Source organism: Pelodiscus sinensis, chromosome 20 (genome assembly GCF_049634645.1).
Source record: "Pelodiscus sinensis isolate JC-2024 chromosome 20, ASM4963464v1, whole genome shotgun sequence".
In the NCBI taxonomy this organism is placed as follows: domain Eukaryota; kingdom Metazoa; phylum Chordata; order Testudines; family Trionychidae; genus Pelodiscus; species Pelodiscus sinensis.
The window spans coordinates 11,133,640-11,236,578 of NC_134730.1; the positions used below are offsets into that span (position 1 = coordinate 11,133,640).

The 102,939-nt window shown below is 50.4% G+C and overlaps 3 protein-coding genes across 8 annotated transcripts; all 3 read left to right on the forward strand.

Annotated features, from left to right (window-relative positions):
- Nucleotides 1–1,187: 1,187 nt before the first annotated feature.
- Nucleotides 1,188–21,428, forward strand: TRIM47 (tripartite motif containing 47). The gene is made up of 6 exons (XM_006136517.4): nucleotides 1,188–1,930; nucleotides 7,215–7,310; nucleotides 8,742–8,972; nucleotides 11,243–11,438; nucleotides 12,609–12,683; nucleotides 14,875–21,428. The coding sequence occupies exons 1-6, from the start codon at nucleotides 1,247–1,249 to the stop codon at nucleotides 15,498–15,500; spliced, it is 1,908 nt and encodes a 635-aa protein (XP_006136579.2). The 5' UTR covers nucleotides 1,188–1,246; the 3' UTR covers nucleotides 15,501–21,428.
- A 10,083-nt stretch (nucleotides 21,429–31,511) lies between these two features.
- On the forward strand, nucleotides 31,512–41,596 carry WBP2 (WW domain binding protein 2). Its single transcript, XM_006136448.4, has 8 exons — nucleotides 31,512–31,680; nucleotides 33,121–33,229; nucleotides 33,749–33,884; nucleotides 36,049–36,141; nucleotides 36,359–36,496; nucleotides 36,749–36,874; nucleotides 39,031–39,107; nucleotides 39,395–41,596. The coding sequence occupies exons 1-8, from the start codon at nucleotides 31,622–31,624 to the stop codon at nucleotides 39,446–39,448; spliced, it is 792 nt and encodes a 263-aa protein (XP_006136510.1). The 5' UTR covers nucleotides 31,512–31,621; the 3' UTR covers nucleotides 39,449–41,596.
- A 2,076-nt stretch (nucleotides 41,597–43,672) lies between these two features.
- Nucleotides 43,673–100,841, forward strand: UNC13D (unc-13 homolog D). 6 transcript variants are annotated; one of them, XM_075903641.1, is made up of 33 exons: nucleotides 45,259–45,408; nucleotides 48,681–48,744; nucleotides 63,014–63,046; nucleotides 63,664–63,771; nucleotides 64,824–64,883; nucleotides 68,067–68,133; nucleotides 68,380–68,572; nucleotides 69,749–69,793; nucleotides 70,576–70,644; nucleotides 72,981–73,050; nucleotides 73,925–74,029; nucleotides 74,532–74,624; nucleotides 75,239–75,342; nucleotides 76,188–76,305; nucleotides 77,666–77,790; nucleotides 78,677–78,767; nucleotides 79,123–79,179; nucleotides 82,063–82,160; nucleotides 82,550–82,601; nucleotides 83,176–83,306; nucleotides 83,810–83,930; nucleotides 85,370–85,513; nucleotides 86,428–86,526; nucleotides 87,605–87,811; nucleotides 88,304–88,372; nucleotides 90,164–90,243; nucleotides 92,349–92,454; nucleotides 92,550–92,621; nucleotides 94,955–95,038; nucleotides 96,119–96,239; nucleotides 97,014–97,137; nucleotides 98,899–99,104; nucleotides 100,024–100,841. In XM_075903641.1, the coding sequence occupies exons 3-33, from the start codon at nucleotides 63,014–63,016 to the stop codon at nucleotides 100,128–100,130; spliced, it is 3,159 nt and encodes a 1,052-aa protein (XP_075759756.1). In that variant the 5' UTR covers nucleotides 45,259–45,408; nucleotides 48,681–48,744; the 3' UTR covers nucleotides 100,131–100,841. The 6 variants fall into 6 exon arrangements, with proteins under 6 accessions (XP_075759758.1, XP_075759755.1, XP_075759756.1 ...); XM_075903642.1 differs by lacking the exon at nucleotides 45,259–45,408 and adding an exon at nucleotides 48,260–48,467; XM_075903643.1 differs by lacking the exons at nucleotides 45,259–45,408; nucleotides 48,681–48,744 and adding an exon at nucleotides 43,673–44,553.
- The last annotated feature ends 2,098 nt before the right edge of the window (nucleotides 100,842–102,939 follow it).

Genomic DNA, 102,939 nt, shown 5'->3' on the forward strand with positions numbered 1-102,939 from the left:
CCCCCTCAGACTCCTCCCTTCCCCCCTGTGTTGTGAGTGCACAGGACAGGTCAGTTACTTCCTGGCCCCCTTGTTGTCAGTGAGTGAACATAAGAATGGCCTTACTGGGTCAGACCAAAGGTCCATCTAGCCCAGTATCCTGTTGTCCAACAGTGGCCAGTGCCAAGTGTCCCCAGAGGGAGTGAATAGAACAGGTGATCAAGTGATCACTCCCCTGTCACCCATTCCCAGCTTCTGACAAACAGAGGCTAAGGACACTATTCCTACCCATCCTGGATAATAGCCATTGATGGCCCCTATTCTCCATGAATTTATCTAGCTCCTTGTTTAACCCTCGAAGTCCTGGATGTCACAATATCTTCTGGCAAGGAGTTCCACAGGTTGACTATGTGTTGTATGAAGAAATACTTCCTTTTGCCTGCTTTAAATCTGCTACCTATTAATTTCATTTGGTGACACCCTAGTTCTTATGTTATGGGAACAAGTAAATAACTTTTCTTTGTTCACTTTCTCCTCACCAGTCATGATTTTATAGACCTGGATCATATCTCCCCTTAGTCTCCTCTTTTCTAAGCTGAAAAGTCCCAGTCTTTTTAATCTCTCTTCATATGGAAGCTGTTCCAAACCCTTAATAATTTTTGGTTGCCCCTTTCTGAACTTTTTCCAATGCTAAAATAGGAGCTGTCCTTCATGTCACTTACTCTGGGGAAATCCCTGCTGCTAGTGTGTACCCATGTCACTGTCTCTGGGAGAATCCCTGCTCCAGGGGTACCCCATGTCACTGTCTCGGGGATCCCCTCTGCAGGGGGATGCCCCATGTCATTGTCTCGGGGGTCCCCACTCCGGGTACCCCTTGTCACTTTCTGGAGGGATCCTTGGTATAAGTGGGTACCCCCATGTCACTGTCTCTGGGGGATCCCGCTGCAAGGGGGCTGCATGTCACATCCCCTCTGCAGGGGGATGCCCCATGTCATTGTCTCGGGGGTCCCCACTCCGGGTACCCCTTGTCACTTTCTGGAGGGATCCCTGGTATAAGTGGGTACCCCCATGTCACTGTCTCTGGGGGATCCCGCTGCAAGGGGGCTGCCCTCTCGCCCCCTGCTCCTGGGGCCGCTGCACCCCCCGCCCCCTGGAGCCGGCCCAGGGCTGCGGCTCTGACACCAGTTCCTGTTGGGCGGAGCTGGCCGCCCTGCTCCCGGCGGGCGAGTCCCCCAGTCCCTCGCAGGCAGCAGCCCGGCAGAGCAGCATGGAGGGCGGCTCGGCCGGCGGCAGCCTGCCCAGCCCTCAGGACGGCCCCTTCGGCTGCCCCATCTGCCTGGACACCCTGAAGGACCCGGTCACCATCCCCTGCGGCCACAACTTCTGCCTGGGCTGCCTGGGGGCGCACAGGCACCGCCCGGGGGCCGCGGGCGGGGCGGGCGGCGGGCAGGGCGCCTCCCGCTGCCCGCTGTGCCAGGAGCCCTTCCCGGCCGGCCTGCAGCTCCGCAAGAACCACACGCTGTGCGAGCTGCTGCAGCTCCGCCAGCCGCGCAGCCCCATGGCCCCGGCGCCCCCCGGCGCGGAGAGCCCCGGGCCGTCGGAGCCCTGCGGCGCCCCCCAGCGGCAGGAGCCGGAGGCGGCGCAGGAGGAGGGGGTGCTGTGCGACGTCTGCCCCGAGGGCGAGCGGGCCAGGGCGGCCCAGTCGTGCCTGGTGTGCCTGGCCTCTTTCTGCCCGCCCCACCTGCAGCCCCACCTGCGCAGCCCGGCCTTCCAGGGCCACCGCCTGGTGCCCCCGCTGCGCCGCATCGAGGACAGCCTGTGCAAGCTGCACCTGCGGCCGCTGGAGAACTTCTGCCGCACGGACCAGGCCTGCATCTGCCAGCTGTGCCGGGCCCAGGAGCACCGCAGCCACGACGTGGTGGCGGTGGAGGAGGAGCGGGAGCATAAGGAGGTAGGAAAGGGGTTGTCGGGGGGGACTTCCCGCCTCGCCGCACAGCCCTTCCGCATTGGGCGCCAGACCCGTCCGGGGTTTGTTCCCCAGGGCCAGGACAGCAGCGAGTGGTGCACTGAGAGGCAGCGGGGCTGGTATAGCGGGGACTGCAGCTTGGGACTGAGGGGCATCGGCCAGGCTGGGATAGCAGGGGGCTGTGGGTTTGCATGGACGGGCATAGGCAGGGCTGGGAGGATAGCAGGGGGCTGTGGATGTAGATGGAGAGCCATGGGCAGGACTGGGTGGGGAGCAATGTTCCCTCTAATTGTTCAGTCCATGAGTGGAATAAATATTGTTCTGTGCACCAAGACATGTGCAGATAACCCTCCAACTTGACCCACAGCCTCTCTGCTATTCAAAGCTCCAGCGCTATCAGATTAGAGCAATGATCCCTCTAATTGTTCAGTCCATGAGTGGAATAAATATTGTTCTGTGCACCAAGGCATGTGCAGATGTGCACCACCAGTAGAAACACATGCTGCTGGCTGTGGACAACTGTGGGTGATCTGCTAATCAGCTGGGCAACATGTGAATCTCTCCTGGGTGGCTGTCTAAGCACTCAGCTTACAGGGAACACTGGTGGGGAGAGCTCAGGCTTGGAGGATAGCAGGGGGCTGTGGATAGATGGATGGCCATAGGCAGGGCTGGGTGGGGAGAGGGTTCTGCGGGCTCAGGGCTGGGACAGTAGGAGCTCTGCATATGGGATAGAGATGGAGCTTTGACTAGCAGAGAGGCTGTGGGTCAGGATGGAGGGGTATCAGCAGAACTGTTTAGTAGGTATCAGAACTGTCATAGCACTGAGGGGCAGGGGTCAGTAGTGACGGATATTCAGAGCTTTTGGGGGGAGGGATCCCAGGATTAGTGTATCAGTCAGTGATGCTGCAGGGCAGGATTAAAAGGCATCACAGATCTGTATGTGGGGCACCCAGGACTGAAATAGCAGTTGAGTCATGACTAAAGCACGGGTTGGGGAGGGGGTTTTCCAAGCTGGGAACACAGTCTGGGCCCGTGCACACACTTAGAACCAAAGTCCCCCAACGCTGTCAAGGCACAGTGCTGGGACATAGTTGGTTTTACAGTGTAGTCAGTCAAGGTAGGATTTTGCCAGTGGGGGGCGAAGGAAGGGGAAAAGATGTCAAAATCCCAGAACACTCTGTGCTTGTTAATTTGAAAATGGTGCTCTGTTCTCTTCAATCCCCTGGAGCTGCGGCCAGGCAGGGGAAAATTGGCGCTGGAAAATCCACTGCCAAGATGGTTTTAAGTAAAAATAACAGTTTGACCTAATACTACAAAGGGTTCCGTCTGGGCTGCCAGATTACACACATGCAAGAGATCTGGTAATGTAACCAATTATGTGTGGGCGGAGAGGAGGCAGAAACAAAAGTCTGGGTGTATCCAAGTCCCTTTGGGAGGTACTGGGCCAAATCCATTTCTGGCCTCACTCTGTTGCCTTCACTGGAATTAAACCTGAGAGCAATTTGTCCGCTTGTGTCTCTTTCCCACAGTATCTTAAATCAGGTCCTTTATTTCTTTTGGCTCCATTCCCAGATTCCATTCCTTGCTCCGTTAGTCTTTTGTGTTCTGTCGGCAGAGTTTTTTTTCCATCCCTCCCGTTCCCAGAGGGGTCTGACTCATTTACCAAATTCTCACCCACAAGCTTTCTGTGAGCTCTCAGATTCATTCTGGATCATCTGCCCTCCTTGGGAAAAGTTCCCAAAACGAAAGAGAAGGGGCAGCTTTTCAGGGCGTTGCCATGACCTGGGTAACAGCCACTGCCCTCTACTGGTTAGCATCAGAGTTGCTGAAACATCTATGTTTATGGCTCTTACACTGCTAACTCGTAGTGGGAATTCTCCGTCAGCTCAAACGGCAGGAGTCTGTGCTCTTGCGTCTGAGGCTACATCTATACCAGTGGTCCCCAACGCGGTGCCCACGGGTGCCATGGCGCCCGCCGCGGGATTTCTGTGCGCCTGCTCAAACATCTGGGCTGGCCCCGCCCCCGGCGCGCGGCACATGCATGGTGCCGGCTCCAGGTGCGGGACGCATGGGTGGCCCCTCCCCTGGGCGCGCGGCACATGCGCAGTGCCAGCCTGGGGTGCGCGGCCCATGCGCGGTGCCGGCCCGGGGTGCGTTGCCGGCCCCTGCCCCGGGCGCGCGGCACATGCACAGTGCGACCCTGGGTGCATGGCTTGTGGGTGGCCCCGCCCCTGGGTGCGCGGTGCATGCGTGGCCCCGCCCCCGTGTGCCCGGCACGTGAGTGGCTCTGCTCCTGGGCACCTGGCAGCCACGCAACGTTGGGGACCACTGGTCTACACTGTAGCCTTCTTGCAGAAAAGCTTATGCAAATGAAGCTTGGCATGGAATATCGCTGCACTTCAGTTGCATAATTAATTAGCAGCCATTTTTGCGTAAAAACCCCATCTTGTGCGAGAGCTGTTCTCCCTGAAAAAATGTGGAAGAACAGCTCTTGCACAAGAGGGGATTTTTGTGCAAAAAGGAGCCATCTACACTGCTCTTTTTTGCGCAAAAGCCTCTTGTGCAAAAACGGCTGTTCATTAATTAGGGAAATGAAGTGCGGCGATATTCCACTCCGAGCTTCATTTGCATAAGCTTTTCAGCAAGAAGGCTACAGTGTAGATGTAGCTTCATTCCCATTGGTGCTAGCAAGCTCTGTGTGGGTGAGGTTGGTGCTCACAGATCTGATTTATAATGGAGAGTGCCTGTGTGGAATTAACACTTGCTAGAAAAGCCCCAACAGACCTGCTAGTACTCAGCTGGTGGGGGAAGTCATTTTGTTCACACAGATCTAATGCCTTCTTGCTTTCTCCTGCTCCCTTGACACCCACCTGCCTGCCCCATAACCCTTTTCCACCATAGCCATGTTCACCCTGGGGGGCCATGAACAGGGGACCTGAGAAGAGTCCTAGATGCATGTAATGGGTTATGGTGGGGAGGAGCTATCTCTGCCTTTCCATCCACACCTCTCTCTCCAGAAATGCCCCTCTGCAGCTTCAGGAAATATCATTTGCCTCTGGCTGCCTGTCCCAGTCTGACTCACCCATTTATTGTAGGTGCATTGGGATCTGGTTAGGGGTAGTAGATGGTCTCCCAGCTCTTTACCTACAGTTCCCCATACTCCCTGCATGCCCCCTTTTGCACTGTCCATCCACACGGCCTCCCTGACTCCCATCAGTGCCAATGAGCATGACCCCCATCCCTTCCTCCACCAATAGGTGTGCCCCTCCCCTCCCTGCCCCATGTTGGCAGAGCTATGAAGCCAGGATTTGAGTGGAACGCCCCTACATGGAGAGTTTCCTGCCCTGCAAGATGCTGATGATGACACACTGACAGTTCTGACTGGTGGTTAACAGGAGCCACAGAGGTGCAACTGGCACAGCGGGTGGCCATTGGTGCCATGAAAATGCCCCATCCAGTCAGGCAAGCCCCTGGATCATGTTTCGGTTGGCTCGCAGTAGGTGTCGTTCTCATGTGTGGAGCTCAGCAGAGGGGCATGGTGGAAGGATTCAGGGTCAGAGATGGAAGCCAATTGTAGTAAGATGAGGGCCTGACAAGTAAGCCCCTGCTGTGAGGCCTGAGGCCTAGACAGCAAGGTCAAGACTTTGCTATTATAAAGGGGTATGTCTACACTAGCCACCCTAGTTCGAACTAGGGTGGCTAATGTAGTCATTCGAACTTGCAAATGAAGCCGGGGATTTAAATATCCTGAGCTTTATTTGAATGTTCCCGGGTGCTGCCATTTTAAAATGCCCGGTAGTTCAGACTCCCTGCCCGCGGCTACACGCGGCACGGGCTAGGTAGTTTGAACTAAAGCCCCTAATTCAGACTACCGTTATTCCTCATTGCAGGCGCCCGGGAACATGCAAAGAAAGCCCGGGATATTTTAATATTTTAATCCCGGGTTTCATTTGCAAGTTCGAATGACTACATTAGCCACCCTAGTTCGAACTAGGATGGCTAGTGTAGACATACCCAAGCAAAGTGAGGCTGTGAGCAAGAGGCAGGCCCTGGTCACAGAAGTTGGCAAGAGCAGGGTTGATACAAAACAAACATTCAGACCTAAGAGGTACTAGGCACAGGCCATAAACACAGAACACCTCATGGAAAAACATCTTGGTACCAGCCTCCCCCTCCTCCCAACAGATGATAGGAATATACCGACCCAGGTTCAGGACAGGATCTAAACTAACAGTATGACTGATAGTGATCAAACCCCCGTGTATGAGGTAATAGGTGGTATCTTGGTCAGAGAGTGGCAACCTGATAATGTCAGGAGTGATGTGTAACTTCTTTGTACCTGTGTATAAAAACGGACCCCGAAGAGTTTTGTTTGTTCAGCCGAGGGGGCAGTGTCTCATTCCTGGCACTGACTGAGCTGTTCTGTTGTCAGGGGCTACATAGGCATAGTGGTTCAGTGGACTCTACCCACAACTATTATTGTACTTCGTTTGACAATAAACCAAAGTCCTCATCTGATTTTTGGATGTTGTGGGCTCCCCCAGAGTCTGCTGTATTGATTACTTGCGCGAAGTCAACACACACACACAGAGGAACATGCATGCACCTAATGGTGCAGGAGACCTGTCAGGATACCCCACTGGCGACACCTGACTTCCACACCAACGGGGTTTTACCTGCACAGGTTTGAATCCTGCTTGCAGCTCAGTTAAACAGATTAGACAGACATCAATTAGGGCTGGTCTAGATTTACTTGGTCCTAACTTAGTGCAGGGGGTTGGCCTTTCAAAGTCCCTTCCAGCCCCACAGTTCTGTGATTCTGTCATTCTAGAAAACCACCCCGCTCTAGAAAACCACCTCCCTAAAGGCAGGCTGAGTCCATTGAGCTCTTCTGCTTTTTGAATTATAAGCAAACAAAAAAGGATTCAGCATTTGCAAACTGATCACCTGCTGGATTTGAGGGGGCCCATAATTCTGGAACCCCTTGTTTGATTTGCTTGAAATTTGGTAGGCAAGTTCTACTTGGGCCTCAGAGGCATCCTCCTGAGTTTCACCTTAGTTGAGTTTTATTTGCAGGACATGGGTGGGTGGGAATAATAAAGGATATAATGAAAAAGTGTTTGTAATCTTAGCTACAAAGCAACTTCTGTGATTCCCTGCCGGGGTGTGCATAAGCCTCACCTGATAAGACAACTCTTCCGAATGCAGTCCTGGTCTGGCAACTGATGCACCTTTCAGCAGGGCTCTTTTCTTCCTTCTTGTTTTAAAGGCTCAGCGACCCAAAATCCTGAGCTGCGTGGAGAACCAGCTGGATGAGCTAGGAGTCACTGTTGCGCAGACCAGAAAGACCGTGGAGCTCATCAAAGTAAGATGTCCTTGTTGTCACTTTGCCCAGGGCTTGAGCTGAGCATGGAGCCATTCCTGCTCCCTTCTACCTCCCCTCTGAGCAGTATCCTCTAACTCAGTGGTTCCCAAACTTTTTGACATCACGCCCCCTTTTGGATTTTTGAGAAATCCTCATGCCCGCCCTCCCCCAAAATAGCAAAACTTGTTGAGCAAAAAAAAAATAAAAAAGTGCGCTTTTAAGAGCAGAGCAGGCATTGCCCTTTTAAGGTGGCCATTTTGAAGTCTGCCTGGGATGCTCCATCCTCCCCTGAATTTTTTTACCTAACAGACCGGGCTCTTTCTTGGGGAGGGATTGACTGGGGTGGGGGGAGGGAGGAAGGGCTAGGTCGCCTCGCACCCACCCCTGGAATTTCTTCACGCCCCCCAGTTTGGGAACCTATGCTCTAACAAATACCCTGGAGGGCCCCTCTGGAACTGAGAGTGACGTTGGAGAGACTTCTGCTGGAGGTGGCTTTTCCCAGTGCTCGGCTGCTTTGGGAAAGCGTGGTGGCTGCCTGCCGTGCTGGCATCTGATTTCCCAAGTGGCCATCTGACCTGATCCATGGCCCCAGTCTGGAATGGTGTCAGGATAGGAAATACTGCCCCTTAGAGAACCATTTCTGGGACCAAGTTGCTCCCTGGAGGATCTGAGTTGGGGAGGTACTTCCTTTAGCCCTGTCACACATCTGAGCTTTCTGCAGGCTGAATACACTCCAGGATTATGTATCTGTCACCCGTTTGCTTCTACCGTTCTCCTAGCTTTCAGCACCTGTTTGGGAAAGTGTCATGACCAAGGATTTGCCATTAACTGCATCCGTGCACGGGGCAGCCTGAGGGAAGGTGCCGCATTGCCATGTCCTGCTGAGAGAGGTGGGGGAGCGAAGGGAGAGGCGAGCTGGACAGTGCAGTCATGGTCCACAGCAATACAAAAGGGCACAGTGGGATCTGTGGGGTTCTACTCCTGCCTCTGTCTAACCTTGGTGCCCCCCCTTTCTCCTTATGAAACTTTCCGACCTCAGAGGGGTACAGCGTGGCATAGGGCTTGTTTACACTGCTTGGTGTGGTGGTTTTGGCCACCTCTGGGGATGCAGGGCCTGGAGAGGAAGTGACTGCCAACCTGGCGAACTTGTCCCTCCAAAGTGCAGGGTCCAAAGTGGTCACCCCGATTTGTCTTATCCTAGGAATGGCTCTGACTTCAACTGCACTGTATGAACCCTGAGTGTCCGTACGGTACCCTGGTATAAGTGGTCATTTGTCCCAGTGCACCTACATCAGTGCAGAAAGCCCTTGTACAGGCAAGACCTTAATGAATTGCTGTTTCCAAAGAGCTTTGAGATCCTTCGATTGACTGAGCTGTAGAAAGGGAAAAGCTGATTGCTGATAACGGAGATGCCCGCTTTTGTGTGCACAGAGCACCGCCCTGAAGGAGAAGGAAAAAGTCAGCAGGCTCTTCGACGAAACATCCAGGGCTCTAGTGAGTTTCCAGAAAGAGGTGACAGGCTTCATCGAGGATGGTGAGCGATCCATGCTGGCTGAGGCTGAAGAGGATCTCCGGCAGAAGGAGGAGAGGCGTGCCAAGCTGGCTCAGTGTAGGCAGAACCTGGAGAGGGTCCCAAGCACGGATACCATCTACTTCCTCCAGGTGTGTAGGGACTGGGGCCAGGGCAGGATTTAAAAATCACAATTGGCATGAGATACTGATTGATCTCCGCTAGCTGTGGAGCAGGAATGTGACACTTCCCTCCAAAGTGCAGCGCAGCGCTTGAGTGACCCATTGATCAACCAGGATCCAATCTGAAGCCCAGGAAAGCTGACCCGTGTTTGTTCATTGCCTTCAGAGGGCTTCGGTCAGGCAGCTAGGGAGCAACTTGCCCATGCTCAAGGTGGGAAATGGAAGACAGACAAATCCAGTGAGCCGATGGAGCAGAGATTCACCACCAGCAGTGGGCGCTGGAGTGGGTGGTGCTGGGAATGCATGTTCACCTGCACCGAGTACATAGCTAGACACTTAGCCAATTATTGTCAACACTGAACCTCTGCTAGAACTGAAGGGAAGAACAAGAACAAGGGCCTGGGAGCTGGCAAAGGTTAGACAGTATGTGACAGTGCATGCATAATATGGGGTTCAGACCTCCAATGCAGCAGTGTGGGGACAAAGCCCTAGACTGGTGCTTCCTAAGGGTATGTTACTGGGGTAGCAGGTGGACAGAAATAGGAAGCAGAGAGGGTGAGTTGCGGGGAAAGGCCCAGTGCAAATAAGCAGGCCTGTCTTGAAATGTATTGAACATATTTTTCCAGGCTGCACTTCTTGGGCCTGCTCCTGATTGGTGCTGAGCAGCCGCTGAATTCAGGGGAGTTATTGGGGCTCAGTTCAGGCCCATAATGAAAGGTCATTACAGTGAGTTTGCTAGTGGGGTTTTGGGTTGCACATGAACTAACTCGCCCCATGCCATTCACTAGATTAAAGTTCATGGGGGGACTATAATGGGCAGCTCGTATGGTGACCAGATGCCCAGTTTTTAAATGGACAGTCCTGGATTTAAGCACTCTAACGGTTTCCCTACTTTCTTTAAAAAATGGTCCAATTGTCCCGTATTTTCTGTCTCTTCCCTCCCACTAGCACTGGTGGGTCCTGCTGCTGGCCGGATCCTTGCTCTCCAACTGCCCACCCACCAGCGCTGAGTGTGTGTGTGTGGGGGGGTGATCCAGTAGCTGATGGGGAGGGGGGGCAGTGCAAGGCTGGTGCTTGGGCAAAGCTGCAGGGTGGCCTTTGGCCAGCTGACTCTCACCTCGCCCCACGCCCACTTGCTGCGGTGGTTGGTGCATGGGGGCTGGCGGTGACAGGTTACGTGTCGCCTCTGTTGCCCCCTCATCAGCCCTGCACTTGTTTCCCCTCTCGCTGTCCTCTCCCTGCTGTGCCCTTCCCCCACCAGTCCTGCTGGCCTCCATATCCTCCCTCCCCTCCCCTCCCCCACGTGGGTATGTCCTGCTCCCCGCACAGTGGAGAACCAGCTGCTGGTTGGATCGTTCAGCCCATCAACAGCCTGGCTGGCAGGCTCTTTCTTCTCCCCCTCCCCTCGCCTCTGGCTGGGTTGGCACGCAGGGAAAGCTCAAGACCCTCTGGCCAGTCAGGAGGAGCCAAGCCCTGCGTGTGCCAAAGCCCCACACAGAGCTGGGATGGGGAGGTTTCTCCACCCCCAGCAGAGCACTGCAGTGGCAGGGAGGAAGCGATTTCCAGCCTGTTTGTGTCCAAACCCTGCAGACACCACAGCAGCCCCCCACACAAGGGCAAAACACCCTCTTCTTACACTGCCCCCTAGGTCCTGTGGGGCTGTTCTGTCCCCTAGATACCCTCCCCTGCTGAGCAGCCTCTCGGGCTAGGTTCCCTGAAGGCCCTGCAGACAGATTCTCTGAGCCCTGGTGCTCAATGCATCCTTAGGGCTTAACCTCTTCCTGCCTGGGCGTTAGCCAGGGGACAGGAGGTGGCTGGGTTATGCTGGTGGCCAGCAGCACAGTTCAACTTGATTGCCATTGAACTTGCTTGAATATGAGTAGTAGCACCTGGTGTCCCGTATTCAGCATAGAGAAATACAGTCACTCTAGCTATTGTGGGCATGCGCAAAGCAGCCCCAGGCATAGAGGCAATTTCTGCAGAGAGAGTGATCTCCAAGCAGCTCTGCCTGGGTCCTTGCTAGGAGACGACGCTATTGTATGTGATATTCTTGAGCCAGATTTGAAAGTAACTAAGGAACACATGGCCGGAGAAATCGTCCCCTCCCCAGTGTGTGTCTGTCTTGGCGCTGGGCTCGGAACAGACACTGCCCGGGTGTTTTGGGAAGGGGCGTGGTGATGGTGGAACAAGAAACAGCCCAAGGTTCTTGCAGCCTTTTGATCCTGATATCCTTGGCTCAGGAGTTCCAGGCATTAAAAATAGCCGCTGAGGAAAAGAGTTCCCTGTGTCCAAGCTTCCAGAAGGAGCTGAGCTTCACCAAGTCCAGCCAGGCTGTGTGTGCCGTGAAAGAGCTGCTGGTGACTGCGTGCAAGAACCAGTGGGACCAGTTGCTGGGCAAAGGGTATGAAGAGCCTGGTTTCCAGGGGATGCAAGAAGGTGTGTATTTGGCAACCATGTGCTAGCCCCTGATCCTGTGGGCGGAGGTGTGTTTAGCTGCCTGGCCTGCCCAAGCAGCACAGAGGCTCTCTAGCCTCCCTGTTTAATTTTTAGAAGTAGCAAATGAGACTCCAGCGTCCCCCAGGGCAGAGCTGTGGAGAGTTCTGGACCCCTCCCGACAGCCTTGGAAATTGTACAACATGCTTGCTGTGCAATTGCATAATCAGCTGCTGCCTTCTGGGCTCAAGCCTCGCTCTGGGGGTTTTATGAAGTTTCCACAACGACTAGAAGGCAACAAACAGGCTTGGTGCTAGGTGTGGCTGGGTGGTTTGGGGAACTCCTCCAAGGAGGCGTCCCATGAAAGGGAGACTTGTCTCCACTGGACATAGGCCAGCCTCTTCATACGGACGAGCACTGTTCCCGGACTCTGTCCTCCCGGGGCAGCTAATGCAGCTCCATTTGAGCTTTTAATGACTGGTTAAAAAAGAAACATCCATGGGACTTTGCAACATTCATGCAGGGTCCTACAACAGATTGCCCTGCTGCAGCTCTGCCAGCCGGCCAACAGGGGGCACTAACAAGCCAGTTCTGCGTCCCTAGGTTGAGGCCAACACACAGCACACACAATACCAGGCAGTCCCTTGTTGGGCCAGGCGTTATGGCCACATGTTCTGCAGGAGGAGACGGGCGTGACCGGGAAACTCCATTTGAGCTTTTAATGACTGGTTAAATGCCCCGGAGTTTGTCATTCTCCTGGAGACCCAGCAGAATCACCCCTTCCCGGACACGCCCGTCTCCTCCTGCAGAACATGTGGCCATAACGCCCGGCCCAACAAGAGTCTGCCTGGTATTGTGTGTGCTGTGTATTGGCCTCAACCTAGGGATGCAGAACTGGCTTGTTAGTGCCCCCTGCTGGCTGGCTGGCAGTGCTGCAGTAGGGCAAGCTGTTGTTGGACCCTGCATGAATGTTGCAAAGTCCCGTGGATGTTTCTTTTTTTGCTCTTTGTTTTGTATGTTGAAATGTCGGAGGAGCACCATATGCCCCGAATTACGAGGCCCAGGGCTTTGCACTTCCCTCTGCGATTTGCGCGGCATTCCTGCGCCAGGGGTTTGGTTGCCTTTGCTCTGTTTGTAACTCAGTGGTGACGCCTTTTATTCTTCTCCTTGCAGCAGTTGCTGAGCCCCAACCGTTGGACAAGTCAAATAATCCAGCCTGCATGGAGACCCGAGACTATTTCCTGAAATGTAAGCCCCTGACCTTTGCTTTGGCTTCTGTTGCTAAGGCCAGTTTCTGTAGTTCCCCTTTCTGCTCAAAGCACTGATGCCGGGCAGATGCATTTGTCTGTCTGCTTCCTGGCAGGGTCTGGTGCATTGTTGTTGAGATAAATACCATACAGCTAATAAAGGGAGTCCATTTATTAGCTTTAGTCCTTCCGGCTAAAATCTTAAAAACGCAGCCTCTGTGTAGCTCTGCCAAACCCCTCCTGGGAGACCTCGCCAAGATGCTGTTGCACAGAAAGCACTTTCCACTTAATTCAGTCACAAATGAATTTGAGCCTCTGTTTAATTAGCTCGGAACCTCTGGAGCTAAATAACTTGAATTCCAGGCTCTGTTTTGATGCCGTTTGGTGGCTTGAGGCAGGTGGCTAATCCGGTTGCTGAACAGATAAAGTTGCGAAAGCCGGACACAGTTCTGAATCGAAAGACCCCACGGAAAAGCCAGGCTCTCTGAAGAGGGTGACAGTGAAAAGTTGCCTGATGCAGACACTGATTGACATTCAGAGCACTGCAGGGCTTGGCAAATTGCCACACAAAGACCAGCTGTAGAGCCAAAAGGGCTAGAAGGACTCACTCTGAGGGACTGCGCTAGTGGAGCCGTAGCTTGCAGGCAGGGGAGAGGGGCTGAGATGGCATCCCTCCCAGAGAGCTATCTCTCCCGCACACCACCACTGATCTCGGCTTTCTGCCCCCGGCATTATTTTCTGCTCCTCGCACAGCCGTGCGTTCGCTCACAAATCCAAGGGCAATTTTTCCAGGGCCGCTTTGGAGGAGCTGCTGCATCGCTGTGGTGCTTACACTCTCCAGCAGATGGGCCTGTGCAGATCCAGGATGGTTCCAGTCCACAAATGCCTCATTCAGCTGGAAATTCAAGGACCTCCCTGTTCCCCACAACTCCTCCGCATTTGACTAGCCAGCTGGATCTGCTTGGCTTTGTGGAGCTACACTTTGCCTTATTCTTGGAGGTGGGAGGGTGGCCCATGCTCTGTGTCCCAGCTGAGCTCCTGTTTCATAAACACCCATCAACAAGGCTCCAGGCCATAACCCTCCTTGTGACCAGACAGAAATCCTTTGGGATTAGCTATTAACCATCTGGGGTCAATTACTGTTGCTCCACTGTTCAGAGGTAGGAAGCCCGTTGCTTCCGTGTCCCCCCATTCCTCCCTCTGCTCTAGAGGACAAGAGCAGCCATACAAACCTGTTGCTTCTTTCAAAATCAGTATTCATAGTGGGTACTGCTCAGTTTCTCAAGCCAATGGGCATGTGGCCAATGGATTAGGGGCAGGTTTGAGTCTGCAGATCTTTGCAACATTAAGAAACTCCTAATGGATAAATGGACAAATTCAGAGTGCACCTCTTCGCCTCTCTGTTAGACAGAAAGAGCCAGTCTCTTGTGTTGCTTCTGGCCCCGCTAATAATGGGCTGCCATAGTCTGTGTCTAATCACCCTAACACATTCCATCAGAGCAGCATGTTAGCTGTGATCAGCAGGAATGCTGTTGCTTTCTGTGCCCAGGGTTGAATTCCTGGCGGGGTGGTGGGAAGTTCTCAGAGCAGGGCTGTCTGCTTTGGAAAGCCCCTGATAATCAGTCAAAGACCTGATCCATTCAGTAGCCATTAGGATGCAGTACTAAGGGTATGGCTACCCTGCAAGTGAAAGTGTTTGTAGCATGAGTGAGCATCCCCCACTAGCTTTTCTCTGGCTCACCCGATTAATAACAGCATGGGCCAGCAACCTGGCTCCCCAGCAGGCTTCTGCTCTAGTGACTAGCCTGTGGAAGCCCATGCCATCACATCTATGCTACTGCGGATACCCGTGCTAGCCACAGTACAGCTAGTGCAGATATACCCCAGCCATGCTGCAATCATACTTCTGCTTGCAGTGTTGACATACCCCTAGATGCATCTCTTTAGCTTTACTCATTTGGGTCACTAGCCGGATGGTGTTTATTGCCATGGGGCCAGGGGGTAGGCATGGCCTGGCCCCAGAGAGTGGTTGTTTTAAATAGCTGTAAACGTGCCTGGAGCTTGGAGAGCAATAATACAGAAATAGACATGGTAACATTAGCCAGTGAAACTCACCACAGGGGGCTAAAGGAGGGGAGAGGGCGCTCTGTTCTGATACTCTCTTTTGTGTTGGCTTGTCCCTTTCTGCACAGTTGCCTTCATCATCGATTTGGACAGTGACACTGCAGACAAGTTCCTCCAGCTGTTTGGAACCAAAGGGGCCAAACGAGTCCTGAACCCCATCGCTTACCCTGAGAGCCCAAGCAGGTTCATCAATTGCGAGCAGGTGCTGGGCGAGAACCTGATGAACCGGGGCAACTACTACTGGGAGGTAGAAATCATCGACGGCTGGGTGAGCATCGGTGTCATTGCCGAGGACTTCAACCCGCGGGAGTCCTACGACAGAGGCCGCCTCGGGAGGAATGAGAAGTCCTGCTGCCTGCAGTGGAATGGACAGAACTACGTGGCTTGGTATGGCGGCTTCGAATCGGTCATCCAGCAGCCCTTCTTTCACACGATCGGGGTGTACCTGGAGTATTCGGAAAAGGCACTCACCTTCTTCGGGGTTAAGGATGCCAAGATGACATGCCTCCAACAGCTCAAGGTCGCCCGCTTCAAAAAAGGCCACTTTGACGCCTTCCAGAATAAGATCAACCACCAGTTCCCGTCGCTGTTTACGTATAACCTCAAACCAGCTTTTTTCCTTGAAAGCGTAGATGCCCATATGCAGATTGGGCCATTGAAAAAAGATTGTGTGTCAGTGCTAAAGCGGAGGTAACTTGCAGAGAAGACCCAGGGGTCTCTCTTTGCACCAGTTCACCAGCAGCATGGCTTATACAGCCTTTTCTCTGGAATAGCCCTGCCACCTTACTCTAGCCCTGTCCTGTTTGTAACCTAGGGGTTAACAAACAGAAAAATCTCTTAGTGGAGAGAGCCCTGGACTGGGACCCACGAGACTTGGGTTCTCTTTCTGGCTCTGCCATTGGGTAAGTTATAGCGCTGCTATGTGCCTCAGTTTCCCCATCTGTAAAATGGCAGTAATTCTGCTAACCCACTTTGTAAAATGCTTTGAGATCTACTGAGGAAAAGCTATAGATAAAAGCTAGGTATTACTTTAAAAAAAACACACCCCAAAATGGGCATTTTATGATGGCCTATCCCTGCCAGCCCTCCATTCCTAGCTAAGGGGATATAATCTTAGTGACCACTCCGACCATGTGATCCCATAGTTACTCTGCTCTGTGCCTTATTCAACACTGTAAATGCAGGACGGTCATTTTGTATGTGTTAGCCCCCCCACACCTTCAAAATCTGCTTTCTGAGCAAACACCTTCTAGCCAGTGCTTTAAAATAGCAATACGGTGCTCTGCACAGCAGCAGTGCATGGTTCCCCAACACCGCACTGCTGGCATGCTAAAGGGATCACATCTCAGAGGACTTCAACCCGTACACATGCTCTTCTTAAATACACCTCGGCTGTGTCAAGACTGGCAAGTTTTTCCGCAAAATCATCTGCTTTTGTGGAAAAACTTGCCAGCTGTCTACACTGGCCGCTCGAATTTCCGGAAAAGCACTGACGATCTCATGTAAGATCGTCAGTGCTTTTCCGGAAATACTATGCTGCTCCCGTTCGGGCAAAAGTCTTTTTCCGAAAGACTTTTGCGCAAAAGGGCCAGTGTAGACAGCACAGTACTATTTTCCGCAAAAAAGCCCCGATCGCAAAAATGGCGTTTGGGGCTTTTTTATGGAAAACCGCGTCTAGATTGGCCATGGACGCTTTTCCGCTTTTGCGGAAAAGCATCCTGCCAATCTAGACGTGCTTTTCCGAAAATGCTTTTAACAGAAAAGTTTTCCGTTAAAAGCATTTTTGGAAAATCATGCCAGTGTAGACGTAGCCCTCCTGTCCCAAAGCATCTAATCCAGCACTGATAAGATTACACCTAGAATGCTCGACTGTGTCCAATGCAGCTCCACACCAGAAAAAGAGAGACCGGAATTAAGGGAAAACCAGCAAGAATGATTAAGGGTGTGGAGGAATGGGTTGGTTGAGGGAAGATTAAAAGAATTCCTGGATTGAATGATGGATGACTAGAGGACATGACTCCAATGCATAAGGCTGTAACTGCATTTTGGTAAGAATTGTTGGGGGTGGTTAGCAGACCTGTACCCAGGAGGGCTAGAATGAGATTAAGGAGAATGAAAGTTGGCTATCGGGGGGAACTTCTTAATGGCGAGATCTGTTCTTCTGGGGAATAGTTGGGATTGATTGGTCCTGCCTAGAGCAGGGGGCTGGACTTGATGACCTCCTGAGGTCTCTTCCAGCTCTATGGTTCTATGCTAGTCTCCCAAGGGAAACGGTGGGAAACTAAAATGGATGGTGCACTAAAACGGGTCTGGGACCATCAAGCTCATTTTCACAGAGTCCACCAAAGAACCATCCAGATGGCAGCTGGATTCCATATGGGCTGGATTTGAACTAGTGAGGCAGAGATGAAGTGTCCCAAATCCCATTGCCTGTTCTCTGACCAAAGTGATGTTACATGTAAAAGGAAACTAATGACCTTTATGGTATTTGTGCAAACCATCTGTACATGCATCATGACCATCATCTTGTGCAGAGACTTTGAACATTGGTCTGTTGCATTTGGGAAAGAAAAATATTCCTGTGGGCATTGTGGGGCCAGCTCTGAACTCCGTAGTTAGCCTTAAGTCCACTGGAGCAGCACTGGCCCTCAATCTATACTATAGTGTTCCCTGTACTATAAAATATCCCAACCAGTGGGATGAAATATCTGCTAGTGATTGACTCCAGCACCATTCACTGATTGGAGATCCTGAAATAGCAAGAGTGCTATTTATGAAAATTCTCTTTTAATAGCTAGTTTCTAGTACAGGATTGATTAATTTAGTTAATGAGATTACAGCTAATCACTGCCCGTTTCTGTTATGATCGCATCCCAGCTTTCTTTGGAACGTTAGTAGCATTAAAATCCGAAACTCCTAAAAGACTCCAATGCAGTGTACTCCAGTGTAGCTTATAAAGTGTTAAAAATTATTACTAGCTCTGATAAGACGTAACTAGTATGTGGTATAGATTGTTATAAGCACTAGGGATGTGAACAGTTACCTGGTTAACTCCTGGAGACTGGAGCAGCCTCTGAGGGCCCGCCATGGACAGGTACTTCAGTCTGACTGGAGCAGCCTTTATTTGCAGCAGTTGCGCAGCAGGCAGGGGCTGCTCCAGCTCAGCTGGGCTGGAGTGGCCCCCAGGCCTGCTTGAATCGGTTAACCAGTTAAACATTCCATCCCCGATAAGCACATCAGTAAATAGCAGTAAGCCATGGTTATAAACAACCTATTGACCTGTTGGATTCTGATCATTTGTCACCTTTAATTAATTATTACACCTATTAGTTATGTATCAACTATTTATAAATTAATCCTTAATATAAAATATGGTGGAGAACCTTTTCTGAAAAAGGTGGAAAAAGAAAATGAGAACTTTCAAGATCACAGAGCCAAGATGGTTGGTCACAGTTCCCAAGATGGCCATCTTCTTTAGGTATACCCTGGAGATATTATAGCTAGAATGAATTACTGTCCTATCTATACACTGCAGTAACTTCATCTCCTACCTGTCTTAATGTTATGTAGTTTGCTATGACTTCATTTTCTCTGATATTAGTTTATCACCTACCTCTTGAGCTTGCATTATATATATATAAATCTAGTGTAATGTAAATTCACCACAGATGTAATCCTCTTTCAGTAGAGATGAATTTGGCCTTTTATGTACATTACCACCAAGATAAAAATGCTAAGATGGAGTTAAGGCTGTAAATCTATAGAAATATATTCAAGGAAAAAGCCTTAATAAAATGCTGTACTTTAAAAAGCAGCCCAAAATTAAAACTATAGGTACGTCTCCCAACATAGAGACCTGATGAAATGCATCCACCCGCCTTCTGAAAATAGTCAAAGGCTTCAGTCCTCTGAAAGCCAACAGCTTCAAGAGACCTGGATTCTGTGCCAAGCTCTTCTGTGGTCTGCTGGATGACATTGGGTAAGTTACTTCCCAGCTAGTGCCGCAGGTTCTCTATCTGTAAAATGGGCATAATGACCCTTGCCTCCTTTGCAAAGTACTTAGAGTTCTATTGATGAAAAGTGGTAGAGAAAGAGAGAGAGAAGAGAGGTAGGAATGTTTATTATATGGCGACTTTGAAATGTTATGAGAAATTAAAAAAAAAGATTAGCAAACTCTTCCAAAAGTACAAATGCCTGGGATGAAATCTTGACCCTGTTTATGGGAATTTTTGCTGTTGATTTCAGTGGGACAGGAGTTCACACACCTTACATTCTGAACTCTCCCCTATCATGGGCCAAATTCTCACTGTGTTACTCAAGTGAAGCTCCAATCATTTTCAATGGGAGTGGGCCCGATTCCATTTGTGTATCAAAGAAGACGACTTAATGCCTTGTTAGAATGAGTGTGTCTTTGGCAGAGGGTCCACTATGCAAAGGTAAGCAGCCTTCCATCTCCCAACTACCCACAGCAAAAGTGTAAGGCACGCTGCTTGTCTGTGATATTCATTCAAGAGATTAATTAATTTAAGCCTTTGTCTTTCCCCTGTGAATCTCCATAACTTTTTTCCTATCTCAGGCTTGAGCTGGTGATGGCAGTGGCAGTGCTTAGGAGGCACTGATGTCTAGCAGTTAGAGCACGGGAACTGGGAAAATTGGATTCTGTTCCTAGCTCTTCCACTGACTTGCTGTGTGACCTTGGGTGAATCATTTAACTGTTCTGTGCCTCTTGTTTCTCAATCTGTAAAATATGGCAACTAATACCCAGCTCTGGAAAGAGCTTTGAGAACCACTGTTGAAAGGTGCTATGTAAATGAGAAGCATTATTATCTTGCCTTCCCCAGGGATGGAAAAATGTGCTGATGTAAAACTTGAGAGCTACTCATAAGCAGCCACAAGGGTAGTGTAGAGATGCAGTGCATGGGAGGAAGCTAGTGACATGGGCTGTTCTCCGCCCTGTGATAAGCAATTGCATCTCCCCTTGTGACTGTTGTATTTCCTTCCCCCCCCCCCCCCCCCCCCCCCCCCCCCCGCCCCACCAAAACTTGGCCTATTCTCACCAGTCTCTGGCTGGTTGAAGAGGAAGAGTTCCAAGTGCAGCCATGAAACCAGTGTGTTGCTCTGTCCAGCAGTGAATAACGCTCCCCACTAGGCCCCAGAAGTAATTGGTATGAACATGAAATGGGGGGATTTGTACAGATGGGAGGTTGGTGAAGGTAGAGGAGAAGAAGGAGGGTGCAGGGCCCAAACTTCCCCGGCCCCAGAGCACCAGGGAGGGAAGAGGGTGCATGGCTCCAGCCTGCCCAGCTACTGCAGGCGTTCTGGGGGCAGAGTGTGGGCAGGGCCATGCCTAGCGGTTTGGAAAGGCTGTGCCTTCCCCGCCTCGCCTACTGGATGCCCATGAACCTGCTGTGAATGATCATCCCCATTTGCCTGTGATAACTTGTGAAAGTAGCTTTAATAAAAGGCAGCAGTTGGGCCCATTCACTTTTATCACAGCTCAGTGATAAAGGCCAACAGCCTCCTCAGGCCCCGGGGTAAGGTGGGGGGGAAGGGGAGCCTGCTCTGTGCTCCTGGAAGGGGCGTAGCCTTGGGCAGAAGAGGTGGGGCTGGAGGCATACCACTGGGCCACCGGGACCTCACCACACCCTCTTCCTCCTGCCCCATCCCTAAGAGCCACCCAGAGCATGCAGCCTGGCATATAGGGTTTCCCTGCTATAAGTCACCCTGGTATACATCTGTTCTGCACTAAATTCACTGGTGCTTGTAGGAAGTGATCTGTTATAAGTCCTCCCATTCTCTGCTCTTAAGTTGCACACACAAAAAAACCCCAATTTGCGCAAACGGTAGTCAAGCTGCAGGGAAAAAAATCCCCGCTTTAAGTTGTTTCCCTATATGTCCCAAGTTTTTGGGACATATCTTGGACTTATAGCAAGGACAACTTGTACTCAGGTAGCGATTTAAAGGGCTCGAGGCTCCAGCCACCGCCCCTGCTGCACTGGAACCCCCAGCCCTTTTGTATCAGTTGCCTCCTGTGCCCTACCCCCCTATCAGTGGGTCTGTCACAGAGGGACAGTTTGCTGCAATTTAAGAAGAATATCCCCTGCCTATTCTTTCAATCCATTTGGAAGGAAGATGAACCCTCATGCTTCAGGGTACAAACCCAACTCTAATTATCCAGGGTTAGGAAGAAAGTTTCCCCTGTCCACAGTTTATTCTATAACTGTCCTCTTCAGGGTTCCTCTGCTGCATCTGTGAGTGTTTGGTGACAGGGTACTGGACTACAGGAACCACTGGCCTGACTCTGGATTGAAATCCCTATATTCAGAGCATGCATGGGATGTAAACTGGAATGGTCAGGAAATTTACACTGAACCACGCCTGGATCTATCCTCTGCTTTCCCAGAGGCAACAGGATAAATCCAACAAGCAGCTGTTTATACAGCATTGTGCAATTTTGTCTGTTTTTCTTGAGCTATTTTCATCTTCACCTAGTGATCATCTCTTTACCTAGGGGTTTTTTAGGTATACAATTGCTGCATTGAAGTGTGTGAGGAAACTGTAATAGAATAATATAATGCTATTAAAGAATGTTAACTGCCATTAAAAGTATACAAGCATCCTACTAGATTGTCTTTCCTTACAAAACAAAATGACTGAATTGTCTGGCTAGCTTGTCATTGATTGTTCACTGGCTTTTAATGCTGGATAAGACAATAGAGATTTGTTTCCAAGTGTGTCTAAGGGAAGCAAGGCAAATATCCACCTTCACAGTCCATTTGGACAAGCAATGAAAGAATCCTGGCATACTGTATCACCATTCAAAAATCATGAGGCAGCCCCCCCTCCCCGCCCGCAATCATGAGAATGCCTTACAAATAATGAATTTTTAAAAAATAATAAATGTTGAGTGTATGGATGTTAGCATGTAGTTGTTTAAATGATTAACCGATAAGCCTGGGCTTATTGGTTAATCCTAATGACTACACACTCCTTCTCTTTGCTGACACAGGGGAAAGTTAAGGGAATGTGGATTGGATAAATGGACAGTAAGATGGATAGAAAAATGGCTAGAAGGCCGGGCCCAGCGGGTAGTGATCAACGGTTCAATGTCAGGATGGCGGTCGGTTTCTAGCGGAGTGCCCCAAGGTTCGGTTCTAGGACCGGTTTTGTTCAATATCTTTATTGACCTGGATGAGGGGATAGATTGCACCCTCAGCAAGTTTGCAGATGACACTAAGCTAGGGGGAGAGGTAGATACGCTTAAGGGCAGAGATAGGGTCCAGAGTGACTTAGACAAATTGGAGGATTGGGCCACTAGAAATCTCATGAGATTCAACAAAGACAAGTGTAGAGTCCTGCACTTGGGACGGAAGAATCCCAAGCATAGTTACAGGCTGGGGACCAACCAGTTAATTAGTAGTTCTGCAGAAAAGGACCTGGGGGTTACAGTGGATGAGAAGCTAGATATGAGTCAACAGTGTGCCCTTGTAGCCAAGAAGGCTAATGGCATATTAGGATGCATTAAGAGGAGCATTGCCAGCAGATCCAGAGATGTCATTATTCCCCTTTATTCGGCTTTGGTGAGGCCACATCTGGAGTATTGTGTCCAGTTCTGGGCCCCCCACTACAAAAAGGATGCGGAAGCATTGGAGAGGGTCCAGCGGAGGGCAACCAAAATGATTAGGGGTCTGGAGCATATGACCTATGAGGAGAGGCTGAGGGAGTTGGGTCTGTTTAGTCTGCAGAAGCGAAGAGTGAGGGGGGACTTGATAGCAGCCTTCAACTTCCTGAAGGGAGGTTCCAAAGAGGATGGAGAGAGGCTGTTCTCAGTAGTGACAGATGGCAGAACAAGGAGCAATGGTCTCAAGTTGTGGTGGGAGAGGTCCAGGTTGGATATTAGGAAAAACTTTTTTACTAGGAGGGTAGTGAAGCATTGGAATGGGTTACCTAGGGAAGTAGTGGAGTCTCCATCCCTAGAGGTGTTTAAGTCTCGGCTTGACAAAGCCCTGGCCGGGTTGATTTAGATGGGATTGGTACTGCCTAGAGCGGGGGGCTGGACTTGACGACCTTCTGAGGTCTCTTCCAGTTCTATGATTCTATGATAAGGGGATGGTTGGATGAAATAACATGATCTTGGTAACTAATTGACCATTCATTATCAGTTGGAAATAGGTCAATGGAGGGATGATAGGAGTTGCTATAGGGAACTTTCTGGGTGTCTGGCTGGTGAGTCTTGCCCACATGCTCAGGGTTTAGCTGATCGCCATATTTGGGGTCAGGAAGGAATTTTCCTCCAGGGTAGATTGGCAGAGGCCCTGGAGGTTTTTCGCCTTCCTCTGTAGCATTGGGCACAGATCACAGCTGAAGGACTCTCTGCATGTTGGGGCCTTCAAAGTATTTGAAGGCTTCCATATCTGAGACATAGGTGAGAGGATTATTCTAAGAGGGGTGGGCGAGATTCTGTGGCCTGCACTGTGCAGGGGGTCAGACTAGATGATCATAATGGTCCCTTCTGACCTTAAAGTCTATGAGTCTATGAGACTCTATAAGGGAAGGATGCGGGAGCCGATGCCCGTGAGCACCGGATCCTGCAGAGCTGCCTGCCCCTCCCTGCATTCCCCCTCCCCCCCCGGTCACACGCTGCTGCCTCTGATAGAGAGGCAGCGCAGAAGGTGGGGGGGTAGATGGGAACCAGTACATGCAGGAAGCCGGCTCTCCTCATGTGCCAATTCTGCAGAGCCTCCTGCCTCCCACTTGCTGCTTCCCACAGAGACAGTCGGGGCGGGAGGGCAGGCAGGATGCTGGAGCAGCTCCAGTCTGCAGGGAGCTCGGGGCCCCTGCAGACAGGGTCTGCTGCTGCAGAACAGCCTCTGTCCACGGTAGGCCTGGGCTCACTGCAGAAAGAGGCTGCTCGGTGGGATCAGAAGGGGCTGCTGCTCTGTGTTGCTGCCTCTCATGTGGTGCAATTACACAATGATTGAGTTAAACTATATCTAACATCTCTAGTTGAGTGCCTTTTATTTGCCTTCCTGTTTTTGTGTCTTTGGGATTCAAATTGTGCAGCTTTTGTCTGCAGTGACAAGAAAAAAATGTTAAAAATGAAAGTTAAGATTCCCACAGAATCACAATCGCAGAAGTTGGGGTGTTTGGACACTCACTAAAATAATGAGAATTGGCAACCTTGCTGCATTTTGTTACCAGGGGTTCTCTTTTAGCTTCTGTTGAACAGAGTGGTACTTTTGCTGTTGACTTTAAAAGGGGCAGAGTCACCCCCTAACTTTTGTAACATGTTTTAAAGAGAAACTGAGGGGGCTATTAAAAATTATAAATGCACTCTTGCATTTCTGCATTACCAATAACAATAGAGATTATTAAAATGGAATTTTGAAATCATCTTCTTTTTCATAATTTACCTAGTTTGTTTGCTTTTTGCACCTCACAGAGATTAGACAATGGAAAGAAACTAGTCCATTTTTCCTTTGGTTTTAATCTTCTGACACAATGCTGCAATGAGCTTGGTTTGCAAACTCTGAAGGGGAAAGTTAAATACAATTTAAAATATAAATTTTTCACTGAAATGGAGAAAATCCTGAGACTGTTTCTTCTAGTTTAAGAACAACTTAAAAAAAAATCTTGTCAGTCCTATTAAAATCTTCCCCATCCATTTGCCTACTGTAGTTTGTACTACATTCATCACCATGATTCCTAGTCACGCCCATTATCTTTCAGTCCTTAGTATTTCCAAAGACAAAAATAAACTGTGTATTAAAGAGACATCTTTGTTTCCAAAAAGCTTATGGTTCTCGGCAATCATCTTGTAGCAATAGGGACTGACCTCCCTATTATCCATAGTACAAACAGGAGCTTTTTCAACCTGTTCTATTAGTAATCTGAATACTGACCCAGACACCAATTAGAAATCTGAAATAGCTCTGTGTCCATTTTATCTCAGTCCTGCGCTGCTCTCTGGTAGATCCTGCCAACTACACCATATATGTCTGGCGGTTTTGCAATGTGATGTACAAACAGTTCTTACTTATGGGATTGTAGACTGGATATGAGCCCAGAAAAAATGAGTGTGTTTGCCACTCCTGAGTCAGTGAGGAAATTTCGTTAGAAAAAAAACATGGTGTGACCCACAAAAAAATACATTGGTTCAAAAATAACTTGTAACTCCTATTGTGCCAAAGCACTTTACAAATCTAAACACCCACCCACAGGACACAGACAACACCAAAAATTATTTTAAGACAGGATGCAAGGAAGAGGGCCAGGTCCAAGTGAAACATTTGTTGCTAGATCATAGGGCACCAAATGATTTAGAGCATTTTATTATATCTGGTCAGAAGGAAGAGTAAACAGAAGATATGTGTGTTTCCAAACACTCTTAAGAAGTGTTCCTAAAAAGATAACAATAAATCTTAGAATTATCTCTACTACCATAGTATAGAAAAATATAGATCCAGGGGAGTTTAATAGAAACTGCCTTTTTTGCTCAGCGCTCTGTTGAGGCTAGCTAGTGATGGGTTAAAAACTAATAATTTGCCTAATTTCCAAATTAACCCTGTGAAGAATTTGCAGTGTATAATACACCTGGCTCTAACCATTCCTCTGCTCCTTAGTGCCACAAAACAGTCTGTTAAGCACACACACTGAACATCTGAAAGAGGAATTTGGAAATTCATTTTTTGTTCATTTAAAATATATATTGTGCACAAGCAATTATATTGGTCCCTTCACTTCGCTGAGTAGAGGAATTTATTTGTTGCTGGGCAGCCCACAAAGGAGCAAGACCAACAAAACAGATCTAGTCCAACCTTCCCAAGCAACTAACTTCTCCTTTATATTTAATGTTATTTCTGTATTGTCCACATGCTGTTTTCTTTCCTCTTAGTTCCTTCTTGGCTGGTGCCACTTGTTTTTAGTAAAAGAAGAAACATTTAAGTCTAGGACCATAGCTCCCTTTGGGACTTTTGGCTGCAATATTCTCAATGTGAAGGAAGTCTGACTGTCTCAGCATTAGTTGATGCAGCTTTGTAGAGTACTGCAACCCAAGGTGAGCCATTGATTTAACTGTATTTTAAGGGATGAGTCTGGTGTCATAATTGAGATATTTGTGACCAGGGAGTTGCACCACTGTCTGCAGGCTGATGCTGGCAAATCACAAGCTGCTGACTCCTTCACAGTGGGCGCGACTGTAAAAGGTGATGGGATGAGACATGTTGACATTTTGTGGGCCCGTGCCAATTTGATTTTGGGGGCAATGAGCAGTGGGTGGGAGCTATGGGGCCATGGGCCCAGCTACGGACTCCCAGTTCACTTGGATGCCTGGACTCCTACAAACTACAGGGCTCACTTACTGCACCATAGCCCTGAAAAGCACCCTTCCCCATGATTGTGGGACCTGGCAGCCCCACCCAGGGAGCATAGCACGCCCACTGTGCAGATAGGGAAGCAGAAGTCTGATCTAAGGCCACCTGCTACAAACCAGCATGCTCTGCTCCAGCTCCCTTGCTCTGCTCCAGCTATAGCTATGGTGACCATATTTTCTGAACCAAAAATACGTTTAGCCACACCCTGTGAACCCATTAGCCATGCCCCTGACTACTTAGGCCCCACCCACCTGCCACAGGATGTCCCACCCTGGGGCAGTACTTTCGGGGTCAAAATAAACACATGACCAGAAGTAAAGGGTGTCATGTGACCCAACTAAGAACTCCTCCCACTACCCTCTACCAATAGGGATGGGTTTGGGCCTCATAGGAGCCCTCCCCCCATGCAAGTATACTGCAATTATATTAATCCAGCATCCAGTCCTATGGTCCCTTGACATTGCAGTGCTAGGGGTCCAACCTCGATTCAAAATGAGATCCAGGATCCAAGACCTATTACTTTGCAGTGTAGATTCAGCCCCATTTAACCCAGGGCCTGGGAATCATCCAGAACTATCCCACAATTTCAGGGGATAACTTCCTCAGACCTCTTAATGGATGATGCTTACCAGTTCAAATTAACTGGTAATCAGAGGGGGCTGGAGCAGCTCCCCACCTTGTCCGGAGTAGCCCCTGTTTCTGGAGAACCCCGGGGGCCTCACAGGCAGGGACTACACCAGTGTCTGGAATAGCCTCTCTCCATGCGGAGTCCAGCTTGCTATGAACAGAGGCTGCTCCAGAGGGGACAACCCCACCGTGACCTAAAATTAACTGGTTAACTGATTAATGGGAATTTACATGCCTAATGAGATGTACTGGAACTGCATTTTTTGAAGTTACTGCAAAACTATTAAGTGTCCTCCATTTCCACATGTCATAATGACAATATGGAACTAACCATGTCAATTACAGGGTGGAGAAGTTCATAATTACCACTGCTGCTTGAAAGGTACATTTCCCATGGAGGTCAGTGGGGCTGGTCTATTTTATATGTAAAGCTACTGAGAAATGTACATGTCAGTACCATGATGGCAATGCCTGTTATGTAAATAATACTTAATAATACAGCCGGTCCCTGAGTTACGAATGAGTTACGGACCAAACACTTGGCCATAACTCGAAGTGTTCGTAACATGGATCCCATTGAGTTACATGGTGACTGCGCTGTTCGTATGCGCAGATCGCGTTCATAACTCGGGGACCACATTTACGACCGCTTTGGTTGTAAATGCGGATGGTCGTATGTGGAGGTGGTTGTAAGTCGGAGACCGGCTGTAATTGCCAAATGAGACCACTTCCCAACCTGCTTACAAAGGGCCTGATCCAATTTAAACTTTAAGCTAGCATTGGGCCAAAAGCAATCTGTTGATATTACCCAAGAAGATCCAGTTAACATTTAGTTACCCTTCAAAAATATAAGGGACCATCAGTAAAAGTTCCACTGCCTGGTAGAGGTGATTTTTGAAGAAAATTGGAGAGACTTTAAATTGACTTCTTCTAACAGCAGCATTTTCTCTCACTGGATGTGGGGTCTTTAGCACAGATTTCTCTTTGTGTGTCAGAATAACTCCGAAATGCATTGTCACTGCTAACTCCATTCAGGTGTAGATAACGTTCAGTCCAAAGACAGAACAAATCCCTTGAAACTGAAAGTCAAAACATCTCATCTCTTCACAAATCTCACAAAGAGCTTGTTCACCCAGACACACAAGTCATGACTAGGGTTGCCAGGTGTCCGGTATTGTACCGGACAGTCCGGTATTTGCGCACTCTGTCCTGTAAAAACCCCCCAGAAAATACCAGACATGTCCGGTATTTTCTGATTTTTCCGGCTGCGCACTGGACGGAAGCCTGGTGTGGACGGGGGAGCGGCTGGGAGTCCCAGCTGGGAGACGGGGCCACAATTGCTGCCTGGAACCCTCAATTGGTTGAGTGTGAAGGGGAGGGGAAGCCTCCTCCTCACTCGTGCATCGCTGGAAGCCTGCACGGGACAGGCAGCAAGTGCCCAGGTCAGTCCCGCTCCCCGCCGGCCAATTTGCTCACCACCCCTCCCTTCCCGGCCAGCCGGTTCTCCCCCACTACCCTTCCTGATCTTCCCCGGCCAGCCCCCCTGCACTACCCCCCAGCTGTGCTTCCCACCAGTCCGTTTCTCTTCCTGATTTCCCCAGGCCAGCGCCGCTGCACCTCTCCCTGCCCCTGCCAGCTCTGCTTCCTGCCCCCCTTCCTCCCAGCCCTGCCCCCGCTACATACCCCCAGTCAGCTGTGCTTCCCGCTCCCCCTTTCTCCCGGCCCCCGCTGCCCCCGCCCCCCACCAGCTCTGCTTCCCACTCCCCCTTCCTCCCGGCCAGCCCCGCCCCGCCCCTTCCGGCCGGTCCCCCCTCCCCCGACATCCCACAGCCAGCCCCGTTCCACCCGCCCCCCCACATGACCAGCCCTGCTTCCCATTGGCCCCCCATCTCCTCCGCCCCCCCTTCCCAGCCAGGCTGGTGCTCCTCCCCCCGCCCTCCAAGCATGTCCAGGGTTGTTTTTTGTTTTCTTTTTTAAATGATTAGCTGGTAACCCCTAGCAGTGATCCAGGTTCTCAGAGGGTTTTTTTGCTCAGTAACTTTGGTTTCCTCCCCCCCCCCCCCCCCCCCCGCCCTTTACTTTTTCCTGCAACAAATTTTTTCCCGGTGGGTTTTTTTTGGGCGGGTGTTCAGTGTTTTTCTTTCAGCCATCTGACAACCCTAGTCACGACAACTCTCTCTGTAGAGACACGATACATTCTGCCTTTCTGTAGCCGTGCCAAGTGTTTTCATGTGGTGTCTTAACACAATGTTTAAATCATCAACTGCTTGAATGAGGAAGACTCACAAAGAGTCTGTCCATCATCCACACCAAAGTGACATGGTGATTTCACTGCCGTGGAAGCAGACCCGATCTCTCTGTGGGTTCTTGTGGAGCAGCAGGAAGCCTGCGATGGTCTCTCAGGGGAGAGGCCGAGGGTGGCTCTATTTCAGTGGTTCTCCAACATTTTGGCCCATGGACTACCTGGCTCAATGTAAACCTTTCCATGGATCACCAGTTGCTAATGGAAACTCACTATTAATTACCCAATTACACCCAAGCCATTTTGGTAGTGCTGCAGCTAGGGAGAATGGTTTAATTTAAATAATTAAACAGATTAAGCATTTAACTTTCTCATTTTATTTTATCCAACTTCATTTTAAATAAAGTAAAATATTAATTTATGTCCAACACAAAAGGGTTCAATGTTTTCTTTATTTATGGCAGGGGTAGGCAATCTTTTTAGGGTCGGAGGCCACTGACACAGAAAAATCAGTGGGGGATCACACAAGTGAGAAACAAAAAACTCCTTCCAAAACCCCCAACCCTCACTGATGTGGCCCCACCACCTGAGACACCTCACTTTTCTGGTGCTCCAGCCTCACGGGGTGAAGGGAAGGGACAGGGAGGACTGAGGTTTAGGGCTTCCCATAGGCCAGATTTACTTTTCTGGGGTTCCAGACTTAGTGGATTTTATAGGCCCCCTTAGGCTCTGGGTTAGGGACAAAACTTAGGGGTTCAGTGTATGGGACAGGGCTGCTGAGTGGGACAGCAATGGGATGCAGGATCTGGGAGGCAGGTGGGGTACAGAAGGGGGACAGGTTGCAAGGGCTGGATGCGAGGTAGGATGAAGAAGCAGGCTGGGAGTAGGGTGTCTGGCCAGGTGGAGGGAGCAGGACCATGGGAGGATGCAGTCTGTGGCCAGGAAGGAGGGTGTAGGAGCAACGGTGGATGAAGGATCAGGGTGGGGGTAGATGTCTTGCAAGTGGTGAGGGTGCAGGAAGAAGGGAAGGTATCAGAGGAAGCTGGAGGTGCGGGATCTTGGCAGGGGGAGAGGGGAGTGAATGAGGGGAATTGGGATGTGGGAGTCTGGCTTCATCACCCCTGTCAGAAGGGAAAGGTTCTGGACAGTGCTGCCATTGCCCCAGCAGGATGAAGAGGAGGAGGGAGTTCAGCTCTCCCCTCCCCTACGTGGTGGGCAGCCCCGCGGAAGAGTGAGCGGCTCTGTGTGCTGCAGCTCCCCCAGGGGCTGGGAAGGGGCAGGGAGAGAAAGTGCAGCAGTGTACAGAGTGCCCTGGCAGAGACCAACCATACCCCACCCCACAGCGCCCCAGCCGGGCTCCACACAATTCCTGCCAAGGCTCAGGCAGCAGCTCCAAGGAACATCTTGCTGGGTTTTTCCTCAGACCAGCACCGCCCCCTCCAGCAGTGGTGGCGGTGGCAGCAGCCACTGTACAAAGAACAGTCTGCGGATGTAGGAGGCGGCATGGCCTGACCGGCGGCCCCGCACAGCAGAGACAGTCCTGTGGGGGGAGGGAAGGGTACTCTCGGAGGTGAGGGTTTGCCAGGTGGGAGTATGCACTGCAATGGAGCTCTGGAAGCAGCCCTGCCTGCCCATGGGCAAAGCACCAAGGGAGCTGCTTATATCCTGGGAGGAGTGGGGGGTTGCTGCTGTGCCATGCTAGCACTGTCTGCGAGGGTGTCCCAGTGGGGGCTGGAAATGGCAGAGCCATTTCTAGCCAGATCCAGCCGGGCTTTCTGGGACATTTCCCTACTTGATGGATAAGTGGGACAGAACATTTGAGTTTGGGACTGTCCCGGAAAAACTGGGCCGTCTGGTCAGTATAGCTATATAGCACAGGGGCTGGCAACCTTTTCAGATCACAGACTCAAACTACATCAAAATTCAGAACAAGTGGTCAACAAAGAGCCGTATCAGAATGCCCATTTGCATGACTGAAAATATACAAATTAATATTCTTGATAATTGACATCATGATTAATGACAGCACAAATGAAACATTGTACTCGTAGACTTAATTTAATGGGACTTCTGCGGCTGCTTCTTTTCGCACATTTCTTTGAAGTTTACATCATAACTGGTGAAATCCAGCTTCATGCTCCCATTCCAGCTACATAAGCAATTAGACGTTTGTACAATTTTGAATTAATATTTTATTTTGATTTTAAAAGTTGCCTGTATTTGGGGAATGACAAACGAGCCATACTTTGCTCCTACAGCATAACCCCTCGCTGAGGGACTCTATGGGGCCTACAGGTCCCATCATGCAACACGCCACCTCTAAAGGGCCCACGGGAACCACAAGTCCCAGCATGCAACACACCATGGCGGAGGAGGACCCAGGGAGACTACAAGTCCCAGCATGCTCCGCTCCCGCCGCCCGGCGGAGCCGCTTTGCATACCGGGCGAGTGAATCTCAGCGCATGCCTCATCCCACACCAAGTGGTCTCTCGCTGCGCAGGCGCAGTGTTGCTTGCATCCCATAGACCGAAGTCGGCCACAGCGGGAGGCCGGGAGCTCGAGGGGGCGGCGGCCATGGCGCTGAACAGGAACCACTCGGAGGGGGGTGGCGTGATCGTCAATAACAGCGAGAGGTGAGAGCCCCGCCCCCTTCCACCGGGGTTCTCCCCCCGGGAGCCGTTACCGCGGGGGGTGGGGTAGAGCTTGGGTCACGTGATTGGGCAAGGGGGGGGCTCTTAGGTCCCGCCCTTAAGGTGGGCCGTTGGGGGCGAGGGAGAGTCCCCCTCCCCCCTTCCCGGAGTGGTGGGACCCCCCCCCCCCCCCCCGGCCATGCAGCCTGATCCCCGCTTCCTGGCCTGGCCACAGCGCGCCCTGCGGGTGTACGAGGCGGCCGTTTACACGGTTACCCCAAACCGTTACACGCGGCTCCCTGGGGCGCCCGCTGCTCTTTTCTGTACCGGGGGCAGGAGGCGGGGCGGCAGCCGGCTCCGCGGGAGCGGGGTGGCAGGGGCTGGTGCGCCCTGCAGATGGCGTAAAAGCAGCTCTTGGCAGTGCTGGCTGCTGTCCCACGTGTAGCCGCAATGGTTACACACTTAGCCAGTTACACACATGTTAACATCCCTGTGCTCTAGTGCTGCTGGACGTGATGCCCATCTAGTGCCAGCGGCAGGGACCCAGGCGGATCCATCTCCTACCCCCTTGCCACGCTCTCCGCTGTTCAGCAATCTCCTACTCTCTGGAAGCTACCCTCTACTATGCTAGCGTTTGTGCCCACAAAAGCTCATGATACCCTCTACACGTTTTGTTAGTCTTTAAGGAGCTGTAACACTATTTGTTGTTTTTTAAGTTTTTCCTGTTACAGACTAACTCAGCTACTCCTCTGAAGCCTTTGCTACTTTGTTAGTGGATATTGTGCTGGAGAAAGATGTTGAGTTGGCGCCCTGGAGACTTAAAATCCTGTGTTGCCATAGAAGATGCTCAGTCTGGCTAGCAGCAGAACACCTTTCCCTGTGCTTCCCTGCCAGTGTGTGTCAGCTGTAACATATTAGGCACTTGTTCTGGCACAGCAGGGTAGTTCACTCCTCATGGCTGCTGACCTCTTGGACCTGACCAACACTCAGTTTTTGTGCAGATGTCTGCTGAGACCTGTTCTATGCATAGATTTTACTATTTCAGTTAGCAGTTGGATTTTACATTAATGTAATTTAATCCAGGTAACCCCCCTGCTATTGTGGACAGTTATACTAGCATAGAGGTGCTATGACTATGAGGTTAAGCTATATAAATATAAGGCACCTTTATACTGGTGTAACTGCAGCCACTCTAGCAAGTTGCACTGATTTAACTTACCAGTTTCTAAATCAAACTAAATCCATTTAAAAACTGTGTTGACAAGCCCAGAAACTGACCAAAAAGCCATTTGTGGTAATGCTTTTTATGATAGGGACACTTGTCTGCTGAGTGTTGGATTGAGGTCATCAGCTCACATTACATAGGCTCCCAAATAGTACACAAAACACTCCTCTGGATCAAGTTCTAATAGTGGGCCTCTTCTTTCCTTTGCTTGCTTGTAGCGTTTTGATGACCTATGACCACGTAGAAATTACATTCAGTGATATGGAACACGTGCCAGATGCCTTCAAAGGGACCAAGAAAGGAAGTGTCTTCTTGACTCCATTTAGAGTAAGTAATTAGTTTTTGTAATGGGATCAGATGCTTTAAATAGACAGTGACAGAAAATTTTTTCTTGTTTCTGCAAGTATGGTTAATCTAGGAGCTCTCAAAAATGGCTGATCTTTGGACCTCAGCAGCATCATGAATGCATTGTAAATCCTTGTCAAAAGACATAAATACTAATTAGTTTCTGTAAGCAGCTATATAGCCTGGTAGGGATCCTTAGGTTGAAATGCAAATGCTTAATGCATTAGTTAAACTATTAATCATAGCCATCCAGAGAGCAGCAAGCTCACTAGAAATCGGGAGGAGAGAGGTTTAGATCATGTATGTTTCTAGAAGGTACTTCAGCTTACAATCATTTTGCTACTATTCTGAAGGTCTGGTGACCTGCAGGGTTTATGAAGAGCTCCAGGCGTGGGAAGCAGTTTCAGCACCCCAAACTCCATCTTTGCGCAGTAAATTATCCCTATGTGCTGTGCTTGTTCTAAATGTGGCTTACTGTGAGTTTGCTCCTCTCCCCTGCAGGTTATCTTTGTGTCCAAGGGAAAGGATCCTATGCAGTCTTTCATGATGCCTTTTTATCTGTTGAAAGATTGTGAGATTAAACAGCCTGTCTTTGGAGCAAATTATATCAAGGGGACAGTGAAAGCAGAGACAGGAGGTATGTATTTTTTGGTTACAGTAGTGCAAGGATAGTTGCACAGCGTCAGATTCAGAGAAGTATCAAGTTTAGCAATAAGCTAAAATGGGTGGTATCCATGTGGATACTCAGTGTTCAGTACTTTTAACATGTATGTATTTCTTTAAAATCTGTAACCAAAAATGCTTCTCCTTTCCCTTTCTCCAAGTCCAGTTACAATGAGTTGGTCTGTTTCAGAAACCAATCTAATTTCTACTCTGTTCTGAATGTTAAATTTTACTTGGCCGAATTATCTCATTCACTAAACATCCATAAGAGGATCATAACAGAGAGAAGGTCATGCTAACAAGGCTTTTAGGCAGACGAGGGGAACTATGTCCTGAAGGGCACATCTGGCCTATCAGACCCTTCAGTGCTGCCTCTGAGTTCCCATCGGGAAGTGAAGTCGGGATAGCCTTGCCAGGAGATCCCAGCCCAACTTCCAGGCAGCATGATGAGCAGGGGTGGCTAGACCCTGCCCCCCCCCCTTCCTTCTAGCTCCTCTTCCCACAGCCTAACCTCCCCCAGGACCTGGGCAGTGTCCTGATGCTTCCAGCAGCGAGGCAGCAGCTCTGGACGAGTGGCACAAGTGTTGGATGGGGGCCAGTCAGAAGGGCAGGGAATGGGGACTCGGGGTAGAATGAGGGGCGGGGACTGGGTCACACCTTGCTGCACAGCCTCCAACATCCTTTACCCAGCCCTCCATACAATGGCCATTCCCAGTGTAGCCCTCTGGCCAAAAGTTTGCCCATCCCTGCTCAAAGAACTGTCAGTAAGCTATGGCCTGTAGAGATAATTTCTTCAATCCTTGTCCAGATTATTCTTCGCTAAACCTCTCTGCTTCTTCCTAAACTCACTTTCCAACAAGTAACCAGAAACAGTTGTCCATCACAAATCTCTTATGTAGCTCAAGGAAAGGCATGTTTTTGCTGTAACACACCTTAGCAATAAAGCCAATCTCATGTCACTTTATTATAACAGGAAACTGAATAAATGGGCGTTATGTATTTTATTTCAGGCGTGAAAGAAAAGAGACAGTCCTGAGGGAGGATGGTTTTAAAAGAGGGCTTACACATTTGATCAAACCTGAAGAAAAGGAAAATTATTTATACAAGTACAATGTATAAAACATATAAAACCCAGTACTTTTTGTGTTCCACCTTTCCCTGTTGCTGGAAACCTGCAATTTAATCACCTCTCTCTCATCCCCAGCTCAATTTCTCTTGCTTGCCCTGGTGCTGAAGTCATAATCCTATACTTATTACAGCACCGTCTGTGATCCTGGAAGTCAGCATTATAGCTCCTGTGCAAGATCAAATAGGACAAACCAGTCTGTGAGGGAGCACGCATAGTGAGAACAAGCTCTGAAAACCATGTAAAAGGCAAAAGGATTTGCTGAAAATCTGTGCAAGCCTTTCCCAGAGGAGTTCCCCTTTAATAGGAATGTCATTGTAACACACAGAAGAGTCTTTGGTTTAGTTTTCTTGTCCTGCCATTGACACCTCTGTGGTGTGCTGCTGGGACTCTTGGGCTGTTCCTGTTCATTTTAGGCCTGAAATATGGGATGTCACTCCTGTATTTGTTATCCTATCCTCAAACATCTGCCTTGGACTCTATAGTAGCTTTAAGTAGCTCACCTTTTTCATACCATTTATGTTCTTTGCTACACTGGGTACTCAATTCCTTCCCTCCTTCCCCCCCCCCCCTCGTCCCCCCATCTAATTTATAGCTAATGATTGACTAGCTGTCAAGACTTCTTAGCAAAAGTGGATTAGGACAATCCCTGAATTCTGCACTAATCCTGTACCGATCCAAAGCAGCCAGAGTGGAGTTTTAGACTGTCAGTGGTTGGCAATGACAACAGTCACACAACTTCTGTAGCCTTTCTAATCTCTGATTGGTGCTTCAACTTCACACACATCTTGATCTGAAACACTCGTGGCCAGCATGTATTTTTCTAATCAAAGCATAATTATGTTGGTCCTCTCCTTTACCTCAAGATTTCTAAGGTATTTGGCAAAAGCAAAGTACTTTAATGCTGTATGTGAGGGATCTGTAGATGGATTACAACAACTGCCTCATGGCAGAGAGTCTAAACACTGAAACAGATTCTCCTCTTCCATCTGATTTATGTTTTCTTTCACAGGTGGCTGGGAAGGATCTGTAACATTCAAAATGACTTTTTCAGCTGGAGGCGCTATTGAGTTTGGACAGCGTCTGCTGCAAGTGGCGTCTCAAGGTATTGAAATTTATTTTAACAACAAGGCTAATATAGATAATGGTGGAGGGGGAGTTGACTTTTTTTATGACGGCTTGTTATGAGCACAAGGTGCATGGAACCTTCCTAGAATAAGGTACAGCAGGACAGGTTAAATATTTTTGAATTTCAGCCAGTAACTTGGATCCACACGGAGTCTTTTGGATCTGGTATAATCAACTTGCTTTTGTTTTCACAGCCTCTAGAGGAGAAGCTCCCAATGGAGCTTATGGTTATTCCTACATGCCGAATGGAGCATATGCCTTTGCCCCACCTGCAGCCAATGGGATGTATGGTCCCCCTCCAGCAGGATACCCATACCCACCACCACCTCCTGGTGAGTCTGCAGACTCAATAAGGAAATCTTTCCAGTCACTAAATTAAAAGTAGCCTAAGGAAGAGAGGAATGTGCCTGTATGTTTGGAGGGGTTTGGATTTTTTTCAGTTTGGTTCAGCACTTTATGAATTTAAGCACTTTAATTTATTGAATTGTATCTGGTTTTCAGACTTGTTTTGGCTGTATATTGTATGTGGCTGACCCAAAGCAGCCGTTCCTACAATGTTTGATGGTTACTTTATTTCCTAACAGAGTTTTATCCTGGTCCCCCCATGATGGATGGAGCCATGGGCTACATGCAACCTCCACCTCCTCCTTACCCTGGTGGGCCCATGGAGTCTTCAGCCAGTGGTCCAGATCTTCCTTCCACTCCTGCAGGTGAGAAGTGTGTCTAGTGAGGTAGATTAGAACCCCTTTCTTTGTTAGTGGCATCAGCCATTGATGATAAATTGATCTGATACTTTCATGAATATTTCTCTTCTCTCTACCAAGGCCATACAGAAATGTGCAGCAAATAGTTGTCTATGGGGCATAATGACTATGAGCAAAAGTTTTAAAATGCATTTCAGAGCAGAGATGTAACATTCTAAACTTGGCACGACTGAGGTTTCGCATATATCTCTTGATGATTTCAGAGCCAACTTGCTCTATTTGCAAGTTAAAAGATTTTTTCCCCTAACTGCCAGCCCTGCAGAGACAGTTTAGTCCAGTGATCAACCTGAGATCTTTCCAACAAGTTCATCAACAAACATTCTCCCGTTGGATCAATTCTGTTTCTGTGAGAACTGGAATTGAATCCAGCCTGTATTTCAATAGTGACATTACTCTGCAGGGCTAACAGAAGTAAAAAAATAAGAGGGGGCAATCAGTGTAAAAGTTTATATTCATCAGCAGGGGAATAGATTTGATGAGTAAGACGGTCTCAGTGAGAACAGAATGCTTTCTGTAATAGAAATGCTCTTATAAAGGAGCGCTTGCAGCAGCAGTTCAATGGGAATCCGTCTGACTTTTCAGTGAAATAGAACAATGAGTGAATCATGATAGAAATACATAGAGTTGAGCAGCATTTGTTTAGCACAGCTCTACCATTATGTGCTGCATCCCATCGGAAAGCCAGAGAACTAAGCAGGACAAGCCTTGTTAATCTGACCTGCCCATGCTTCCCTAAAAGTTGGAATTGGATGGGAGGCATTTCATGAAAATGGGTCTGAGGCAGGTTACAAAACTCAGACTTGTAGTTTGAATTACATCTTTTCCAAATTAATTTGGGACATTTTCTGAAGTTCTTGCATGTGAAATCTCTAAAATCATGTGGAACAAATGCTGAGCGAGACCTTTAATAATGCTGGAATCTCTAAAATCATGTGGAACAAATGCTGAGCGAGACCTTTAATAATGCTGGATCTCTTCAAAGGAGTTGGGGGAGAGGTTAGCATACCACTTGACTCTGAATCTATAGCTGTTCAGCTCAGGACTGTCACTTAAGTAACGGGTATTGATTCTTTACCCTCGGACATTGAAAGGGTCCCACTAACTATGTAGCTTTTTAAACAATGAATAGTCCTGTGGCATCTTAGGGTGCATTTACACTGCATCGTTATTTCAAGATAACTAGCATTATTTCAAAATAACAATGTGAGCATCTACACACCCATTCCGTTATTTCAAAATAAATTTGAAATAATGGACGGCTTGTTCCAAAATCTGTAAACTTCATTTTATGAGGAATAACGCCTATTCCAAAATAGCTATTTTGAAATAAGACCTGTGTAGACACTCCACTGTTGCTATTTCGAAATAGCTCCTCATCAGGGCATTCCTCCACAGTGCCTCCTGGGGTTCTAAATCAAGATAGCACGTCTACACTGCAGGGAAGCCTCAAAATTAGTGCGAGGCAGGCTTCCCTGATGTAGACATGCTATTTCGGAATAACTATTCCAGATTATCTTATTTAGAAATAAGTGTGCAGAGTAGACATACCCTTAGAGACTAACAAAAATGTTTGGTATCATGAGCTTTCATGGGTAAAACCCACTTCATCAGATGAGTTGGAGTAGAAATAACATAAACCAAGATATCTATATAACAGCAAAAGAAGTACCTGTCAATTGTAGGACCTGTTTTAATGAGGCTAAGTGAGCTTGATGTTTCCCATTCATAGCTTTTGATGTGAAAATGCAGATGTCTAAGGCAAAGGAAATTGCCTTTGCAATGTGTTAATCAATTAATGTCTTTATATGTAATTTGTTACCATTTCTGAGGCATGGTTTGTGTCCACTTATCCTTTGTCATAGAGACTGTCCGGGAGGGAGGGGGAGAGGGAGCCAACACTCATTGTTTGTAAGTTACAGGCTAACCCAGCTACCTCTCTGAGACTATGTAGCTTTGTGGTGATGTTGCCACTTTGTAGATCAGGTGGGTACCAAATTGGGGGTTGGTCAATATCTGGAAGACAGAAACATGCTCAGCTTTATGGATAATAGAAGTTCCTGCAGTGTCAGCTACTCTTTCTAAACTGTGTTTGTTTGTAATAGCTGAAGCGAAGGCTGCAGAAGCTGCTGCCAGTGCTTATTACAGTCCAGTCAACCCTCATAACGTCTACATGCCCACAGTAAGTTTCACACACAGTCCTATATGTAATAAACGATTGTATATAGCATATGTAAAGGGGGCCAGAGTCGTCATAGAGGGAATTGGGCCACTGGTGAGTTTGACAGGAAATGAGATTAAATGTGCAGAATCTGGATAGTGATCATGTATGGGTAGCAGAGGGTTAAAAGCAGCAATATTAATTGTGTTAAACCCATTGTACCTGTTGGAGACAAAGCATATGTTTGAATTAATTAATTTTCTAACTTGATCTATGTTGCTTACATATTTTCCCCTCCTCTATTTTAGGACCAGCCTCCCCCTCCTCCTTATTTCCCACCAGAGGACAAGAAGACCCAATAAGCCGAAAAAGAACCTCTCCACAATGCATTGCTTCCTTCTTTTCCATCTGGCTGAATCTTGGGGTGGGGTGTACAGCTTTAAGAGGCAAAGGCTTCCCTCAAGGCCGGTAGATGAGAGACATGCATAATGAGGGAAGAGATTTAAAATGAACTGGACTATCACTTGCAACCCTGAGGAAGTTTCTCTCCCTGCTGTCAAATTCCTACTCTCCCTGTGCCCAGTGATAGCTAGAATGTCCGAGACAGTTTCTCTTGCATCCCTTCTCCACCAGTACAATTAAAATAGTCCTCTTTGGAATGAGGTGACCATTCTAGTTTTAAAGCTAACAGATCTCTAACACTACAACAAGACCTGTCTTAACTGGAGATTTTTTTCTTTAGCCCAGTGTGTCTCATCTAGCTTTCATCTGCTCCCTAATTGCAGGGGGAGGCTGCAGAGGGAGCTCTGGGCGTTGGAAGGAAACTGATTTCTATTACAGTTTGCTCCAGTGCTTAAGAAACTTCCTTCACCAGGAACACCTGAACTCTTGCTTTACCCCCACAAAGTGCATTGTTGCCTATCTTGGCACAGTCAAGTTTTATCTTTTGAGGAAATGTTTGACTCTCCTTACAAGGCTAGTGGCACCTAACTAGTCCTTAAGTATATTGGAGCATTAGAATGTTCTGCAGTCTCTTTCACTGTAAGACAGGCAAGTGGATCTTAGATCACTAAATCCTGACCATTCCTTTTCTAGTCATTAACGCACCTTTGTTTTATCCTTTCCAATAACACAGGCTGCACTTTCTGACCAGTGAAGCATCTTACTGTCTAATTGATTAAGCTGTATAGTTGAGGTGGGTGTGCAAATAATTTGTACACATTCCATCATGGAAGGATTTGGGAACCGAGTGTATCATTTTGGCTTGGGTGGAAGAGCATTTTTTCCCTGACTTCCTGAGGTTTCTTCCTTCCCTCTCCTAAGTGGTTCTCAGTTGCAGCCTCTTCTGCTAGTAAAACCAGGGGCATGTGGGAAGGAGTCCCACATAGACAAGTTCATTCTGTTTCATTACCTTTGTAATACTGCAGTTGTATCCTGGAAAGGCTTGAGGGCCTGATTCTTCTCATTGTATCACTGTCAAATTCCTTACTGCTCATTTTCCTAGGAAGGGGATCAGAATCTGGCCCCGCAAGGACTGTGTTTTCCAGATTTCCTTCAACAGAAGAAAACACAAGGACTGACATTTCTAGTCTCTGGAATGCCGAGTTTCCAAGCCAGCATCTCTCTAGTTGCTGACAGGACGGTCTCCTCCAACATTTCAGAAAGGTTTGATCTCTGAACCTCCTGGCTTGTTTGGCATACTCAAGCTGACTTGAGCTCCATGATGAATGTTCACATACAAGTCCTGTCTTTTTGAGTTAGCAGCAGATGCACATCACTTCCCATCACTATAGCAAGGCGCTCCATGCAGAAGTATGTAGAACAATGTGTTCACTTGCAGTTGGATTTAATTTTTGGAACTATCCCTTCAGCGCTGGTTATCCAGCGTAACATGGCATCAGAACATTCCTTTGTTTCAGCACTCAACTGATGGTTAGTACTGTTGTTTATGCTCCCAGACGAGATATGAATGAATTATACATAACACTAATCTTGCGCTTTCACAAGGGCTCTTCAGCTCCATTAGAAATTCATGCATGCTTGTTCCATAATGTCATCTTTATATTGCTCTCAGTAGCGGTCACTGTGGTACTTGGAACCCTAATAGGACTGATCAGTAGCCAGCTGTGTTGAGAATCCTGCAGACTTGCATATAAGTCAGATTTGTAGATTTCCTTTGGGAGATCATGCACAGCTCTTCCAAGCAACTCTGCAGAAAGTTCATGTGCTCGGGAAGCTTACTGAGGTCTGCTGCATGCAACCTGCCTGAAAGACAAGACCCACCTCTTGTTTTTTTTATAGTTTGATCTGAAAGCTTTTTAGCTGGTCATATCACAGCTCTGTGCACTGACTTTTCTAGATTTGCTCTTGAAATTGCAGTGATGTAAAGAAATGGTTATTTTAAAAAAAGTATTTATTTTGAAGAAGTTGAATTAATATATTAATGTGAAAAAAGTTCTGAATGCAGATTTGTTTTGCTGAGACTGTGAAGTAAAAATCAATTAGCTTGATGCTCTTTGTGCCTGTGCATTTGTGTGTCACGATGGCCTCATCACAAGCATTGGGATGGAAGGATTGTCTGGCATTTAAAGCCCAGGGCTGGCAGTCAGGAGACCTGGATTCTATTCCTGACTCTCTCTCTCATTTCCTGCGTGGCCTTGGGTGAGTCACTTATTCTGTCTTGCTGTCAGCTTCCCTGTTTCTAAAATGGAGATGATGGTAACATTTTCCACAGCTTTCCAAAGTCACTTAGGAGCTCATGTTCCATTCCCCAAATTTTGAAAATTTTACCCAATACCTTTCCCAAATCAAATTCAGCCCTGTGTCAAAAATGAGCCATGGATATCTGCACTGAAATCTGTGGCTCTAAATCAGATATCCACAAGTTGGCAGGGTTCTAGATATAAAATTTGTATCCTTAGCCGCAAAAATGAGCCACAGATACCCACATTTACATCTGCAGATGTACCTGTGGATATAAAGCGGGTATCTGAAGATTTGCAGGGCTCTACAAATTCATTCATTAAAGCACTCTGCAGTCCTTGGATAGAGGGTCCTAGAGGGACAAATATTCCAGTGAAGTATTAGCAGTGGGTCTCCTCAGGCTTGGGGACCCTGCGTTCCTGAACTGCTTATTTGCACCTTTTGCGCTTGTGACATTCAAGCTCTAGCTTGCATAACCATTGTGCTTACCTAGGGTCCCAAGCCTAAAATGGTGAACACCCCAGCTCCTATTGAAGTGAATGGGAGTTGAAGGCATTCAGGATCTGGTCAGTAGCAGGCAACAGGCTATGCCTGACTCTTCCTTCCATGAACTGTGACAAGCCACTGTACCACATCTGATGTTCACCCACCCACTGATCCGACCATGTTCCAAATCCAAGGGTTTTGCTCCTGCACACAGCTCTGGCAACCTACCAGGCTATATTATTAGTCTATAAAGTGCTACCCGACCTTTTGTTGTTTTTTAAGTTTATATTATTTATGTAACTCGAAACAGAGGCTTGTCTAGCTGTCGGGGTTTTCCCTAATGAAGTGAAGATGGGGAGGGGTGTGAGACAAGATGAAATGGAGTCTTACAGCACAGCAAAATCCTGTTTTGTGGATTGCATGTCTCATGAATGTAATTTCAAAGCCAGCAATTGTTACTAACTTCTTGGAGTATAGTCTTAGAGATGCCCTAAAACACTTCCCATGGCTCTAGCAGAATGCCTTGTACGGCAGAGATCCTACACTTGATTATTTACAACTTTCCGTGATTTCCCATGATAACCCAGCACAGATAATCCCAGGGAATTTATGGTTGTGTACTCCTTCCCCCTTGGCCTTTCCCTGCAGCTCTGCTATATACTCCACAGTCCTGATTAATCCTGCCTCTGCTGGGAGCACCCCAGAGAAGAAATGTGGACATAGGCTCTGCTGATAACTGGACTGACTGTTGAAAGTATCTTCCTCGTGCCCCTTGTCAGCTCTCTAAATGCATTGACATCTGAAAACTGACTGGAGGGTGTTTTCTTCCTGTTCAGAGCAGTGGAGGTGCTGAGATAAAGTGTGTGTATTGCGGGGGGAGGGGGATATGGGGGGGAATGGATTGTCTTTGTTTTGGTAAGCACTTTGATATCTGCAGATAAAAAGCTTTAGGGAGATGTTAAATCTTATTGTTAAGAACCTGATGCAGAGAAAAGTGCTGTGGAAGTGCCGCCTCCGCTTGGCAGTGGGAGTGGTGGGGCAGGAAATGGCATAAATTAATATTTCTCCAGATCTAGTTTCAGCATGTTGCATCTTTATTTAGTTCCAGACCAACACTTAGTCAACATCATGTGATCCTAAACTCAAACCATCGCCATGTAAAACTTGGACAGTCTGTATTTTATGTGTTGTTTTTGTCCCTACTGAACCAATAAAATTTTATTTAAAAATCACAGATTTTAGGAGCTTTTTAGAGCCTAAAGTTTGAAGGTGTGGAACGGAAAATAGCAATTCCAGGGTTGGAGCACAGGAGTAGAAGTCAGGAGTTCTTCACCTGGCTCTACCGCTTAGTCTATATGTGTAAATCACTTACACTGCGTGCCTCAGTTTCTCCATCTTTAGTATGTGGATATTTTCCCTGCCTTGGGGGGTATAGTGAAGCTTAATGTTTCCAAAATGCTTTGAAATCCTCCCAATGAAAACTGCTGCTAGAAGAGTTCCAGGTGCTAATAATTAAGTCTCTCCCAAAGCTATTGAAATACACAACTTTCTACAACTCTGCTACTGCATTTTGCCTGCTGCTCTTGTTCTCATTCTGTGGAAAGCTGAACTAATATATGGTATCTCTAATGAGACCATCCTCACAGATCTATTAGTTGAATCAAGATTGGAGAAACAAACTGGCCAAACTTCTGTTTGGATTTGCTATCTGAATGGTGCTGGTAAGTGCTGATTTTTTTTTTTTAACCTCTGGGTCCATTGCAGATGCTAGCAGGAGAGGATCAGGCCTTTAGTTTGAAACGATGGCATTTGTTTTCTGTAAGTGGAATACTGGAAGCAAGGCAAACCAGTCCTGGCATAGGCACAGCCCTGCTGAGACCATAACAGAGGCACTGTTGTGATCCTGCCATGCTGAATTCAGTCATAAAATCTGTGTTTTGCATGAATTTACTTCCAGCTGAAGCAGCTGAATCATGTAACCTCGTCACTGGGACAGTAGTGGAACAAGCTGCCCATTCATATCCTACATGCAGTTTTCCTTTCAGTAACTGAAGGGCTCCTGCCTGCCTGCCTGCCTATAATCAGTAACTAATGGAAAAAGCAATTGATTGTGTATCTGCTGTGTGGTGATTGAGGTGGTCTGTCCTATAGGCAGCCACAGCCTGGGAAGCAGTTTCCCTTAGCAAAAGGAAGTGGGGCAAAGTTCAGCCTGCAATATTTCAGTGCCAGGTGCTGCAGGGAGTGCTCCGGGGAGGGAATCTCTCCTGATCACCCTCAGGTAAATGGGTTTGGTTGGTTTGGATGTATGTCTGAGGTGCCTGAAAAAAAGCTAGAAAATTGCTTGTCATGCACGTACCTGTGTGGCATTGAGGCAATGGGCGGCTCTCTGTGTTTGCTCAAATGGTTGTGACTGAAGGCTAGTTCCCAGGTTTGAGGCTTGGCTTGAGTCTGGAATGAGGCAGAGATGCTGGATGTTGGTTTGAAATGGCTCAATGCGCTTGGGCTTGCAAAAGAAGGGGTGTGAAATCTTGGGATAGGGGCTTTGTGAATTGTCCTGCATGCAGTCTAGTGGGCACCCTTTTAAGGGGGGAAAAAGGAGTTTTAGCATATAAAACATGATTATACACCATCCTTTAAAGTGGGGGGGATGCAAATATGGCATGTATAGACCTGTGACTAGTCGAGGTGGGGGGGGGAGAACAACATCTCTGTTGCAGTCAAGCTGGGCAATGCTCACAGCTCTGCTCTGTAGAGTGTCAGTTTGTTACATTGAAGTTGTATTTCAGAGTCTCGGTTGCTCAGCTGCTATCTTTGTGCTGCTGTGGGAGGTCAGATGGTTAAATACTCCGCTTCTGACTAAGTGGGTGTAGAAAAGAGCTGGATTACTGTGTGAACAATGTATAGTTATGCCAGCCAATGGAGTGATCAAATTTCATGCTTTAAGGTGTAAACTGATGGGTGGGGTAAGGCAGGTGAGGAAGGAACCCTCCACGCCCCAATCTCCATGAGCAGCATTGAGCAAGTGCCCATTTGTACAACAGAATGCTTTCACTGAGGCAGCAGCAGGAATTGCTACTCTCTGGAACAGCAGACATTGGCTTTCCCCAGTTCGCTGGACTGCTGATCTGATCTGGTATGGAAAACCTGACCTTCCTAAAACTTCCCTTTATGCTGCTCATGCTTCCTTTACCTTTTGACTCTCTTGTGGGCCAGTGCAGGTGGCCCTGTCTGGCCTGGGTTCTGGCTTGCGGAGGGGAGGGTATGTCTGTACTCTGATAAGTAACCGTCAGCTGAGTCAGGTCCCAGGCCTTGGGCTGCAGAGCTTGGGCCTTGCACTATAGATGTCTGGGCTCAGGCTGGAGCCTGGACTGTGCAATTCTACGGTGGAGGGTCCAAGGCTCCAGACCATGCCCAGATGTCCTCACAGCAATTTTATAACCCTGTTGCTTCCCCATGCTGCCTATCAACCAACCCCGGGTCCCACTGGCTCGCATACCTATTGCCCTGAGTTCCCCTGCCCCCATTGCCTTGCACTCCAGCTCTGCCCCGTTCCTTGTCTTGTGACCACAAGGCCCTGAGTGACACAGCACCCACCTGGAAGAGCAGTCTTCGTACAGGGCACCTAGCTCTGAAATTTGCATCCTCCAGTGACCCAACTCTGCTGATATTCAGGGTCCATCTCTTTTCTCAGGCTCCCACCTGTGTGGGGAAGAAGGGAAGAGGTGATCCTGGGGGGAGAATTTATGGATGGGAATTTCTTAATATTGGACCTGGTCAGTAATCTTGTAGATGGTGCCTAGTCATCTGGCTTGGTCTTTAGGGGAGGCTGGTGTGTAATCGGGGTGTTAAATATTGGTTAACTGAATAGTCGAGTAACCTCATTAATTTTTATCAGTCGACTATTCTGTAGTCCCGGGGGTGGGGCTGGGAGCAAGTGTGCTCCAGCCCCACGCCCAAGGAGCCCCCTGCCAGCCCGTGCTGCTGCCTCTGCCTTGGGGTGCCAGGTGGGAGCTGGTCTGTGAGGGGAGCCAGTTTAAAAACCAGCTCCCCTTGCGGACCGGCTGCCTGTCGCCCTGTGTTGCTGCCTCTGATAAAGGGGCAGCACAGTGGAGTCAGAGCTCTCAGGCCCAGCATGAGCCAGAACTGAGCCAGGCTGCCTGCTGGCTCCTAATACACTTTAAATGCAGAGCCGCAGCCGGGGTAGGTCCCGGATCCATTGCAAGCCAGGACTGAGCCAGGCTGCTGTTAAAAAATTTACTGGTGGTTGGCAGGAGGGTGGGGAGGAGGAGGGAAATGCGTATATTCTATAGCATTAACCTATACGTTTTTTTCTTATTGGTTAATCAACTACACTATTACATCCCTAGTATGTGTTAGGATGCTAGAAGAGTGTGAAATTGGTGTAGGAATGGCCTGCCAGTTCTGAAGCATCCCTCTCTCACCCTCTAATAGCAGTGAAACAAGGGCTGTTTCCTGGAGCTGTGCCATTGTGGATGAGACTAGTGCAAATGTAAAGAAGACTGAGGTTGAATTTATCTTCATGGGACATGCACTGGGGCGGGGGGGGGGGGGGGATGACCCTCTATTAAAGATGAGATGACCGGAGAAGGTTATTTTTAAACTTCTGAGGAGAATTGCAAACAGAATAAATGTTCAATACTTCAGAAGTGATTAATATCCTCCAGAAGATATAGGCAACTGAAAGCTCATTAAATCTAATAAAAAAGAAGCCTGGCTACATTATCCAGGGCAGTAACGAGAATTTATCAGTAGGAAGGAAAAATTAGGCAAGGTCTGAGTCAAACCTCGTCTCACCTTTAATTCTTAATCATTGCTGTGGGGGAGCTGGTCTGAACACCTGTGCTCTACACAGGAATGCTGGGATATTGTGCAGCATGGAAGGTTTTACTCCTTCATTGCCACTGGATCGTGCAGTCGTGAGGAGGACACTTGGTGGAATGTCTTGTCCTGGCCTCCTGGGTAATGCAGGCCAAGCTGGGAAAGCTTGTTCGCTGTCAAAAAGGTTATTGTGACAACTTCTAAGAATTTCTGAGCTGGTCTTGGAATCAGGCCTGCTATGAGGTTATGGAGTGAGTCCACGTCTAGGGTGTTCCTAAGTGCCCACATGTAGCTGATCTACAGTAGCATAAATGGCACCATCACATCAATGTTATTGGAAAGGGCCAAGAAATAAATTTCCTAGCTACACAATTTGTTCAGTAAAAATCATTCTTCACACCTTCAGGAATGCAGAGTTTCTGTAACTCTGGAAGAACCATGATTGCATGTAGTCTTTTGATTGGGATGATTTAATGTAAAACTGTACACCCTGCACCAAGGTGCTCTGTATAGGCAACAATCCATGGTACAGTAAAACTCCAATAGTCCAGCACTCCTGATAGTCCGGCATCAAAATGGCAAGAGCCTAGTGAGTGAGCTTCAGCAAAAAATGAGTCACAAGGTAACAGCGGCAGCAGTTGAACTGAGCAAAAAGGGTAAAAAAGGCTTAAAAAAACTAAAACATTACAGTATACTGTATACAGTATGTACAATTAAAAGGGTTAAGAACACTTTATATACAGTATATAATGTATACAGTATATATATAACCAGTTTATAGTACCTCCTGATAGTCCGGCATAGCTGATAATCCGGCACCACCTAGGTCCCATAGGTTCCGGATCATCGGAAGTCTACTGTACTGCATTCTTAAGATAAGGGCTTAAACAAAGCCCCTGTCTGGCCTGTATTGGCATTAAAAGTCCCCAGCATTTCTTGTAAGAATAGGTGTTTGCCCTGGAGTCCACTGTTCCCTCACTCGTAAGCAACATACTTTGCGCTTGCAGCCAGCCCAGAGGTGGCTGCTTTTCTGCAGTCCTGGAACTAAAGCAGTTTGCACATCCGACAGGATGGAAAGCTTTCTCATATGTCTAGGCCAGATCACTGTAGCTGGTGTGCTCCTACTCTTGTTGACTGCATAGCCAACATAGTGCAGCCCAGAGAGGGTGTGTTGTGGAAGCTAAAGGAATTTGATTTGCATCTGCCTGTTCAAGGCAAGGAGTGGCAGCCACCAGAATGCCCTGAACATCTGCTGCTGGAGAGACTGATGCTGAGGAGGGTTCATCAGTTGATAGGATGACTGGGGCTTTGAGCCCAAGAATATCAGCCTTATCTCTGAATCTGAAGAGAAGGGTATGTTCTGATTGCATGATGAAAGTGCTTTCTGGTTTTATGCTGTAGCCTTTTGGGGTGTTTTTTTCCCCTTATGACTTGTCAGCACAGGCACAGAAGAGTTTTGCATAGTCATTCTATGAGCCTCTTCCCTAGCAGTCCTCTGGGTATTAAAAGGAGAAGTGTGTGGGACTCATGTTGAAATCATTTTTTCAACTTTTCATGCATTTCCAGTTCAGTGATCAAGATAAGAGTAAGGAAAGGCTGTGGGCTGCCATCTGGATAATCACACCAAGAGGTAGGAAGACAAGTGGTTACTTACATTTACTGGGAATTGCTTTTGGCACAGGAGAGAATCTCTTGTAAAAAGTGACTTTTGTTGACCTGTTCAGTTTTCTCTGCAGACTCCCATAGCAGTGAACATTCCCAGCTCACTCAGCTATGGCATCTCATTTAGCTTAGAGGCATTCAGTGCCTCTTTAAAACAGTCTTTCAGCAGGCTCTGCTGTTTCATACAACATACTCTAGTTTGGACACACCCAGCTTCTAAAAGTGACCAGTGATTTTGGGATCCCTGTTGGAGATGCCTTGAAGGGAGTCTAATTTTCAGAAAGTGCTAAGCATCCCTCTTTTCAAATCCAGTGTCTCTCCTGCTTACTCCAGAAAATCTTGGCCATTGTAATTAGATCTTTCCATTGCCAGTCTCTCGGGGTGCTTTACCCAGGTCTTGATCTTGGCTTTTTGAATGGTTTGCATGGTGTGGCTAGGTATCTGTGCTTTGGTTGTGGAAATTGTTCAGAGGAATTCAAGAAGCTCATAAATCCATGCTAGGAACTGGAAAGTGCAGAGATCAAGGTAACAGTGAATGTGCTGGAGGTTTTCTTTTCCCTAGCAGAGAATCCATATTCAAAAACCATGCACATTCTGGGGCATTGATATTAGATTTTGGGAGTCGGATAAGGACACTTACATTTGTAACTAGTGCTATCTCTGTGTGTAAATATAGTAAAATCAGATACTTTATCATAATGGTGACTGATAGCATTGTCACACTCTTACTTTTGTCGGTTATATCTGGGTTCTTCCCAAAGGCTGCCGGAACAAACAGTGGGCTGGATAGAGACAGAACCGGTCCAGGATTCAACTGATCCCCCAAGTTCAGGGCCAGAAAGAATCTCGCCCCTTCCATGCACATATACTGAGATTAATTCGCCTTCCCTGGGAACCCTGAGTGGGGTCAGTAAAGAGCAGATGCATTGAGGGCATTGACGGCTGGGATCATAATTTCAGAGGAGGGCAAATTTTGTATTTCAAGTACTTGCGTCCTGTCTCTTCCGTCCCCCCCCATCCATGACAGATATTTCCAAAGAGCATGGCAAAATCAGGCTCTTGTGTCTAAATGCAATGACCAGCTCAAACTTTGAGGTTTTTTTAAACTGTCCCTCACATATTTAAACTGCCACTTTCCATGTTTCTAATTTAAGATTCTTTGTAAAGCGATAAAACCACAGTATTGCAGCTGGCCTGTGACTGAAAAATGCCTGTTTCATGGTGTTTCTTTTCAAGCCGATTTTGATTGATTATATTTCTTAAGCCTTCCAAAAGAAGGTGAAGTAGATCCAAGGGCTAACAAAACTCTTAAGTCATCCTCTCTGCCTTAACAGGGATTAGAGATTCCTTTGAGTTTCATTACTTTGACAACTGCAAAGGTGACATCTGAAAAGTGCTATCAGCTGGAGACAGCATGGGTGTCCATGTTTTATGCCACAGCTTTTTGCACCTCCTGTGAGCTGTGCTACATCAGCTCTTGCCTTTGCAATCACAAGTTTTGTCGTCTATCACACGGCACCTAAAAGTGAAGATGAAAGCAGCTTCTAAACTGAAGCAAATACTCAGCTGAAATGCTGTAAGGCTGGTGGATACAGGTGGTGTCTACGCTAGGAGTGTAACTGGTAGAATAATACCAATATTCTATACCTGCAGAGTGCTTCTAGCGTGGCTGCCACTGTACTGGCAAAGCTGTGTTTGCTCCAGTCTAGTAAAACCACCCCATGGGTGAGCAAACCATGCCAGTAAAGCCCAGTTTTGCTAGTATCACTGGGTCTATGCTAGTGGCTTTTGCTGGCACAACAGGGATCATACCCCATCGCATCCCTGACTGTCCATGCTGTTCCAGCAGAAATTCATAGTGGCCCCCTGGTTTCAGTTGATCACCCATGAGTGTGTGATGTGCTGCAGGGGATCAGCGGATCTGTCAGTGTGACAATGGAGAGGGAGAGAGGTGGCCTCTAAAGCTGAGCAGCTTAACCAACATGTGAGGAAATAGTGCTAAAGGCTTGTCCCTGAACGAGTGCTCTTGCATCTGGGATCATAGCAGGAGGGTGAGGGTTACAAAAGATGCATTTCCTCACCTCAGTTCCGCCAAGCCTGTTGCAACATCGGCCAAGACAGCAGCACCCAACTGAAACGCTCATCGAAAGCATCCCCTGTGTGGGCCTGACTAAGAAACCAGACCTGAGATCCGTGCAGACTGTGTGTGACCTGTCTGCAGGAAGGGGAGCTCTGGGGTGATCTCCTGTGCTGTCGAGAGGGAGCATACACACTCTCTGCCAGGCACCCTGCCCTTGTGGTTCATTGCCCACCCTTGCCAAGGAAAAAAACTTGAGCTAAAAAGGTTTGACTCTCCAGCGCTGGGAGTGAAAGCAGATGCTACTGGGCACCCTGTGCGGGAGGTTTGCTTTGCAGAGTCATGGAATGGTTACCATCAGCATTTATAGGGGAGAAGGAAGAATTCAAAATCCCCCCACCTAGTTGCAGCTGCATCATCTGATCAATGGACTAGCATTAACCTCTGCTTGGAAGGTCACTGGCAAACATGTACTTATCTAGCCACTGTGCAGAAAGTCCTGGCCCAATTGCATGTCAATGGGGATGAGATGTAAAATCTGTTTCTGGCTTGCTGAGTCTTTAAGGGTCATGTCATTTTTCACAAGAGTAATGGCTGTTAACCTACATCCTGGCAAATTTTTTCTCCAGTTCTACCTACATTCTACCTGTTCAATTCTCCCTGCATTTTCAGTTGGAAAGGAAATCTTTGTCTCATCTAATCCTGTTTTATTAAACAGCTGCTGAGTCCTCTTCCCTCTCCCACCCCCAAAATAGTTGCAACTCAGAAGGTGCAAGGACATCAGTTGGAAGAAATGGCTAGCTGCCTTGCTTGTCCTTTCATAAACGTTATTGACGTGGTGCATGCACGGCACACTTGCCTGTGCTTTCTGGGACTTCTAAGTATTGGCCCATCGTGCACACCATTGCTCCAGAGAAGCTGATCTTTATGATGCTCGCCGAGCCAGCTGAACTGATGCAGTTGTGGCTTTCTGTCCCCAGTGGGGAGAAATCATGGTAGAATACAGGGCTTAGCAGAGCAGAATCAAAGTCGTTGCCTGCCTGCTGCCAACAGCTGGTACAGCCAGTGCTTTTCAGCTGCCAGAGACAGCGCTGTGTGGATACCAAGTGGCCAAAAGTCCGAGGCATTCCCACCTAGGGCTTTTTGCAATGCTAACTTCCTCCAGCGTGTAGACAAGACCTTAGTATTGGGTGAAATGCTATCTGCTTACAAAACCCAATGGTGAATGTGCCCCATCTGCTACAATCCCAGCCATGGAACCTGTCCTTTTTAGCTCTGGCATGTCACTCAAGATGCTGGTTGTTACACTTAAGGGCAGTGGACATGTAGCTCTATCTAAATGTAAGATGAAGTCCATGCTTCTCTGCATGTGCACAACACGTGCGCTAAGTGTACAGTAGCCAGAGCATCCTCTCTCTTTCCTTTAAGCATCCCTGGGCTGCTGCTCTTTTGCTTCTGGGCTTCTCTGGGCTCCCATCCCTCTGACACGTCAAGCGAACAGGAATTCAGAGCCTTTCGATAAGCATCTCTTGAAGGGAGTGTCCGTTCCTGTCAGCAGTCATTAACTGTCTGGCTGGTAATTTGCAATCAGATAAATGGAGAGAAAGAAGAGTGCCAGTAAAACAGAGCTTGTAACTTTGCTTCCCGTCGCTGGAGAGGAACTGCTTCTCTGAAAGCTGCTCCGCCCAGCTCAACCCTGGCCAGAGAGCAGCCATCCCAGCTTCATCGATCCCAGCATGCCCCTTTCTGGCCTTAATGAGGATCATTCCCTTCTCTGTTCCCAGCAATCCAGTGGGATAGTTAACTGGACTAGCTGTTTCCAGTGACCTAAGTACAAAGCTGAGCTGCTGCGATTGAGGTAGGCCTAGCTTGACCTCGATTGACCATGATCACCTGTGTCCAAGTGACATGTCTTATTCCCCATCTCCGGTGTAGTGGCCTTTGCTCTGAAGACAGCTTCTGCTTTTGGCAAATTCTCATGGGAGTAGGGTCTGGGTGATTCTCTCATGAGCAGAGTTTGAGAGTACAGTGAATTCCACCCTCTAAAACCCAACAGTTGGCGTCACATCCCAGGCCAGGACCTCAACGCCACATCCTCACCTTCGATGCTCTGTATGACTCCGACCCTGCCGGCATCTTCCTATGTTAGCTGCCTGCCACAGGCCCTGTGCTCTGCCCTTTCTCACTGCTGCTCCTCATTCACCTCTGGCACCCGGAACAGCCTCTTAGTCCCACCCTTAGGTGTAGGGTTGCCAGGTGTCCAGTTTTGAACCAGACAATCCAGTATTTGAGCTTTCTGTTTGAGAAACAAATTGAGAAAAAATAAATGTCCGGTGTTTTCTAAATAAGATGCAATGTAGATTGTGATGTAATGCCATGTGTGTCCGGTATTTTTGTTGAAACCATCTGGCAACCCTACTTAAGTTCCTGCTCCTTTTGCAAAGCCTTCTGCAGTCAGTCTTCCCTGGCACCTCTGCTTCAGAGCCTGTCTCATTTCAGATGCATTGGGTGGACCTGTGAGAGGTCTCCTTGAGTGTCTGTGAAGTACCACACTTGTCTACCACCCTTGATAGCTATTAGTATGAAAAAAACTGAGAGCTACTCCCAGCACCAGGCTCCAAATGGAGTCCTCAAGCAGGGGAGAAAATAGTGCATTTCCGGTTGCTGTGAAAATGGTCAGGGTGAGATAAAGAATGTGGTTTCCTCTGAGCATGTGAGCAACAGAGAGGCGGAGGTGGTGATGCTCAAGCCTAAAATAAGCAGAGCTGTAGCTTTGTTCCCTGGGGCTTGGCCTCCGGCATCCAGCTCCAGGTCGTTCTGATCCACCTCACCATGGAGTCCGGCAGAGAGATGCCAGCAGGGGACCTCCCTGGGGAAGACAGCAGTGACGTATGTGGCCTCTTTACTCTGTTAAACAGGGCTTTGCATTGCATGCTGTGTTTTCTCACTTCCCTTTTCTCAGCGCTTGAGACATTGCTGCACAGAGCATCTTGTGGAGTTTAATTGTTGACACACAGAGGGGTTGGGAGGAGAACTAGGGGCTACTAAGTCCTGAGGTTCCCTGAGGTCCAAAATTGAGGGCTAAGGTCTCAAACCTAGAAGGAGACTCTACGCGGGGGTCTCAACAAAGACTCTAGCTATCTTACCCATTACAAAGATAGCTTCCCCAGTTATCACCTCTAATACCGTTAGCTCACAGACATTTACCTCACCCCCCCCCCCCCCCGCATCCCCCTTCTGTTCTGAAATGTGATTTGTCCTTTTCATATGTGTTCATTTTTTTAAATTGTATCCTTTGGTATATATGGTTGTGACTATTTTCTTCCACTATTTGATCTGAGGAAGTGGGTCTGGCCCACGAAAGCTCATCATCTAATAAACCATCTTGTTAGTCTTTAAAGTGCTACATTGTCCTGCATTTTGTTTCAGCTACACCAGACTAACATGGCTACATTTCTATCACTATTCTAGAAGGAGCAGAGGGCTCTCAACACCTTGGAGAAGGTGCTTAGCCCCAAATGATCTGTGTTTACAGTAACTAAGTGCTCTGTTGCTGCTCCATCAAGTCTAGCAATCATGGGAGCTCCAGTGTAGACTTCGTGCGGGTGTAGGTGACTTACTGGTAAAAACGCTGCTGTCTGGTCTGCACTAGGGATGTTAAATATCGGTTAAGCGAATAGTCAAGTAACCTTGAATTTTTATCAGCTAGTTGACTATTCTATAGTCTCTGGGGGCAGGGCTGGCAGCTAGTACACTCCAGCCTCGCTCCTGAGGAGCCCTCTGCCACTCCGCACTGCTGCCTCTGTATCAGAGACAGGAGCACAGGGTGCCAGGTGGGAGCTGGTCTGTAAGGGGAGCAGATTTAAAAACCAGCTGCTTCTTGCCCTGTGCTGGTACCTCTTATTAAGAGGCAACAGTGCAGGGTGGCAGCAGCCCCTATTGATGTGGAGGTGTGAGCTCCCAGACCCAGTACAGCCAGGAACTGAGCTCAGCTGCCTGCCCACCTGGCTCCTAAAACACTTTAAATGCAGAGCTGCAGCAGGGGTAGATCTTGGACCCGTTTCAAGCCATGACTGAGCCAGACTGTTGGCCAGTCTGTTAAAAAAAATTACTGGCGGTAGTGGGGGCAAATGCATGTAGACTATAGCATTAACCTATAAGCTTTTGCTTATCAGTTAATCAACTACACTATTACATCCCTAGTCTACACCAAGCCAAGCTGGTTGGCCTATAGTTCTATACACAGCCATCGAGCCAAGCAGCAGTGCAGCGATAATGGAGGGAGATTAAGAAGGGAAACCTGATTATACTCATGGCTATCAAATAGCAGAAGTGCCCGGTGAGAGGCTGGTACAGGCAAGCACTAGGGCATCTGTACTATGCTTTTTTGCCAGAGATGTTCCACCCTTCCAATTCCACCAGCGAAGGAGGACGTACTCTGAGTACCTTCCTCCTCTAGCCATCCTCCCCAGCTTCTGTCCTTGGCTTAAATGGACCCACAGCCTTCAGGTCCTTCTGGGCTTCTGTATGCCCAAGTAGTAAGTACTAGCTGCTAAAACTTCCCACTTCCCTCTGTCACAAGCTTGAAGACTGTAGCACAGCTGGTCCTTCGCAGGTTTGATTACTGCAGCTCAAAGCCACATGCTCTGGAAAAGTCTCCCACAAGTCCAGATCACAGCAGCCTGTGTAGTTTGTGGCAAAGGGTTGCTAGAAACATTCTGCACTGGCTCCCCAAGCTCTCTGTCTGATAAAGCCCCTCTGCTCTGCCACATCAGGCATCTTCTGCCTGATCAGTGAAACTGTCCACCCACAAGAGAGGCTCATGAGTGCAGGAGACTTTCATAAGACTCAGACCTAGACTCGGGAACTCCTCCTCTCCCTTCCCCCCCCCCCCCCCCCCAGTGCCCCCACAAGAGGCAAGAATGACCACGGGCCTCAGGACCTTCAGCACAGAATTTCCATCTTAGCTTTTCCATCGCAATTTTGATGCACACACAATGAGCAAAAAAACCCACCAACCCCAGAACAAACACACCCTATTGAATTTATCAAGCTGGTAAGGAAGAAAGAGACTGTTGTTTCTATCTGGGAGAGGGGGCATGAAACCATCGAGAGAGAGAAACAAAAGCAGCTTCTCCCTTCCCCTTTTGCACCCTTGCTGCAGCCTGTGTCTGGGGAAGAAATGGAACTGGTGTCCAGCAGATAAGGGATTGGATGAGGAAGAACAAAGTCCTTTCCATTTGTGCTTGATACTCTACTGCACTAGTGATTCAGTCTGCAAGATGGTTGGATAGAGGGGATGCTGTTGAATTAAAGAGGATCTTTGCAAGCAGGGACTACAGAGTGAAATACAGATTCCAGCTGTCTCGTGCTAATTGTAGGGGCCCAGGGCAGCACAATTTCACGGGGCCCCCCCTTTGACATGGCGCGTGCGTGGTGGTGCCACGGCGCGTGCATGGTGGCGGCCTCCCCGCTCGCCCTGCCCTATATCCGCCCCGAGGGTAGGAATGGCTTTCCCCTCCCCCTATAGTATGAGGATGTAACGACTGACTTCAGTCAGATACCCGAATTACTTTGGCCCTAATTTTTGTATTTAGAAGAAAAATGTTTCCATCTTTTTTTTTTTTTTTTTTTTTTAAACCTTACAGCTCCTATAAGTAATGCAGCTATTGCACCTCTGCCATTCCAGCGCTACTGAGCTCTCATCTGCCTCTGCTAGTGGACGTTTATTATCACTTGCTAGTTCACTCTTAGGCCCTCCCTGAACTGAGGGAGTCTTTGGTGAAACTGAGTGGTGGTTTTGTGATGTGCGTATTTGTCTGCTGAGCCCTGAGTCAAAAGGAACACTCATTTCATGTGTGGCCTAAGGAAAATTTGAAGCTGATCTATTGCCAAAGAGTGTGACAATGTTTTTTCACACTGTCCTTTAACCAGCCCACGCTTAATTGCTTGTGCCTAGTCATTATGCTGCTGAGAGACAAATGCCTCAGGCCACATGAGAATTTAAAGTGTACCATGTTCAGTTAAAACATAACCTGATCATCCAGTTTGTGGTGCTGAAATCACCCCCAGATCAGGTGATGCTACATGCTGGGAACGCACTGTTCAGTTCTTGGGGTGTGGGTTGAGTGAGTGAATATCTGAAATCAAGGCCCACTCAAATTCTGAGTTCACCAGCTATGCGCTAACCCCTACTAATAAGCTGCGAAGACTCTGAAAAGAAATGACTTGGGGCTTGTGAGGACTTGCTTGTATCTTTTTGGCTTTGGCAGAGGAAAGGACGGTGGCTGGAAAGTTCCCATGTTGATTACAAATGAGCTTGAGCCGCAAAGCTGGGAGTTGAACTTCCCCAAAGTTTAGAGTTGCTGGGGTCCCTTCTGTTAAACAAAGAAGGACCAGCTGCCCCACTTGGAAGGGACCCAAACGTGCTCCATGCTTGGGTGTTCTAGATCCAAAGCCCGTGTCTAATTCTGAGTTTTGATTGAGTTGTTTTTACATAATGCACAAGGTTAAACAAATTTTCAAAAATTCACCCAGCTGCAACAGGATCTGCCATGTCATGAAGCACATATTGGAAGTAAGCAGTGCTTGATACTGACGATCATTTTGTTGCAAAGGTCAAATGTGTAACTTTCAGAAAATCTGATACTATTATTATCCATGCTTTATAAGGATGCTGTTCAGACAATATTTCCTTCCTAGAAAACACATGTAGGATTTATGTATCCTCTTGGCTTCTCAGTGTTCACTTTACAACCCCAAAACAACACTGTCTCAAAGGGAGATCAAACTGACAGTGTGACATGACCTTGAAATGCAACCTCAGCCACCATAAATAGAAGAGCATCTTGTTCTGTAACTGGGAATAATTCCTGAATCACACAATGTTCCTTTGGGGACTGCTGCCATCATGGTATTTCTAGGAGATCAACATGTATAGTGTGGGCTAGTGGTTCCTTTTTACAAATCTTAGCCCTTTCTTTTTAAAAAGTCTCTAGTCCAGTGCCGAGGAACCTTTTTTGGGTCAGGGGCTGCTGCCCCACAGAAAAATCAGTCGGGGGCCACACACAAGTGAGAAGCAAAAATAATCACCAAACCCTCACTGACATGGCCTCTGACTGAGGAGAAAGACACTCCCCACATTCCCCTTGCACACACGAGTCTAGGGGGGCCAGGGCTAGGTGATTTTATGTGCTCCAGCCTTGCGATGGGGCAGCTGGGGGGCTGGAAAGCCAGCGCAGACTCTGGGGAGGGGAAGCCCTGAGCCTCAGGAGCTGGATCCAGGCAAGCCAGGGGCTGCATCTGGCCTCTGGGCCTTTAGTTTCCCACCCCTTCTCTAGCCACCTCGCTTCCCAATCCCAGTCCCTGGAATTCACCAAAGCCTTGTATCGAGAATCCCATCTGTCCTCTTTCTTCACCCCTGCGTTTTCCTGACCTTCGTGTTGGGACCACAGGATACTTGTACCACCACCACATGGTTCCGATGCCACGTTAGCATCTCTCCTGTTCTTTTGAACGTACCTGCCCCTCACCGATGCCTCCTGAATGGAGTCGAAACGTGTTTGATGCACGCCCATGCTCTCGTGCGGGAAGGCTGGATTCCAAGGAACTGTCTGCAGCCAAGGGCTCTGCTGCCACTTCCAACCAGCGATTGGCCTGGATAATTGAGTTGGAAGAAATTGTCTTTCTCCCAAAGGGGGATTTTTTCCCCTTCCCCGTGTTGAACAGGCGCCTATTCAGAGGGGATTTCTGGGTCCACAGTGGCACCAGACTAGAATGTGAAACATTCAGAAGTACCGAGAGATCCCAGCATCTAGTGGCTAGTTCATGCAGGTGCTTCCCAAAAGGCCTCGCTTTTAGTGGTTCAGAACCCAGGAATGGTGCAAAGAACATGCTACACTCCCTAGGCACGTGGTATCAGCCATGCCAGATGACCATCTTTCCTTCAGCAGTGGCCAATATTCTACGCTTCAGAGCTAGGAACAACCACCTAGGTAGCCAGTTCTGCTCTTTTGGTGGTAGCTGGGTGGGGATGGAGGGGAAGAAAATGTTCTTCCTGGTGTCTGAGACAATAGACCAGGGTTTCCCAACCTATGGGTCAGGACCCAAATATGGGTGGCCATTACATTTCAAAAGGGCCACCAAGTGTCTCCCCAGGTGGCTCTCCCCCCCCCCCCCCACACCACTTCCCTCTGTTTTTGAATGGCCTTGGGTCACCAAGTCTTTCTGAATTGTCAGAATGGGGTCCCCATCTGGAAAAGGTTGGGAACTGCTGCAATAGAAGCATGAGACTTGTGTCCTCCTCTGTTCTCTTGGCTTGCGGAGTTACAGATATTTATTGGTCACAAAGTCGTCCAGCCTTTCGCAAATTGATCTGCAGCATTTGTCTCTGACCTACTGCCACCAAGAATTACTCAGGTCAGCTCTGCTCTTTGCGAGGGATTCCTAATGGGGTTGGTCCCATGGTCTGTTTCTTTCCAGGAGGGTGATGCAGCCTACCCCCAAACAAAAACCAACTACAGTGTCTCGTCTCCCCTGTGTAGAGCAAGCAAAGAAAGTCCTTCCCCCACCTGGGATACACCACAAGTTTGCAGCTATTGCAGTAGTATTTGCCCTCTTTCAAATTTTCCCCTACCAGACTTCTGTTGCTGCCTTTCCTTCTTTTTTCATATCCAGTGACTAGCCTTTCTTAGGTTGCCTAGTCCCTGGTCTGCTTCTGCCCCTTGCAAAGGGCTAAGATGGGGCTAACTAGGGGATTTGTGGGACCTCATTTGATAGCATGTCCCAGGCTACGTCTAGCCTGCAGGCTTCTTTCGGAAGAAGCTTTTCCGGAAGAGATCTTCCGAAAAAACGTCTTCCAAAAGAGAGAGCATCCACACTGCCAAAGCGCATCGAAAAAGCAATCTGCTCTTTCAAAAGATAGTGCCTACACTGAATGGATGCTAGCTCGCATTTAAGCTGGGATTACTATGGACAGAGTGGCCACCAGGGCACCTGTGCTTTTTCCTCTTTCCTCTTCTTTTGAAAGAACTCCCTCTTCCCTGTCCACGCACGCCTGTTCCCAAAAGAACTCTTTTGGAAAAAGGAGTCTTCCACAAAGAGAGATGTACAGTGTCAGAAAAACCTCTCTGTTCTTTCAATTTTTTTTCGAAAGAACGCAATTGCAGTGTGGATGTAAGTTAAGTTTTTTTCGAAAAATGGCCGTTTTTCCAGGAAAAACTCTGTAGTGTAGACATAGCCCCAGTCTCCCTCACCTGCTTTTCCCTTCCAAGAGGCTCCCACTGCCCCTGTGTAATAAAGCCATTATGTGGAGCAGCCCTGATAAGTAAAATGGTGCATAGTAGATATGCCAATAGGGTTGCCAGCTGTCCGGTATTGACCTGGACAGTCCGGTATTTTTGCCTCCTGTCTGGTTAAAAAAAAAATCAGACTACCGGACACCTGAAATGTCTGGTATTTTCTGATTTTTTTTTTTTTTTCCTGGCCAGGAGGTGAAAATCCCAAGTGCTTACTGGGTTCCACAGGGGAGCTGTCCGGCCCAGTGCAGGGAGGCAAGATGACAGGCAGCTGCTAGAAGCCTGTTAGGGCCAAAAAGCCTCAAAAGCGTTTCTTAAAGGGGCCATGATGGGATTTTTTTATTTTTTAATTTTTTTTGCTCAACTTTGGTCCGTCCCCCCCGCCTTTTTTTTTTCTCAACAGAATTTTTTCCCTGCTGTCTTTTTTTGGGGGGGGGGGGGGGGATGAGGAGGAGGGTTTGGTATTTTTGGTTGAACCATCTGGCAATCCTAGATGCCAAGCAGGCCCCAGCTCCACACCAAACCTGACTGGGGCATTCAGAACCCAACTGAATCCCTCATGAACTGAGAGCTCAGCAAGGCTTATTCTGCTGGCAGCTGAGGGGAGGGTGCAAGTTTCTGTTTTGCTGTTTCTCCTGGTGTTTGTTTTATGGTGCAGGGCCCTTATTTACTGGCTGGCGATGAGTGTAACGTGGTTGGGTCTTTCTCTGGGAGTTCCAGTGAGATGTGCCTGCCACTCCACTGATCTGCTGCTTGGCCCTGCTGGCCACGTCCGTGTGATGTGGTGGAGACGCTGTGTTGAGACCTTCCAGGTCACAGTATCGAAGCTGTGCGTGGTGCAGGGTGCGCTGGTGGGCATACTCCTTGGGCTCTGTGTCTTTATGGACCAGGTGTATGGGCCCTGCCCTGCTGCGTGTGAAATTCTGTTGGCATTCTGTCAAGGCCTTTTACAGTGATATGAACTCTCTGTGAAGGGCCTGTTGTCTAGACCCATAACTATCCCGCAAAGATTTGTGAGCACAGCCCTAATGGCGCCTCCTCAAAGCACCGTGTACTGAGGTGGACCTCCTTTGGTGGAGCAGTTAATTGTTTGGTCCTAGGCAATGATTTTATGAATCACACCTGTAGGCCCAGAAGGGTAGAGATTTTCCACAAGTATGTGCAATGATGCCACTAGACTGCCTAGAATAGTGGTCCTCAGCCAGGGGTACACATGTCCCTGGGGGTACATCAGCTCATCTGGATATTCACCTGGTTTTACAATAGGCTACATAAAAATGAAGCCAGTACAAACTAAAACGTCATACTGTGGCTTGCTTGTATTGCTCTATGGGCCATACTCTGAAACATAAGTGTAGTATATTCCAGATGATTTATTTTATAATTACAGTGTGAAATGAGAGTCAGTCAGCAATTTGTCAGTCGCAGCATGCTGGGACACTTCTGTATTTTTTATGTCTGATTTTGTACGCAAGTCGTTTTAAGTGAGATGAAATGTGGGGTACGCAGGGCAAACCAGACTCCTGAAAGGTGTGCAGTAGTCTGGAAAGTTGAGACCTGCTGATCTAGAAGTACTGACTATACATGTTCTTGAGCCTTTCCAAAATAATCTGTCACAATTTAGGGCAACTGTACCTATATTTCCCCCTCTGTGGTCTGCCAAGAACACCCGCTGTTAGGGTTCTCACTCTCCAGCTGTTACCTCACTTGGGTGGAGTTGAGTCTTTCTTGCTGTTGACCAGGGTATTTCCAGCCAGCCCAGTTCCTTATCTACTCTGTGAATTCCCCAGCAAGCCAGACTGCCTAAGCAAGCCCAGTTCGCTTCCCTTCCTCAGAGAAACGTAGCTGCCCACAGTTAAGTTACAACAGTTCTTCCTACGCAAGCGTATTTATTCTTAAGGTAAAAGCATCCGAGGGAAAACATTTAAAACAATCTAAGACTCTACCGGCATGTTCATAAGCTTACCAGAGATCCCAGCTCCAACAGAGCTCTGGCAGTTGATCAGTCTGTCAAACGCTGCCAAGGGGGTTCTCTGGGATCACAAGTTCATAACAGCTCAGAACAAACACCCCCAAGAACAGGCCAAGTTCTTCTAACCTGTGCCAGGAAGGGTTGGGGCCCCCCTTAGGATAAAAGCTTCTATTTGCTGGGTCTAAAAGCAGGGTCTGAGTCAGTTTTTAGGCTGTTTATCCAAGGGCCTTTTGTTGTCAGTTGGCTTGCTAGGGCAGTGTTTCTCAACCAGTGGTATGAGTACCCTCAGGGGTACTTGAGAGACGTCTGGGGGGGGGGGGGGGGTATGTCAATTCAACTGAAATTATATGGTGCTTTGTTATTTTTGTACTTTTTTATACCCAAAAATTTCATCACTTGCTCGGCTATGATTGTTTAAACAAATGTGTTGCAATGGTAGAAAAACATTTTGTGTCTGAAAACTGTAGGTACTGGGGGTACTTATACTTTTTTTTTTTTTGAAAAAGGGGTACTTTATAAAAAAAAATGGTTGAGAAACACTGCGCGAGAGAATATGGTTTGAACCACAATATGAGTCTCTCCAGTGTTGTAACACCCACCTCCCAAGAGGTACCAAGTGAATTTGCTTAATCACTCCCCAACTGTCCTAGCACGTGAGGGGCTGTGGTCTCCCTCCCCCCAGGGACGGCCATACAATCCCTGGGCCATAATTGCTATAGGCATTTAGCACAGTAAGCTCTCCCAAAGCTATTGGAGGAAACTGATGCAGAGTGGAGTGGGAAGCTCCCTTGGCCTTGCTGCAATCTCAGGGAAAGCATCTGACGAAAAAACAGTTCTCTGATGCCAGCAAAACTGAATGGAAATGTGTGTTTGTTTGTCTTGTTTCTCCTAGATGGACCTGTCCCACCGATTTTCCAGGCAAGAGGTACGAGTCTGGCATAATCAGTGGAGTATTGGTAGAAGCCCTGGATACGGCTGTTCTTTTCTCCATCCATCTGGACAGGCAATGGCAATGCATACAGGTTCTGTCCTCACTGGGTACTAGTTGTCCATAGAGATTGCCAACAAACAGGCTAATTAGTGGCAATTGCCGCTAGCTGACAAAACTCCTAGAACAAGGTTTGACGAGATTAACGTCCAGTCCCTACCAGCCTGCTCCAGCTTCAGACAGCCTCAGCTTTTCCTGGCAGCAAAACTCAGGAAGCGCATTGCTGTGCAACCTGCCAATCATCTGCAGACATCTGCATGTCTGAAAGCAAGTGTTGGCTGATGCCAAAAGAGGGTGTGTCCAGGCTTGATTTGAGGCATGGGATAACATAGGAGCTTTCTAGACAGTAAGCCCTGCTGCGCATTCTGGGCAGCAGATGTTGTTTGGAGAAGAACAGGTTTCCCCCTTGTGCTTTGTGGAGGAAAATCTTGACTAGTACAACACGTATGTCCCTGCCCAGAGCAAAGCCCTCATTCCCAGGCTGTCGGCTAGCTCACGCACTGCACTGTCTAGCAGAGGAGCTGGCTGTGACCTGTCACCCCCTTGTCCTGCAGCTCAACCTCTTGTACGAGGAGGTTCTCTACACCATTGTGCACCGCCTGGGCACGCCTGAACCCGACCATGTTGCTGACGCTGATGAATTGTATGAGTACACGCAAAAGGTCAGTCCCTGGGCCCAAGTCCTGCACATCCTGAAGCACCTTGAAACCCTGTCCTGTCATCAAGGATCCTCTAGCCCGCAAACCCCTCAGGTTATGTCTACACTGCGGTTTTTTAGCGGAAGAGGATATACAAATGACACACTCATTTGTGTGTCTTCCAATTGCTTTTGTGAAAGAGGTTTTGCCGCTAAAAAGCCCCATGTAGATGGGGCCATTTGTTAGGGGGGGGAAACCCTTTTTTTTGCAATATCCTGTAAACCTTGATTTTTGAAGAATAAGGGATCTTGCAATAAAAGGGTCCCCCCCCCCCAACAAATGGCCCCGTCTACATGAGGCTTTTTAGTGGCAAAACCTTTTCCGAAAAAAGAATCGGAAGAAGATATGCAAATGAGCGTGTCATTTGCATATCCTCTTCTGCAAAAAACCTGCAGTGTAGCTATAGCCTCAGTCTCACATTGGGAAGAGGCCCCCTGCAGCCCCAGCTCTGGGGTTCCCATGAGAGAAAGTTCTTCTGCCCATGTCTGGGACGCTGGCAGCCGCAAGTGGCCAGGGCTGCTCTCCAGAGCAGAAGTGAGACATGAACTTCTCTGAGCTCCTGCACATGGGGGCGGGGAGGGGGGGGTCTGTTGGACACAGACATGAGTCACAGTCCCAGCAGCAGGCAGCAGCACTGGGCAATGCTGAGTCACACCGAGCAGGGTCACAGGAGGGTCAGGTACCTGGGAGTGGGAAGGAAAGATCTGTCCACCGGAAGGAGAAGGGCAGCAGAGTCTGCCCACGGTCGGGGACAGAAGTGGAGCAGTCTGGCCGCCAGGAAGCCTTTGTCCGGGGGAGGTTTGGAATTCTGCCTGGACTGCGCCCAAGTGTTCACGAATCTGGGTCCTGGTTAGGCTTAATCTGAGCTGTTCTCTCCTTTCCCATCAAACCCTTCCTGAGAGCCATCTGGCTCCCAGAGGAAGGGGGGGGGTGGCTCCAGAGGGGAAGCCCTTGGATGTATCCCAAGTACTGTTGTTATAAAACCAACCCTATTATCTTCTTTAATATTAAAACAGGCCTTCAGCATGGAGCCAGAGGAGCATCACATTATACTGCAGCGGGTCCAAAAGTTTGAGGTAAAGTCTGGACTTCTTTCCAGTTCACATTACCCAGAATTTGTGCAGGTTACTTCCTGCTGTGGGCCCTAGCCCAGGTAAAACTCCCACTGAGCTCAGCAGGGTCAGCTTGTGCATGTGTATGAATGTGTGATTATTACAGGAGTCCTGCCTTCATTTGTTCTCACCCCAGGGAAGTGCATCTGTTACAAGAACTCAAGGTATTCCCTGTTCTATGGGGTGGTGCCATGGCCATGTGTATCTATTTCCTGCGCATGTAACCCACACACCTACTGCGAGTGGTTTGCTGTCCTGTGGAGTGGCACTTAGACCACTTATAGCAGTGGTCCCCAACCTTTTGGGGCTGCCGGGCGCCCATATGCTGAGTGCCCGGTGCCAGAGCCACCCATGCGCTGCACTCCCGGGACCAGCGCCGCTCCTGTGCTGCACGTCCAGGGGTGGGGCTGCCCATACGCCACGCGCCCGGGTCCGCCGCTCCTGTGCTGTGTGCCCCGGGGCGGGGACGCCCATGTGCTGCGCTGCAGGGCTGGTGCCGCCCCTGTGCCACGTGCCCGGGGGGGGCTGGCCCCAATCACTCAGTGAGCACAAAGAAATGGCCCGGCAGGCGCCATGGCACCCGCAGGCACTGCGTTGGGGACCACTGACTTACAGAGAGAATGAGTTTGCTTTACAGCCTCACCTGAGCATCAGCTGGCTTTATAGCTCAAGCTGTAGAGACTCACACACTGTGCTCTAGAAGTCCTAGGTTTGGTTTCACCTCTTGGTGCTACACACGTTACTAACTCAGTGCTTTGGTTTTATGGAATAATATACAGGCTAGGTCTATGCCAGAGGACTGGTCAATATGGATATCCACAAGGACTGATCCTAAATTCTGTGTCCTATTTATTTAATGGTAGGGCAACGGCTGGTTAGCTAATGCTTGCATGGATTAGCTGTGGTCCAAGCTTGTCCTTTGATACTGTCAGTCATTGCTATGAATCCAGATTAAACCCCTGTGCTTTGGGGAGTAAGGAGGGGACCCAGCCAGCTGAGTAGGTGACTTATATGGGATGAGCCCCGATCCATTAACCTTTGTCCCCTCTGCAAAGTCTGTGGGGTTGAAAGAGCAGTTATGAGAGCGGAGAGGAGCGAGCCCGAGGGTGTGACTGCATAGGAACTGGAGGTGAGATTTCCCGCTCAAGAGGTGTTTCTGCACCAGAAGTGTAGCTATGGCAGCAGTGCAGGTGGCAGGATGAACTGGCTGCCCACATACAAACCCGCCTGAAACTTTAGCCCAGTGTTTCTCAACCTTTTTTTAAGAAAGTACCTCTTTTTCAACAAAAAAAAAAAAGTACCCCCAGTACCTACAGTTTTCAGACGCACACATTTTTTTTCTACCATTGCAACACATTAGTTTAAACAACTTAATCGTAGCTGGGCAGGCGGTGACATTTTTGGGTGTAAAAAGTACAAAAATAATAAAGCGCTGTAAAACGTATAAGAAAATTTCAGTTTTCTTCACATTTCAGTTGCCTTGATGTACTCCCTGGACTTCTCTCCAGTACCCCTGGTTGAGAAACATTGCTCTAGCCCATCCCAGTGGCCATGCTGCGGCAGCTAATGTCTATCTTTAGCCAGCTGTCTCAATCAGAGCTAGCAAGAGTATGTCTCTGTGGTGGAGCAGCCACTGAACCAATGGGACCTATGCCCAGAAAATTGCACACACACTCCCCGCCACACACAGACTCACTCGACCCACCTGGCATTTCTGCCTGGGAACTGAGGGAAGACCTCGCTCGCTGACCCTGCTCCCCAGCAGGAGAGACAGGAGGGACTGCAGGCCAAAGGGGTGGGGAGGGGCATCCCACTTTCTCAGGCCCAGGGCCCCTCCATCTCTGGTATGTCTGCCTGAGCTGGAAATTACACCCACATCGCCAGTGTAGACATACCTGTCGCAGCATGATCCCGCCTCTCAGTGGTCCTTGGTGGAATTACAGAATGCAGCCTGGTGGCCAACACAGTCTGGAGCCAGTTCTGCTGCCAGTATGGGAGGGAGTGGATGCTGCGGGGGGGGGGGGGGGGGGGGGAGAGAGACACCCCCACCCCCACCCACCCACCCCGTACCTGGCCTGGAGCTCAGTGACTGTGAACAATATTTCCAATAAATCCTTTATCCTCAGATGCTTTCTTTGGCCTTGCACACTCTACAGCTTTTTCCATGGGTCTCATGGCTGGAAAAGGTGACTGAGCAGCAGCTTCCTCATTAGTCCCTCGGAAGTTCAGTGACTAATTTGTTCCCCTTGGTGCAGTGGTGGGAGAGAAGCTTTCAGGGCTCAGAAGCCATTGAAATCTTTGTTGGTTGGGTTTGGTCTTTGTTTTTGGAGACTATTTTGCCACCTCTCTCAGCACTGACCTCGTATAGCAAAACGAAATAGAGTCATGCAGGGATCTGTCCGTCTGCAGCTTTCCAGTCGTATCCTTAAAAGGGGCCCCGTTAGCATCTGCGCACATTGTAACCCTCGGCCAAACTTTGGTCTTCATGATGCATGCAGTCTGAGATCTACTGTGGGCTAGTGGTTGAAGGGGCCTGGCAGGATAACAGGCCAGGATGCAGTGCCAGAAAAGCAGGGCTCTGCTTATTTAATTGTGCATGTGACAGCACAAAGCGAGGTCAGTTTCATCACTTAGTCAATGGTCTACACTGCTCTGAAGGGACGGCTGTCCGTGATCTCCCCCTGGGAGGGGAGGGCTTGGCGAGAGGGGATTGCCATAAAAGCTGAGTTGGAAATGGCAGCAGGCAGATGTGCAGTGAGAGGAAGGAAGGGGAGAGTGATGCTTGATGTTTTCCTTAAACTCAGAGCTGCTAGAGCCAGGTTATTTAGTGCAAATCAGCTTTCATTGTTTTAAAGTGAGTGTCAAGTCCTCCTTGTTGTGGAGAAATGTGACCTGAGTACTCCATAGAAGCTGAAAAACCAGAAGGCAAAAAAAACCACCCACACCCCAACCTCCCACGTTTATCAGCCATTGCTTGTGATTTTTTGGGGGCTGATATTTGAGTGCGTGGGGATGGCAATATTGGAACCATGTGTACTGTTTCCACATGGGCTTTACAAATGCATCTCAAGCACGTTCACTTCTGTGTGTGATGGAAATTTTTTTCCCTTCAGGTTAGTTGAGTTGTTTGATTTGCTTTAATTCCAGAAACCAATTTTTTGTCTGAAAGTGACTGTGAAGCAAGCCAAAGGCATTCTGGGTAAAGATGTCAGTGGTAAGTGTGAATAAATGTTCGATGTACAGATATATGTACCTACCTGGTCAGAGGAGGTTGGAGTGCTGGGTTCTGTTCTCACATCTCCTGCTGCATCGGTATGTTTGACCCATCGGTGCCTCAGTTTCCCTAATTGTCCACGCCCCCAAGAGGCAGGCTGGCTATTGACAAAAGGCTGGCAGTTGCCTTTTGTCACAATAGATATTTCTGTTGGAGGAACTGTGTTTTGATGTCTTGTGGTTGTAGGGTTCAGCGACCCATACTGCCTGCTGGGGATAGAATCAAAGAGGCAGGAGCCTTCCGGTGACAGCAGCACCCTTCAGGAGAACAAGAAGCGATTAAAGGCCGTGGTGAAAGACCTGATCCCTGAAGACCAGATCCACCGCACCCAAGTCATAAATCAAACTCTCAATCCTGTGTGGAATGAGACATTTATGCTGTAGGTCTCCCCCTCGTCTCTTCCTTTCCCTTCTCTGATGCCTCAGCTATCTCCTCTTTGCTAGCCCGGACAATTGGCAAGGAATCTAGGCCCAAAGTTTGGTCTTTGGGATTGACATAACCTGGGAGGTAATGTGGGCTAGTGGTTAAGGCAAGACGAGAGGGGGTGGGATTACAGGCCAGGAGACTGCTACAAACATAGGCCTCTGCATGCTCAAAAGTATAGACGCTCCTGTGTCATGTTTAGCCCAGTGAAAAAATTGGAGATGGTGGACAAGTGAGGGGGGGGATGTCTGCATTTAGCTCTTGGGGGGGGGGGTCTCCATTGCAAAACCAAAACTCTCTGGATCTGAGTCTGTGCCCGGGTCTGCAGACTGTTGGGTTCATGCTACAGTGTTGAAAATAGCCATCGCTGTTCCGGCTAGAGCTTAGACCCTGAGTATGAATGTCTATAGCAGTGTTCCCTGTAAACTAAGCACATAGGTAGCCACCCAGGAGAGATTTGGGTGCGGCCTAGCTGATTAGTAGAGCTCCCACAGCCAGCAGCCTGTGTTTCTACTGGTGGTCCACAACCACACTTGCCTCGGTGCACATAACAAAATGTATTCTGCACATAGATGGAAAAACGTTAGAGGGAACATTGGACTGTATGGCTGTTTTTAGTGCCCTAGCACAAGTCTGTAGGCCCAGGCTCTGAGACTATCTGATGTGGGGGCTTTAAAAAAAATTTGCAGGGGGCATCTGGCCAACCAGGCCAGTACACCAGATTTACTGCAGGGATTAGACTTCCTGGGCTTGTCCGTCAATAATTTTACCCTGTGTCTTCCATAATTGGCAGACGTGTGGCTTCTCTTTTGGTATTCTTGGGCAAGCCCAAAAACTCTGAGGGTATCTGCCAAAGGCTGCCCCCACACTAGGACGCAGAACAGAAGCTGAGGATTTGGAACATATTGTCCGCCCATAAGCCTGGGAGTGCCCCGTCTGAACTGGAGAGCAGTTGTGAGGGTCCAGCTGTCTCTGTTCATTGATACAAACCTGCACCCCAGCACTAGACTGTTGCTAGCTCGGGAGAGGGGGTTGCCTGCCTTTAAGCTCTCCCTCCCTTTCTAATATGTGACCTGCGTGCAAACCCTCTCAGCGTTCCAGGAATAATGTTTTCTGATTCTGTGTCCTGCAGGGAGTTTGATGATGAAACAAATTCCAGCTTCCACCTGGACATGTGGTGAGTGTGACTGAGCGTAGCGGGGCTTGAACATGCCAGCGCGCGGTCTGTGTGCAGAAACCCTGATCACTTGAACAGGGCCCTGAGAGCATCACTCCTTGAACCTGCAGTAACAGGTCCCTGTGTGGAACCCCAGTAACATCCCCAGGTCCGGGTACTCCACTGTCACTGGTGTCACAGAGTGCACGCGCAGTGCTGTTGGATCAGAGGAGTAGTGTTCCGCATTCACTTTGCACGGGGGCCAAGGATTGCATGAGGTGCAAAGTTATGGAGACTCCAGCCTTGAATTTCCATGCAAAGGTTATAGCGAGGTGGGAGCCGTATCGGTGCACAGGAAATAAAGACCCTTTGCATTCATCCCAGTCCCCATGCCCTGGGTCTGTGTAATCTCTGCAAAGGTGTTGTGCAAAGACTTTTTCAAACTTGGGCTTGTGCCCTGTTGCCGGCTTTATGATGTACGAGGAGGGCCTTGAATTGTGGGAGGGGGAGCAAGCTTCCTGCCCCAGTTGCTGCAAAACCTCTGCTCTCTCTTTTAGTAATGCAGGGTTTTGTACTATCCTCAGCATGATATTGTATCTGGGCATCATCTCACCTCTCCTACCACCTGATTTTCTGCCCTTCCACAATGGAGTGACTTTCCTGCGGCCCAGTGGAGTGCGCCGGGGGGAAGGGGAAGGGACGACTCTCCCTTAGTCCTGAATTTGCTCCTTGGCAAACTAACACCAATGATGTGTTGTCAACGCACACTCCTCATCTGCTGTGTTTCTGACCCTCCCCTGCAGGGACATGGATGCTGTGGAATCTGTGCGACATAAGCTGGGAGAGCTGACGGACCTCCATGGCCTGAAGAGGTGGGTACTGGGGAGAGGTGGCCGGGCTGTCTGACCCAGCTCTGTTAGCAGTTCATGCATCTGAGTGCATCTAGTTTCACAAGTGCCATTTCAGATTTTGGTTGGGAGGGGGGCATCTTTAAACGTGATTCTAGGGGCTACTTAGGCACTTGAAAACCCTAGTTTTCTGGCATATAATTTAATAGTTAGTTGGCAGGAGAATGTGTGTGTGTGTGTGGTAGGTTGTTGTTTGTTTTTTTCTTTTGAAGAACTCCTGCAGTTAGCACTCCATGCAGTGCTAAGGTCCTGGTTCCGCATGTGCTTGCGAGGCTCCCCTGCTGAGTTTGGGGGTGGGTGTCAGACCTTCGCTCTGCTGTGCTGCAGGCATGGGAACAGCTCTGCAACATGCTCGTCATCCCCTTGTGCAGTGGGTTGCTCCTTGACTCCGAGGTCCTGTTCTTCACTCTAGTTCATCCTCATCTGCAGCAGTAATGTCTCCTCTGGGAGGTAGAATGAGCAGCCTCCTCTGAGCATGTGGCTTCCCTGGAGATGTGTTGGGAGAGTGGCAGATAACTCCCTTTCCCAGCCCAGCACCAAATAGGTCACTACAGTGATGGGCCTGATGTACTCTAGCCTGGAATCCAGAGGTATTGGACTAACAAGGCCCAGCATGCACACAGCAAGAGACCAGGGCACGTGGAGATGGAAGTCTGGGTGTGGCAAGGACTCCGGTGACATGCAGCTCCTTTCTGGGCCACAGCTAGGCCACAGCTTCCTCTTCCCACTCAGTTCTGCCATCATGTAGGGCGTGTCTGTATGACAGGAACACCACATGCCCTGGCTCGTGCTCCTGGGTGTGCATCGGCCAACCCAGCTGCGAGAGTCCACGTGTCTGCAGAACACACACCAGGTTAGCGGTGCCCACACTGGTGCTGCAGCCAGAGTTCCTGGCACCTCTCCTCTCTGGGGATTGTTTTGTGGTGCTGGAGTTTGTGGGAGAACTTGTCTGTCTTTCCTGGAGCCCTTTGTGGAAGTGGCTTTAGCCCTTCCATAGCTTTAGCTGAGGTGCTTCTCGTGGTGGTCATGTCTCTCCCTCCCAACCCTGGGACGAGCCAGGGCTCTGTCAGGGCACAGGTCAAGGCTCAACACACGCTTTGCCCCATACCTCCAGACTAGCCAGCTCAGGCACTGTGTTCCCCTAAATACACGAGTGGATTCTAGAGAGGTTGGGCAAAGGCATGCAATACAGGCATGCCCATAGTGACATAGAGCCAGTGGCAATGTTCCCTCAAATCTTTTCCATCCATGTGTGGATTTTTTCCATCCCTGTGTGAAATAAATTTTATGTGCACTGAGGCATGTATGAATGTGCACCACCAATAGAAGAAAACTCTAACTATGGGCACTCTGCTAATTAACTGGGTGACATTGGAATCTCTCCTGAGTGGCCACACAAATGCACCGCTTTCAGGGAACAGTGGCCAGTGGTCTCCAAATTCCTGACTTCCAGGGGCCCCTGGGAGACCAGGGGCTCATGTCTTGGGCCACAGCTCATCTTCATATTAAGTGACTCCGTTTGCATACTGTTGGAATGTAAAATAAGTCCCGAGGACTGAGTGTTTGTGATCCCTGCAACCAGACTGTTTCCAGCTCTGCAGGCACTTTGCATCCACCAGTACAAAGAAAAAGCTGAGAAAGTGCCTGACCATTTGCTTCCCTAGTTTCACAAGTGCCATTTCAGATTTTGGTTGGGAGGGGGGCATCTTTAAACGTGATTCTAGGGGCTACTTAGGCACTTGAAAACCCTAGTTTTCTGGCATATAATTTAATAGTTAGTTGGCAGGAGAATGTGTGTGTGTGTGTGGTAGGTTGTTGTTTGTTTTTTTCTTTTGAAGAACTCCTCCCTAGTCTTGCCCCAGAGCAATGATTTAAATGAAGCATGAACATTTTTTCATTTTATTTTCCAAAAAACAAAAATTAATTGAATTAAGGACTCAAGCAATGCTGGATGCATCTTCTAGTTGCTTATATAATGGCTCAGCTCTAATACTAACATGTTCTGACATCTTGTGGCAAAGTCATTTAAGAGACATTGTTAGGTTTAAAATTGTAATAAATATTCTTACTTTGTTATTAAATCTGCAGGGAGAGAGCGAAACTGTCAGAACTCCTGGGTTCTAGCTCAGCTGTGGTAGGGGAGAGAGGTCTAGTGGGTCACAGCAGGGGCAGCTACATCTGGGCTAGATGGACCACTGACCATGTCCTGGGCCCCAGGCATTGCACAACCTGGAGAAGTTTTGCACTCCTGGGCTATAATTTTCTTATTTCACCCAATTGATTTATATCTTCTTTTCCAGGATCTTTAAGGATGCTCGGAAAGATAAAGGGCAGGACGACTTCCTGGGGAACGTGGTTCTTCGCTTGCACGTGAGAGCCGGGGCGTAGGATTGTAATAATGCTCTGTTGTTCTTTAGCATCTTTCCTCTGAGAATCTCAAACCATGTCACAAGCATTCATTTGACCTCCCAGGGGCTGAGCAGCACTGACAGAAAGTGACACACGTGACAGAAAGGTAAACTGAGGCTCTCAGCGCCAATCAGCAGCAGAACCCAGATCTCCTGAACTGGATCCTGTGCGCTCGCTGATAGACCACACTTCCTTAAGGAAGTGATGACTAAGTGGGGCTGGTGGCCTTTGCTAGCCTGTTGCAGGTCATCAGTCCCTCAGGCCAAGGTAATTCTAGTGCAGTTCTCAGCCATATCGTAAATCAGCAAGAGTATGTCTACGCTGCATCCCTAGTTTGGACTAGGGATGCAAATGGAGACGACCAAAGTAGTTAATGAAGCAGGGATTTAAATATCCCATGCTTCATTAGCATGATCTCGCTGGCACGTTAGTTCGAATCAGCTGTGATTCGAACTAGCGCGCCGGCGAGGTCATGTTAATGAAGCGCGGGATATTTAAATCCCCGCTTCATTAACTACTTTGGTCATCTCCATTTGCATCCCTAGTCCGAACTAGGGATGCAGTGTAGACGTACCCCAAGGATTATTGCTTGTGATTGAAGCAGAGGTGTATAACACCTTTGCTGCTGGTGGAATTTGTACTGAAAAACAAGAGTAATTTAAGAAACAAGGAAAAGCACCCCCAGACCAGGGGTTATTTTAAAAATTAAGTATAAATATTAATTGTCAAATATTAACTCCATATTAACATGATGGATCCTATTCTCTAAATGGGGATCACCCTATTGCTGATGTTCCAGTGTTTGACATCCATCCATCTGTCTGTCTGTCTACAGGAACTGCACTGCAGGAACGACCATTGGTACAACCTGGAGCCACGGACGGAAACCTACCCTGACCGGGGGCAGTGCCACTTGCAGTTCCTGCTGACTCACAAGAAAGTAGGCGTTTTTGTGAGGGGAGGAGGTTAAACAGGAGCAGTAGAGTTGGGGGTTGCTCACTAGGGCTGTATCTGCAGGGCTGACCCTGTGGCTGCTCGCTCTGGAGGTCAGAGGTGTAGGAAGGTCCACGGGCTGCTGTAGCAATGAGGAGTGGAGAGTTCATTCTCATGTATCGGTGTGGTTCCCTTTTCTCCTTGGCACTCTCCAGCGTCTCGGTGGGTCCTCCCATGATAAAGGTCTATGCTTCTGCCTCAGTGGTGCCTAGTGATGGATGACCCTGAAAACCAGAACACTTGGCTTAACTCTTCCTGGAGGCAGTGCCAAACCTCCCACCAAGGATGCGGTCACTTGGATATGAACCCAAAGTCCTGCCATTAAACAAGGGTCCTATGAGTCTGGCTCTTGCTTTGTCGAATGGCTTGGATGTTGGGGGTTCTGTGGAGACATGCTCCCTTCCGGCTCATGCTCTGGGCTCTCTCTCCACTTTGGTTTCTCTTTTCAGAGATCCACCTCTTTGAGCAAGACCCAGCCGAGTTACACCGTCCATCGCCACCTGTTACAACAGATGGTGTTCTATGAGATCCTGCAGCACCAGGTACATGAGAAGCCAGCAAGCTGGTGGAAGCTGGGGGAGGATTTAATTTCATGCTGAAGTGCAGATGGGCTGGATTGTGACTCTTTGGAGCCTTTGGGGTGTATCCCAAGAGTCTTTCCAAAGCAACGAGTTACCCCCTGTGGTGCAAGCATCCAACACATCAGCCTATGTTGCTAAGAAGGGGCATGTTGTGTAGCACACTGGCATCTTTAACATCAACCTGGGACAGCAGAAGGGGCCTTCTCTGATGTCTCCAGTAAAAGACCTTGGTTTTTATAGCAATTGAGTGAGATTACATGAAAACTGAACCACTGCTAGCAGATCTGTAGCCCTGTTCCTCACTCCTGCAACAACTACTCGGTCCCGCACTTTCCAGGAAGCCCACCCTCGGTCTGCACCCGACGGTGGCTGAACCCTGTGGATATTCGCCTGGACTGGAGCAATGACTATGTGTGGCGTTGAAGGGCCCATCCTAGAGCTTGAGAGAGGAGGCGGGGCAAATGAAAACCAAGTACAAATCCTAGGAGGAGCCAAATTCTATGAATTGCTCCAGGAAGCTCTTTTCTCTTCTTCAGGGCAGGATTAACTCTCTTGCTCCTTCCTTCTGCATACAGGCTGGGAGTACTGCCTGGGATGGGGATCTCAGTAAACATGCCAGCACGATCCTGTACCTGCATGCCGCTCAGAAAGATCTGTCTGACTTTCACCAGGTCATGGTGTGAGTATCCCATGCACCCAGCTAACCTGGGCAATATTGTGTAATGATTATGGCAATTAGGAGACCTGGGATCTATTTCCACCTCTGCCACTGATTTTGGGTGACCCTGGGCAAGTCCCTTCACCTTTCTGTGCCTCTATAAAATTATAATAACACTGCCCTAGTTCACAAGCATTGCGAAGTCAGACTATGCTTTGAGAACCCAAGATAGCCAGCATTGTGGGAGTATGAAGTATAGCGTTATTATTGTTGTTGTTAAAGTGCAGATGCCCACACCTGCTGTCTGTGGCAAGGTCAGTAGTCTGACTTCCTTGCTCTTCTCCATGTGTTTGGTCACTTCTGTCTCATGCATCGCTACTGACAAACACTACTGACATGCTCTCCCCGTGTGTTTATGGTAGCAGAACCATTGGATCTCTCTCCCTCACCATCTGGCGTGTGAGCACATGCCAGGAAGCCCCTGATTCTGCTAACACTGCAGTTATGGCTGTTCCCAGGGGCTGGGACACGTGGCAATCAGCAGGGGAACTGTCACTGCCACTGTCTCTAGCTTCTTTCCCTGCCCCCACCCCTCTCTTTCCCTCCACATGAACACTGGGCTGAGCGAGTCTTGGGGAGCGGCTGGCTCTGGCCTGCTGGGGTAATAAGAAGCATCTGAGCCTGAATCCCTCGTTCTCCCGAGAGCATATTCCTACTTGAGGAGGATACTGGGCCTGGCCTAAATGCCCCTGATTTCCATTGCCGGCAGAATCACCCGCCCCCCATTTGCAACTATCCCAGTTCCCTTTGGGGGTTGCTTGTGGCTCCTTGGATGCTCACAGTGTGTCCTCCCCCTTTCACTACAGCCAGTGGCTGGCTTACAGCAAGCTCTACCAGAGCTTAGAGTTCAACAGCAGCTGCCTGCTGCACCAGATCACCAGCATCGAGTACCAGTGGGTCCAGGAAAGGCTGCGGCCTGAGCAGGTAGGAGCAGACCCCATAGCCGCACTTGGGGCAGGGATCCAGGGAGCAGGGGCAGGCTCTGATAAGCCACGACAGCTGAGGGGCCCTCCTCACATCACCTCTCTTGGCTTCTCGTGGGCTGGTTGAGACGCGCCACAAATGTAACTGATTGGTTTGGCTCTGGTGGGACCCCTTTTGGAAGGAGTTTGTGGTGCCTGCCAGCTAAGTGCAAAACCTGACAATGGGCTCAGCAGCCGCTGCCAACACCTCATACTGCAGAGAGTCTTTAAGATCGTATCATAATCTAGAAATCTGACTGAGGTGATTTGGGCTGCTCTTCCCTTCGGCTTCTGAGATTCTGTGAGGAGCTGCAGCGCCATCCTAGGAAGGTGGCGTTCCTTAGTAGTTTTCCTGTGCAGGGACAGATCATGCTAAAAAACCTGGCTATGGGCTCTCCTGGGGTAGGATTTCAGCCTAGCAGCTTGGCTTGTTACATGGCTAACGTAATGGGGAGCCATTCTACGAACGGACTCCCTTTCCCCACCTGAGGAACTTTGTTACTTTTCCTTCAGTGAAGCTGGAGTTAGCAATGGGCTAGAGAGTCCTTCACCTCAAGGTCACCAGTTCAAACCCAACCCAGGCAGATGGTGACTGAAGGGCTTTACCGTCTGGCAGACCCTTATTCGTGTTCTCATGGAAACTGCCCCTCACCATGGTGGCTGGCACTCTTGTTGGCCACCTCTTTCTAGGCTGGCATGGGGATTGTGCTGCCCTCTCACCCCCAAGGGGTAATCTGCTGGGGCCCACTGGAGTGGCGGCGCACACTGCTGCTGCCTGTGCTGTGTCTGTTCTGTGCTTTAAATCTCACTACAAATGACACCGTCCGGTGTCCGGCTTGCCTGTGTACTCACCCAGCTCACCCTGTTGAGAGTCCTCAGACCTCTATCAGGTCACCCTCAGGGAGTAAAACTGTGCCTGTTTCCTGCCTGGGTGTATCCTGCCATTGCTGTATTTGTTCATTATGGTGTGTTTAAAACCCTGCTTTAAATGTAAAACTCACCTTCACCTTCACTAGAGAGCCTCTGCCAAAGCCTCAGTCTCCTAAAGCAGTCTAGAAATCCATTCGAGGTGATTGCGTTTTGCTTTCCCCTCTCACTTCGGAGAGGCTGCTGTGAGTGATTTCAGGGCCCCCTAGAAGGCGGGTATTCCTTAGTGCTTCCCTTTGCAGAGGGGGCAGGTTTTGGAGACAGATGCACATTGCAAAATGTAGAAATAGCCCCCTCAGTAGAGAGGCTGTGTTGGTTGGGGACAGGCGGTGTCCATCTGAGATATTGTGGTTGTCAGTTTTGCTGCTGATGCATGTTCCATTTCTTCTTCCCAGAGAGAAGAGCTGGCTGAATCTTTCCAGACCTTACTGGCCTATGGCCTCTCTGTCCTCCGGAAGTACCGCATCGTCTTCCCGCTCTCTTCTGCTAGGTCCACGCACAGGCTACAGTCGCTGCTCAGGTCAGCCAGCTGCAATGTGTCAGAACCACGTCAGTCAGAGAAGAAACAGCCTCCCCACATCCTCCTGGGCCTAGTGCTGGATTGTTCCCTATTCTACTCTATCCAGTCTGCCTTTTAATCCCCCCCTCCCCCATGTATGGTGCTTCCCCTGGGGAGACTGTTCTACGGAAACCTCCCTCCTACTCCCATTCCCAGCTCCTCTTGTTGTCTCCTCTCCCCTGCCTTTCCCTGTCAGCTCTGTCCCCTAAGGAAGTAGACAGACCTTCCCCACTCTAATCTGGGACCTCCCCCATTCTGAACTGGCATCTTGATGTCATTGCTTCCTGTGAGGCCTAGGGAGTGTTCTCTCCTGGGCTTGCCCAGGCTGCCCTTTGTATCATGGGATAACACAAATCACAAAGAAAAGTGTAGCCCCCGGTCAAATCCTGCTACAGATACTCTCTGTGGGGGAGGATGAGAGTCTAGCAGAGCCCCACTAGGGAGGCTTGGTTCTTTAGCACAGCCTGTAGCAGCTCATGCTTGTAGGTCCCCAGTTCAACCCCTGATGTGCTAGCAAGAGTGTGCCTGTCACATTGTGATGGCTTTTGTTGTTGTTTTAACTCCAAACCATCCCCATTAACTTCTCCTGCCCTGAGATACTTCTCACCTGGTGGGAGAGTGAATTTGGGCTGTGGACAATAAATCCTGCCATGCCTCAGCACCCTGCTGAGGAATTATTAGCATTTGGTCCTCTCCCAGTGTGCCAGTGTCTGTCCCTCTGTCTATGACCAAGCAGTAAGGTCCTAATGTACAGGAAGCCCTGTGGAGGAAAGTGTATGGAGAGAGGAGAGCTCTGTGGCTGGTGGCAAAGCTCTTTGGCGACTCAGCAGGGTTTCTCACTTCACAGGGTCCTGCTCCAGGTCTGTAAAATGAAAGCCTTCCAGGAACTTTGTAACCTGACCCCCAGCCTGCGGCAGATGGTGATGGACGCTCTCAAGGTACAGTTGCATCTCTGTGCTCTCTTCTCCCCCAGCCCATAGGGGATCTTCTGACTTCCTCCTGGAGCTGTGGGCATAGTCCCACCCTTACACCGGCATGCAAAAGCTTTCAGTCTGGACCTTAATTAGAAGCAGAGGAGTGGAAAGTAGCATTTCCAAAGTTTGTCCGCCTGGGCCTTTGACTGCTCTAGAGAGGTGCAGTGTTCTCCAGGACTGAACATGTTGCCTGCTCTGGGTATGAGATGTGGTCTGGATGGCAAGGAAGGCGTGTGCTGTTGTGCCCGGGTGAATGGGGCTAGGTTGTCTCCGCCGATTCTGCTTCTCTCCCCTCATTCCTTCTCCCGTTCTCTTTCAGTCCGGAACCACGGAGTGGTTTGCTATGCAGAAGCATCACCTGAAGCCGATAGTGAAGGTCAGATCTGCTTTCATTCACACACTGGTTTGCTGGGTCGGGTCAGAAGAGGAGGACTGGGGTGACGTTTTCTCAGGCCACAATCCAGAAGTGGCCAGCGATTCTGAATGCCCAAAAGGCAGAGTGAGCCCAGTTTTCAGAGGTGCTGAGCAACCACAACGGGGGTAAAAGGCATCCGGCTGCCCCTATAAGGAATGAACAGCTGCTGCCTCCTGTCCTGTCCCCTCCTCTGTGTCAGTCTCCGCTGGTCACTCCTGCTAGCTTGGCACGTTGCCTGTTATATAACACACCATGGAGCAGCCTCCCAAAGACTGGGCCTGGCTCCTGCCTGCCCCCCCCAACCCTCCATGCTGCTGCCTCTCTATCAAAGGCAGAAGCGCGGGTGGTCAAGCAGCTCTGAGGGCTCAGAGTCAGCAAAGAGGGGGAGTGTGTGCAGTCGTGTAGCTGTTAGGATTAACCAATAAGCCCAGACTTATCCCTACACAATAAGCCCAGGCTAATATCCCAACGCCCAACATTATTTTTAAGGCATTCTCATGATTTTGGGGAAGGCCCGTCTCATGATTTTTGAAGGGTGATGCAGTATGCCAGGATTCTTCCATTGCTTGTCCAAATGGATCGTGAAGGTGGATATTTGCTTTGCTTCCCTTGTTTCTTAAACTGTGTTCCGTGGCACACAACAGAGTTCAAAATGGCCACCCTTAAAGGGACAGGCGACTTTTTTCCCCCCTCAATAACTTTCCGCCGATCTTATTTTTCTTTTCTTTTTTTGCTCAATAACTTTTCCTCTTTTTTTCTCACCAAAAACTCATTGTTGTTCCTCATAAAAAAAAAATGGTTTGTTGTTCCTCCATCTTAAAAAGTTTAAGAGACACTGTCTTAGACACACTTGGAAACAAATCTTTATTGTCTTATCCAGCATTAAAAGCCAAAGAACAATCAATGACAAGCTAGCCAGACAATTCAGTCATTTTGTTTTGTAAGGAAAGACAATCTAGTAGGACCCTTGTATACTTTTAATGGCAGTTAACATTCTTTAATAGCATTATAATATTCCATTACAGTTTCCTCGCACACTTCAATGCAGCAATTGTATAACTAAAAAGCCCCTAGGTAAAAAGATGCTCACTATGTGACAGTGAAAATAGTTCAAGAAAAACAGAGAAAATTGCACAATGCTGTATAAACAGCTGCTTGTTGGATTTATCTTGTTGCCTCTGTGAAAGCAGAGGATAGATCCAGGCGTGGTTCAGTGTAAATTTCCTGACCGTTCCAGTTTATATCCCATGCGTGCTCTGAATATAGGGATTTCAATCCAGGGTCAGGTCAGTGGTCCCTCTAGTCCAGTTCCCTGTCACCAAACACTCTCAGATGCAGCAGAGAGGAATCTTGAAGAGGATAGCTGGGCTCATCTACACAGCAGAGCTAATGTCAGAATAAGCTACGCAACTTGAGCTACATCAATTGCATAGCTTAATTTGGTTTTTGGCGCTGTCTACACAGCAGGAAATTGAAGGAAGAGTATTCTTCCTTCAACTTCCCTTACTCCTCCTGAAATGAGGGTTACAGGAGTCGGAGTAAGCAGTCCTCCAGCTTGACATTACTTTGAAATAATGGCTTGCTGTGTAGACGTGTTTTTTGTTGTTTTGGAATAACGTTAGTTATTCTGAATTAATGTTGCTGTGTAGACGTACCCTTCTTGAATAAACTCTGGACGGGGGGAACCTTCTTCCTAACCCTGGATAATTAGAGTTGGGTTTGTGCCCTGAAGCATGAGGGTTCATCTTCCTTCCAAATAGACTGAAAGAATAGGCAGAGGATATTCTTCTTAAATTGCAGCAAACTGTCCTCTGCATCAGACCCGCTGATGGGGGTAGGGCAAAGGGGGCAACTGTCCTGGGATGGATGGTACAAAAGGCCACTGCAGCAGGGCTCCACTGCAGCAGGGGTGGCGGCTGGAGCCCTGGGCCATTTAAATCGCTTCCAGAGCACCAGGCTTCGTGCTCTGGACAGCTTTTAGGGATGGGGCAGGAGGAAGAGGGTGTGGTGAGGTCCGAATGGCGCTGAGGGCTGTATAGCTTCAGCCCCGCCTCTTCTGCCCAAGGCCACGCCCCTTCCAGGAGGGCAGAGCAGTCTCCCCTTCCCCCCCACCTTACCCAGGGGCCTGAGGAGGCTGTTGGCCTTTATCGCTGAGCTGTGATAAAAGTGAATGGGCCCAACTGCTGCCTTTTATTAAAGCTACTTTCACAAGTTATCACAGGCAAATGGGGATGATCATTCACAGCAGGTTCATGGGCATCCAGTAGGCGAGGCGGGGAAGGCTCAGCCTTTCCAAACCGCTAGGCATGGCCCTGCCCACACTCTGCCCCCAGAACGCCTGCTGTAGGCCTACTGAGGTGGAGTGTTGCTGCCCCTAGCGCCCGCTCTCCCTGATGCTATGGGCCTGGGGAGGCTAGAGCTATGCATCCTCCACCCTCCCCTCCCCATGGTGGGGGCGGGGCCTCAGCAGAAGGGGTGGGGCTGTAGGTGAGGTTGGGGGCCTGCCTCCCCCAGTCCTACCTTCATTAATTGCTCATGAGCATGGACTTGTGGTTAAAGCACCATACTAGTGTCGAAGATCTGGGTTCAATGCCCAGTCCTGCCACATAGTCACTGTGCGGCTTGGGGGAAGTTACTTCACTACTCTGTGTTTCAGTTCCCCAAGGGGGTAATGGGACATCCCTGTCTCCGAAGGGCACGGTGGGGGAATAAATCTAGCAGTGAGTGTAAGGTGTTCAGATATGACAGGAGTGAGTAGTGCTACCACTCGATACATTGATAGTCTCAAAATACCTGGGTGGGCACCAACACCCACGGGGTGACTTTCTGCCCTTCCCTTTGCAGACCATGGAGGAGCATGGAAAAGCGCTGGCCAGACTTCTCGTGGAGGTAAACGGGGATCTCCAGCAATGCCACAAAATCTGGAACAAATTCTTTATTAAGTAAGTACCTGGTTCCACCACCCTTTGCCCCTCGCTCTCACAGCAACTTTGCTTAGGGCACCAAAGGCAACCGCTCCAAAGCACAGTTCCCAGACATCGTACATATAAGACTGGAAAGCCCCGGGAAACATTCCCTCCTGGGTCATTGCATACCACAGCTCCCTGTTGCTTAGGGAGCCGAGGTTAACAGCATGTGTCCTTCCGTTCCAGTATTACTGGCTCGCCAGTCGCCAGCTGGAGTCTTTCACATTGTTGTAGTTTTGCAGCTTTTTGTCACTCTAGATCACATCGAAGGGCTCAAGTGGCAGAGGGTTAATTGCACGGGCTTGGACAGATTGATCAGGGAGTTGTATCGGGCAGATTCCTGACCTTCTGTTTCTCCCCTGCAGCACTGTGAAGGTGGATCTCTTTTCCATTGCCTACATGGAGCTGCAGGAGCTGGTGAGTGTGTGGAGAATAAAGCCAGGCAGAGGCAAGAGCCAGCTGTCAGAGGACGGGAAGCATCTGAGCTTCCCCTACACCCTGTGTGCTCCTCAGGGCTCATGGGAAGTGACTGCTAGCAGGAGAGAAACGTTTGTGTTCCGAACCGGGGGCCTCTTCAGATTGTGCGTGAAGGGGCTAATCCTGTCCCCAGCCCCAGAGACCTGATTGCTGGGACTAGCCAGCAGTTTAAGATGGGCACATTTAGGCAGTGCAGCCTAGTGGCTATAGTAAAGGAGTGGAGATTGATTCCTGGCTTTGCAACCGAGTCAGCTGCAAGTCTATAAATTGATCAGTTCTCTGGGCCTCTGCTCACTGTCCCATAAAATGGGGATAAACGGGTTTTTCCTGTATTATTTGAAGCCCTTGAGCCCTCAAACCGCTGGTGTCCCCAACTTACAGCACCCTTCCCTCTGGTCTGATTGGGATGGCACATTTCCTTTCCCTGATCCCACAGCAGGGCAAGTATTCACAGAGCCATTCTTAACCCGCCTGACCTCAGTGCCTTCCCTCGGTTTCCTTTCCCCGTATGCAGGTGTCACATCATGTCAAGGAGGAGTTGAGCGAGATTGACAGCGGCATGTCCCACCTCACAGCAGAGAACCTTTTCCAGCTCTACCTGAGCCTGAAGGAGCTTTACCGGATGAGGGGCTTCCTGAGCAAGAGGTGCTGAGCCAGATCCGACCAGAGTCTGGCCACATGGAGGAGAATAAACATGAGCAGCGCCCGGGAAATGGAAGCGGTGGGAGGGTGGGATCACGTCAGCGGCTCACTCTGCTGGGCCAGCTGGAGGAGTTGCGAGTGGTTGAAAAGGTTTGCTGGCCTGGCTGCCTGTCGCTTTGGATTAGTACAGCGGCATCATAAACAAATCCCAGACCACGTGGTGGGGTTTAATGCAACCTGCGCTTGCCACGCCTCAGGCACGGTGCTGAGTAGGCTTAGGGAGAGCCAGCGCTCCAGAGGCAAGTGGGGCTCTGGGAGGCAGAGATGGCTCAGATAATACGTTAGGCTGCACTTGTGCCAGCCTGTTTGTCCGGTGGGCAGCTGTGCTGTGGACGCTGCCGTCTCGGCGACACAGGAATATTTCAGGTTTAGTGGAAGCAGAATGTGCAGCCTCTTGCCTTTGTTCTGCGGCAGCACAGGAGCCAGCCATGTGTCTGTGTTCCCAGGGACGGCCCCCTTGCCCTGACTGACTTCCACCAGTGGTTTAAGGAAGCCATCCCCAAGTGGCTGCAGAAGACCTACACCATAGCGCTGGAGAGGACCCAGAGAGCTATCCAGGTGGACAAGGTAACAGTCAGATGGCCACGAAGGCGTTTCTGAGGCTCTCCAGCTTTCATCATTGTATGACCAGTCCTTCGCATCCAGCTCATTCATCCCCCCTGACGCCCACATCTCCACCTGTTGCCCCCTGCCTCCTATGCGGAATGCTAAGGACTGTCAGGCTTTGGGACCCCTACAATACAGTTAGCAAAGAACAGGCTGACCCAGAGGCGGATGGGGTAACAGGGCACCTTTACTGCTGATACTCGTTCCGTCTCGGATCCCGCCTCCCTGGGATGCGAATGAGGAATTAATTTACCCAAGTAACACCATTTTATCTTAATCAGTGTGTAAACACACATCAATGACATCACTCTTTAGGCCCTAATTTAGTACTGTGAACACCCATATAATGCATAACCATAACCAGGTGGTGAATATAATTATAGTCCCCCTCTCTCCCGTTTACCATTTACAGCTTTTTAGCTGGTGTCGGCAAGTTTCATATCACAAAATTCCTGGCATCAGCAACACAGAATGGGGTACAGGACGTGACCCTGAATGTGTGTTTCAGAGTGAATACGGGAGTAAGGAAGAGAGCATTGTTAACACACAGGCCAATCATTACAATGTTACATCTCGGGTACAGCTGCATGTTCAACTATCCTGAGCAAGCAGGGAAAGGGAAATCAAAACAAATCTGTAAATCAATAGAAGCAGAGTCTGCCTGTGCTGTGCCCCGTACCCATAGTCATCACTACCAAGACCCCTGGTTTAGCCCTTGCACACCTCAACATTTAGTGCACCCCGCCAGTCGAGTGGCCCCACCCTGCTCAGAGGCACAGGGCTCACAGAGGGGACATGCCTTCCTCTTGGAGTTGATCTTTGTACCGCAGGGCCCTTGCTCTGGAAGCACTGGCCCCTCACAGCCTCACGTCCTTGCTGACCCTGTCGTACTCTTGTGGCTTAAAGGCCCAGGCTCCATGGCAGCCTGTTGGCAGCGAGTTGAGACGAGCCTCTTTGTTCCTTTCTTGGCTCCCTTTGTTGGCAGTCCCAGCCGAGGATGGAACGGACGGTGGAGGACAGGGACCCACTCTTTTTTGGTCCCGCCAAGGCAGGGGAAGCCAGCACCAAGTCTGCCCATGCTGTGCTCTCTAGGTGTCTCCCCATGCTGCCTTCCCTCCCTGAAGTCTAAGGGGTGCAGCCTCACGGAGGGACCCAGGGATAGATGCCCTGGCAAGAGGAAGCACAGATTAACTCCTCTAGTGCTCCATGCTGGTCCTGTGGCCAAGAGAAAACTGCCTGGTCCCAGAGCAGTGACCATGGGGGAGCAGAGGAGGGGAAGGGTCAGAAGGAAGGTAAATAAGGGGCCACCTTGCAATATGCGCTGGCTTTGGAACTAGTTTGTTGGCTTATTGGCAAGTTTCTCAGTAAAATGTTTGTTTTTTCTCTTGCCACCCCCTCAGCTGACGCCGCTGGGGGAGCTGACTAAGCACAGCACATCCACTGTCGACCTGTCCACGTGCTATGCTCAGATTGTTAAAACCTGGCAACAGCTGGACTGGCCAGACCCGGAGGAAGCCTTCATGATCATGGTGAAGTTTGTTGAGGTGCGGATGGTCGGACAGTTTAGCTGGATCAGTAAGAGCAAAGTTCTAGCTCTGCTAAAAAGAGATGATCAAATGTTGTACCTCAGCGCATCAGAAGGAATTCCTCTCCTCCTCTGTATGCACCGGCCAAGTGCTGTTGGACTAGGCCAGTCTCTGAGACAGGGCACCAGAGAGAATGGCTCATTTGCCCGATCTGGTGTGGTAGAGCCAACATCTGCCCCCAGTGCCTATCTGTGCAGTGTTGTGTCGCTGTGCGTTCCCCAAGCTCGCTGCCTCTTGCGCTATCCCCTAGGGCCAAGGTGAAAATAAGCCGGCGTGCCCCAGTGCAGCACACTGGTAAGAAAAGGGCCGGCTGGGAGTGGGGCTCTGATCCAGCCCCCTTGTCCGTGTCCTCCCTGCTCCTCCCCCGCCTGGTGCTAAGGCCAGCAGCAAAGCCCTTTGGGGTGGCCGGGTTCAGGGCACTGGGCTAGGACCAGAAGTGCTGGACCAGAAACCTGGGAACACTGCAGCACCCCCATCCCCCGCACCCTTAGTTTCTTTCCCATGCCCATGGGCACTGCCCCCACAGCTCCCATTTGGCTGAGAACAGGAGCAGTGCGGGGCAGAGTCACCAAACAGGACTGTCCAGCTCCAACTCCCCCACCCCACACTCCACTCTTTGCACATGTACCCTAGCCCCCTGCCCAGACTCCTGCACCCCCCCCCCCCATGCACCCTGCCCTGAGGCCCCCACCCCCTGCCCTGAGCTCCCCTGTATTCTGTCACACACTTACATTTCTTACAGGTACTGTAATGGCAACCCTCACCCCAGTCCTCTGCCCTGAGCTCCCCCCCCCCCCCGCAAGGGGGGGTAGGCTTGCCAAACAATGGTGCCTGTAAGAAACGTAGGTTCCTTTCCCTTCCCTCCTGCCTAGGACATGTGTAAAATCGCTCTGACGTACTGCAAGCTGATCAAGACCCGGGCAGAGGAGCTGTCGAGGAACCAGGAAGACGAGGGGGATGCAGCTAACAGGGTGAGTCTCAGAGCTGGTCTCTGCAGGGGCAGCAGAGGGGTCGGGAGACTGTTCAGGGAGCCAGGGCAGCCTCTCCCGACAGCATGTGATGCAGGGCCGGGGGCGGTGCCCTGTGACCGGGGGGGGGGTAATTTGTCCTGTGTTCCCTGTAGTTCTGTTGGGAGGGGTGAGGAATGACCCAAGTTCTAAAGTGAGTGACTTTGAGCTGGAGGATTCTGTGCAAGCTCTAGGACATGTTGGGATGGAAAGTCTCACTGATCTCTGGGTGGGGGAGCCAGGGAGGAAGGATGGCCCAATGGTTAGCGCTAGCCTGGGACTCAGGAGACCTGGCATCAGTCCCCTGCTCTGCCATGATCTTGAGCTTGTCACTAGCCTTCCTGTGCCTCGGGTCCCCATCTGCACCAGGGGAACAGCATAGCCCTGCCTCGCAGGGGTGCTATGAGAATACATGTTACATATTGTGAGTGTGCAAACCGCAGTAAGAGGAGCCGGAGAAGCACCTGAGAGAGCCATTCACTACCAGGCCCCAGGGTCCCACCTGCCTGCAGGGTCTCCTCTGCTGCTGGCCTTCCATGTGCATTTCCCCAGCGTGCCTGAGATTGCACTTGGCGTCTCATGGCCATGGCCAGCTGGAGCCAGGGTGAGACCATTGTCGTCCCCCCCCCCCCAAGAAGGAGCTGAAAAGCTTCCCTATTGCACATTTAGTCTTGTCCAATCAGAATGCAAGGAAATAAATGCCCTGCTATGGTTGTGCATGGGAACTGGCTGCCACCCGGCCTCGTTCACACACTTCATCATAGATCTACGGGCTCTGGATCTGCCATCTGCCTAATAGTTCCCTGCCTCGGTTTCCCCTGCTGTTTACGCTGCTGGACACCACTTGCGTCTCAGCAGCTGTTCAGTGATGTCCCGCTGGGTGCAGGTTGCCTGTCGCTAGGCTGCACCGTGGCTCTGACGTGGCTGTGCGACTTAGGGAGCCCAGCCGGGTGTGGGGGTGAGGCAGGAGTGGGCGGCAGGCAGCGAGGGTAGTGCGTGTTTGGCACTGACGCGGGGCTTTTCCTCTTCCCTCCCGCCCCAGCTCTGCATCGTGGTGAACAACGTGGAGCAGCTGCGGCTCCTGATCCTGAAGCTTCCAGCGCAGCTGGACTGGGGGCGCATGGAGCAGCAACTGGGGGGCATCGTTGAGCCGGAGCAGATCCAGCACACTCTGCACAACCAGCTGCAAGGCACCGTCACCTGCCTTGACCACGAGATCAGAGACGTGGTGCAGACCCTGGCAAACAAAGTAACCCGCCAGCCTTGCCTTCTCCCTGAGCCTGGGCTATGGCTCAGCCCAACAGTCAGATCCAAAGCCTATCGAAGCCAATGGAAAGACGCCCATTAGCTCCATTGGCTGTTGGGTCTGGCTGATAGAGATGCTGATGGTATGGAGCAAAGTCCTGCCATCTCTCACCCTAGGACTGCGTGTCCTGAACCAATGAGAGGCAGCCAGAGCGGGATGAGACAAGATCCTTGGGATCGGGCCCTGCCACTGGACAGGACCCAACCAGTGATGTGTTGGAGGCAGAAAGGCAGAGCCTAGCACTCCCAGCTGTGGGGATGGGTGGGCTGCCTCATTTGGGAGGGAGATCAGGGACCCCAGTGCCGGAGGGAGAGGGTTGGCGACAGGGCTGAGCTCTAAGGAGCTGCTGGCCTGGCGGGTTCCCCATCGGAAGCCTCGGTGGGCACGTGTGTATGTGGGCAAACCCAGAGCTCTGAGCATGTGTCTCTTTGGCAGCTGGACGCCGGGATCTCCAGGCACATCCAGGAGCTGGCGGCCTCCAGCGACTCCAGGGATCCAGAAGATGTAGGTGCCAGGCCCTGCTAGTGCTGCCTGTGGGAGACAATGAGCCCGGGCCTAGCACCTGCAAGTCCCTCTAGCCCAGCCGTGTGCTGCTGGCCTAGGCGTGCTCAGTCCTGCCGCTCTGCTTCCGGGGGGCCGGGCTGCCACGCCGCGGGGCGCCATAAAACCCTGCACTAGTAATTGTCATGGTGGCTGTACAGGGAGGAGTCCCTCTCCCCTGCAAAGCTGCATCTTGGCTGGGAGCGGCTGCTCCAGGTTTGCACTCTGAGCTAAGCTCTACGGTGCCTCCCTCTGCTCCCGGCCAGCGTGGGGGAGGGAGATGCAGCACATGCTGCTTGCTGCAGGGCTCCGACCTGCACCAACTCTTTGGTAGACTCCTCGGCACAGGAAGTGCCAGGACCGGGCCTGGGTCTGGCCCAGCTAGAGCTGCCAGCTTTATATTTGCAGAAAACAGAACACACTTGCTCTGCCTCCTGCCCTGAGGCTCCGCCCCTTCTGCCTTTAGGGTCCATGCCCCCCTCCCTCCATTGCTCACTCTCCCCCCACCCTTGCTTACCCACTGTCACTGGGCTGGCAGGGCAGGGGTTGGTATGCAGACTCTGATGAGGGGGGGGGGCGTGCTCTGGGGTGGGGGCAGGCATGAGGGAATTGTGGTGTCTGAGGGGGGCTCCAGGTGGGGGGCAGGGAGTTGGGGTGCAGAGGAGGTTTGGGTCCAGGAAGGAGTTGGGGTTCAGGAGGAGGTTCTGGGCTGGGAGCTGGGGTGCAAGGCGGGGGAGGGGTGCAGGCTCCGGGTAGGCCTGACCTCAGCCAGCGCCTGGAAGTAGCCGCGTGTCCATCCGGCTCTTAGGCGAAGGCGCAGCCAGGTGGCTCTGCACTACATGCTGCCAGCTCACCTCCCATTGGCCATGTTCCTGGGCCTCGGTGGGGGCAGCCGCGAAGCCTCCTGGGAGGGTCGGACGTACATGCCGCCACTTCCAGGAGCCACGTGGAGCCTGCCCGCCCTGCAACCAGACTTTTAACAGCCTGATCAGTGGTGCTGACCAGAGCCACCAGGGCCCCTCGTGGAGCCATCGTGCTGGTGGAAAACCAGATCCCTGGACACCCTAGTCCTGGCCCTTCCTCACCTAACAAGCGGAAGTGGCCTATTAGGGCCCTCCCTTGCTGGACTCTCAGCACCCCCTGCTGGCTCCTGCCTGTAACTCTCCACCTCGTCCCCACTCCCCTCCCCATGTTTTTGAGAGATCACAGGGGGCGCACATGCTCGTGCCTGCACACACCCACACCCTCAGTGACTGGGAAGCCAGATGGAGCAATCGAAGTGCAGCTTTGGGAGCCAAGAGGGGCTGGTCAGGAGAGCTATAGGATGGGATTGTGGGGGTTGGTGTGTCACTGGTAGGTTGGGGGGGGGGGAGCAGTCAGGTAGGTCTGTGACTGTCACCGATCCAGCTATACGCTCTGTGTAGCCCAGATACCATGGGGAGAATCCAGACATGAGGGGAATACCATTCCCAGGGTCCCCATCAGTGTCTGCTGCTTCCTTGACACACCCAGTCCAAAGGCTCATGAGCTCTCTCCAAAACAAGAGCCAAATATGCACTTCCAAGCCTCCCTGGAGCAGTCAGGTGGGCACAGAGCGTGGGAGGTGCAGGGCTGGCAAAGCAGAGCTCTAAGGCTGGGAAACAGCAGAGGGGCCCAAAGGGCTTGGGAGCTGCTTGGCAGAGATATTTCAGATGGAGGCAAGGCCTGGGAAACCCCTTCCCCATTAAGTTTCCTGACTCTCTTTCCTCTCCACAGTCCGTAATTCCCCTAATGAAGTTCCTGGAGTTGGAGCTGCAGTACATGAACCAGCATCTGGTCCAGGAGAACTTTAATTGGTGAGCCACGGTGTTGGGGTCACAGGTGGCAGACGTGGGTTGGGTGTGGGCAAGGGGGGAGCCTAGAGTCTGGTACTGTGGACTGGACCACCGGGCTCCCTGCAGTCGTGGCTGGCTGCACACAGCAGCCCCCGTAAGGTGCTTTCTCTGCTGCTGCCACTTCTCTGTCCTCCCATTAACTATGCTACTTTCTAGAGAACCTTCTGTCCCCGAAGATCCCAAAACGCTCTGTGGAGCGCATCTGCAGAGATCCTTTACCCACTGCTGAAATGCAGCCGCATCTGGGGTGGAATGCGGCAGCCTGTCTAGCCCAGAAACACTACAGCCAGTAGGCCCTTTGAGGGGGGTTTCAGGCAGAAAGAACACACTAACCCCTGAGTCCCAGCCAGCTTATCACACAGGAAACAGCCCTGCACCCGTGAGGAGTATCCTGGGATATGCCTAGGGCCTCTGTTTGACGTCTATACGCCCAGGTGCAATCTCTAGCATCATGGTGCTTTCTGCACTGGCCTGAGCCATCGGTTCAGCATAGGCTGGAGGGATAGACTCTACCTCCCCACTTACCATCACTTCCCGCCTGAATATTCTCCTGAGACATGTTTATGGGGATCTGTCTGAACTTCATGCCTAGGTTTGGATATAAACTGGCCCCCAACAGGTTTAGGCTTGAAATTAGGCAAAAATTTCTAACCCTCAGGGGAGCCAAGTTCTGGAAGAGCCTTCCCAGGGGAGCAGTAGGAGGCAAAAAACCTAACGGGCTTGAAGGCTGAGCTTGAGAAGTTCACGGAGGGGCTGGTGTGATGGGACTGTCCCGATTTGCGACTGCCAGCAGCAAATAGCCCCAGCAGCAGGAGATGAGGTGCCAGATAGGGAGGGCTCTGAGTTACTGCAGAGGATGCTTTCCCAGATGTCTGGCTGGTGTATTTTGGCCACAAGCACAGGGCCTAACTGATCACCGTATTTGGGGTTGGGAAGGGATTTTCCCTCGGGTCAGATTGACAGAGACCTGGGGTGTTTTGCCTCTCTTTGTAGTATGGGGCATGGGTCACTTGCTGGTTTAAACAAGTGTAAATGGTGAATTCTCTGTAACCTGAAGTCACTAAACCATGATCTGTGGGCTTCAGTAACTCAGCCAAAGATCAGGAGTTTCTCAGGACTTGGTACACAGGCATAGAAATTATGGGTGTGTGTGGGAGGGGGTGCTGTGCCTCTCCGCAGGGTTTGCACCCAGCCTCCCCATGCCTGGGGGACAGCCCCCCCGCCAACCTGCCGCCGGCTTCACCAGATCCAGGTCCTGGCCTGGCAGACCCTGTTGGCCTCCATATTCTTACTGACTTTGCTGCCACCTGCTGACCTCACAAGCTCTGCCAGCTCTCAGGGTCCCATCGCTCCACAGCCCGCCGGCCCTGCCAACCCCTGGGTCCAGGCCACTGGCCCTAGAGGCTCTGCTGCCACCCAGTATCCCACATCTGGTCCTGGCAATTGCCCCAGCTGTGGCTCCTCTGTGGGCGATGATGGGCCACGGTTACCAGCTGTCCCAGAACGTATGGACTGGATGCCATTGCCATGAATGGTGTCCGGTTGTTCCGGTCCAGGACAGTTGACAGCTGTCAGAGGGGCACAAAACAGGTGTGTGTGTGGGGGAGGAGGCATAACTCAACATCTCCACCCTAAAAATTGTGCCAGCCCCATTGAGTGGGTGAGAGATTGTGTGGCCTGCAATGTGCTGCTCAGACCGGATGATCATTATGGTCCCTTTTGACCTTCAAGTCCATGAGCTGAGCCCTCCCCTGGTTTGCAGTGCACGGGCTATTACTGCAGTAGATGAGTCCTGTTCTACTGCAGTGGAACAAGCCTGCGCTCCTCTTGCGATGGAAGTAGGTCTCAGGACAGCCTGCCAGGTTTCACTTCCCCTCCTCCCTTCTGGTCTGGGCTTCTCTTTGCTCAGAGCTTAGCCAAGTCCAGTAGCATCATGTGTTTACTGAGAAATTAGGGTCCGACGTTTTCCTGTCCAAGGACTGATGGTATCAGCTGGGCTGGGCTGGCCCTGCCAGAACTGCCTGTGAGCTGCAATCTGTTCTCTGCCTTTCCCTCGCCCGTCTCAGCCTCCTGGATCTGCTCTGGAACCACATCCTGAGTGTCCTGACAGCTGCAGCAAAACAGCAGTTCAGCTCCTCCAGGTACTACAGGAAGCTGCAGTTTGCCTTGCAGGTAGGTGGCACCCGGCAGCAGAGCCTGGGGCAGAGGCCTGGCTTTGGGGGTCTCTGCATAACAACTAGCTATTCACTCCTCTCTGGTTCCCATAGAGCCTGGAGCTCTGCTTCCACGCCGAGGGCTGCGGGCTGCCGACGAACGCCCTGCACACTGCGGAATTCATGGTAAGATGCTACCGCACCTGCCGCCGTAGCAGAGTGATCTCCCAGCCAAGGGGACCAATGCGGGGAAGCCTGCATGTGCACAAAGCTGCTGGAGTCCCAAGCTGTAATTGCCCGCCCTAGTAAATCGCTAGGGCTAGCGCTCACAGTACAGCCTCCGCCCCAGGGTGATATCTGCAAGGACTGGAGGCCATCGTGGGGAAGCTAAATGGATTCTTGGGGTCAGTCTTTGCTGTGGAGGATGAGGGAGATCCCCCCCCCCCCCGAGCCGTTCTTTTTAGAATTGTAGAATCCCAGAACTAGGTCACATGTCTGAGGAACTGTCCCAGACTGAGGTGTCAGTGGGGGAATTACTCGATGAGTTATATGGGGATAAGTCACCGGGGTAGGGTGCTGTTATCCCAAGAGTTCTGAAGGGGCTCAGATATAAAATCGCAGAACTGCTAATCGGGATAGTTAGTCTGTTGCTTAAATCAGCCCCTGTCCCAGGAGACTGGAGAGTAGCTAATGTAATGCCAGTCGGTTAAAGAGGCTCCAGAGGTGATCCTGGTGGTTACAGCCCAGTAAGTCTAACTTCAGTACCAGGCAAATTGGGTGAAATACTGGAGAGCAGAATTATCTGATGCACAGATGGACACAGTACACTGGGGAAGAGCCAACCCAGCTTTTGTCAAGGGATACCAGGCCTCACCGGTCTGTTAGAATCCTTTGAGGGGATCAGTGAGCAGGTGGACAAGGGTGAGCCAGGGACAAGGCCCCTCACCCAGGCTCTTAAGCAACGTAGGGAGTCGCGGGATTAGAGGCAAGGTCCTCTCCTGGATCAGTGACTGGTTAGAAGATAGGAAACAAAGGGTCAGTTTTCACAATGGAGAGAGGTGAATAGCAGAGTCACCCCAAGATCTGTATGGGCACCCGTACTGTTCTACACATTCATAAGTGATCAGGAAAAGGCAATAGCCACTGAGGTTTTTGCACAAAAACAAGCAGATTAGATGTGGCTTTTTTACCTTTATCAAAAAATGAGGTTTACAGGTTCTTTCGAAAAACGGGGGGTTTTGTGCAAAAAAGCCATGTCTAGACTGCTTATTTCTGTGCAAAAACCTTTTCTGAAAAAATGATATGCAAATGAAGCATGAGAAAATGCTAATCAGCGCTTCATTTGCATTTCCTCTTTTGGAAGAGGAAAGCAGTCTAGCCAAACCCTGAGGTGGCAAAGTTTGTAGATTATACAAAATTACTAAAGATAGTTAAGTCCAAAGCTGACTGCCAGGAGTCACAGCGGAATCTCACAGAACCAGGTGACAGAGCAAAAAAATGGCAACACTGATAAATACAAAGTAATGCGCATTGGGAAAACAACATAGTCCCAATTATACAGACAAAATGTTGGAGTATAAATTAACTGTTACCACTCGAGATCTTGGAGTCATTGCGGATAGGTCTCTGAAAACATCTGCTCAATGTGGCAGTCAGGATAGCTAACAGCATGGGAGGAACTGTTAGGAAAGAAAATGCCGCACCTTGAATATCTCATGGAGTTCTGGTCTCCCCATCTCAAAAAAGATGTAGTAGAATTGGAAAAAGTACCGAGAAGGGTAACAGTGATTAGGGGTATGGAACAGCTTCCATATGTGGAGAGATGAAATATTGGAACTGTTCGAAAAGAGGCCAGTGGTGGATATGATCGAGGTCTATACAATCATAAATGGCTTGGAGAGAGTGACTCGGGAAGTGTTACTTAGCACAAGAAACGTGTCGTTCTGTGCAGTCAGGATGCAGCAGGTTTCAGACAAAGTGTTTCTTCCCAACAGGCAGTTGCCCAGTGGAACTTGCTGGCACGGCTGAGCCAGGGTTCAGAAAAGACTTAGATAAGCTCATGAAATGGCATTATCAGTGGCTGTTAGCCAGGGGTGCAACCCCATGCTCCGGGTGTCCCTAAACCTCCAGCTGCCAGAAGCTGGGATTGGGTGACAGTGGATGCATCACTCAATGACTGCCCATTCTCTTCATTCCCGCTGGTACTGGCTGCTGTTGGTCTGACCCTGTCTGGCCGTTCTCCTGTTGCAATGTTTCTGCTGAAATGTTCCCACGGTGGTGGGCGGGGGGGCAGGCACCACTGAGCCTGCTAAGGCTTCTGGGGCTGTCTGCTCCTGCAGGGTGATGGGAAGGGACGGTCCCCTCTGACCCCAAGCCTCCTGGTGGCTTCTTTCTGCTGCTGCTCCCCATCTCGGGGAGTTGAAGTTCAGGTCTGAGAGAGCAGAGGTGAGAGTTGATCTCTGCTGGCCTGAATGCCTGACTGGATGCATTCTCCTCTTCCCCCCGCCCCCATCTTTCAGGATCTAGAGAAAGAGCTGGAGCTCCGATCCGCCCCAAGCAGAACGCTCATCCAGCAATACTTCAATGAGAGAATCCGGGAGCAGGTGAGAGCCTGCTTGCCCAGTAAAGCCCCATTACCCTGCTCACTCCCGTTGGGCCAGCCCCTCCCTTCAGTCCTCCACTGTCACAGGTAGGAAAGTGGTCGTGATAGGGTTAACTGAGCTATGTAGTGAGTAATGGGCTAGAGCCATGCATCACCCTCGGCCACCCATCCACGTCCCGTTAGCCAATGGGACTCCCCTTCCCTGCATTGGGATGCAGTTAAATAAAGCAGCCAGTTCCCCCCTGCAGGCCCGTGACAGTGAGTAGACTTACTGTTGTTGCACTGAATGGGCCCTTTACAAAGCACAGCCCTCTGTGTGGCTTTCCTTCTATAAACTGGGCCTGACTGTTACATGGTGTTCTAGGGGCGCATCTGCGCTGCAATCAAACACCTGCAACTGCCTGTGTCAGTTGATTGGCTCGCAAGGCCCAGGCTGTGGGGCTATAAAACGGCAGTGTAAACCGGCAGGCTTGGGCCCCCTCCCCCTTTGTGGGCCACCATGAGTGTTTTATTGCATTGTAGACCTATTTTGATGTAACCCCCCTCACCTGCTGGGTGTGGTGCATTGCCGCATCTAGACCATGTACAGAGAGGACGCATCTACTCTACAGCCTTGGCTAGTAGTAAGCAGCTGGCTTTTAGCTCATGTGGATAGAGGTTCATGCACTAAGCTCCAAAGGCCCCAGGTTCGATTCCGCCTGTTGGCGTTACACTAACAGTCAACAATCCAGGACCTGTCTACAGCCCTTCCTAATCAAAGCAGGACATCTTCCTATCCTTCACTCCCACAGTGCAGGGGGCAGGATCCACTGGGGATGGAGAAGGTGCTGCTCCTTCATCCCAGGGAGGACATGGGGAAGGGCAGGTGATTGGAGTTTAGCAGAGGAGGTGTGAGGGGAGAGTCACTGCTATGTCCATCTGCCCATCCCCGGCCCCCATACCGAAGTGTTGGGATTTACTTCATGCGGTGAGCCTGGCTCTGGGCTCTGCACCCTGATAAACAGCCCTGTGCTCCCCTACTGGCAGAGCAAGTGATGGGACATAACTGGAGGCCTCTTGTTTCTGTTCTCCTGGTGCCCAGCTGGAGATCGACTCAGAGAAGTACGGGGCAGTGACCATTAAAGCTCTTTACCGCCCCTCGGAACAAAAGCTCCGCATTGAAGTGCTCAACGCTGTGAACCTCATCCCCCTGGACTCCAACGGTGAGATCCCTTGGGCCGCGGGAACGTCAGCCCGAAGGTGCCACTAGGGGGTCCAGCGCAGCCTCCAAGCTGGTGGCACCAGAGTGGGGTACAGCAGTGAGTCTGCGCAGTGCCAGTACCACTGGCAGGTGGCCTCGCCAGGCCCCTTTCCAGTCAGCAGTGCCCAGCGCTGAGCTGTGCGCCTCGTATCCCAGGGAAGTTAGGTGGCCTTGAAATCCCCCGTTCGATATGCCAGGAGCGGTGGCCGTGAGACAAGCTTAGCACAGAGCCCAGCAGACTGAGCAGGGAGGTGGCGTCTGGCTCGCTTCATAGAACTGATCCCGGGTTGTCTCCACTCCTGATAGCATGCGGCGCACACACAGAGCAAGTGTGGGGAGGCCTCAGACCGGAGCATCCCCCTGAACCACGTGCCCACACCACCTCATCCCGGAGTGGGGCCTCTAGGGAAGGGTGTAAATCATGCAGCTGTCCAGAAGAGGTCACTGTTGCGTCACTTGAAAGCAGTGGCAAGCACATTAGCTGAGAACCGCCCTCCTCATCCCCCGCTTAAGCCCGTTGATTTGAAGAGTCCAGATGCCAATGGGCACTTGCCCCCAGCCAGGTTCGTGGAGGGGAAATTGAACGGCAAACCAGTCCCGTCCTCTGCCCCCTTGTGCCCTGGGAGCACGTTGCATGGGGGGGAGGGGCGGCATAAACAATCCGGCACGGCACTGATCCTTGGAAGCCGAGGGGATCCCCACAGAAGCCTTGTACTGTCTCCCTTCCACCCGCTAGGCTCCAGTGACCCCTTTGTCCAGCTGACCCTGGAGCCGCGACACATGTTCCCCGAGGTGGTGGCGCGCACGACGCAGTGCCAGAAGAACGAGCTCCACCCTCTGTTCGACGAGGCCTTTGAATTGTACGTATGGGCCGCCACCCTTGCTACTGCCCAATAGGGAGGTAACTGGTTAACCGAGAAGGGGATGCTTATTGGCTACTGTTACTGGTGCCGGAAGCCCCATGGGGCTGGGAGCCCTGGCAGCCCCAGCAGGCTCCTAGCCTGCAGCTTCGCCAGTCCTGAGTGGCTGGGAGCACCGGCAGCCCTGCAGGGCCAGGAGCCAGCAGCCTTGCAGGCTGGGAGCCGGCCACCCCAGGAACGGTTAATTTTTATTCCTTTTGTACATTCCTGCTGCCCAACCCCTGCTCCCCATGTGAGAGTGAGTGGCAGAGGGCCCCCGCAGACAGCCTGACCCCACCCAGTGGCCAGGCCTTCCCTTCCCAATGGGATCTGCTTTCTCCCTTGCTTGTCAGGGTGCAGCTCCTGCACTGGGGGAGAGCCACATGCATTTCAGACGGGATTAGTGTAGTCCTGGGCTAAAATGCAGGCTTGTGTGTGCAGAGCCCCACTGAGCAGGGCGAGCCCAACCCAGCCTGGAGCAGAGCACTGGGCCCTTCCTACTGCGCACAGCTCACAGTGCTCGTGTGTCTCTCGGTGGGCTGGGCCAGAATCTGCTAGTGTGGAATGCTGGGGCTGCCTGCCAGCGCTGCGCCAAGCCCTTGGCTGCCTGCTTAGAGGCTACACCAAAGCACCATGACGGAGGGGTGAGGATGGGGGGGACACATTGAACCATGGGTGGTACCCAGTGCCGGGAGTATTGTTAAATACTCTTGGAAGTTTGGGGGGCAGTAATGTCTCTGAGTTAGTACAGCAGCTAGTGATGTGAACGACTAGTCGACAAGAAAATGCTTATAGGATAGTCGACAGGCTAGTCAACTAGTCGCTTTCCCCCCTCCCTTGCTGCATCTGTCTGATAGAGGCAGCAAGGGGGAGAAGAGGATGGGACGCTTCAAAGTGGCAACGCCGTGTGGAGCCTGGGGCCAGATCCCGGGCTTCATGCGACGCTGCTGCTTTGAAACACCACGTGCCGCCCGGGGCCAGCTGGGGTGTCTCCAGGCTGCACGCAGCATTTCAAAGCAGCAGCACCGCATGGAGCCCAGGATCAGCTGGGGACTCCCCAACTGACCCTGGGCTCCATGTGGTGCTGCCGCTTTGAAATGCCACCTGGAGCCTGATGCCAGTGGCGTTTCAAAGCGGCAGTGCTGCAGGGAGCCTGGGGTCAGCGGAGGAGTCTCCAGCTGGCCCCAGGCGCTATGCGATGCTGCCATTTTGAAATGCCGCAGGGAGCACAGGGCCAGTGGGGGTCTGCCCTGCTGGCCCTGTGCTCCCCACAGCACTTTCGCCTTTGAAAAGTAGCAACAGCCCTAGGGCTGTGGCTTACACTTCAAAGGCGGAGGCGCCCTATCGACTAATCGAATAGTTGATGTAAAATGCATCGACTGTTCTATTAGTCAATAATCAAAATGTAACATCCCTAACAGCAGCTAGTGCACTGGGGTCCTGGCCTATGGCTGTGACTCCTAGGGGATCTGGCACTATAAATAACTCCCATTTGGCTTCCTCTCCCCAGATGCTAAGGGGACTCGAGTTTGTCCCCTTCACTGCCAGCTAGATTTTGCTGCTGTAGTCACCAGAGTGCCCATCACCATAGTATTGGGGCTCCAACAGGCTCTGAGCCCCTTGCTTGGACCCGGCAGAGTCTCCATCTGTTGCACCCAGGGCGGGGGCTGGGCCTGTGCCATGGTGTGTCTGAGAAGGCCTGTGCCTGTCTCTTCTCTGCAGTCTGGTCCCTCCTGAGAAATGCCAGCAGGACGGCGCCTGCCTGCTGCTCACGGTGTTCGACTATGACACAGTGGGAGCCAATGACTTGGAAGGAGAAGCCTTCTTCCCCCTTTGCGACGTGCCAGGCCTGACCGGGGAGGAAGAAGTGGCTGATGCAGGCCGGGTGCCCCAGACTCGGCTACCGTTGATGCACCCCAAACCCACTGGTATCCTTGGCTTTGTCACTAGCTGCTCCCTGTCCCCACCTTCCTTCCTGCCCTGGGCCTGCTTCCCTCACTCCGCCACCTTGGGCTAGTGCCGTGAGTCTGTGTGTCTGGCAGCGCCCCAGCTGTGTCACCCAACAGTCCAGTAACGAGCACTGCTCCTGGCCGGGCATTCCCGGGTGCAACAGCCAGCCAGCACCTCCTTATGCTGAGCCTCGGGAATGGACTCAGCTTCGTGCTGGCCTCAGGGGTGTCTCTGCTTTCTGGTAGTGGAGCCCCATTGCAGATGGGGCACATGCAGGGGCTTTGCCCCTGAGCGCACCGGAGAGAGTCTGTACTCCAGTATCACTCTGGGGCTGCTGTAGCTCTTGGGTCAGCCCTGAACCCTGCTGTGGCTGAGTCTGTAGCCCCTTAGCCAGGGCCAGACGGAGGCATGGGCGAGCTGAGCCGCGATGGCGTGGCGTCCCTTACAGCTGCCATCAGGTGCCACGTGCCCGGCTCCTGCAGCGCCGGCCCGCCCACATCCCCACGGCGCTGGCCAGCAGCACTCTTCCCCCCCATGGCTGAGGGGCCCTACACAGCCCGGCGCACGCGCCAGCAGCAACAGCCGGGCTGGACTGGGCCGCGCTTGTGCCGTGAGCCCTAGGGGCGGGCCCCAGGCCGCGCACCAGCGGCTGTATCCAGGCCGCGCATGCACCGTGCACCCGGGGGCGGCGTCGCGTGCCCGTGCCCAGAGCACCAGAATACCTCGGGCCGGCCCTGCCCTCAGCCATGTGTGTTGCTGTCCCTTGGACTCAGCCCTGGCAGCTGAATGTGGGTTTCCTCAGAAGGCGCATCCCTGGAAAGGGGAAGAAGAGGGGCCTGAACACCCCACTCTCTCTGCTCCCTTCCTTTCTAACCCCGGCCTCTCACTTTGCCTCAGGAGACCCAATCCTGAAGCTGCTGGAGTCCAGGAAAGGAGACAAGGAAGCGCAGGCCTTTGTGAAGCTGCGCAAGCAGCGGGCGAAGCAGTCCAAGGAGAGTGTGTGACAACAGGCAGTGAGGAGCTGGGCCCGGAGCCAAGCCCAGGGGAGCAGGCCTCGCCTCAGCTGTGCAGCAGTAACAAAGAACGCCAGCCAATCCCAGCCCCGGTGGCAGGGAAGGGGCTTCCTGCAGAGCAAGGCCCCAGAGGTTAAGCCAGGCCATGGCAATTTCCGAGCCCAGCCGTCTGTGGAATTGCAGCCGCAGGGGACAGCTCTCAGCACTAGCTGGTGTGGAACGAAGACCAGAAGCTCGGGCTGCAGTTTGGCTTCAAGTGGGATCCATTTCCCTGCGGCAGCTGACAGGAAATGGCAGCCGGTCTCTCCACTTCAGCGCTGTTTGTCATTACGGGTGAATGGAACAGGGTCTCATCTGACAATGGGGTCACAGCGCCGCCTCGGCAACCCTAGCTCGTAGGCAGCAGCCTATCAGGTGCCAGCAGAGTGTGTGATGTGCCCCAGCTGCCCGGCTGTACTGTGCTCACCACATGGTGCAAGACGGGAGGAGGCCAAAACAAGCTGCAACCAAAGCCATTGGAGCAGGACGTTGAAATCTATCCAGCTCGCCCTGCTGGAGCAGCAGCCGCTGTTAGCTTCTGTGCAGGTATTGCTGTCTAAGCAGCACAGAGCAGGTGGAACTACGCTAGTGTTGGAGAGGAGCTGAAAGGCCGAGCACGGGAAAGCTGCTGTCACTGTCCTTTAATAAATGCAGGTCCCAGGGCAGCCACTGTGGGTGCTGTGCCAGCGCAAATCACAGCTCACTGAGCAGTGTCACCCTGAATTCAAACCCACCAACTGAGAGTGCAGCTCTGGCCAAGGCCTGGGCCCTCGGCTGGGGGCCAGGGACAGGAAGGGCTGCGGTCCGCTTAGCTCCTGCAGCCAGGTGCAGAGAAGGTGCCCTTTGCCTTAAAGGGACCACATCTCCACCTACTTCTCTCTGCTGTTTTAGTTAATTACAAGGAACTGAACTTCTCATAGTAGGAATTTCTGGGAAGGGAAGAGAAATTAACATTTCTTTAGACAAATTCCCCTCTAAGCGAATGTCACTACCTCGAGATGTGTCCACCCTCTCTCCACCCCGTGTCATAGTTCCCTGCAGTGGCACAGCAGGGCCTTAGTGTGTACTTAACATAAGGTAGGCCCAAGCTACACGGCAGCAGGAAGGGAGCAGTTGTGTGTGTGGGGGGGGGGAGAAGCCCATGAAGTTAGGGTGAGGTTCAGAGGAGCAGTGGAGAGGGTGCTTACTAAGCCTTTGCCACTGAGAGTACAGTTCCACCTGGCCTCTGGGCTCTGAACAGGATCCAGCCCTTCGGAGGCCACAGCTCTGGAGGGACAGCTAAACAGGGGTGCACCCCAGTTCACTGTCGGCTGCTGCATAATTCCTGGGGCTGGCCAGCCTCCTCTCAGCAGCAAAGCCTCTGTGCACTGCTGGGCGCTAGGCAGCAGTCTGACCCATCCTGGCATGGCCCAGCAGTGTACTAGCTACTGGACAGACTGGCTGAGGGGCCAGCTGCATCCCAGGGTAGAGACAGCCAGGTCCCCCTGCTTGCATGGTGCTGCACTTTTCATGCTACTGCAGCCACAAGGGAAACCTAAACCAGCCCTCTACCTGGCCCCCTGAGCCCAGCCAGGTGCCTTCCCTTGTGGCGCTGCCCCTGGCCCAGCGTCTCAGCTCATCCCATGCCAGAGCCTGAGTTGCTCCAAGTCTCCACAGCAGGCGTTGGGGACAGCGCTCCCCAGAGACTGAGACTGCCTGGGCCTGCACCTATTGACATCGTGTGACTGGGTCAACGGCTGAGGGGGGGGAGGAGCAGTGGGGTGTCAGCGAGTCATTGTGCTGCTCTTCTCTTGAACACTAGCCGGCAGGGGTGGGGTGCTGTAAGCTCAGCCCTGTTACTCCAGCCGCCCCACTCCTAAGTACTGGCTCCAACTCAGCACTGAACAGCTCCATTCTGTATTCACAAGGGAGGACGGAAACGCCAACTCATCCTACTGTAAGGTTCTCACACATAAGCTATTGGTATTGAAAAGAAATCTGCAGCCTTTAAAAGCCAAACCCTTGTCCCCCCTGTAAAAGAAGTGATGCGACTACTGCAAGGGAATAAGTTTGTGATTGCAGGTCAAGGGGACAAAAGCAATAAAGAGAAATGTAAGTTGTGGAACTCTGCCACGGGTGGGACAAAAGTCTATACATGCGTATAGGAGTTATGCGCTCCACAGCAGTGGTGGTGGGTGCTAAAATGACTCGGCTGTTGCGTCTCACTACCCAGAACCAATGGTGAGCACGACAGGTGCGTGAAACAGGCCGACATTTTAATGTTTTTTTGTCTCCAATTGGCCCGAAAGTGCCACAACAGTTCTGACAAGTCCCATGTAGGAATGCTCAGCCCAACTCTGCAGAAACACCCCTCACCAACCCAACCATACGGACACGTTTTGTTCTATAGGGTCCAAGGCCTTTCACTGTGTTGGTTGTTACTGTGACTTACGTATTTATTTAAAACACTAACCCAGACGAGCCCCATTTTGCCACCCGCAGCCAGCCGTGTTCCGGCCTGTGGTGCCATCATGTAGCACCAGCAGGGCAGTGGGAGCCCTGACCCCCCCCACCCCCCGAACATTTTCAAGCTGCTGTACTGAGACCTTTTGCACCCAGGTGGATGCCACACGCAGCCAGACATGGTTGGTGCTAGGCCTTGGAGACTGAATTTCACAAGCTTGAAAACCAGCCACCACCTTGCTGGATGTGGCGATGGCGATGGCGGCAGCTGGCAGTGACTGAGAGAGGCCCTGCTGCATGGAGACGCAGCCTGCCAGGC

Bases quoted from the DNA above. Each gene is read 5' to 3' on its own strand.
- TRIM47 (XM_006136517.4), top strand. From the start codon at position 1,247: ATGGAGGGCGGCTCGGCCGGCGGCAGCCTGCCCAGCCCTCAGGACGGC. The intron at 7,311-8,741 runs GTAAGATGTCCT...TTGTGTGCACAG, and splicing joins AGACCGTGGAGCTCATCAAA to AGCACCGCCCTGAAGGAGAA. The intron at 8,973-11,242 runs GTGTGTAGGGAC...TCCTTGGCTCAG, and splicing joins ATACCATCTACTTCCTCCAG to GAGTTCCAGGCATTAAAAAT.
- WBP2 (XM_006136448.4), top strand. From the start codon at position 31,622: ATGGCGCTGAACAGGAACCACTCGGAGGGGGGTGGCGTGATCGTCAAT. The intron at 31,681-33,120 runs GTGAGAGCCCCG...GCTTGCTTGTAG, and splicing joins ATCGTCAATAACAGCGAGAG to CGTTTTGATGACCTATGACC. The intron at 36,497-36,748 runs GTGAGTCTGCAG...ATTTCCTAACAG, and splicing joins ATACCCACCACCACCTCCTG to AGTTTTATCCTGGTCCCCCC.
- UNC13D (XM_075903639.1), top strand. From the start codon at position 48,411: ATGACTGGGGCTTTGAGCCCAAGAATATCAGCCTTATCTCTGAATCTG. The intron at 83,307-83,809 runs GTGCTGAGCCAG...CTGTGTTCCCAG, and splicing joins AGGGGCTTCCTGAGCAAGAG to GGACGGCCCCCTTGCCCTGA. The intron at 97,138-98,898 runs GTACGTATGGGC...TCTTCTCTGCAG, and splicing joins TTCGACGAGGCCTTTGAATT to TCTGGTCCCTCCTGAGAAAT.